Here is a 144,179-nt window from a genome sequence, read left to right on the forward strand (position 1 = left end):
GAATGTGGCGACTTAAGGGCTTTTCACAGTAACTTCATTTTGAAGCATACTTGTGACAATAAGCGATTTTCATTTCTCTTTTCATTTTCATTTCATTCCATTTCATAATGGAACTTGCAGCGGGGACTAAAATCAATGTCTTCTCAACTTTGGTTTGGACAAAGGATGTATATTCCTTTGTCTAGATTCATAAAATGGTTAATATCTCAACTATTAATTGGCAGCATGGATGCACAGTGAGTAGCACAATTGCTTCACAGCTCCAGGGTCCCAGGTTGGATTCCCGGCTTGGGTCACTGACTGCGGAGTCTGCACGTTCTCCCCGTGTCTGTGTGGGTTTCCTTTGGGTGCTCCGGTTTCCTCCCACAAGTCTCGAAAGACATGCTGTTAGGTCATTTGGACATTCTGAATTCTCCCTCAGTGTACCCGGACAGGCGCCGGAATGTGACGACTAGGGGCTTTTCACAGTAACTTCATTGCAGTGTTAATGTAAGCCTACTTGTGACAATGAAGATTATTAGAATAATTTCCTTCAAAGGAATTTTCAGCATCCTTTGTCCTGTCAGACAGGGAGTTTCAATTGGCTGGGTCTGGCCTCCGAAATGTAAATGGCGTTTGTACAATTCCTTTGGAATTTGGTCTCTTGAAGCGTAGGGTTGTTAGTGCATCTTCAGGGATAATGAGATTGTAGCTAATTTGAATGCCAGGACGTTCATAGTGTTTGAGACATAGGGCAGAATTTTCTGGCTCTCAGCCCCCACGGTGGGTTCCCCGGTGGCTGGACGGAGAAACAACGCAAAATGCCATAGGTACCAGTGGGACCCGCCGGCGACCAATGCCGAGCTGTCGCCACCACCAGAAAACACACCACATGGGGGCCAGAAAATCCCGTCCATAGCCGGCAATGGCTTCAGTCATTGTAAAGCCTTTTGTTCAGTTTCAAAGATTTTATAAATTAAGCATTCTGATAGTATTTATAAAAGTATAGAGATCTTAGTTCTGGGCCAGATCTAACTATTTTGGCAACTTAAGTTTCTGTTTCGCAATGTGAGTATTTACATTGATCCCAGCTGTGCGGTATTTCTGGACTCTTCTATGCAGTCAGTTGCCTGCAATATCCTGCAAAACAAGTTTAAAATGTACCGTTAGTAAATTAATATCCTGTGGCTTCATATGTTCCTCTAATTTGACATGCGGTATTCAAACTACACAGTATAAAGTATCTTGAGAATATGTCATATGATGAATATCAGTTGAGCATGCATTTTGAAAACAGAAAAGCTTAAGACTAATATTTTTCTACTCTCACCACCTCTCGTGAAGGAACTGACTGTCATAAATAAACTGCACCTGCACTGGAGTTACGGGGTGGGAATGATTGTATGCCCCATCCCTTGCAGAATAAGGCTTCTCAGCTAAGGGGGCGGGGGAAGCTCAATTAACATTGTATATATGATCGTCGAGTATGGGATCGGCCACCTCAGACTCGGTTGGGTACCACCGGGAGCAGTGTACCTTAAATCCTGTATATAAACCTTCATTTCTTTTGTTACAACTCGGTGTGGACTTACCGTGTCTTCATAACATTTCATAAAGTGGGCAGCATGGTAGCACAGTGGTTAGCACTGTTGCTTCAGGGTCCCAGATTTGATTCCCGGCTTGGGTCACTGTCTGCGAGGAGTCTGCACGTTCTCCCAGTGTCTGTGTGGGTTTCCTCCCACAAGTCCCGAAAGAACATTGTTGGGTAATTTGGACATTCTGAATTCTCCCTCTGTGTACCCGAATAGGCGACGAACAGGCGCTGTAATGTGGCGACTGGGGGATTTTCACAGTAACTTCGTTGCAGTGTTAATGTAAGCCTACTTGTGACAATGAAGATTATTATAAAAGTGACGCCTTGTTAAATTACCCCCACCCAAGTCAATGCTCAAGATTCACACATGAAATCGTAATATCAGTGAGCTATTCAACTGCATGTAATCAGATCTCATCCTCCCTTGACATGCATAAGCAAAACAAAATTGTGATCAGGAAACCCAGTTTATTACTGTACCCTGAACCCAGAGCACCAAAACCCCTTTGTTTGCCACTAGTCCTGTCCCTCCACTACTTGCAAATGGAATCAGCTAACTTAGTACAGAAGTTAAACTGGGGGTCTTCCTGCTCTACATAGCTCAACTACTGAGTGGATATACTTGCTGAAGCATCAGAATATTGACTTAAAGGTGCTCATTTTGGGCTGGTACTGTCTGAGTTAGCAGAATCTTCTGATGACAGGATTAGGGACAGTGGAACAATTTCAGATCTGATCAGATAACATGTAACCGTGGTAGACCAGCAGCCCCATTGGAAAAGATGGACACTGCTCAGGCAGGAAGGAGAGCGCAAGGTGGAGGCATCCTCTGAGGCATGGGGCACAGTCAAAAATAATGAGCAGCAAAGCCAGTAGGCCCCTCCCAACAGAAGGGAAACCTTTTGTGCCCGCAACCCTGTCATTGGACACACAGCCGTCTGCTCCAATGGCCCCTCTGGCCTGCTGCCAGGACACCACCTCCTCGGAGTCTCTGGGCTTGCCACTCCACTAGAGGTGGAGCCAGGAAGATCCCAGCGGAGGCCCCCCTTTCGCCCATGAGGCCCTTAATTGTTCATTATTGACTACCCACTGCAGCAGATGTTCACCCTCCTCAAGCAAAATCATCCGTGTTGTAATATGCTCTAAAGGGATATCAGCATGACATCATGCAAAGGGAAAGCTGGGAATGTTTTGGTTTGCTGACTCTACATCCTAGACACCATGTTTGCGCCCAGACCTGCTTTCAAACCTACCGCTGCAAAACTGGGAAGATTCTGTCCGATGTGCAATCAGTGCTTGGCCTAAGCAAGAAGCTCAAGGAGCAATGAATATTGATCTAGGGCATCTCAAAGCAGAGGCACATAGTTTTAGTAGTGGGACCAACACCTGTACTGTGCACAGGCCAACCCACCGCTGAATCATTTGGCTTTGCAAGATGGGTGATCAACACCAATTTCTACCCCCAATTGTTTGAAGTGGGTTTGATTATTTGATGTCTTGAAGATAAAATGGAAGAATCAGTGCAGTTATAGAAAGACTTTTCGGGTTGTAATTGTAAAAAATAGGCTTGTGAAACATGATGGATATACATTCACACAAACTGGTTCAGCCCAAATAGACGAACATCTAAAGTTAGAAAATAACTGCACTGAACATGACAGTATTTTTGACATAATGGGCGGGATTCTCCCGAATCCCCGCAATGGCCCGACGCCGGCATAAAAATCCTCTGCCCCAGAAGGGGCTAGCAGTGGCGTGACGCCAATCGCGACAGCATCACCCGTCACAGACGTTTCCCCCAGCAGCTCCGGTACAGAATGAGGGCTGCTGGGATGGCATGGGTTCTTGTACCCCGCCTATCAGGGCGGAGCTTTTATGCACTCTAGCCAATGGCAAGCATATAGGTTCTACCGATGGCACTTCAGCCTCTCAGGTACCGTAATACCTATAATACCCCCCCCAGGATGGGCGGCGCAGCCCTAGCTGAAACCGACATGGCTGCACCCACCCATGCAGGCTGCATTGGCAGTATGGGCTGTGAACCGATGCCAACATACACACAACCGCTGGTCTGCAAGTATATGACCGCCTAACACTGTTGCCCTTTATCTCTGTCACCCCTCTTTCTCCCCCCGCCCACCCCCAGGAGAGGCGTGCTCATAACAACTGGGAGCGTGAGAGGATCGGGGGGGGGGGTCAACCTGAATTGCGCCCCCTCACCGTTCATGAGGAGAGGGCCCTGGATCTTGCATTCAGACCCGAGGACCGGGAGGTTGCGGAAGCAGAGGTCGGGGGCGCAGCACCAAGAGGGACCCCCACTGCCTTCTTTTTCTTCCCCCCCCGTGTCTAACAATGCATGCTGTATTGTGTATTGCAGGACCAAACGTCGACCCACCCATCCCCGCAGGACGTGCCAGGGTGCCCACAAGACATGGAATGAACTGGGTCAGGCGTCCGCCGCCCCCACCTGGTGCCAGTGCGGCGACACATTAGGGCCACATCCAGTGACGGCGGAGAGGGCAACCACACCAACAGGCCCCTGGACATTGACACACAGGACACTAACACACAGGACACTGATACACAGGACGCCTGCCCACCCAGGACGCCCAACGACAGGGGACGGACGGACAGGAAACACCACCCCAGGGGACCTGGACTTCGGGTCAGATGAGGACCTCGACATTACGCCACTGCTATCTCCTGCACCCTCCACCATCGCAGAGACACTCACCTCGGTTGGTCACTTTAGCGATGAGGCTTCTGTTACACTCACTGGTGCGCACCACACAGCCGTCCCAGTACAGCAGGTGGAGGTAGGAGCCGCCGAGGGGCCGGACGGTCGGAGTGCAGGCTGGCCCCAGCAACCAGCTGCCGCCCAGACGGGTCCCGGGTTCCTGTAGTTACCACACCTACCCATAGACCCGATGCAGTCACGGATCAAGGGACAATCGAAGGGGGTGACGGCCGACTTGCAGCACTTGCAAACGCAGGTGGAGGAGTCCACCCGCGTGCAGAAGCAGGGAGTGGTGCCGGTCATGCGTGCCACCCAGGGTGGCGTCCGTGGTAGAGGCAATGGGTGCGCCGGTGTCAGACATGGGTCACAGTATGCAAGGCCTGGGGCTTTCCGTGCAGGCGGCGTCTGTGGCCCTGGACATGGCTGCCCTCTCCCAGGAAGTCATGAACCAAAGCCAGCTGCAGATCGCAGCGGCAGTCAACGCCATGGTGCAGTCCCAGCAGGCCATCGCTGAGGGCATCGACGCCAATGCCCAGGTGCTGGCCGACATTGCCCGAGCACAGGCAAGGATGGCCAACTCCCTGAGCTCCATGGCTGCAAACTTGCAGACCCTTGTTGATACCAGGGCGAGCCTCCAGGACAGGCAGCGGCAGGTGCCAGGCGTGCGTCGGGTGCTGGATCCGTTCACATCTCTGACCCAAGGAGAGGCCTGGGGGCCATCGGGCACCCTGAGGGAGGAGGAGGTGGTGGGGCCCGTTCCAGGTCCCCCTGTAGGGGAGGTCCCGGAACATTGCGACACCTCGGACTCTTCCACACCCCCCCCCACCCCCCGTTCCGTCGCAGGTGCGCCTGGTGGGCAATGGGCAGAACAGGCTGGCAGCTCGCCATCCCGCCCGCCCAAGGCGCAGACTGACCCATCCAGGCCGGGCCGCCCCAGGAAATGGCCGCCGAAGGGGACCCGAATCACAGGGCAGGAATCACAGCAGCCCACCTCCAGTTCTGTTGTACTGTCTGAGGAACCACCTAGACGTAGTCATAGGGCCCGTATGGCCAAAAAATTAGACAGAGTAAGTTGGCACGGGTGCAGGGCACAGATTAGTCATAGGGGATAGGGCACATGTATGAACTGTTTGTCATTAAAATCACTTAAACACCTACAGGAGCTGCATCTGTGCTTTGTCCAATGCGTGCGGGGCTAGGGTGCGAGGTCAGCGCCAGTGTGTGTGTGAGAGGTGATAGGGCAACATGTAGAAGGGTGGCTCACGCTGTGGTGGTCAACATCGCTGGGTGATGCCCAAACATAATGGTCTGCAGGGGGTGGGGATAGACGACATGACATCATTACACATCACCCCCTCCGCAGCCAGGTACCATGGGCTGCATGGTCGCCACTGTTGCCAGCTGGCACCTGGCCAGGCAAACCCCCGGCCCTGGGTAGCATCCTCCACCGGCACCCGCAACCCCCCCCCCACAGCCACGGCCGTGCTGTCTGCTCTCCAGTGGCCACCCCACGCCGACCCCTACCTCCTCGCTCGGCGGCATCAGCCAGCACGACTGGTTGACGCCATTTCGGACCTACATTGATCTACGCCGACGGGACTTCGGCCCATCCGGGCCGGAGATTTGCAGCAGCCCCGGGGTTCATCGCGTTGCGCCGATTCTCGCCATTTTGCGAGGAGCGCAGCGCGATTCCCGTTGGCGGACTTTTTTGTGGGCCGCAGAATATGGCAGCCGCCGTCAGAGCGGCGGAGGGCCCTGGGGATTCTCAGACCCGGCAGGGGGTCAGAGAATCCTGCCTAATATCCTCTTCTCAGAACATTTTTATTTTCAGCTCAACATCTACTGCTAAACATAGAAACATACAGAGGCCACCCAGAAGTCAGACAACAGGTCAGCTGCCAAAGAAATATATTATTATGTACTCTGAAATTGACTTTAGGAATGTGCTGCTGCACACAGTTTATAAGTACCATTTTCTTTTCTCTGTGAAATACCAACAGTTCCCTCTGGTCTGAAGGCTTTATATTTCCTATACTTTGTTCTCACAGACATATATCTCAGCGAGGCCATCAATTTCTCTACATTCAATTATTTGCATTCCGAATTCAATATCGATCTCCACTAGGCTTATCAGTTTCTGTGCAAAATACTAAGTCGGATGTCACAGACGAGGGGTAAAACTTGGTTAAAGCCTGAAAATGGGCACAGGGATCACAATGTGTGATTAATCCATGCCCATTTGTTTGGATCAGGAACATGAACTTTATTGTTACCTGCTTATTTATATGATTGCAGTGTGCAGCCAATTGCTAAACATGGTGTTAAATGGCTGCATGCCTCAACAGGGTGTTTAGGTTTGTCTGAATGTAACCCAACTTAAAGCTAACCTGCTTCACATAAAACCAAAGCATACCTCTTATTCAGGAGGTGCATTCTGGCTACCTAAGTGCTGGAAGTGGCTGGAGAAGACCTGGAAGTAGAATGAATATAGTGCAACATGGGAAAATGTGTTCTCTTACATTCTTAGACGCATCATTGGAGATCTTGAAACAGAAAGTTGACAGGATGAGTTAGGTCCTCTATCCCCACAGGGCCAGAAGACTTTCCACACAAACTCTAAGCAGGCAATGAGAGAAGGTATCTGTTGTAGTCAATGCTAGTAGTGCGGTCCAGTAGACTTGGATTCAATGCAGCAAGAAATTAAATGGCCTCCTATGAATCGTTAATGTTAGGTTCATCTTCAAATGCCAGGGGCAGAATTCCCTGGTTCAGCACGCCGGCGGGATTCTCCGTTTTGCTGGCTGGTCAATGTGGTTTCCCGTTGTGGGACAGCCCCACGCCGTCGGGAAACCCCCGGGCTGCCAGCGAAACGGAGCATCCCGACAATAGATTATATAATTTACAGTGCAGAAGGAGGCCATTCGGCCCACCGAGTCTGCACCGGCTCTTGGAAAGAGCACCCTACCCAAGGTCCACACCTCCACCCTATCCCCATAACCCAGTAACCCCACCCAACACTAAGGGCAATTTTGGACACTAAGGGCAATTTATCATGGCCAATCCACCTAACCTGCACATCTTTGGACTGTGGGAGGAAACCGGAGCACCCGGAGGAAACCCACGCATACACGGGGAGGATGTGCAGACTCCGCACAGACAGTGACCCAAGCCGGAATCGAACCTGGGACCCTGGAGCTGTGAAGCAATTGTGCTATCCACAATGCTACCGTGCTGCCCACTCCAATGGACAATGGAGGATTCAGCCCCAGATTCTCACCCCTGAACCAGTATTCCCACATACTGCCCATTACTCACCTGCTAATAATCCCTATCAATTCTAACTTATACTTCACCCTCACACACAATGTACTGCTGCAAGCCTCAAATTCACATTTCACAGCTTTCACACACTGCCAACTATTCAACTATGCCAGGAACATCACCCAAATAGATTGCACCGTTGTGATGAATTTCAGATATGTTGTATTATAGTTATTTGGTGCAGTGAAGGTTAAAAGCCTGAGTTAGTATCTAACTGCTGTGGTCATGTTTTTAAAAGAGATCCTAGTTTGATATACAACTACGTTTTGGAGACAGATGTACAATTACAGCATTGTAAAAAGCTTGGGCTAATAAGAGTGTTGTTTGGATTAAGGGGATTCCTTGTGGAGTCAATTAGATTTCAGCTTGATAAGATGTAATTACTGGGACGAGCCAAGGTATCTGGCAGTTTGCAGAAAAGCAAGCTCAGTTGAGTTCTCGATGAAGCTGTGAGCAGAAATCAAGCGTTTTTCTCTCACTGCAGCTCAGATAAAGATATTGGTAGGATTCTCCGACCCCCTACCGGGTCGGAGAACCGCTGGGGGGCGGTGTGAATCCCGCCCCCGCCGGCCGGAGATTTGGCAGGGGCGGGAATCCGCGCCACGCCGGTCGGCGAGCCCCCACCGGCGATTCTCCGGCCCGCGATGGGCCGAAGTCCCGCTGGTTCTATGCCAGCCCCACCGGCGTAAATTGAATTAGGTCCCTTACCGGCAGGACTTAGCGGCGCGGGCGGGCTCCGGGGTCCTGGGGGGGTGCGGGGCGATCTGGCCGCATGGGGTGCCCCCACGGTGGCCCGATCTGCAGGCGGGCCTGTGCCATGGGGGCACTCTTTTCCTACGCGCCGACCGTCCGCCTCTGCCATGGCCGACGCGTAGGTGACCCACCCCCCTGCGCATGCGCGGGGATGACGTCGTGCCGGCCGGCGGAGTACATTCAGCCCCGGCTGGCATGGTGCCAAAGGCCTTCCACACCAGCCGGCGGGGCGCCAACCACTCCGGGGCGGGCCTAGCCCCTAAAGGGGCGGAATCCTTTGGGGCGGCCCGATGCCGGAGTGGTTCACGCCACTCCGTCCCGCTGGGCCCCCCCCCCTGTCCCGCCGGGAGGGGGAGAATCCTGCCCATGGGCCCAGAATGCTGCCATCATGTCTTCAAAGGGGCTTTCTGGCTCTCACAGCGGTGCTGAAATCTGTCTTGCAATAAATTAGAATTGCTAAATATACTTATGTTCTTCTCTATTGCCATATTAAAGTGATTTTGGTGGTGTTGCTTCCTTTATCTTCTCCTCTTCATCTCCAATTACTAAATGCAAAAGCCTTTGTTGGGCTACTGAGTCCTGTGCATATTGTTAGGAACGGTAGCATTGTGGATAGCACAATTGCTTCACAGCTCCAGGGTCCCAGGTTCGATTCCCGGCTTGGGTCAGTGTCTGTGCGGAGTCTGCACATCCTCCCCATGTGTGCGTGGGTTTCCTCCGGGTGCTCCGGTTTTCTTCCACAGTCCAAAGATGTGCAGGTTAGGTGGATTGGCCATGATAAATTGCCCTTAGTGTCCAAAATTGCCCTTAGTGTTGGGTGGGATTGCTGGGTTATGGGGATAGGGTGGAAGTGTTGACCTTGGGTAGGGTGCTCTTTCCAAGAGCCGGTGCAGACTCGATGGGCCGAATGGCCTCCTTCTGCACTGTAAATGCTATGATAAGAACTCCATTCTCCTCTTCCCTGTACCCACCTTTTCTATCCAATTAATATCAGGGTAGTTTAAATATTTTCTAAATATGGTATGCGCTCCAACATTTAATTCCTAGTCCTGATTTTTCTGCAGCCATGTCTCAGTAATTCCTATTATGCCTGGTGCCTCCCAACCCATGATTGCTTACAGTTCCTTTGATATATTACAGACACTTGTGTGCATTGCTGTAAAGACATTTTAGCACATTTTTATTAGGATTTCCTCTCGCTTTATGTTTAACAATCTTTTTATACTCTTGACATAGACAAAATGTTTGTACTCTCTCAATTCCTATAATCCATATGCTTTGATTAAAAAGAGGTGTGTGCCTTTCATACCCTTGGAGTGTGTATTTCCAATTAAATTGTTCATCAGCAAACTGTTGTGAGTTTAAAATACAGAAGGTTATTCATTGTTTCATATTTACGCCAAATCAATGTAACATCACCCCTTCAGTCTCACATGCTAACTCTCTCACACACGCACATATTGGATACAGATAAAGATAGTGCATGTTTACAGATTATAGTTAATTTGGTCTCTGATTCATGATTTAAAGTTGAAGTGAGCCTTGTAGAGTGAAAGATCACAGCAGGTTGTGAGTTTTCTTGTAGTCAAATATTTAGGATGTAAGTTCCCATAGAATTTCCATAGAATCTCTCCAGTACATGAGGAGATTAATCAGCCCATTGGGTCTGCATCAACCCTCTGAAAGAACACCTGATCTGTGCCCACTGTCCCGCCCTAGCCACATAACCCCATAACCCCACCTAATCTGCACATCTTTGGATACTAAGGGGCAATTTGAGCATGGTCAGTCCACCTACCTGCACATTGTTAGACTGTGGGAGGAAACTGGAGCATCTGGAGAAAACCCACGCAGACACAGGGAGAACATGCAAATTCCAAGCAGACAGTCACACAAGGCCAGAATTGAACATTGGTCCCTCGCACTGTGACGCAGCAGTGCTAACCACTGTGTCGCTATGCCAGTTCCCAGGTGAACGTTGAAACTGGAACAGGTGACGTACTTTGGCGACTTGATGACTTGCAACTCGTTTCAGAGTCTGGTTCTCAGACTGGCTGATGATTGGTGCTTATGAACCTTCTGGATCCTGAAGTAATAAAGGTACAGGGCTGAAGTTAGTTTCTAGAACAGGCCCACTGGGTTCACACTTCTGAGAACCCCCCTTCTCCCCCCAGTCTAGTTTGGATGGAGAAGCCATCATGATACAATGGGTCCAAATGCCAACAACAGCATGATTTGCAACAGCCATCTTAACAGCTTGTTTGTCTCCAATTTGTAAAAGTATTGACTGAAAGTTCATAATATGACATATCTGTACTGGCCAAGGCACTCCTGCATAATTGTATTTATTATCTTGCCATCAATGTCCTTCCTTACTATATTATTTCCTGTGCTTTTCCAGACCTGTTTTGTTTACATTTAGGCTCCTTACAATTCTGTCTGCATTTCGAATCTCTCTGGCACAGTCACTGAACTTGAGCTGGAGAGACTCTGACACACGGGAGAGGGAGGAATTTCTGTTTTATCCAGAATACAGTCACACCCCTGAGGAAAACACAGGTTTAGGAAATGGAGAGTGTGGTGAATGTAAATACAGTTAATTCACCAGTTATGTTCTATGTAATTAACCCTGTGTGTTCTATCTGTGGGCCATTGTATGGCTTCACCCACAGGGGGAGATGTTAGAGCATGTACGGGCTCAGCCCATGGCTCCGTCCCTTTGAAGGAGTATCAGAGTATCTGGCCTGTGGGACTGTCCTCAGTATGTACCAGTCGCAGGCAGGCAAAGTTGATAGTTAATTAAAACTACTGTTTTACTCCGCCACGAGTCCTTGAGTGATGGTCGCATCAATTTAATTAACTATCTGAACAAAAACGATTATGGAGTCAGCCCTCAAACCTGACAGACTGGAGCTCGATCCACAGGCCACGGAGGCGAAGGAAATTTTTTCACACTGGCTGCGGTGTTTCAAGGCCTACCTTGCCGCGTCGTCGATGCCATCTGTCACGGATGAATAAAAATTGAGTCCCTCCACGCACGGGTGAGTCACCGCACTTCTGTGCAACTCGAAGAGGCCACCTCATATACCGCCGCTCTGCAATCCTCGAGCGCATCTACGTGCGGCCTGTGAACGAGGTCTATGCGCGACATATTCTCACTACTCGACACCACGCCCCAGGGAGTCACTCGACGACTATCTGTGCGATCTCAAAGCCCTCGCGCGCAACTGCAACTATCAGGCCGTTACGGCCACTCAGCACATGGAGCTCGCCGTCCGAAACGTCTACGTTGTGGGGGTCAGATCAAATTACGTGCGGCAGCGACTGCTCGAGAAAGGGACGAGATGGTACAACTAGCGACTTCACTGGAGGTCACTTTCCAGAGCCTCAGTGCATTTCCGGTCGAACACTCGACCACCTCGTGGGCTCCCAACCAGAGACTACCCCAGGCCTGTGCTGTGAGCCCACCCGCTCATCATGGGGGGTTGCCTTGTTATTTTGCGGCCAGCCTCAACACCCTCGACAGCACTGCCCGGCCCACAACGCGCACTGCAACAGTTGCGGCCGAAAAGGGCACTTCGCCAAGGTCTGCCTCACCAAGCCTAAGCACGCAAACTCTCAGACCCGGACTACCGACTCTCGGGCCCTCAGACCTCACAATGTGGCAGCGTGCCTGCCGACTCCGCACAGCACGTGCGACTCACGGGGGCCGCCATTTTGGCCATCCTCCCCCACGCGGCCGGCCACGTGCGATCAATGGGGGCCGCCATCTTGGACGCATCTTCCTTGATGCCCGCCACGCTTTATCAACGGGGGCCGCCATCTTGGACGCCATCTGCTACGCCGCTCGTTGCGTATGACCTGCTCGGACAGTTACCGGGGGCCGCCCCAGCACAGCCGACCACGCCACCGGTTACCCTCAACTCAGCGCAGTCACCTTGGACCAGTCGCGACCGAAGCACTTCAAGAGCACAATGATGGCCGTCCGGGTTAACGGGTACGAGGCACCTTGCCTGTTCGACTCCGGGAGCACCGAGAGTTTCATCCACCCGGATCTGGTAAGCCACTGCTCGTTCCCAATATTCCCGGCGCCACAAACCATTTCCCTCGCCTCCGGGTCGCACTCGGTACAAATCCGAGGGTGCACTACAGTAACCTTAGCGGTACAGGGCGCTGAGTGCACTAATTTCCAGCTGTACGTGCTCCCAGACCTCTGCGCCCCCCTCCTTTTAGGGCTCGATTTTCAATGTAATCTCAAGAGCCTGACGCTTAGCTTTGGCGGACCCCTGCCCCCACTCACTGTGTGCAGCCTAGCCACTCTGAAAGTCGACCCTCCTTCCCTCTTCGCTAATCTCACCGCTGATTGCAAACCAGTAGCCACTCTCAGCAGGCGATACAGCATGCAGGACCGAATATTTATTAGGTCTGAGGTCCTGCGTCTCTTGCGGGAAGGAGTCATAGAGGCCAGCGATAGTCCCTGGAGAGCTCAGGTGGTGGTCGTCAAGACTGGGGAGAAGCTCCGGATGGTGGTTGATTACAGCCAGACCATTAACTGGTTTACGCAACTTGATGCGTACCCCCTTCCCCGGATTGCAGACCTGGTCAATCAGATCGCTCACTACCGCATGTTCTCCATGGTGGATCTGAAGTCTGCGTATCACCAGCTCCCAATCCACCCGGAGGATCGCCACTACATGCGTTTGAGGCAGACGGCCGCCTTTTTCATTTCCTCCGGGTCCCTTTTGGCGTCACGAACGGGGTTTCGGTGTTCCAACGAGCAACGGACCGAATGGTGGACCAGTACGGGCTGCGGGTGACGTTTCCGTACTTGGACAACGTCACCATCTGCGGCCATGATCAGCAGGACCACGACGCCAACCTCCACCTATTTCTCCAAACCAACCAAAATCTTAATCTCACCTATAATAAGGAGAAAAGCATTTTCCGCACAACCAGGCTAGCCATCCTCGGCTACGTCGTGGAAAACCGAGTCCTAGGGCCCGATGCTGACCGTCTGCACCCCCTCCTGCAACTCCCTCTCCCTCACTGTCCCAAGGCCCTCAAGTGGTGCCTTGGATTTTTTTTCCCACTACCCCCAGTGGGTCCCCCCGTATGCGGACAAAGCCCGCCCACTATTTAAGGCCACCCTTTTCCCTCTGGCAGCCGAGGCCCGCCAGGCCTTCAGCTGCATCAAGGCGGACATCGCCAAAGCCGCGATGCGCGCGGTGGACGAGTCCGTCCCCTTTCGGGTGGAGAGCGACGCATCCGAGGTCGCCCTCGCCGCTACCCTCAATCAAGCAGCCAGACCGGTTGCGTTTTTTTCACGCACCCTCACCGCCTCTGAACTTCAACATTCCTCGGTCGAAAAAGAGGCTCAAACCATCGTGGAAGCCGAGTGGCACTGGAGGCATTACCTTGCTGGTAGGAGGTTTACCCTCGTCACCGACCAATGATCGGTAGCCTTCATGTTCGACAATACGCAACTGGGCAAAATCAAGAACGATAAGATCTTGAGGTGGAGAATCGAACTCTCCACCTATAATTACGATATAGTATATCGTCCTGGGAAGCTCAACGAGTCCCCAGATGCCTGTCCCGCGGCACATGTGTCAGTGCGCAAGAGGACTGACTACGGGCTATCCACGACGACCTCTGCCACCCGGGGGTCGCCCATTATATCAAGGCCCGCAACCTGCCCTACTCCACCGAGGAGGTCAAAGCTATAACCAGGGACTGTCAAATCTGTGCGGAGTGTAAACCGCACTTCTATCGACCAGATAAGGCCCACCTGGTGAAGGCGTCCTGGCCCTTTGAACGGCTCAGTATTGATTTCAAAGGGCCCCTCCCCTCGAATAATCGCAATACCTACTTTCTCAATATTATTGGTGAGTTTTCCCGTTTGCCATCCCGTGCCCCGATATGACCACCCCCACTGTTATCAGACCCCTGCACAGTGTCTTCACCCTGTTTGGTTCCCCCAACTACGTCCACAGCGACAGGGGCTCGTCGTTCATGAGCGACGAACTGCGTCAGTACCTGCTCAGTAAAGGCATCGCCTCGAGCAGGACTACCAGTTACAACCCCCAGGGAAACGGACAGGTGGAGAGGGAGAACGCGACGGAGCTGGAATCTCCCGATTTCCCACTGGCAGGAAGTCCTCCCCGATGCACTCCATGCACGGCCACAAACCAGACTCCTCATGACCGCTTGTTTATTTTCCCCAGGGGGACTACCTCGGGGGCCTCGCCCCCACCCTGGCTGATGACACCGGGTCCGGTTCTCCTCCAGACCCAGAAGACCGATCCCCAGGTAGGGAGGGTCCAGCTCCTGCACTCAAACCCGCACTACGCATATGTTGAGCACCCCGATGGTCGATAGGATACTGTCTCCCTCCGAGACCTTGCGCCCGCAGGCTCTGCCACCACTTCGTCCACAGTACCCCCCCCCCCGCACTGTACCCGCTCTTTCTCCCATGCCCAGCGCCCCCACGCCCATTTGGCTCCCGCGCTCCCTTCCACCCAGCACACCAGTCCACAGGAATGAAGCTCAGGAAGAGCCGCTCCCCAGCTTCCCCAGCCACCTGAAGTGGCTGCAACACCAGTGCTTCGGCGGTCGCACCGGACTGGCTGAACTTGTGACCCATCACCCCCGCCCGACTTTATTTTTTTACAGGCGGTGAATGTAAATACAGTTAATTCACCAGTTATGTTCTATGTTTGTAAATACAGTTAATTCACCAGTTATGTTCTATGTTTGTAAATACAGTTAATTCACCAGTTATGTTCTGTTATTAACCCTGTGGCTTTTATCTGTGGGCCATTGTACGGCTTCAGCCACAGGGGGAGATGTTGGAGGATGTTGGAGCATGTACAGGATCCGCCCATGGATCCGCCCCTTTGAAGGAGTATAGGGGTAGCTAGCCTGTGGGACTGTCCTCAGTATGTAACAGTCGCAGGCAGGCAAAGTCGTACTCCAAGCCTCTGACATCTCTCCTGTGGCCAGAGACTATTTTTTCATAGCCACTGCAATCTCCTCCCTTTCCTCCCACAACCCGGGATACATCTCATCTGGCCCTGGGTATTAATCCACTTTCTTTTAATCCCATTATAACAGTTAATACCTCTTCACCCTCAATGTTAAGTCATTAAGGTAAAAGATATCAGCCTCCCTGATTTCTACACCCACATCCCCCTTCTCCATAGTGAACACAGATTAAAAGTACTCATTTAAAACCTCACCTATATCTTCCGGTTCCACACACAAATTTTCACACTGTTAACTTTGTAAGGGCGTTTGTAAGATGGCAGGTGAGGGAATTCCCGCTGCTGCCAGCACGTAGGAGCCAGGATAGGGTGCTCTCGGGGATGAGGGTTGGAGAAGGCAAGGTCTCAGCAATCTACCAGGAGATGCAGGAGGAGGAGGAGGCCTCGTTGGAGGAGCTGAAAGGTAAATGGGAGGAGGAGCTGGGGGAGGAGATAGACGAGGGTACGTGGGTGGACGCCCTGGGTAGGGTAAATTCTTCCTCCTCTTGCGCCAGGCTTAGCCTGATACAATTTAAGGTTCTGCACAGGGCGCACATGACTGGGGCAAGGCTGAGTTGTTTCTTTGTCGTAGAGGACAGGTGTGTGACGTGTTCGGGGAGCCCAGCATATCACGCCCACATGTTCTGGGCGTACCCAGCGCTGGATGGGTTCTGGAGGGGCGTTGCGAGGACTGTGTCTAAGGTGGTAAACACCCGGGTTAAGCCGAGTTGGGGGCTCACACTATTTGGGGTATCGGACGAGCCGGGAGTGCAGGAGGCGAAAAGGCCGGTATTCTGGCCTTTGTATCCCTGGTAGCCCGGCGGAGAATTCTGCTGCAGCGGAAAGAGGCGAGGCCCCCAAGCGTGGAAGCCTGGATCAGCGACATGGCAGGGTTCATTAAACTGGAGAGGGTAAAATTTGCCTTAAGAGGATCTGTGCAAAGGCGGTGGCAACCGTTCCTAGCGGAGCGTTAAGAGGTGGACAGCAGTAGCAGCAACCCGGGGCGGGTGTGGGGGGGGGCGGGGAGTACTTTGTGTTTACTATTGTGTTTATTATCGTTTAATGGGGGGCTTGTATATTGGGGGAATACGTGACATAGCTATAAGATGTTTGTTTATGTGTTCTTTGTTTTTTCTTATTTCTGTAAGGGGGGGGGTTTGGTTGAAAATATGTAAACATTTGAATAAAAATATATTTTTTAAAAAACAAAAAGCAGAGTTATGGTCACTGTTTCCAAAATGCTCCGGCACTGAAACCTCTTCCACTTGCCCGGCTTCATTCATGAAAACTAGGTCCAGCACCACTCCCTCTCTTGTAGGACTTTCTACGTATTGCCATAAAAAGCTCTCCTGGATGCATTTTAAGAATTCCACCCCCTTTAGGCCTTTCACACTTTGCCTATCCCAGTTAATATTGGGGAAGTTGAAATCCCCTACTATTATTACCTGATTGTTTTTACAATTCTCAGAGATTTGCCTATATATCTGCCCTTCTACCTCTCCCTGATTATTTCGGGGCCTATGGTACACTCCTTGAAATGTGATCACCCCATTTTTGTTACCAGGTTCGACCATATGGCTTCATTTGAGGAACCTTGTCAGATATCATCGCTGAGTACTGCTGTGATGTTCTCGATAATTAATAATGCAATTCCTCCTCCTCATTTACCTTCCCCCTCTAACAACCTGAAACTTCCATACCCTGGGATGTTCAGCTGCCAGTCCTGCCCTTTTTAACCATGTTTCTGTGATTGAAATAATGTCATAATTCCAAGAGCGGGCGGGGAAATGGAGTTGAAGCCCAATATAAATCATGATCATATTTAATTGTAGAAAGGTGCATGTCCCAATCTCTTAAAAACCAAGCTGTTGATGAGGCAGGCTCAATCAGCGCCCATCCCGCCAGCATTATGTCGTGGGACCAGCCCCTTCATTTTTTGTACTGAGTGGAATAAAGACACGCAATTGAAGAACTCCTTGGGGCCGAAGGCTTCCCCCATCACCCGTTTTTACCGCCCAATGAACCACTCTGCAGAAAAATCCGAAAATTCCGCTATCTCTTCCACAGAGAGGGATGACTGTTCTCTCATTGGTCTTCCCCATGATTGAATTTTCCCACACGTTGGGGTTCTGAGGGTAAATCCACCCACTGCTCACTTGTATTTTGAAGCCTGAATGGTAGTGTAGCAGTATTTGCACATCCTCCCTGTCTCTGCGTGGGTTTTCTCCGGGTGCTCCGGTTTACTCCCACAGTCCAAGGCCGCGATTCTCTGGTCCGGCGCCAAAACGGGAGTACTTTACTCTGGCGCCGGTTCCGAGACCTGATTCACGGGTCCTGAGGGGGCCAGCATGGCGCTGCTCCAGCTGCCAGTCCCACCGTCGACCCGGCGCCGCGGGGTCCGTGCGTGCGCAGCTGGGCCGGCGCCAACTAGTGCATGCGCAGTGGCCTTCTTCCCCACCACCGGCCCCGGCGTCAAATGGTGCAGGGATCCAGGAGCCGATGCGGAGGAAAGGAGGCCCCCGACAGAGAGGCCAGCCTGCTGATTGGTGGGCTCCAATCGCGGACCAGGCCACTACGGAGGCCCTCCCCAGGGTTGGACCCTCCCCCCCGCACCCGGCCCCACAGGCCGCCCCCGGACCCTTCAACCCGAGATCCCGCCAGCCTAGAGTATGTTAGAACGGCTCCGGCGGATCTAGGATTTTTTCGCACAGCCGCTCGGCCCATTCGGGCCGGAGGATCGCCGCCACGACCATTTGCGGCGATTCTCCGTGTGGCCCGGCACGATTTGCGTGGTCCCCCGCCGATTCTCTGGCCCGGCGGAGGGGTGGTCGGAAAATCACGCCCCAAAGATGGGCAGGTTAGGTGGATTGGCCATGATAAATTGTCCCTTAGTGTCCAAAAGGTTAGGTGGGATTACAGGGTTGCAGGAATAGGATGGGCCCAGGTGGGGTGCTCTATCAGACTCGCTGGGCCAATTGGCCTCCTTCTGTACTGTAGGGATTCTGTGATAATGTTATTGAACTAATAATTGAGAGGCCTAGAGTAGTGCACGAAAGACACTAATTAATAGATCTGGAATGAGAAAGCTGGTCTCCGTAATAGGGACCATGAAACTATCACATTGTTGTAAAAGTCCATCTGGTTCACCAATTACTTTTTGGCAGGTAATCTTTTGGCTTTACCCCGTCTCGCCCCTACCTGCCAATCCTGACCCACAGCAATTGATTGACTCTTAACTTCCTTTTGGAATGTCCCAGAAGCCACTCTGTTGTATCAAACCACCATAGAAAAGTCAGAAAAAGAATAAAATTGGATGGAACAGCAAATCTCAACCATGGCACCAGGAAAAACAAGGGCGCACCCTGCCCAGTCGACCCTCCTCACTAACAGTTGAGAACCCTGTGCCAAAATGGGGAGAGCCACCCCACAGACTAGCCAAACTACAGCCTAACGTAGTCATACTCACTGACTCATATCATGCAGCCAATGTCACAGACTCCTCCATCACATTTCCTGGGTATGTCCTGTCCCTCTGGCAGCACAGACCCAGTAAAGGTGATGGATAAGTGGTATAAAGCTGAAAAGGATTGGCCATTAAAGTCCTCAAACATTGACTCCAGATCCCATGAAGACTCATGACAGCAGTTGAAACATGAGCAAGAAATTATCCCATATGACAACACCGCCCCACCACCCTCCGCTGATGGACCACTACTCGTCGATGTTAAACACCAGTTCAAAGAAGCACTGAGGATAGAAAGGGCACAAAATATGCTCCGGGGGGAGGGAGGGGAAAGAGTTAAATGTCCATCAGCAGGAATGTCTCAGTAGCAATCAGGAATGAGCTGACAGGTGTGAAGAAGATAACAGCCAGACTGGGTGCAGAGGAAACAAAAAAATGGGGGGAAAAACGATTTGACATTGTCCTCACTGATGTAGCTGTTGCAGATGCACCTGTCCATGACAGCATTGGTAGGAGTGACCACTGCACAGTCCTTATTGTGACAAAGTCCTGTCTTCACATTGAGGATACCCACCACTGTGCTGCATGGCACGACCTCTATGCCAAATGGGATAGATTCAGGAGAAATAGAAGCTCAAAACTGAACAATCGCGATTTGCTGCAGGCCACCAGCAGCAGCAGAATTGTACTCAACCACAATCTGTAACCTGTAACTTGTAGCCCGGCATACCCTTCACTCTACTATTACCATCAATCCAGGGGATCAATCCTGGTTCAATGAAGACTGCAGGAAGGCATGCCAGGAGCAACAGCAGGCATAGCTACAAATGAGGTACCAACCTGGAGAAGCTGCAATACAGGATTATAGGCATGCTAATAGCAAAAGCAGCATGCGATCGACAGAGCGATAATGAACCAGATCAGAGCAGTACAGTCCTGCCTCATTTCATGGTGAATGGGGCTGGAGAATTAAACAACTTGTATTCCAGAACAAGCCACAACCCTAGCCAAGCTGTTCCACTATTTCCACAACACTGCATCTACCCGGCAATGTTTGTGTAAGTATGATAACAGGGTCAGGAGACCAAGAGACACCAAACATCAAGGAGTCTGTGTGCAGAGAACAATATACTTACCATGAAGTCTTGGACATAAATAATTAGAAATAAATAAGTTCAAGAAAAACTAAATACTGAGTATCTCCAAGCCATGCATAGAGTGCCAGCCAGCCAGATGACAACACAAGTAAAATGAAACAAACCAAACCACCTTCTCTCCATCCTAAGTTTAGAAGTGGGGTTGTGTGGTGGTATGTATTAGGGGTAATACGGTACACCACGTGCCGACAGGCTATTGGTGGAGGGATGCCAGGTCCTGATAGGATCTGCCACCTACTGGACTCCACCCAGAAATGCCGGTATAAGAACCCAGTTTTTCCCTCCATTTCCCTCAGCAGTTGCATTCTGTAACCACGCTGCTGGGGATAAAGTTCTGCTTAATAAAGCCTTCAATTGACATTACCTCAACTTGCCTCGCGTCATATTGACGGTGCTACAGGTTGTTCACCGATGATTGCACTGCGCTCGGTACCATTTGTAACTCCTCAAATACTGAAGCAGTCCATAGCCACATGCAACAAGTCCTGGACAGCTTGGGCTGATAAGTGGCAAATAACATTTTCACCAAACAATTGCCAGGCAATTACCAATTCATTGACCCTGTCTACACCTTCCGCTGTCTTCGGAAAACGGGCAACATAATCAAAGGCCCCTGCCACCCAGGTTATTCTCTTTCAATCTGTTCCATCGGACAGGAGATGTAAAAACCTGAGAACACGCACTAATAGATTCAAAAACAGCTCCTTCCCCACTGTTACAAAACTCCTGAATGGCTCTCTTATGAACTGATCTCGCCCCACATCTTGGGCGAAATTCTCCGTTATCGGCGGAAAGTCCGCCGATCGGCGCAAAAAACGGCGCAAATCCGACTTGCGTCACGTCGGAAAAATGGGTCGATAGTCTCCGGCCCGAAATGGGCTAGCAGCGACGTAACGGGATTCGCGCTTGCGCAGTGGTTCACGCCGTGCAGCGTCATACGCGCTGCACGGCGTGACGGCTCATAAGGCCGCGCTTCTCCCCCCCACCCGACCGGAACACCCGACCGCAACACCCGACTGGATGGCTGGCCGTCGCTCAGCCCCGAGGTTCGAGTCACGCGATGTGGAGGCGCTCCTGGACGCGGTGGAGCAGAGGAGGGACGACCTGTATCCCGGGCATGGCCGCAGAGTTGCCCCACGCCACAGCCGGCGTCTGTGGAGGGAAGTGGCAGAGGCCGTCACCGCTGTGGCCCTGACACCACGGACAGGCAAGCAGTGCCACAAGAAGGTGAACGACCTCGTCAGAGTAGGCAGGGTGAGCCTCCCCCATATCCCCCCTCCCCATATCCCCCCTCCCCCATATCCCCCCTACCCCATATCCCCCCTCCCCCATATCCCCCATAGCCCCCCTCCCCCATATCCCCCATATCCCCCCTCCCCCATATCCCCCCTCCCCCATATCCCCCCTCCCCCATATCCCCCCCTCCCCCATATCCCCCATATCCCCCCCTCCCCCATATCCCCCATATCCCCGCTCCCCCATATCCCCCCTCCCCCATATCCCCCCTCCCCCATATACCCCCCTCCCCCATATCCCCCCTCCCCCATATACCCCCCTCCCCCATGTCCCCCATATCCCCAAGTGAATCCAGCCCTAACCTTAACCTCTGCAATGCACGCGCAACCGATGGCGTGCATTCATATACCTGCCTAACACTGTTGCCTTTTACCCCTGCCCCCCCACCCACAGGAGAAGCGCGCACACAACAATAGGGAGCATGGGAGGACTGGAGGAGGGCCCGCTGATCAGATGCCACTGACCATACACGAGGAAAGGGCCCTGGAACTGGCTGGCGGACCTGAGGACCGGGAGGTTGCTGATGCAGAGGTCGGGGGCGTACTAGCGAGTCAGCCACCGACAGCCCGTCCCCATATCCCCCCTCCCCTATATCCCCCTCCCCCGTATCACCTGATCACTGCCTGATGTCTAACCATGCATGCTTCATTGTGTATCGCAGGACCAAACGTCCAGGCACCCATCCCCGCAGATGCAGACCGCCCGCAGGATGCCCCTCGGAGACCACGGGAGACGGAGAGACCCGCACCCTCCAGCATGCGACGCCCGCAGGATGCCCCTCGGAGACCACGGGAGACGGAGAGACCCGCACCCTCCAGCATGCGACGCCCGCAGGATGCCCCTCGCACACCACGGGAGACGGAGAGACCCGGACCCTCCAGCATGCGACGCCCGCAGGATGCCCCTCGGAGACCACGGGAGACGGAGAGACCCGGACCCTCCAGCATGCGACGCCCGCAGGATGCCCCTCGTACACCACGGGAGACGGAGAGACCTGGAGCAACAGGGAGACGACACCCCCGTCACGTGCGGGAGCGACCACACAGCGACGAGGAGGGCAGCCACAGGCCCCCGTCACATCCGAGCCAGGACACCACTACCCAGGACACCACTATCCAGGACACCCCTACCCGGGACACCACTACCCGGGACAGCACTACCCAGGAAGACGAAATACCGGACAGTGACTCAGAGTGGATGGGTGGAGACGAACCCCCACCCCAAAGTGCCATGGACTCAGAGTGGGATGAAGAGCACGACACAACGCCACTGCTGTCACCAACACGCTCCACCATCGCAGAAACACTCACCACGGTTGGGCACTTTAGTGATGAGGCGTCTGGTACACTCACTGGTGCGCACAACACAGCCGTCCCGGTACAGCAGGTGGAGGTAGGAGCAGCAGAGGGACCGGGCGGTCGGAGGGCAGCCCAGCCCAAGCGAGCATCTGCCGCCCAGATGGATCCCGGGTTCCTGCAGTTACCACACCCACACATAGATCCGATGCAACCACCGACCCGGAGACGAGCGAAGAGGGTGACGGGCGGCTTGCGGCGGCTGCGGTCGCAGGTGGAGGAGTCCACCCGCGTCCAGGAGCTGGGAGTGGTGCCGGTCATGCGTGCCACCCAGGCTGACACTGCACGGGTGGCGTCCGCGGTGGAGGCAATGGGTGCGAACGGTGTCAGACATGGGGAACGGTTTGCAAGGCCTGGGGCCTTCCGTGCAGGCGGCGTCTGTGGCCCAGGAAATGGCTGCCCTCTCACAGGAGGCCATGAGCCAGTGCCAGCGCCAGATGGCAGAGGCGCTCAACGCCATAGCCCAGTCTCAGCAGGCCATGGCCCAGTCTCTGCAGGCCATGGCCCAGTCTCAGCAGGCCATGGCCCAGTCTCAGCAGGCCATGGCCCAGTCTCAGCAGGCCATGGCCCAGTCTCTGCAGGCCATCGCTGAGGGCATCGGCGCCAGTGGCCATGTGCGAGCCGGCGTCGCACTGTCACAGACAGGGTTTGCCAACCCCCTGGGCTCCATGGCTGCAAACCTGCAGACCCCTGTCGATACCAGCACGGGCCTCCAGGACTGGCAGCGCCAGATGTCGGGGGGGCGTCGGATGGCCAGTCCGTTCGCATCCCCCACCCATGTAGAGGCCTGGGGGCCATCGGGCACCCCGAGGGAGGAGGAGGTGGTGTGGTCCGTCCCGGCTCCCTCTGTAGGGGAGGTCCCGGTACACCGCGACACCTCGGACTCCCCCCCCTTCCGTCCCAGGTGCATCGGGTGGGCAACGGGCAGGACAGGCTGGCAGCTCGCCATCCCAGTCGCCCGGGCCGCAGCCTGGCCCATCTAGGCCAGGACGCCCCAGGAAACGGCTGCCAAAGGGATCCAGTGTTAGAGGGCAGGAATCACAGGAGTCCACCTCCAGTTCTGCTGTACCGTCTGGGGAACCACGTAGACGTAGTCAAAGGGCCCGTAAGGCCAAACAATTAGACACTGAGTAAGTTGGCATGGGTGCAGGGCACAGATGAGTTTTAGGGGCTAGGGCACATGCATGAACTCCTTTGGTTATTAAAGTCAATATTACACCTACCGAAGCTGCCTTTGTTCTCTGTCCAAAGTGTGCGGGGGTGTCATGTACGTTGAGCGCAAGTGTGTGTGTGAGGGGTGGTCTTACCTCAGCCCCAGGTGAGTCTGCCCCCTTCCCCCTGGGCCGCCATCAACATCCCCCCGGGCAGAGGACGGGACCGTGCGCTGCAGTGTCACAGCCGCATGCAGGGATGGTCCGGGTGGATGGTGGTACTGTGGCCATGGGTCAGACATAGTCCAACGATGTAGAGCCAGGAGCTCATCGCAGGGCGGGTTGTCATCATCCTCCATGGCCTGTGATAGACACGCGTCCACCCGCAACTGTGTGAGCCCGGCCCGTTGTGCCGCAGGTGGATCGGCAATGGGGGGGGGGGTGTTGTGCATGCGGGTGGGGTGGGTGGGGTTGGGGAGGGGGGTGAGGGTGCTGGGTGGGTGGATGGGTGGGGGGTGTGGGTGGTCGGCTGTTGCCATGGTGTGCGGTCTGTGGCCATACTACCCGATTCCCACGCCCATCTAGTCAGTGAAGCGGGCGTCTATCAGTCTGTCCCGTGCCCGCTGGCCCAGCCGGTAACGGTGGACAGCCACCCGCCTGTGTCTACCCCGTCTGCCCTGACCATTGCCCCCATCCCCCTTATCTGGGGAGGACTGGGCCTCTTCCTGCTGCTCCTCCACTCCGCCCTCCTCTGCCTGCGGCACATCGCCCCTCTGCTGGGCTATGTTGTGCAGGACGCAGCACACCACTATGATGCGGCCGACCCTATCTGACCGATACTGGAGGGCGCCCCCAGAGAGGTCCAGGCACCTGAAACGCATCTTCAGCACGCCAAAGCACCTCTCGATCACTCCCCTTGTCGCTACATGGGCATCATTGTAGCGGTTCTCCGCCTCATTGCGTGGCCTCCGTATAGGAGTCATCAGCCATGATCGCAATGGGTAGCCCCTGTCGCCCAGCAACCAGTCCCTCAGCCGGGGATGGCGTCCCTCGTGCATGCCGGGGATGGATGACCGCGACAACACGAATGAGTCGTGTACACTGCCTGGGTGACGGGTGCAGACGTGCAGGATCATCATGCGGTGGTCGCAGACCACCTGTATGTTCATCGAATAGGTCCCCCTCCTATTAGTGAACACGGCCCCTGTTATCTGCAGGTGGCCGCACGGCGACGTGCATCCCATCGATCGCGCCCTGGACCATGGGGAACCCGGCCACGGCAGAGAAGCCCACGGCCCGGGCATCTTGGCTGGCCCGGTCCACGGGGAAGCGGATGTAGCGGTGCTCCATGGCATATAGGGCATCTGTCACTGCCCGGATGCACCGGTGCACCGATGTCTGCGATATGTCGGACAGGTCCCCACTCGGTGCCTGGAATGACCCCGTTGCATAAAGTTCAGGGCCACCGTAACCTTGACGGACACGGGGAGAGGGTGTCCCCCGCCAGTGCCACGCGGTGACAGGTGTGCCAGCAGGTGGCAGATGTGTGCCACGGTTTCCCGGCTCATCCGGAGTCTCCTCCTGCATTCCCGGTCCGTGAGGTCCTGGTATGACTGCCGGGGCCGGTACACACGGGGCGCCCTCGGGTGCCTCCGTTGCTGTGGGGCCGCGACGTCCTCCTCCCCCTCCCTCGTCCTGTCGGTCAGGTGTCCCTCCAGCCTGGGCGGCTGCCGCCTGCCCCTCTGCGGGAGCCTGCGCCGCCTCTCTGGCACGCTCCTCCTCCTCCTCCTCCTCCTCATCCAGGGCAACATAGACATGAGCGGCTGCCACCACGGCGGCCAACATCGCTGGATGATCTGAAAACATGACGGCCTGGTGGGGGGGAGGGGAACGACGACATGTCATCATTGCCCATATCCCCTCCTCCCCCCAGCCAGGTGGCATGGACCGCATGGGTCCAACTGTTGGAGGCTGGCACCTGGCCATGTGGACCAACTCACTTGCCCTCCCATCCCCCTCCTCGGCACAGACCCCCCCCTAACCCCCAACCTCCACCCCAGCACGGCACGGACCCCCCCCAACCTCCACCCCAGCACGGACCCCCCTCAACCTCCACCCCAGCACGGACCCCCCCCCCAACCTCCACCCCAGCACGGCACGGACCCCCCCCCAACCTCCACCCCGGCACGGCACGGACCCCCCCCCAACCTCCACCCTAGCACGGACCCCCCCCAACCTCCACCCCAGCACGGACCCCCCCCCCCAACCTCCACCCCGGCACGGACCCCCCCCAACCTCCACCCCAGCACGGACCCCCCCCCCCAACCTCCACCCCAGCACGGACCCCCCCCAACCTCCACCCCAGCACGGACCCCCCCCCCCAACCTCCACCCCGGCACGGACCCCCCCCAACCTCCACCCCAGCACGGACCCCCCCCCAACCTCCACCCCGGCACGGCACGGACCCCCCCCCCAACCTCCACCCCAGCACGGACCCCCCCCCAACCTCCACCCCGGCACGGCACGGACCCCCCCCAACCTCCACCCCAGCACGGACCCCCCCCCCCAACCTCCACCCCGGCACGGCACGGACCCCCCCCCAACCTCCACCCCGGCACGGACCCCCCCCAACCTCCACCCCAGCACGGACCCCCCCCCCCAACCTCCACCCCAGCACGGACCCCCCCCCAACCTCCACCCCAGCACGGACCCCCCCCCCCCAACCTCCACCCCGGCACGGACCCCCCCAACCTCCACCCCAGCACGGACCCCCCCCCAACCTCCACCCCGGCACGGCACGGACCCCCCCCCCCAACCTCCACCCCAGCACGGACCCCCCCCCCAACCTCCACCCCGGCACGGCACGGACCCCCCCCAACCTCCACCCCAGCACGGACCCCCCCCCCAACCTCCACCCCGGCACGGCACGGACCCCCCCCCAACCTCCACCCCAGCACGGACCCCCCCCCAACCTCCACCCCGGCACGGCACGGACCCCCCCCAACCTCCACCCCAGCACGGACCCCCCCCCAACCTCCACCCCAGCACGGACCCCCCCCCCAACCTCCACCCCGGCACGGCACGGACCCCCCCCAACCTCCACCCCGGCACGGACCCCCTCCCGGCACTTCCCCGGAGCCCAGCCTACTCTAACCACCCCCCCCCCCCCCGCCGCACACACACACACACAACCCGAGACACACCTCTCCTCACGCATTCAGACTGCGGCCACGCCATCGCCTGCCCAGAGCCAACCCCCCAGGCCGTCACTCACCTCCACGCTGGTCGGCGTGAGCCTGGAGCACCGGGTCACGCCGATGAAAAGGAGGTTTGATTCACGTCGACGTGAACGGTCATCACGTCGACGGGACTTCGGCCCATCCGGAAGGGAGAATATCAGCAGGCCGAAAATCGGCTGCCTTGCGCAGACCCGTGACATTCTCCGCGGCAGCGGCGCCATTAACGCCCCGCCGACTTTTCTCCCTTCGGAGACTTCGGCGGGGGCGGGGGCGGGATTCACGGCGGCCAACGGCCATTCTCCGACCCTCTGGGGGGTTGGAGAATGACGCCCCTTATCTACTGAGTAACACTAAACTCTGATGGCCCAATGCTGGTGTAAAGAAATTGCGCAAACCACTGCGGCGTCGGGCCAACTGAAAGTTGCGGAATCCTCCGCACTTTCGGGGACTAGGCCGGCGGTGAAAGGGTTGGCGCCGCACCAACCGCCGCCGAAGGGCCGGCGCGTGTTGGCGCATACGCAGAACCGCCGGCATGGGTCTGCGAGACCGGCCGGCGTGTTCATGCGCAGGGAGGTTCTTCTCCGCGCCGGCCATGGCAGAGCCCTACAGAGGCCGGCGCAGAAAGGAGTGCCCCCACGGTACAGGCCCGCCCGCAGATCGATGGGCCCCAATCGCCCCCCCCCCCTCGAGGACTCCACTAGATGGCCTACCAGCCAGGTCCCACCCTGTGGGACCATGTCCATTGCACACCGACAGGACTGACCAGGAACTGATGGTCGCTCGGCCCATCGGGGCACAGAGAATTGGCAGGGGGGGGGCACTGCCAACGGCCCCTGACCGGCGTGGCGTAAACCCCGCCCCCACCCGAAAACGGGCGCCAGAGAATAGGGCAGCTGGTGTCGGAGCGGGTGGGCGGGATTCATGCTGCCCCCCTCCCGGGGATTCTCCGACCCGTCGGGGCGCCTGAGAATCCTGCCCCATGTGCTTCACCCAGTGTCTCTGTACTTACATTGTGTATTTATCTTATGTCCTACGTTTTTTATGTATGGTACGATCTGCCTGGATTATACACACAATAATGCTTTTCACTGTACTTCAGTACAGGTGACAATAAATCTAAATCAAAAACAAAATGTGCCCATGACAGTCAACGGTATTGGTACCCCATCCACCAAGCTAAACAGTCACTTCCTTCACCTCTGAAGCACAGTGAAAGGAATGTGTGATACATGCAGGAACTCACCATGGGTCCTTCAACAGCACCTTCCAAATCCATAACCTCTACCATCTAGAAGCACAAGGGCAGGGGACACATGGGAACTTACAAGTTCCTCTCCAGCTACACTCGGAATTATATTGATGTTCCTCTACTGTCAAAGTCCTGGAATTCCCTTCCTAATAGCGCTATGAGTGTACTTACACAACATGGACAGCAATAGTTCAAGAAGGTGGCGCACCACAACCTTCTCAAGGGAAATTAGGCATAGGAAATGAATGCTGGCCTAGCCAGGGAATGCCCATACCACACACTGGTGCGCACGGCAGTGCAAAGAAAAATTAGAGCAACTATACATTCAAATGGCAGTCCATGCACAGAAAAGAAAATAGGAGCAGCATTGATGAAAACCCAAGAGGTCTGGCATGACACCTCCAAACTATTAGACTGAGAGTGGAAGATGACATGGGCAAGGGGTTTTACGGCCTCTCCCGCCTGGCCGGGTTTTATGATCTCACCAAACTGAATGGTGATTTAGATGGCTCACCACATCCACTGGGGGAGGGGGGGCGGAGGTGTGGGGTGGCAGTGGGAGGGGGGGAGGGGGGGGAGGAGACATGCTGTGTCGGGGCCAGAAAACCCTGGTTGTGGGCTTGCTATAACATAAGTTGCAGGGATACACAAAATCCCTTCATTTTTTGAAGTAGCCAAAAGTACTGTTGGTAGCCGGGTGATAGAGAAATCACGAAGGAGAAAGAAATAAAAACAGAAAGTGTTGGGTAAACTGAACAAATCTGGCAGCATCTGTGGAGAGAAACAAAGTTCACATTTCGAGTCCATCTGACATTCTACTGTAGAGGGGGCATAGGAACTCAAAACGTTAACTCCATTTTCTCTCTCTACTGATGCTGCGAGACCTGTTGAGTTTATCCAGGACTTTCTGTTTTTAGTTCAGATTCCCAGCATTCGCAGTATTTTGATTTTACTGAAGAAAATGATGTGGGGCTGGATTCTCCCAAAATGGGACGATGTCCCCACGGTGGCATAAAAAGGCAGGCGTTTCATTTCATTTATTTTCAAGATTCCTGGTAAAAAGATCAGCCAATTCACTCACCAATTCGCTAGCAGGGACCCAGAGTGATTCACGCAGCTTTAGCTGCGGATATGGACCCCCGCACTTCCGGTTTTGAATCCGCGCAATCGCACGGTGGTGGCTTCCAGCAGCCGCACCGAGCGCCATGGCAGACTCGGACTGCGGAGGCAGATGAGAAATGTAGGCCCCCCCAATCGGCCGCACGCCCGAAGATCCGACCGCCCCGATCCTTCCCCCGTCGCTTATGAGTCCCGCAGCCACCATGCAACCTTTCTGAACGGAAACAGGTGGTTAGAACCACGCCATCAAGAACTCAGCCGGTCGGGAGTGGGGGATCGCTGGGCAGGCTTCTGGTAATGGGCCCCCCCAGCCGCGCGGAGTATTCCGCGAACACGCCGATTCTCGGATCCCGGAGAATTGCCGAACCGGCGGCGGGCCGGTTTTGGCGTGTATTTGGATTCTCCACCCCCGTACCAAACGCGATTTTGGCAAGGGGCTGCGGAGAATCCAGCCCGTGCGCTGAAGGCCATAACATTTATTTTCACCGGGGGAAATGTCTTCCATAATACTTTGAATTTTGACTCCTGATTTGCTGCAACAATTAAAATTTGAAGTCCATTATAACTAAGTATAAGATTCTGTGTGCTGTTTTAAACACATCATCACTACAATTCCTGGATTATTTCCAAACTCTGTTAATTCTGTGGAACAGCATAATAATAAGCATTGAACGAAAGCCAAGAACCTCATAAAACAGCAAATCTCCCAAAAGCTAGCAAGAAGGTTCCAGGTGACCACAGTAATATTATAAGTACCACTGAATTTTCCACTTCAATTGCAATTGAAGTATGGTTTACCATGAGCTCATTAACTTGGCTGAATCACAGTTTGTTTGTAAATTGCTTCAGCCTGTCAACATGAGCCTGACTAAAGATAGTAAAAAGAGATGGAAGACAGCTGATTTATGCCCCATTATTATGTAGGTGGTATCAGTTATCTATTTAACTTCAGGCATATGGCAAGAACATATCAACAATGTCAAGGACAAATATCTGTTTATTATCACTTACTGCTCCAAATAACAAATAAGTGATAGGACGAACAGGAATGTTACCTATAAATAAAACTTCAGACAAACTATCAATAATTCAAAACTTGTCATCGTTAGTTTGTGTTTTATAATCATTGCATGCCACATTAATACAAAAATTATAATGTACATATGTTTCTGTATCCCTCAAAGGCTAAAGTCCTGCCTCAGTTCATCAACAGTACGTGTTGTTCTGCAACTCATGCATACCACTGCCTCTAAAGTAGCCAACTAGGCATTCACAATAAACGCTAAAACTGGAACTCTGGTGTGGGCCAGTTCAGGCTAATTTACTCAATATTTGTGCCAAACAAACATTCTGGAAAACAGTACTGCTGAGCTAGAGCACTCTGCCATTGTTCTACCAGGTAACCTTTCTTCTGTTTTTTCCTATCATTTTCCACTCGCCTTCGCTGTTTTAGCTCACTGGGCTAAATCGCTGGCTTTTAAAGCAGACCAAGGCAGGCCACCAGCACGGTTCAATTCCCGTACCGGCTTCCATGAACAGGCGCTGGAATGTGGCGACTAGGGGCTTTTCACAGTAACTTCATTGAAGCCTACTCGTGACAATAAGCGATTTTCATTTCATTTCATTTCTTGCCTTTCCTGAAGGTTGTCATAGTTGTGCAGTTCAATGAATGCCAGCTGCTAATCAAAGTATTCCCGATTGACAATTCTGCATGAGTGATCATCGCAACATCCATTCCTAAAGCTCTGTCCAAGCTGCTGGCTTATTCGATTGGAGGGTTAAGCAAAAAATCAATCCAGGAAGTCAGTCCAATCATTTCCAATTTTTTGCTGACTAAAATTAAACAAAGGGACCATTGGAACATGAGTAGACCATTCAGCTTCTGAAACTTGTAATCTGCCACTGATATCAAGTTGGAGGTGTCGGAGACAGTGAAGCTAATACCAGTTGACTGCAACAGGACACAGAAAAGTGAGCAAAATGGGAGGACAAATGGCAGATGATAATTTAATACAGAGCAAAGTGAGGTGATGTATTTTGGCAAAATAATAATAATCTTTATTATCATCACAAGTAAGCCGACATTAACACTGCAATGAAGTTACTGTGAAAATCCCCTAGTCGTCACACTCCGGCGCTTGTTCGGGTACATAGAGGTATAATTCAGAATGTCCAATTCACCTAAGGACAGAGAGACTAGAATTTAATGTGCATAGATCTTTGAATGCAGTAAGACCTATTGACAAAGTAATTAACAAAAAATGGGATCTGGGGCTTCAAAAATAAAATTATTGAATATGAAAGAGGGAAGTTAGGATGAACATTGGTTTAGTCACAACTAAAATATTGCATCTAGCTCTGATCACCATATGTTAAAGGATGTGAAGAAGGTCCTGGCATGGTATATTTACCAGAATGGTTCGAGAGATGGGGGGGGGGGGGGGGGGGGGGGGGTTGGCTACGAGGTCAATTTGGAGAAGGTGGGGTTGTTCTCCTTGCAGCAAAGAAGATTGAGGGGGATATTTGATGTTGGTGGACAAGGTTATGAAGAGGTAGACAAAGAAACACTGTTCATTTTGGCTGATGGGACAAAGACAAAGGGTACAAAGGGAACATAGAAAGAAGAGTTTGGGAAGAGATACAGGGAAATATAGGGAAGAATCTTTTTATGAGTGGACAGACCGGGAATGTGGTCACACAAAGGTTATAGAACCAGAGCTCATCAATGATTTCAAAAGACAATTAGATGGACACTGAGGAGAATACAGTCCATTGTTTTCAAAAATGGTATACAAACCAAAATAGCAAAGCATGTAATTTGAGTTGCTGTCTGAAAAGTTCCTGTGTAGATTTAATGAAGTCCTGAGGGACAATGGAATGTCATAGCCTTTTCCATACAGGGATATATCAAAGGAAGTAGTAATGCATACTAAATTGTCATCTCCTATGGAGATAATGGAAGCTGATTATCATCTCAGCAGGAATCATATTATGTACCAGACCTGTTTGTGGGCTTTCTCCTTCCAGGATTACAGAGGGGACTGCAATAAAAAGCCAGCTGCAAACCTGATCTGTTTGGACTGGTGCTGGGTGTGTCAAAGTGTGTGACACAAAAACAAAGGCAAACTGCTGCTCTGGCAGTAAAAAGAAAAGGTCCTGCTCTCTCTCTCATTTCTGGAAGCGGGTCAAGCGCAATAAAACCGCAGTGGAAAAGACACCAGGACACTCCGTTCAACTAAACTACAGCACCAGAAATCTTGGAACCAACTAATCAATTGCTGTAGTCAGCACTACTAGGATCATAAACGCTCATAGTTTTCACCATCTACTCCTCATGGATAAGTCAAAAACTGATTTGTATATTTTTTTCCTTATTTTTGGACCCACCTCATTTCTAATCTGTGTGTATTTTATTAATCTCTCGGGTTTTAATAGCTAATAAACTCATTTTTTCTTTAACTCAGGAAATATTAGTTAAATTGGTTCCTTACAAAAACATAAATACATTCAGACTCGGAAAAGGATCCTTTTTAAATTAATCTCGTTGTGGCCAACCGAAGGGATTGAATAATGAAAGGGAGCCAGAAAAACGGCGCAAATCAGTCCGGCATCGCGCCGCCCCAAAGGTGCGGAATCCTCCGCATCTTGAGCGGCCGAGCCCTCACCTTGAGGGACTAGGCCCGCGCCGGACTGATTTCCGCCCCGCCAGCTGGCGGGTAAGGCTGGTGCCCCGCCAGCTGGCACAGAAATGACATTGCCGGGCGGCGCATGCGCGGGAGCATCAGCGGCTGCTCACGGCATCCCCGCGCATGCGCAGTGGAGGGAGTCTCTTCCACCTCCGCCATGGTGGAGACCATGGCGAAGGCGGAAGGAAAAGAGTGCCCCCATGGCACAGGCCCGCCCGCGGATCGGTGGACCCCGATCGCGGGCCAGGCCACCATGGTGGCACCCCCCGGGGCCAGATCGCCCCGCCCCCAGGACCCCGGAGCCCGCCCGCGCCACCTTGTACCGCCGGTAAGAGAGGTGGTTTAATCCACGCCGGCGGGACAGGCATTCCAGCAGCGGGACTTCGGCCCATCCGGGCCGGAGAATCGCCGAGGGGGGGGCCCGCCAACAGGCACGGCGCGATTCCCGCCCCCGCCGAATCTCCGGTGCCGGAGAATTCGGCAACCGGCGGGGGCGGGATTCACGCCAGCCCCCGGCGATTCTCCGACCCGGCGGGGGGTCGGAGAAACCCGCCCCTGATCTTATCATAGAGAGAAGGTCATTGATTTTTTTTTTAAATTTAGAGTGACCGATTATTTTTTTCCAATAAGGGGCAATTTAACGTGGCCAATCTACCTCCACTGCACATCTTTGGGTTGTGGGGGCAAGACCCACGTAAACACTGGGAGAGTGTGCAAACTCCACACAGACAGTGACCCGGAGCTGGGATGGAAACTGGGTCCTCGGCGCCGTGAGGCAGCGGTGCTAACCATTAGGCCACCATGCCGCCCGAGGGAAGGTCTTTGATGAAGCAGCTGAAGATGGTTGTGCTTAGAGCACTACCGTGAGGAACTCCTCCAGTGATATCATAAAACTGCGCTGATTGGCTTCCAACAAACACAACCATTTTCCTTTATTCTAGATATGACTCCAACCAGTGGAGAGTTTTCTACGTGAATCCCATTGACTTCAATTTTGCCAGATCCTTGATCCCACATTCAGTCAAATGCTTCCTTGATGTCAAGGGCAGCTCTTGCCTCACCTCAGAAATTCGACTGTTTTGTCCATGTTTAGACTGTGGTTGCAATAAGGACTGGAGCTGATGATACCTTTCAGGTTGTTGCATATCTCCACGCACACAGCTTACAAGGAATATTCATTTCAGTGTCTCGTCCACCAAAATTATGGCAGCTGATCATGAGAATCCCCTCTCAGAAATTCATCCCCTCAATTCATGTGTCCTGTTCCTATATTCAGAGCTGCTTCTGATCTCCTGAACTCTCACCTTTCCTGAATCTATATTTTAGCTTTTGTAGTTGGTTTTCTAGTTTGGAATACATGCATAATAACAACCTGCAAAGTAGATGATTCTTCCCCAGAGTTCTGAGTGGTAAAATGTGCAGCACTATGCATACAGAAGTCGTCCTGCAAGGCGATAGGCAGCTGCTTTATCCATTCATGCTCCTAACATGTAATCCATCACATATGTGGCCCCCTGAGGACACATTTGCAAAATGTCACAACAGGGGCCTGTGGCCATGCAAGGCCTTTAGCTCAGCACCACCCACTTATTCTTCAGCTGCAGCATCTCTCCTTTCTACGGCCATGATAAATGGTTCACCATCGATTTCCACCGAACCTTGTGCTCTGCTTCAAAACACTGAAACCATTCAATATGCTTCCATTTTGTACCTACTTGAATTCAAGATTCAGAATCCAGTGCTCTGATGCACTGTACATTTAGCCTGCTGCTCCTTACTTCATGAACATTTATGGAAAGAGGTACTGGTAGATGATGAGTACAGATACAAAGCATATTCAGTTATTGATATTTTTTGTGATGCAGGGAAATCGGTGATTTACATCCCCTGAAACTCAGAGCACAGATAAGGAACATGGGTAGAACTGTGGGACTCTTTGTCTGCCACTATGATTGTTAACCAAGCCCTCTTTGAATTCAGAGCATATAACCTCTATTAAAGTTTTTTGAAGTGGGTATGAAATGCGCGGTATCTTTTCAGAGGTTTTGTTTTAATTGAATGACGTCTTTTTTCCACTAATCTTCACCAACTATAATGACTAGATACACCCCAGTCAGTAGAAATTCTATCCTATTATGTTCAGGCTGATTTTCCAAATGTATGACAGTGACACAGAGCTTCAACAAATGCTATGCCAACAGGCAAGTCAAGAGTGCAGAGCTGCCAATTTCCCAATTTTTGCCGGAGAGACTATCTACTGGTGGAAAATTGGTCCTTTGGAATGAAATTTTGCAGGTAACTTTTTATATCTGTAATTATCTTTATATCATAAAGAGAAGTAATAAAGAATGGTATATACGAAAAAGAAAATCAATAACAGAAAAGGATTGTGAAGTAATGTATAGAAGTTTGAAAGTACATGAAATTATTTGTGTACAGACCTCACTTGAAGAATTAATCAATGATAGTCTGCTGACCACACACTGCCTCGACAGTGCCTCTGTTACTTCAGGTGCCTAGCTCGCAGTATCAGACTCTCGGGTTGATATGCAGCTGTTCCCCATGCGTAATCCAGCATCTGCCCCTTTTCATAACAATATTGTGTACACTTGGCAAGCTGTTACTATTCTGCCAGCTCGAACCGCAGGATTTGCACAAAACATCTCAATACCACAATGTTACTCTGTGATTTTGGTTTTAATTTCAGCACATGGCACAATTTTCCTTGGCAGCCATGTGAAATGTAGCTGCCTCAAACATTGCTTGGTGAGGTTAATGTAGTTTTGCTACATGGTAAATATATAATACTGAGGCTGCTCCTATCGTCTCACATATCCGTCATCTTCCTTTTCTCTTACTGCTGATCCTCTTCCAACAAGTTCATCTTGTTGAGGCTTGCTGCCATAACCATTCTGCTGCATGCACTGAAACACACAAGGCCTTCTGTTCAATATCTCCTTCTCTGCTCCAGGCTGAACCGATGCCAGTTTCCTCTGCTGATTAAATTGCAGTTTTTATTTGGCCATCATTAACGTGATATGTAATTGAAGTCTAGCCTGAGTAAATTCAGTTAATTGCTGCTTAACAAGTAAAAAGAAATTCAATGCAGCATCACTACATTAACGTGCCTCACGCCAATTTACTTCTAGAAGTGATTTTTGGAATTCGGGAAAGTGTTAGGTAAAACGCAATCAGGGTGAAATTTGTTTTGGGCGGTAATGTAAAACAGGCAATAGTGCATTGGTAACTGATCTTACATTCCAAGAAAGATAATTGGACAGAGTGTAAAATGGGACGCAGATGTGCTTTCACCCATTTGGCACTATGGTCTGAGACAAATTATACCTGAATAATACTGCACCTTGAAGCACAAAAGAGTATATGCTAGCACTAAACTACAGACCAACTTAATTCTGAAATCTCCTGTCAATGAATTTACCAAGACCACGGGGAAGGATTCATACCCCCTCATTTTAGTCACTAGTAACACCACTGATGATTGGAATAAAATTGTAAGATGCTTATGCTACATAGGCACCATAGACCAGTTTGCTAAGCAGATGCTGCGCAGTAAATATAACATTTCAGAACTGCTAAGCAAAATGAGAAAACCATAAAGAGAACCTCTAATCCCAGAGGGTCATTAAAAATATGTTTCCGAGCAGGTGGAAACGTACGGTTGATGTTGTGGAAAACATATAATCAAAAAGAGCTACAAAAGAATGTTGAAAACATGGGTCCTAAACCCTGGCTAATATTAGCTGAATGATTAAAAGATATTTAGAGTGTCACAGAGATGAAGATTGGAAAATATGGGGCTGGATTCTCCGATTTGGAGGCCATGTCCAGAGGATGTGATTGGTTTTACGACAAAAAGGTTGGTGCCGCCCTCGCACCGATACTCCAACAATTGTGCGGCTAGCAGTCGCACCACATAAAACTCCCGGCCTCCACAAAAAAACAGCTGGAGAATTGCCGGTTCCGTGGCCGCGCATGCGCACGGCGATGACCTGCAATGGCCGCGCGTAAAACATGGCGCCGTACGCGGACCCTGCCTGCCAGATAGTGTCCCTCGGGACACTCCCTGGCCCCCCAATAGTCCCACCAGCCCTCGCGGAAGCCCCACCGATCCAGCAGCACAGCTCCCCCCAGACTGTGGCCACGCCGGGTTCCCGGAAACTGAGAGCGCTCGGCCCATCGGGGGAGAGCCTTCAGGTAACGTCCTGAGGCCATCCCAACCAACGGGGTGTGGCGTACTCCTCAATGATGTCGTTTTTGAGGGGGCGGAGCATCCAAAAAAAGGCATCGCCCCTGATTTAGTCGTAAGCAGGGATTCTCTGCCGATTACGATATCGGCGTCGGGCAAAGGTTATTAAATGTGGTTAAGTGGTGCTGATGTCCATTACTGTATTTTTATATATAGGTGACACTCCACTGACAAACAAAATTGTCCTTAGGGCTGGAATGAGAGAGATTTAAAAAAATATTTAAATGACAAGCTTAAGGTTAATGCAAACATGTATAGCTCAGACTTGCATATTCAGTGAGCAACTGGTAGGTGAAATGTTAATGCATTGAATGGGACTGCTGAAATTGCAGTTAGAAGAATGAAGCCTAACTCAAAATTAAATAGGAGTCAAACTTACTAACAGCTTGTTTCATGACAGGCTTTTATGACTCAGAGGATAATAGACTCATCTCAAAGGTTTGAGTTAGGCAAGTCTGCTAAAGTACTATTCAAAATGAATCATTTACATCCAGGAGGAAAAATAAAGCATTACATTCCTCGAAACTCCTGCAAGAGATAATTATAATACTGGAAACAGCTACAAAAATAACGGAGTCAGCCAGATTAGTGCTAGTGATACCTTCTGGTTCTGATCTTTAATTTTCAGAAGCTGGAAATAGTCTGCTGGGAGGGATAGGAATGAATGACTGTAGAAATATACTGTAATGACTTGGCTGTAGAGAATCCCTCAGAGAACAAATATGATGGTTGAATTATCAGTGTAGGAAGAAATATATGAAGGACTATTTTCTCAGGCAACATAATTTTAAAATCATCCCCTTAAACTGCTGAAGGAAGGGAATGCCAATTGGCAAAACTCCTCTGTCATAATTCAAATAGGAAAAGACAGACCCAGAAATGGGTGAATTGTAAACATACACATTCTTCCTGAGTGTATCTTCTTCTGCAATGTAAACAGTGGATAAGATGAGCCAATTGTGACCTACTGCCTAATATTTTATGCTGTCTGGTAAAAAACATTTTGCTTTCCAAAAATTCAGGAAGAGAGCTGCCAGCAAACCCTGGCAAACGCAGGAATGGAGATTATTCTGAAAAAAGGTCGAAATAAAGAATATAAAATATATATTTAATTACATTATCTCAGAACAAAATATGGGCACAGGGATTCTTGCTAATCAATCTTCATGTGTGCAGTTCTGGTCACACACTACAAGAAGGATCTAATTGCACTAGAAAGGATGCAGAGATTTAACAAGATGTTGCCATGAAGGACAAAGATAGGGTAGATAGGAAGAAACATTTCCCCTTCATAGAGGGATCAATAACCAGGGAGCATAGATTTAATATAAAGGGCAGGAGATTTAGATGGGATTTGAGAAAAAACCTTTTCACCAGAGGGTGGTGGGAATATGGAACTCACTGCCTGGCGTACAGGCGAAAACTTTCACAGCATTTAAGAAGCATTTAGATCACATGGGCATACAAGGCTATGGACCAAGTGCTGGAAAATGGAATGAGAATAGATATATGCTTGATGGTGCAGGCCCGAGGAGCCAAAGAGCTTCTTTCTGTGCTGTAAAGCTCTACAACACTATGACTAAGGCTTTAACAAATTGGATTAAATTGATACCATGAGATCCTTTGTCGTGAGATGTCGGTCACGATTCAGCCACCATGTTGCACAACGGGTGAATCTGCGAGAGCCCCAAATTGGGCTCTGCACCGGGCACCAGTCCGACTGCTAGTTACCCGCGTCGCTCCACCCGCCGTGACCTGGATCATGCACCCGCTGACCGTGATCCAGGTCAGCATATTTCAATGAGCCGCTTTCACCAGCCGCCCTGGAGTCAACGGCCACACCTGTGAGACCTTGACCAGGTGACATTTAGCACTGGTTTCCACAAATCCTGTCGGCTGTACCACATGGTACCCCCACATCTCTGGCCAAGTCACCTGCCGCCTCCGAGGGTGACCCCAAGAGGTAACCCCAACTGTCCTGGGGGTCTGGCCTGTGCTGTCCTCCAACACCCGCACTCCACATTGCTGGCCCCCACACCCCCCCCCCACCCTTCACCCAGCAAGCCCTCTGCACCCAGCCCAGCACCCCCCCCCCCCCCCCCCACCCCTTGGATAGAGGGCCGAGGCAGTTCGGAACTTAGGTGAACAGGTGTTTATTTGTGACAGTGATATGTACAATAATTGTGACCTAGCCCCTAATGCTATCCTATGTGTAGCGCGCGTGTCAACTTAACTGGTGTCTACCATTCTAACCTTACATGTTGTAATGCTCTGTCTAGGTGGGCCTCCAGGTGGTGCATCAGATGTGGATGCGGCCTGCTGTGTATCCTGCCCTGTGACCTGGGTCCCCTTTAGCGGATATCCTCTGGAGCGACCGGGCCTGGCAGGCTTCTGGGTGTCACAGGTGGCATGGTGCCACCATGTCCTGCCCACTGCCCATCAAATGCGCCAGGAACAAGTGCCGGGGATTCAGAGACACTGTGGTGTTCCAGCACCTCTCCTGCATGGGCCCCATCATCTCCTCCTCCCTCGGGATTCCTGATAACCCCCAGACTACTCCTCAGAATGGGGGCGGGGCCACACTGAGCTCTGGGTGCTCTGCCGGCACCTGGCACTGCCAGTCCTGGAGGCCCGCTCTCATCTCGACCAGGGTCTCCATGCTCGTGGCCATGGAGCACAGGGACTGTGCCACCATCCCCGGTCTCTCAGTGGCTGGCTCAAAGAATCAAGTGCCAGGCCAATGCTCTCGATGCCCGCAGCCATGGCCCGTTGTGACTGGGCCATGCTCTGGAGCATCACAACCATGTACAGTGGCTCTGGTGCATGGCTGCCTGTGGCATGGATGCCTTGTCCTGTGCCTCAGCAACCGCCTGCACATAGTGCCTCAGGCCTTGGACATCCTTTTTAAAAAAAGCTTTTTATTGGCATTTCCCATATTTATAAACAGTGGCCTTGGAAATCCTGACCAATGGCTGTGACCCTTGCACCCATGGCTTCCACTGGAAATGCCACCCATTCAGGTCCACAGCTAGTGGCCAGTGTATCCACGTAGTGTTGGCATGTGGTGCAGGGTGGGGTGTGTGCGGAACGCCAGTGAGTGGGGTTCGGTCACCCTGCAGGAGTATCGGTGCGGGGACGCCGCCGACTTTTCCGTCGTAAGACTAGACACATGCTCCGGACATAGGGCTAGATTCTCTGATTTTGTGGCTATGCCCCCGGTTTTACCTGCAAATACGGACGGAGAATTGCTGGGTCCGTGGCCACGTGGGGACCCGGCCTGCCAGATATTCCCCCCCCCCCCTCCCCACACACCGACAGTGGAGCACTGGACACAGTCTGCAGCCGCCACACGAGGTTGACTAAACCTCAGACCACAAGTGATCCACGCCTTCGGGAAGTAGGCCCATTGGGGGCGGAGCATCTGGAGAGGGCCTTCAGGTGGCGATCTGAGGCCGTCGCAACAGCGTGCGGCGTACTGAGCAATAATGCCATTTTGGAGGGGGCGGAGCACCCAAAAACAGGTGCGGCCCCCGATGTTGGCGTCAAAACGGATACTCCGGCAAATCGCCGAACGCGATTTCGCCGTTGGCAATCGAAGAATCCAGCCCATAGCCTCAGAATCGGAGAATCCAGCCCTTAGTCTCTCAAACGGAGAATCCTGCCCCAAGTCTTTCAGAAAATAAAAATATTAATTAAAGTACTTAAAGGAACAAAAATCAGTTATACTTGGCTTTAATTAGATTATTTCCATGTCTTTATGATGGAACAATTTTCAACTTTAAATGTCTCAATGGTTAAGAAAACAATGGTGGCCCCTAAAACATTTTCAATGTAGTAGAAGTCAGGAGGTCCCCTTTTTCCGTATGGATTTATATTGTAGAACCAAAAGCATCAAAAATATGAAATGGGTGCAGTTTTGGCCTTAGGCAAAACTTGGGCATACAGGTCAGATATTTTATTAGCTCGGGAACCTTTGGGTAAAAAATCAGCACACAATCAATTTATACCTTACTGAATGTGTTCAATTCACCTTAATATTCCAATCGGTTCAATTGCATCTTTTATTTCCCCAGTTTGAATAATATTTTAGTCAATTTACTGTTTATTGAGGTTTGAAAGCTGAAATTTCATTCAAACAGTCATCTATTATGATTTCTACGCTATATTATAGTCAGGTTAATGATTTTCATTTCTATCGCTTTCTGTGGTGACAGAATATTGGCCCCTCACCAAGTTTCTGAATTCCTTGCAGCTATGTGGCAAAGTAAAACCCCAGTACTGCTTAACACACATGCACAGCCAAGTTCCATTAGGGCTCTTCCATTTGTGGAAAGCAAATAGATCAATTTTACATTGTTTAATCCTTTAAAATACTTTTCAATTAGGAACCATCCATACTGGAAGCCAATTACAGACCTATACCAGAAAGATAGTTATCCCACATAAGCATGGCCAAAAATGAATTGAACCTAATATTGAAAGTTGGGATAGCATTTAGCTTATCCTTTCATAGAAACTTATAGTCCTCACCATCACAGAACTAAGTGACCTGTAATGACTCCAGATCATTTGATTCCACTACTTTAAACAGAAAACTACTCCAGCTATTAATCTCTCTCAGTTTCAAAACTTTCTCAGTCTGCAGAAGGGTCATTTAGACCTGAAACGTTAATGTGGTTTCGTTCCACAAATGCTGCTCGACCTGTTCAGTTTATCCAGCATTTTCTGTGCTTGTTTTAATCTCTCTTCAATGTGTATCTTGAGACCAACCCTCAACTTGTCTGTTAGGGGTTTTTACTCATGTTTCCTTGTTTTCCAGCTGTGATCTAACTTGAAAAATAATTTAATCCAGGTGGGGGTGGAGGGGGGAGGGTTTCACCTGATGGCTGGAGAGATAGCGAGATGCTTTGGGGAAGGTCGGCCATATTAAGCATCAATCAGACATTTATCTGGCCAGCAGTGGGCCTTCCCCAGGGTTAGGGACCGCAGAAACACAACACTGCAGATATTCCAGCCAGAGATTACCAGCTTTCCATTGGAGGCAACACCACCAGAGGTGAAAAGAGCTCCTTAAATGGGCATTAATGCCTGCTTATGGGCCTCAATTGGCAGAGAAGTGCGAAGGCCATCCACAGGCCTTCCTGGCTGGACTGAATCGAAGCAGAGGCGGGAAGGTGGCAGGGTCCACCCCCTACACCCTCTAACCCGATTAATTGCTCCTCTACCCTGCCAAACGCATTATGGTGCAGTGCATTAAATTCCACCCATGTTGCCTGACATGCTGAGTATTTCCGGCAGTTTCTGTTTTTATTTCAGATTTTTAGCAAGTTTTTGTATTAGTTACCTTTTAATTCTGGATCTGCACCTTCAGATATTTTTCTGCATTCCACATAAATGCAAATTTATGCCATCACAGACATTGTCGTTTGGCCACTTATTGTAATGCATAAGCAAAATTGAAATTTGTGATCCCAGAAAAGTTAAATTGGTTTGTTAAAAATGTTTTGTTTGGAAAAATATATTTCTGGCTATTTTAAGTTTGGATGCCTCCCCGACTCATTTAAAGAAACAATAGTTCCAATACAGAAACAATACAGAAACTCACAGGCATTTACATGATGCCATTTTTGATCGATTACTATCACCACACACAAATATGGGACAACAAATAGCTCGATTTGAATATCCTACCAATTCTGATTTTGTGTCCCGACTTAAGTATCCCCATCTTGCCAACAGGTACAGCAAACAGGTGCAATGTGATATATTTATCAATGTGGTGTACGATCTATTTAATGCTAAATAAACAGTAATTGTGTTTCAACTTACAAACCTGGTGACTGTAATTATTGGGCAGCCAAGGGTCAACGATTTTGGGAATTTTTAGAAAGATTATTGGTTAATTGACTTGTGTTGTGACTCCAGGGCACGTGGGGCTGGAATTGACCACGCACTAGCCCGGTACAGTTTGGATGGATTGGATTTGTTTTATTGTCACGTGTACCGAGGTACAGTGAAATGTATTGCTCTGCATACAGTCCAGACAGTTCATTCATACATCAGCCATGCTTATCTGCAGGTGGAACTAGGCCTGGAGTCCAGAAAATCTGCCATCATCACTACTCATGGGGGGTTTTTTGAGTACACCCGCTTCCTCTTTAAAATGTCATCAGCACCGGTGCTTTTTCAGGGGGTGATGGAGAACATCTTACAGGGCCTATCGAAGGTGGCCATTATTTGGAAGACGAGCTCATTACACAGAGAAGAAACATATGGATAACCAACAGTAAGTGCTCCAGCAGTTTTCCTATGTAGGCACCTGGCTGAAGAGTGGTGACCTATCTCAGTTATAGGGTGGACAGAAACGGTCTACACCCGGTGAGCACATACAAGTGACGCCGCTTTTGAGGGGCAGAGTGTCGCAAAACAGCGCCGCCCCCAATTCTAGCATAAAAGTGGATTCTCCGGCCAATCGCCGAATTTGATTTTGGTGTCAGCGATTGGAGAATCCCGGCCATCGTTCGCAGTGTCAAAAGGGCCCCGACCCAAAAGAGCGGCACAGAGCTCCGGTCATTTTTCATTTGAGTCAAGAACTAAAGGAATTTCCTTGCCAACTTGGCCATACTGCTCCATGTGTTATTGAGGAAGGACCTAGAGTGGTGCTGGGGCCCTTCAAAAGGAGAAAGCATTTGTTGCTGTTAAGAAGCATCTGTCCGGGGGCAGCACGGTGGCGCAGTGGTTAGCATTGCTGTTTCACAGCGCCGAGGTCCCAGGTTCGATCCTGGCTCTGGCTCACTGTCTGTGTGGAGTTTGCACATTCTCCCCGTGTATGCGTGGGTTTCGCCCCCACAACCCAAAGATGTGCAGGGTAGGTGGATTGGCCACGCTAAAGTTGCCCCTTAATTGGAAAAAAATGAATTGGGTACTGTACATTTTTTTTTTAAAAGAAGCATCTGTCCTCCAAGCAGTTTCTTGCACATTATGATCTGGCTAGGTCCCTAATATTGATCTGGATACTTCCCCTTATAGGATCAGGGTGGCGCTGGCCCATAGATGGGACGACATCCCAATCACCCTTTGTGGTGTTCCCATGAATCTGCTACGCTCACCCAAGGTGGTAGATGTTGCGGGTTTGGAAGGGGTTGTCGAAGGAGTTTTCCTGCCCTGCACCTTGCAGATGATACATGCTATTACCACTGTACGTCAGTGGTAGAGAGAGTAAATGCTTGTGGAAGGGGTGCCAATCAAGCTTTTTCCTGGACAGTATTGAGCTTCTTGAGCATTTTTGGAGCTGCACCACCCAGACAAGTAGAGAGTATTCGATCACACCCTTGACTTGTGCCTCATAGATGATGGACAGGAAGTGAGTTACTCACCACGGAATTCTCAGGGATGGATACGCCGCCTCACGCCACAGGTAGAGGGATTCCTGATCTGACGGAGAATCAAACATCGGGTCCCCGCCGGCAGTGGTGCCTATGGTGGGAGGTTGCAAATGGATCATTTGTACCCATTTGAATCCAATTAACAGGCCGGAAGCCCAATTTTCCTCGCCCCTGTGATGTTCTAGACTTCTCAGCTGGTAGTTCCAAACGTGGCCCTGGTGTGGTGGATTTCAAGCCCTTTGAAGCGTACTGGGGTTTCAAGGAACCCTATGACAGTTGTAACAGCTGCTGCTTTAATCCTAGAATCATAAAATTTACAGTGCAGAAGGAGGCCATTCAGCCCATCAAGTCTGCACCGCCCTTGGAAATAGCACCCCACTTAAACCCACACCCGTAACCCAGTAACCCCACCTAACCTTTATGGCCACTAAGGGCAATTTAGCATGGCCAATCTACCTAACCTACACATCTTTGGACTGTGAGAGGAAACCTGATTCTACTCCAGTGGGAGAACTTAGTCTCCTGAACGGAGAATGGTGCCACAGCCCCTGATCTGCTCTTGTGGCCACAGTATTAATATGGCTAGTCCAGTTCTCGTCAATGAGAACCTCCAAGATGTTGATTCAGTAAATGTAATGCCTCTGGATGTCAATGGGAGATGGTTAGACCCTCTCTTTTTCGAGTTGCTCATTGCCTGGCACTTACGTGGTGTGAATGTCACTTGCCACTTTATCAGCCCAAGCCTGAATGTTGTCCACATCTTGCCACCACACAAACTGCTTCAGCATCTGAGGAGGGACGCATGGTGTCGAACATTGAGCAGTCATCAACAAACAACCCCACTTCTCACCTTATGATGGAAGAAAGACTTTAATCAAGCAGCTGAAAATGGTTGGGCCTAGGAACCACCCTGAAGAACTCCTGCAGTGTTGTCACAAAACTATGATTGACTCCAACCACCATGGCATCTTCCTTCGTGGCAGGTATGACTCCAGCATGTGGAGAGTTATCCCCTGATTTCCATTGACTTCATTTTGCTTGGACTCCTTGATGCCATAGTCGGTCAAACGCTGTCTTCATGTCAAGCGCTGTCACTCTCACCTCTGCTCATGAATTCAGCTCTCTTGTCCATATTTGGTCAAGGCTGTAGTGAGGTCAGGGCATGAGGGGCCCTGGCAGAACACAAACTGTGCACCTGTGAGCATATTATTGCTGATTAAGTGCCACTTGATAACCCTATGATACCTTCCATTGTTTTCCTGGGAGTAGACTGAGGGGACAGTAATTCGCCAGGTTGGATTTGTCCTGCTTTTTGTGGCCAGGACATACCTGGACAATTTTCCATGTTGCTTGGTAGATGCTATTGTTATAGCTGTACTGGACAGCTTGGCAGGGCACATCTAGTTCCAGAGAACTGGTCTCCAGAATACTGCCGGAATGTTGTCACGGCCGTTGTTTCTTAATATCGCATGGAATGAATCGAATTAGGTGGAGACTGGCAAGTGTGATGCTGGGGACCTTGAGAAGAGGCCAAGATGGATCATCTACTCGGCACTTCTCGCTGGAGGTAGTTGTAAATGTTTCAGCCTTGTCATTTACACTGATGAAGATGTTTGTGGAGCCTCCTCCTTCAGTGAGTTGTTAAACTGTTATTCCCCATTTATGACTGGATGGGACAGGACTGCAGAGCTGTGGTCTGCTCCTTTGGTTGTGGGATCACTTAACTCAGTCTGTTGCATGTTGCTTCCTCTGTTTGGCATGCTGGAGCCTGTCAAATAACCTCACTCCGTAACACCATGTGCAAAATTCTCCGTTTGGAAGACTGTTCGCCCGCCGGAGCTAAAATGCACCTGATGGGAGTGCAAATGAGGAATCTACTCCCAATCCTTCGCCATGTAGATTTATCAATGGTGAGCATTGCGCGGGAGTGAATCCCGCTATTGGGTCGCCATTTTGAGTGGGTGGGCTGATAGCATGATCCCGTGGCGGGTTCCGCCGCCACCCCCCCCCCCCACCCCCCCCCCCCCCCCCCCCCACCCCCCACCCCCCCCCCCCCCGCCCTACACACACGCATTGCAATTCAGCACCCCACCCCCTGGACCTTCTGGGTCCCTCACCTCCCCCAAATGACCCAACCCCCCAGAGACCCGCTATACAAAGAGACCCTCCCAGAGGCCCACTAAATGAAGAGAGTCGCCCAGAGACCCCCAGAGACTGCCTAAATAAGGAGACCCACCACAGAGACACCCTCAACCAAGAGATCCCCCAAATATGGAGACCCCACCTCAGACCACCCAGAATATGGAGACCCCCCCACCCCACAGAAAATAAACCTCTTTCAGGAAGCCCCCAAGAAGAGAGACACCTGTCAAGAAGCAGCCCCCAGAAGAGAGACACCTGTCAGGAAGGCCCCCAGAAGAGAGACACCTGTCAGGAAGCCCCCTAGAAGAGAGACACCTGTCAGGAAGCCCCCCCAGTAAAGAGACCCCGGTCAGGAAGCCACCCAGAAGAGGGATCACTAACTGGAAGCCCCACAGAAAAGAGCCCCTCTCAGGAAGTTAGAGAGCAGTCCAGACATAGATAGAGAAAAATAATCACTGCTTTAAATCTCACCAGTGCAATACACCTGCTGGTTCAGGCAGAGGAAGCAGCATCTGTCAAATCCTCGAAAGAGAAAACCAGTCAGCTGGATATAAACCCACTCAGGTCTTTGATCTGCAAACCATTCATTCACTCCTCTTTGATATTGATTTTACTGGGCTGTGATTGACAGCTTCCACACATCACAGCTGCCAGCATTGTTCCATTCATCTTCCTTCATGGTTGAGTAACTTTGAAGTGCTCAAACACAATTTTTATAAACATCAAGCTTAGATTGGCAGCTACTGGATCACTTCAAACAGGATTAAGTGCTATCAATTTCCAGCTGACCACTTCAAAATCACTCAACCGTGAAGGGAGGTGATTGGAAGGCCGAGGAAAGCACACCCGAGGATTCGCCCCGAAGGTGCTGGGGACCCATGTGTGTGCCAGGATCTTTGAGTCGTGCACGCAGCCAGGGTATCGGGCCCAGATGTGCATGATGTACAGCTGGTGGTCACACACCAACTGCAGATTCAGAGAGTGGAACGCCTTCCCATTGATGAAGGGAATGCCCTGATTAGCCGCTGCCCGTGAGGGACATGAGTTCCATCTACCACCCCCTGGACCTGGGGCATACCAGCAATGGTGGCAAATTCTGCTGCCTGGTGGGCCTGGTCCAGACTGAAGGGTATATCGTCCGCTGCCTGCGCAAATGGGGCACGGTCACGGCGATGCACCTGTAGGCAGAAGTCTGCGAGATCCCAGACAGGCCCTTCTCGGCCCTGGAAAGATCCAGAGGCAAAAATGTTCAGGTCAACTGTCCACCTAAATGGCCATCAGGAGCAGGTGTCCTCCGCCAAACACCCGCAGTGTCAGGTGTTCCATCATCTGGCACAGATGGTGCACTGTTTCCCTGGTTAGCCGGAGTCTTCAGCGGCACACGCAGTCTAGCGTGTCCTCCAAGGACAGGCGCCGATGCTATACACGTGCTGCCTTCGCACCTTCTCCTCAGCCTGTTGGACAGCCGGCTTCCAAGCATCACTAGCTGGCCCCTGCTCTTCTGGGGCAGGCTCCTCATGTGCATGGTCCTCCCCAAGCAGGCCCTTTATCTCCATCCTCTATGCATCTGAGGGTTTCCAGAGGGTTGGCTGGATTTTGGCTGGATGTCCAATTCTCCGTCCGATCGCGGTTTGCATTTGCAGCATCGCGAGGTAGAGAATTCTACCCCTTGGGCGAAATTCTCTGGAAACGGCGTGATGTCCGCGACTGGCGCCCAAAACGGCGCAAATCAGTCGGGCATCGTGCCGCCCCAAAGGTGCGGAATGTTCCGCATCTTTGGGGGCCGAGCCACAACCTTAAGGGGCTAGGCCCGCGCTGGACGAATTTCCGCCCTGCCAGCTTGCGGAAAAGGCCTTTGGTGCACGCCAGCTGGTGCGGAAATGACATCTCCGGGCGGCGCATGCGTGGGAGCGTTAGCGGCCGCTGACGGCATTCCCGCGCATGCGCAGTGGAGGGAGTCTCTTCCACCTCAGCCATGGTGTAGACCGTGGCGAAAGCGGAAGGGAAAGAGTGCCCCCACGGCACAGGCCTGCCCGCGGATAGGTGGGACCCGATCGCGGGCCAGGCCACCGTGGGGGCACCACCCGGGGCCAGATCGCCCCGCGCCCACTCCAGGACCCCGGAGCCCGCCCGCGCCGCCTTGTTCCGCCGGTGAGGTAGGTGGTTTAATCTACGCTGGCGGGACAGGCATTTTAGCGGCGGGACTTCGGCCCATCCGGGCCAGAGAATCGCGGGGCGGGACCCGCCAACCGGCACGGCGCGATTCCCGCCCCCGCCGAATATCCGGTGGTGGAGAATTCGGCAACCGGCGGGGGCGGGATTCACGCCAGCCCCCGGCGATTCTCCGACCCGGTGGGGGGTCGAGAATCTCGCCCCTTATTTTTACATTTAACAATTTTTTAGGTTTGGAAAATCTTTAAAAATTTATTCCAGCTCTGCTTTCTTCATGACAGTAACCACAAGACGCCTCGCAGGTGCTTGCATTGCAATACCTGTTTCAGCCATTGACCAATCTTCATGATTTTTGTCCATTTGTATTATCAACATATACTGATGGACAGATTGAATGAAGTGGTGAAAGATTAGAGAATGAAGACTAATGCAATGTTATTATACTTGCACCCAATTGCTCTCTCAGCTGACTTAATTGGGGTAGTAACACCCCTGTCAAAATTGTGTCAGTTACAAATAGCAAAGCGAGCAATTTAATAGGCGCTCTAAGTGTCTGTATGATGACACTGTGAAGTCATTTCTACATTTTAATGTAATGTTTTAGGAAGTTCTGAAAGAATATTTTGTGTTAATAAAATAGGCAGCTTCAACTAAAATACATTAACAGAGTACATTAAAGTTTATAGGCCATGATTTTATTTTATTTTTTCATAATGGCATTAAAAAATTGTGCTTCATATCATAAAATTACCTTAGCTATGTCAAATAAAATACATCCAATTTATTGCCTTCTTGTTGCAGCGGCATTGGGGCAGTTACAGATATCTCAGTCATATTAAGACCCACACAAGCCAGTTTCCTATTGTTCAAGCCTCACATTACTGGTTTGAGCCCAGTTTTATGAATAAACCTGACCTATGCTGCTGATTTGAGGATATTATTAGACTCCAGAAAGGCCCCATAATGGACAAGTACCTTGAGAGGACTCTGTTTCAATATTACCACAATGCATCATATGGAATAGCGTTTGATTAACTAGCTTGGTGGGTGGTATATTTCATTCTGTTCTCAGGAGGAAGTGTTGTTGTGCTTATGTAGATGAAAAGTCTCTGTAAATTTAGAATGTGAATATACAAGCAGAGCCCCTATTGCTGTGCTGATTGAAGGACCGTTTGTGAGCTCTGGTATAAGTGATCCACACAAGCGGCACTTTAGCATTTTACTGAAGCAAGGTAGTTAAACACTCGCCAATGCTTTCAACAGAGTTGTCCTTTTTATAATTGCTAACTGGTATTGGACGGTTTGATGTGGATCAGAAACTGTGACTGGAATTTTCCGACTTCCCCACAGCGAGTTTTGCAGCAGCGGAGACGGCCAACTATTGATCGGGCGTGGGACCTTCCAGTTCCGCCGCTGTCAAAGGGTTTCCTGTTGTTTGTACCCACCGCCACCAGGGTGCTCATGGCAGGGGGGTCACCATCGGTGGGACTTGAATAGCTGGAAAATCCCACCCATGTATGGCAATTTACACAATTAAATGCATAACCGTGCAAACTCACGATTTTTACATTTTGGTTAATTGATTATTTTACTTGCTCAGTCTGAAGTTGGGCAGCAACACCCCATCCCCAGGTCCAGTGGTCTCTCCCCTGAGACCCAGCCGGGATTGTCCATTCCAGAGCGCAAGTGCTCCCACAATTGCAAAATTGGGACTGGTTTCCGCTGGAGCTAGGAGTGACGCCCAGGTGTGAGCCACAGTCCTTGACCATGCAAATTTATGCTTAGCACCAAGCACGCCAGTTTCCATCCAAACGCCAGTATCAGGCCACCATTTTGAGCAGGCGGCCTGATCCCAGCATCCAGCAGCAGGCCTCTCCCCCCCACAATACAAATCTTGACCCTCCCCCACTGACAAGGAGGGCACCCCCAAAAAGGGCAACCTTCCCCGCACCACGGGAATAACGGGTCAGCCACACGATGCACACATAAGGGTTACCCAACCACCCCAGCCCCCTCTATCAGCTTCCCCTTCAGCAGCCCGCCTTCACACACACCGTTCTGGCCAGGCACCCTGGCATTGCTAATGGTGCACAGCTTCCTGGCACAATGGCACTGACCTGGCAGTGACACCTAGCCTGGCATGGTAGATCATGAGGACTAAGTGCTTTCTGCGGTTTGAAAGGAGGAAATTAAAGCAATAAGCTGTATTTTTTTAATAAATATTTTTATTGAAGTTTACATTTTTACACTGTACAGAAGATGACTGAAACGGTTATTATTTACAATTTACATGTTGTTCCTTTTCAGCACTCCCTCTCAACTCCGTCTGTGGGTCCTTTTTAACAGTCGTCCATATATGACCCCGCAGTTCCTTTTTTCGATACTGTCCACGTCCATAGTTCCTCCAACATTGTGTCTCTCGGGGCTCTAGGATATCTTGTCTTCTCCTTGCCAAGGAAGATTTTTGACCTGTAAATATCGGAGTTCCTGTTCGTCCAGTCTCTCAATCAGGTCTTCTAAGGTCACAAGTCTGTCCCCTGTGTAAAAGTGCCTGATCGCTAGCATCCCCCCGTCCTGTCTCTACCTCTTAATGCATGGCTGGTGGGACCCTGCGGTTGCTGCAGATGGGGGCAATGGTGGACACCTCAGTTAAACCAAAGTGTTGTCTCATCTGGTTCCAGGTTTGTGGTGTTGCTACTACCACTGGGCTGGATTTGTGTTTTGCCAGTGGGGATGGGAGTGCTGTCACGGCAAGGGCTTGGAGGGTCATTCCCATGCAGGAGGACTCCTCCGTCCTCATCCATTCCATGTTCGGTTCCTTTACCCATCCCCTCACTCTCTCGGCTGTGGCTGCCCAGTGGTAGTATTGCAAGTTCGGGAGAGCCAGGCCACGCATGCTTCTTCTCTGCTGTGTTGTCTCAGGGATTCTTGGATTTTTCTCCCTCCACACAAATGCCACAATCATTTTATCTAAACTTTGGAAAAAGGCCTTGGGGATGAAGATCGGTATGGATCTAAACTGGAAGAAAAATCTCGGCAATACGTTCATCTTGATCATCTGCACCCTCCCCGGCAGGGAAAGCGGGAGTGCATCCCATCTCTGCAGGTACTGTTTAACATCTTCTACCAGACTTCCACCTGTGGATCCGTGTCCAATCGTGGGTATCTGGATCCTCAGGTAGCGGAATTTGTCTCGGGCTATTTTAAATGAGAGACCTCCCAGCCCTGTTCCTCCCCCATTAGGGTTCACTGGGAAAACCTCACTTCTAACCAGGTTGAGTTTGTAGTCCGATAAGGCCCAGAACTCTTCCAGGAGCTTCTCGATTTCCTTCAAGCCATTCTGTGGGTCCGAGATGTAGAGGAACATGTCATCCACGTAGAGTGAGACCCTGTGTTCTCTGCCTTCTCTTCGGATAACCTTCTAGCCTCTCGGGTCTCGCAGGGCGATCGCCAAGGATTCAATTGCCAGGGTGAACAGGAGCGGAGACAGCGGGCATCCCCACCTGGTGCCTCTGTGCAACTGGAAGCATTCACAACTGGTGGTGTTGGTCCGAAAACTCGTTTTGGGTGTGTTGTACAGTTTCACCCATGAGGTGAACCCTGTTCCTAGCCCGAACCGCTCCAGTTCCTCACTGAGATACTTCCATTTGACTCTGTCGAAGGTCTTTTCAAGGGAAAGAATCAAGGGAAACGATAACCTCTAGTTGTCTCTCCCCGGAAACGGTCAGTTTTACATTCAGCAGCCATTTGATGTTCGCAGTTAGCTGCCTACCCTTGACAAAGCCCATCTGGTCCTCTACACCACCTCTGGTACGTAGATCTCCAGTCTCTTGGCCAGGACTTCTGTGAGTATTTTCACTTCCACATTGAGCAGTGAAATGGGTCTGCATGATCCACATCCCATCTGTTTTTTGGAGGGTATAAGCGATATGGTGGCCTGGGTTAGCGTTGGAGGCAAGGTGCCCCTCGCTAGCAAGTCTGCGAACATCTCCCGTAGGTGCGGGGTGAGAGTCAGTGCAAATGTTTTGTAGACGTCCGTTGGGATCTCATCAGGTCCCAGCGCCTTCCCCACCTGCATGGAATTGATACCCTCCATGACCTCACCCAGTCCGATTGGTGCTTCCAGCTCCTCCGTCTGTCGTCCCCCATGACTGGCATGCCCAACCCATCGAGGAACCATTTGATCCCTAAGTCTCCGGTAGAAGGCCTCAAATGCTTTGTAGACCTTTTTTGATTTGGCTGCCAATCCACCTTTGCTATTCTTTACCTGGGCTATTTCCCTCTTTGCTGCCTGCTTTCTCAGCTGGTGAACCAACAGGTGGATAGCCTTTTCTCCGTGTCTGGCGGAGTTGGTTTTCCACCTTCCTGGTGGAAAGCAGGTTAAAGTCCATTTGTAGCATTTTCCTCTCCGCCAGAAGCCCTACAGTCGAGACCTCGGAGTATCTTCAGTCGACTCCAGGATGGAGTCAATCAGTTGTTGCCTAGCCGCCCTCTCTTCCCTGTCTCTACCAGCCTTGGAAGCTACAATCTCTCCCCTAATCATCACCTTTTATGCCTCCCAGAATGTGGGAGGTGAGATTTCCCCATTCCGGTTGTTCGTAACGTACTCGCCTATGGCAGGTGATGTTTTCTGGCATGAAGCCTTTGTGGCCAAGAGGGCCGTGTCCTCCATGTGGGGCATTGGCACAGCCCGTCTCCACCCTCACATCCACGTAATGTGGACTGTGGTCCGAGATGACAATCAAGGAGTATTCGGCTCTAACTATTTCTGGAAGCACCGATTTCCCCACTACAAAGAAGTCGATGTGGGTGTAGACCTTGTGTACTGATGAAATGAACGAGAATTCTTTCTCACCTGACAGCAGGAACTGTCATGCGTCCACTGCCCCCATCTGCTCCATAAATATTCCCAGTTCCCTAGCCATGACCATTCCGGGGTTTGATCGGTCCGTCAATGGGTCCTGCACACAGTTAAAGTACCCCCCCGACGCTCCCCCCATGGTCAGTCAGTGCGAATCTCTGACTGGGATTTCCGCTATGGTCTTCTTTATAAAATCCATGTCGTCCCAGCTGGTTGCGTACACATTTACCTGGACTCCCGGTGCCCCGTCTAGGACACCGCTGACCATGATGTACCCTACCCCTGCCTTTGTAGCCGTAAACACCGTCCCCTTGTTTATCAAAATAACTACCCCTCCTAGTCTTCGTCCAGTAGCAGGAATGGTAAGTCTGTCCCTCCCAGCCCTTCCGTGCCCGCAGTCAGTCCTGCTCCCTCAGGCGCATGAACAAGGAAGGGAACTGAATGTCCCAGGGTTCTCAGTATTTAGGAAGGGCAGGCATAAAAGAAAAAGTGGAGGCATGGCACTGCTGGTTAAAGAGGAAATTAACACAATAGTGAGAAAGGATATTAGCTCTGACAATGTGGAATCTGTATGGGTCGAGTTGAAAAATACCAAGGGACAAAAAACATTAGGGGGTGTCATATATAGACCCCCAAACTGCAGTGGTGAGGTTGGGAATGGCATTAAACAAGAAATTAGAGATGCATGTAATAAGGGAATATCGGTGATCATGGGTGATTTTAATCTTCACATAGATTAGGCAAATCAAATTAGCCACAATGCCGTAGAGGAGGAATTCCTGGAGTGTATACGGGATGGTTTTCTTGACCAATATGTGGAGGAACCAACGTGAGAGTAGGCCATCTTAGACTGGCACTGTGTAATGAGAAGGGAATCATTGCCAATCTGGCTGTGCGATATATCTTGGGGAAGAGCGATCATAACATGATAGAATTTTTTATCAAGATGGAGAATGATGTAGTTGATTCGGAGACTAGGGTGCTGAATCTTAATAAAGGGAACTATGAGGATATGAGGCGTGAGTTGGCCTTGATAGATTGGGGAGAGTTACTTAAAGGGATGACAGTGGATAGACAATGGCAAACATTCAAGGAACGCATGGAGGAACTACAGCAACTGTTCATTCCTGTCTGGCACAAAAGAAAAGGGGGTAAGAGGGCCAATCCATGGCTTACAAAGGAAATTAGAAATAGTATCCGATCCAAGGAAGAAGCACACAGATTGGCCAAGAAAAATAATAGGTCTGAGGATTGGGAGCAGTTTAGAATTCAGCAAAGAAGGACGAAGGGATTGATTAAGAAGGGGAAAGTACAGTACGAAAGGAGAGATTGCAGGGAACATAAAGACTGACGCTAAGTTTCTACAGATATGTGAAGAGAAAGAGATTGGTAAAGAGAAATGTAGACCCACGGCAGACAGAAACAGGGGAATGCATAATAAGGGACAAAGAAATGGCTGAGCAATTAAATACATACTTTGGTTCTGTCTTCACAAAAGAGAACACAAATCAGATCCCAGAAATGTTGGAGAGTGAAAGGTTTAGTGAGAGGGAAGAACTGAGGGAGATCAACAGTAGTAGAGAAATGGTGCTGGGAAAACTGGTGGGATTGAAGGCGGATAAATCCCCAGGGCCTGAGAATCTGCATCCCAGAGTGCTTAAGGAGGTGGCTCTGGAAATAGTGGATGCATTGGTGGTCATCTTCCGGGATTCAGTAGACTCTGGAACTGTCCCTGCAGATTGTAGGGTAGCTCACGTCACTCCGATATTCAAAAAGGGAGGTAAAGAGAAAGCAGGGAATTAGACCAGTAAGCCTAACGTCGGTAGTGGGGAAAATTCTTGAATCCATTATCAAGGACTTTATAGCAGAACATTTAGAAAGTAATGGCAGGATCAGTCAGAGTCAGCATGGATTTATGAAGGGAAAATCATGTTTGACAAATCTGTTGGAATTCTTTGAAGAGGTAACCAGTACAGTTGACAAGGGGGAGCCAGTCGATGTGGTATATTTGGACTTTCAGAAGGCATTTGACAAAGTCCCACATAAGAGATTATTGTGCAAAATTAAAGCGCATGAGATTGGGGGAAATGTATTGAGGTGGACAGAAAACTGGTTGGCAGAGAGGAAACAAAGCTTAGGGATTAATAGGTCCTTTTCATATTGGCAGGCAGTAACCAGTGGGGTACCACAAGGATCGGTGCTGGGGATCCCAGCTATTCACATTTTATATTAATGATTTGGATGAGGGAACAAAATGTAACATCTCAAAGTTTGCAGATGATACCAAATTAGGTGGGAGGGTGAATTGTGACGAGGATGCAGGGATCCTACAGCAAGATCTGGACAGGTTGGACCAGTGGGCAAACCAATGGCAGATGCAGTATAATTTGGATAAGTGTGGGGTTATTAATTTTGGAAGCAAAAACAGGAAGGCAGATTACTACCGGAATGGTTGTAAATTCGGGGAGGGGAGTGTGCAACGGGACCTGGGTGTCGATGTACACCAGTCGCTGAAGGTAAGCATGCAGTTGCAGCAGGTAGTAAAGGAGGCTAATGGTATGTTGGCCTTCATTGCAAGAGGTTTAGAGTGTAGAAGCAGGGATGTGTTGATGCAATCGTACAGGGCCTTGGTGAGGCCACACTTGGAGTATTGTGTGCAGTTTTGGTCTCCTTCCCTGAGGAAGGATGTTCTTGCTCTCGAGGGAGTGCAGCAAAGGTTTACCAGACTGATTCCAGGGATGACAGGACTGTCATATGAGGAGAGATTGACTAGGGTGGGATTGTTCTCGCTGGAGTTCAGAAGAATGAGGAGGGATCTCATACAGACTTATAAAATTCTAACAGGACTAGACAGTGTAGATGCAGAAGATGTTACCAATGATAGGTGTGTCCAGAAACAGGGGTCACAGCCTGAGGATTCAGGGTAAACCATTTCGGACAGAGATAAGGAGACACTTCTTCACACAAAGAGTGGTGAGCCTGTGGAATTCATTACCACAGGAAGCAGTTGATGCTAAAACTTTGAATATATTCAGGAGGCAGCTGGATATAGCACTTGGAGAGAATGGGATCAAAGGCTATGGGGAGAAAGCAGGTTTCGGCTATTGAGTTGGATGATCAGCCATGATCGTGATGAATGGCGGAGCAGGCTCGAAGGGCCAAAAGGCCTCCTCCTGCTCCTATCTTCTATGTATCTATGCATCTCTTGGAGGAAGTCTCTGTCGGCTTTCAAACTTCTCGATTGGATGAAGACTCTGGATCTTTCACTGGGCCGTTAAGCTCCCTAAAGTTCCAGATGACTATCCTGGTGTGGGGTTTCTGTCCTCCTCCTCCTGCGGGATCAACCATACTTACCTTGTGGATGGACCCCTGCACTCTGGGGTTTCCCTTTCTCCAGGGGACACTCAACATGGCCGCCAACTTTTTTTTTTGCCATGTGGGTGAGCCCCTGCACTCCGGAGTTTCCCTTTGTTTCGAGACCCTCCAAAGTAGCTGCTTGCGGTGCCATCTTGTTCCATCAATCCGAACCTGACCTGCTGAAGTCAATCTAAAATCCTTCCCTTCCTTCTCATTATTTTCCCCCGTGGTCCTCCTTCCCCCTTTCTCCTTCTTTCTGCTCTCCCCCTCCCCCATACCCCCCCCCCCCCACCTTGTTCACCTTCCCCTTCCCTGTGGGTCCTCCCCCGCCCCACACACACACACCGGCAGATGCCCCCCCCCCCGCTTGGAGATGCACAGTGGCTCCCCTTGCTTTCATACCTCCTCGCACTAGATTTCCCCGCGAGTGTGGCCCCTCTCCCGAAGCTGGTCTTACCTCCTCCCTATGCCCGATTAATTGCCATTCTCTCTGTCTCCTCTTCCCTCTTTCTGATGTGTTAATTGAGTTGGTTCAACGTTGACTGCAACTCGATGCAGTGAAACTAGAAACAGGCTTCTGACACAGGAGATGGTCCAACACTGTTTTATTGAACTTCCTGATTGCTGTACATAGTCTGCTGTGAGTTGACACTCTATCACTCTAACTGATAACCTCCTACTGGCTTGACCATACTAACTCTCTACCAAGTGCAGATGGTGCTCACTGGCTTGTGCACTCTAACTATCTCAGTAGCTGTGTCCTGTGAGAGAGGGAGAGTCTTAATGCCCCGTGTGCTTTATAGTGGTGGTGTCCTGTCTGGTGATTGGTTGTTATGTGTTGTGTGTGTTCATTGGTTATCCTGTGTGTCAATCACTGCCTGTCTGCATCTCATTATATACATGAGTAGATATTATGACATCTCCCCTTTTAAAATAAATTTTGGAACGTGGCGGTATATACATGCATGACTATGTACAAGTGGTGAATGAATGAACATATGTACATGGGAAGGTGTCTCTCGTGCAGATACAGAGCAAACTGAACAAAATTTACAAGATTTAAGTCTATAGATTCAGTCTTTGTGGCGGGCGACAAATTCTTGTTGATCGCCTCAGAGGTGGAGGGGGACGGACGCCGGCATCTGGACAGGCGGGATTGCTGCCATTTCGGTGGCCTCGTGGACAGGCGGGATCGCTGCCAGATCGGTGGCCATGTGGGACGAGATGTCCTGAGGCGGCATGATGACATGCGGTGAAGTGCGATCAGGTGGTGGGCAGGGAACCTTGCACAGCACCCTCCTGTTGCACCGTAGAATGGAGCCATCAGCCATTTGGACAATGAAGGACTTGGGGGCAGCCTGTCTGATGACAACAGCTGGGGCTGACCAGCCTCCCTCAAGCAACTGGACGCGAACAACATCTTCTGGAGCCAGCGCAGGCAGATCCGTGGTATGATCATACGTGATCTTCTGCTGGTCCCTGGATCGCTGCACTTTCTGCAGCACCGTGAGGTGGTCAAGGTCTGGAACATGGATGGCTGGAACAGTCGTCCTCAGGTTGCGGTTCATGAGCAGCTGCGCCGGAGACAAACCAGTCGACAGAGGGGTTGCCCTGTATGCCAACAGCGCCAGGTTGAAATCCGAGGCTGAGTCTGCAGCCTTGCACAGCAACCGCTTGACAATATGGACCCCTTTTTCGGCCTTCCCGTTTGATTGCGGGTAATGGGGACTGGATGTGAGATGCCTGAAGTGGTAGGATCGTGCAAAGTCGGACCACTCTTCTGGTGTCCCCCCGTCCTCGATCCCAAACACAAGCAGATACCAGCAATGAGGAGGACATGGACACAGTGCTCATGGCCTTGCCACCTGCGTCCAGGCCTGGTGTATGGCAGCACGTGGTATCCTCCCAAGACACTGAACAAAGCCCCCAAACACCAGCCTGAGACACCACGGACCACCAGTCCTCGGACGACACTGACTTCCCGTCCTAGCTGTCTCCGACACCCTCTACCATCCCAGCGATATTCACCTCAGTTGGGCATGTTAGTGAGGAGGCTCGAGGGACACTTTCTGGGTGTGCACCACACACGGGCAGTGGCACATCATGTGGAGGTAGGAACCCCCAGGGGGCAGACGGTCGGAGGGCGGCCCGACCCCTGGCACTAGCTGCCGTCCGGATAGGTTTCGGGCTTCTGGAAATGGTGGTCCCATCGATTTTGGAGATGCAGTCACAGAGCAGGGAACTACATGAGGGGGTTTCAGCAACCATCCAGCGCTGGCAGGTGCAGTTGGAGGAGCCCAACAGCCTGCAGTGGCAAGAGAGGGTGGCGACCATGTGTGTCACCCAGGCCAATACCGCATGCGTGGGGTCCCTGGGGGAAGCCTTGGGGGTGAAGGTATCGGCCATAGGTCAACATGTTCAAGGCCTGGAGCACTGTGTGCGGGTGGTGGCTGAGGCAAAGGACAGCGCTGCCCTGTCACAGGCAGCTATGTACAAGGGTGACAACAGGTCATGGGCATTGCGGCATTGCCCGGAAGCTGGCTGACCAGCACAGTTACAGAGGGACTTGTACAGTCCAGAGGGAGCTGGCCCAGTCCCTGTGCTCCATGGCCATGAGCATTGAGAGTTTTGTTGAGATGAAGGACCAGGACTGGCAACCCCAGGTGGCGGGCGGGTCACAGGGGCTTGCTCCGATCGCACCCCCGTCACAAGGAGTAGCCCAACAGCAATCGGACATCCTGAGGGAGGAGGACGTGATGAGACCAGTACCTTTGACCTCCGCAGGAGAAGTGCCTCGGACTCCCCCCCCCCCCATCCCCATCCCCCCCTGGCCCTGGCACAACCGATGGGCAGTGGGCAGAACAGGGTGACAACACACCACCTGGGACCCCCAAGAGACTGCCAGGCCCATCCAGGCCCAGTTGCTCCAGAGGACAGTCGGCAAAGGGAATCAAGGTCACAGGGTGGAAAACTCAGCTGGCCATCTCCACCCCTCACCACAGTAAATCCACCGGGTAGACTTTGGTGCAGGTATGGCCAAGTGCAGCCCTGGCGCGATGGACTCCGAGGTGGGTCAAGGGGATCATTCTGTAACTAATGTGCCCCTCTGCCACTGCCAGGCTGCAGAGGATGGAGGGGGGTGGTGTCCCCTAAGGTCCTGGGGATTAGATGAGCTTGGTTTGTGTGTGAGGGGTTGACCCCTGGACCCTCTCCCGGGGATGGGTGGCCCATTTCTGGTCTGCCTTCCAGCCCTGGGCAAATTAAAGATCAGCCTTTGCTTGGTAATCTCAGGCAGCCCTCTGCTCAGCAGTAACCTGCTGGTCTGACTTTTTTCAACTCGAAAGTGACCTCTTCACCCTGAACTTCTGTGCCTGACAGCTGAAGGGCAGTCCAGCCAATCCAACAAAGAATTTTTCCGAACATCTGCTCCCTCAAATATAACCCTTTAAAACTGATACTTTTTGACGTGTCAGAGTCATCCTCGAAAGTCCTCAACACTTGAAAAGGCTTCAAATCCCCTGAGATCCTTTGAAATACGAAACATCCATTCACAGAGCAATACCATTCACTAGCCAGTGATTACAGCTTAATGGTTCCGACACAGCTACTGGTGGATTTGTTTATTTATCTAGTCCCTCACATTTGAATGCTTCTCCACTACCCTGCTTTCATGCTAACCACAATGTTTATGAACAATCTTGCTATGATTGACAACTCCTGACCACATCATGGCCGCTAAATGGTGAGGACGTCGGGTGACGGGGATGTGCTCAGCAGTCGCACATCAAGTGGTTCGCCTCCAGAACGCAGGAAAATAGGCACTTTTGGACGAATTTAGCTTGAAAATTCGGAATCATTCTACCTGTAAACAGGAGAAGGACATTAGTGAACCAGATGGGTTTTTACCACAATCGGCAATGGTTTCATGGTTAACATTAGGCTTTTAATTCCATATTTTTATTGAATTCAAATTTTACCATCTGCCATGGTGGGATGCGAACACGATACCGCAGAGCATTACCCAGGGGACTGGATTCTCCACTCCCCGATGCTCCTAATTCCTATGTTCTATGTTCCACTGCAGCACTCAGGCTTTGTGTGGTTGTTGCTTGTGCTGCAACGGAAGCTGAGACATCAGCCATCAGGCAAGGATCATGGTTGGGCCCAGAGATGTGTTGCTGGAGTTGGCCACCGGTTCCACTTTAAAACAAAATGGAATCCAACCCCTATGCAAAGCCCAAAGCCAGGTTGGTGCTAGATTCCTCCATGCTTCTTAACAGCGACCACAGTCTTTCTGACATGTTTCCCAATGCCTTGAGCATTTCGGTATGTACAACCATCATCTTTTTCCTTGTGCTGCCATTTGAAGTCCTCATCTGAGACTTCTACAAAAAAGATCCAGCAGTTCAAAACTGTGCATCCACGAGGCACTGTGGGTCATTAGCAGTAACAGAATTTTATTATTTTAGCACAATCTGTACCTCATGACCCAGCATATCCCTCACTTTACCATCAAGTGTTCAAAAGAGGGTGTAGGAGAGCATGTCAAGAGCACCACCAGGAATAGCTGAAGGCTACAACACAGGGTGACATGCATTCTAAACTGCAAAAGAAACACACTGTAGACAGATCTAACCTGTCGTAAACCAACTGATCACTACAAAGTTTTGCAGCCCTGCCACATCCAGTGGTGATGGACAATTAAACAAATGACAGGAGGAAAAGGCTCCACAAACAACTCCATCCGCAATGATGGCCCAGCCCAGCAGTGCAAACGACAAAGCTGAAGCTTTTGCAACATCTTCTGCCTGGTGTGTTGACATCTTGGCCTCCTCCTGACTTCTCCACTCTCAAAGATGTTGAATTGGCCAATTCAATTCACTCCAATATGATATCAAAAAATGACAGTGAGCACTGGGTATGAGCCCGGCAAGATCGCAGCTTTAAAAGACATGTACTCCCGAACTAATCATAGTTCTAGCTAAGCTGTTGCAGTAAAATGACAACACAGGCACCAGTTGTACAAAGGTTGAGGCCACAGATGAGTCAGAGTACAGGAGGGAGATCGAGAACCTAGTGGAGTGGCGTAACAACAACAATCCCTCCCTCAACGTCAGCAAAACTAAGGAGCTGGTCATTGACTTCAGGAAGCAAAGTACTGGACACACCCCTGTCAGCATCAATGGTGCCGAGGTGGAGATGCTTGACAGGTTCAAATTCCTAGGTGTGCACGTCACCAACATTCTGTCCTGGTCCATTCACGTTGACACTACCACCAAGAAAGCACAACAGCGCCTATACTTCCTCAGGGAACTAAGGAAATTTGGCATGTCCACATTGACTCTTACTAATTTTTACAGATGCATCATAGAATGCATCCTATTTGGCTGCATCACAGCCTGATATGGCAACTGCTTGGCCCAGGACCGGAAGAAACCTCAAGAGAGTCGTGAACACCACCCAGTCCATCACGTGAAACCACCCCCCATCCATTGATCTACACTTCCCACTGAAAGCAGGCAGCTTAATCAAAGACTACTCCCACCTGGGTCATTCTCCCTTCCAACCTCTTCCATCAGGCAGGAGGTACAAAAGTCTGAGAACACGCACTAACAGATCCAAAGATAGCTTCTTCCCTGCAGTTACCATACTCCTAAATGACCCTCTTATGGACTGATCTCTGTCATGATATCCACATTAGCATATCATGGTGCAATCATACACACACACTGATGGACAGGTCGACGGACCAATCAACACACACACAACATCACAGCCAATCACCAGTGAGAGCACACGCACTATAAAACAGGGAACACCACAGTTGCCGCTCATTCTACCAGGAGATAGCTCAGAGCAGAGCTCACAGCGCGCCACTCAGACATAGACCATGTGCTGAGTGTCTCACCAAGATAGCAAAAGGGCTGGGTCCACAGGTTAGCTGGTGAAGCACGAACCACAGCCAGAAGTTAATAGTTATTATTGTACAGAATAATAAAACAGAGCTGTACCTTATACAACCGTGTTGGTTCGTTTGTGTATCGGAACACCCAACACGACAATCTCTTCATACATCTTCTCTACTGAGTAGTACTACACTCCTGTATGCTTCACCCGATGCCTGTCTCTATGTATTCACATTGTGTATTTATTGTATGTCCCATGTGTTTTCATGTGTGGTACGATTTGACTGTACTGTACGCAGAACAATACTTGTACCTCGGTCAAATCCAAACCCAGTGTTGACAGTTGATTTGTGAGAAGTGTTGTGGAAGCGATATCAACCAGGATCAGAAAGTGGAAATGACCCAGCCATGGGTAGATCAAAAGAGGTGCCAATCAATCACAGATGATAGGACAGGCCTAAAGGGAAAGAGATTGCATTGAGAGAGATTTGACAGTTGTTTGATCCAAGGACTAGTGACAGTGAAGCAGTTTGGATAGGCAAGTGTCGGAAGTGAGTAAGTGATTGGAACCAAGTCTGTTCATAGAATATCTGGCAACTTAATCTGCAGAGATGAATTTAAAGCAAAGTCAGTTGGGTGCAGTCAGTTTTCTTTAGCCTACTCTACCGATCCTGAGACAATACATCAGCACACTTATTAGAATGGTCTTGAGGCAGGTATCAACCTGTAAAATCCTTCCAACAAGTTAATAGCTGGTGGTAAGAACGGAAGAGACTCCTCTCCAGCCATGCTTGATGCGCCCCTCAAGCTACAAGCCCTTGACAACAGGCTAGCCATGTGTTCCAGGAAAAACCTGGCTATGAAAGTCTGCACCACTAAGTGTGGAAGGAGAAACAATAACAACACTTACTAGATAGTCACACAGCATTACCAAAGATCACGCAGTTGACATGGACAGCTGCCTGTCTCACAGCTGGACACCTGGGGCGTCATTCTCCGACCCCCCGCCGGGTCGGAGAATGGCCGTTGGCCGCCGTGAATCCCGCCCCCGCCGAAGTCTCCGAAGGGAGAAAAGTCGGCGGGGCGTTAATGGCGCCGCTGCCGCGGAGAATGTCACGGGTCTGCGCAAGGCAGCCGATTTTCGGCCTGCCGATATTCTCCCTTCCGGATGGGCCGAAGTCCCGTCGACGTGATGACCGTTCACGTCGACGTGAATCAAACCTCCTTTTCATCGGCGTGACCCGGTGCTCCAGGCTCACGCCGACCAGCGAGGAGGTGAGTGACGGCCTGGGGGGTTGGCTCTGGGCAGGAAATGGCGTGGCCGCAGACTGATTGCCTGAGGAGAGGTGTGTCTCGGCTTGTGTGTGTGTGCGGCGGGGGGGGGGGGGGGGGGGGGGGGGTGGTTAGAGTAGGCTGGGCTCCGGGGGAGTGCCGGGAGGGGGTCCGTGCCGGGGTGGAGGTTGGGGGTTGTGGAGGGGGTCCGTGCCGGGGTGGAGGTTGGGGGGGGGGTCCGTGCTGGGGTGGAGGTTGGGGGTTGGGGAGGGGGTCCGTGCCGGTGTGGAGGTTGGGGAGGGGGTCCGTGCCGGGGTGGAGGTTGGGGAGGGGGTCCGTGCCGGGGTGGAGGTTGGGGGGGGGTCCGTGCCGGGGTGGAGGTTGGGGGGGGGTCCGTGCTGGGGTGGAGGTTGGGTGTTGGGGAGGGGGTCCGTGCCGGGGTGGAAGTTGGGGGGGTCCGTGCTGGGGTGGAGGTTGGGGGGGTCCGTGCTGGGGTGGAGGTTGGGGGTTGTGGAGGGGGTCCGTGCCGGGGTGGAGGTTGGGGGGGGGGTCCGTGCTGGGGTGGAGGTTGGGGGTTGGGGAGGGGGTCCGTGCCGGTGTGGAGGTTGGGGAGGGGGTCCGTGCCGGGGTGGAGGTTGGGGAGGGGGTCCGTGCCGCGGTGGAGGTTGGGGGGGGTCCGTGCTGGGGTGGAGGTTGGGTGTTGGGGAGGGGGGCGTGCCGGGGTGGAGGTTGGGGGGGGTCCGTGCTGGGGTGGAGGTTGGGGGGGTCCGTGCTGGGGTGGAGGTTGGGGGTTGTGGAGGGGGTCCGTGCCGGGGTGGAGGTTGGGGGGGGGGTCCGTGCTGGGGTGGAGGTTGGGGGTTGGGGAGGGGGTCCGTGCCGGTGTGGAGGTTGGGGAGGGTGTCCGTGCCGGGGTGGAGGTTGGGGAGGGGGTCCGTGCCGGGGTGGAGGTTGGGGGGGGGTCCGTGCTGGGGTGGAGGTTGGGGGTTGGGGAGGGGGTCCGTGCCGGGGTGGAGGTTGGGGGGGGTCCGTGCTGGGGTGGAGGTTGGGGGTTGGGGAGGGGGCCGTGCCGGGGTGGAGGTTGGGGGGGTCCGTGCTGGGGTGGAGGTTGGGGGTTGGGGAGGGGGTCCGTGCCTGGGTGGAGGTTGGGTAGGGGGTCCGTGCCGGGGTGGAGGTTGGGGAGGGGGTCCGTGTCGGGGTGGAGGTTGGGGGGGGGTCCGTGCCGGGGTGGAGGTTGGGGGGGTCCGTGCTGGGGTGGAGGTTGGGGGTTGGGGAGGGGGCCGTGCCGGGGTGGAGGTTGGGGGGGGGGGGGGGTCCGTGCCGGGGTGGGTGATGGGAGGGCAAATGAGTTGGTCCACCTGGCCAGGTGCCAGCCTCCAACAGTTGGACCCATGCGGTCCATGCCACCTGGCTGGGGGGAGGAGGGGATATGGGCAATGATGACATGTCGTCGTTCCCCTCCCCCCCACCAGGCCGTCATGTTTTCAGACCATCCAGCGATGTTGGCCGCCGTGGTGGCAGCCGCTCATGTCTATGTTGCCCTGGATGAGGAGGAGGAGGAGGAGCGTGCCAGAGAGGCGGCGCAGGCTGCCGCAGAGGGGCAGGCGGCAGCCGCCCAGGCTGGAGGGACACCTGACCGACAGGACGAGGAGGGGGAGGAGGACGTCGCGGCCCCACGGCAACGGAGGCACCCGAGGGCGCCCCGTGTGTACCGGCCCCGGCAGTCATACCAGGACCTCACGGACCGGGAATGCAGGAGGAGACTCCGGATGAGCCGGGAAACCGTGGCACACATCTGCCACCTGCTGGCACACCTGTCACCGCGTGGCACTGGCGGGGGACACCCTCTCCCCGTGTCCGTCAAGGTTACGGTGGCCCTGAACTTTTATGCAACGGGGTCATTCCAGGCACCGAGTGGGGACCTGTCCGGCATATCGCAGACATCGGTGCATCGGTGCATCCGGGCAGTGACAGATGCCCTTTATGCCATGGCGCACCGCTACATCCGCTTCCCCGTGGACCGGGCCAGCCAAGATGCCCGGGCCGTGGGCTTCTCTGCCATTGCCGGGTTCCCCATGGTCCAGGGCGCGATCGATGGGATGCACGTCGCCGTGCGGCCACCTGCAGATAACAGGGCCGTGTTCACTAATAGGAAGGGGACCTATTCGATGAACGTACAGGTGGTCTGCGACCACCGCATGATGATCCTGCACGTCTGCGCCCGTCACCCAGGCAGTGTACACGACTCATTCGTGTTGTCGCGGTCATCCATCCCCGGCATGTACGAGGGACGCCATCCCCGGCTGAGGGGCTGGTTGCTGGGCGACAGGGGCTACCCATTGCGATCGTGGCTGATGACGCCTATACGGAGGCCACGCAATGAGGCGGAGAACCGCTACAATGATGCCCATGTAGCGACAAGGGGAGTGATCGAGAGGTGCTTTGGCGTGCTGAAGATGCGTTTCAGGTGCCTGGACCTCTCTGGGGCGCCCTCCAGTATCGGTCAGATAGGGTCGGCCGCATCATTGTGGTGTGCTGCGTCCTGCACAACATAGCCCAGCAGAGGGGCGATGTGCCGCAGGCAGAGGAGGGCGGAGTGGAGGAGCAGCAGGAAGAGGCCCAGTCCTCCCCAGATGAGGGGGATGGGGGCAATGGTCAGGGCAGACGGGGTAGACACAGACGGGTGGCTGTCCACCGTTACCGGCTGGCCCAGCGGGCACGGGACAGACTGATAGACGCCCGCTTCACTGACTAGATGGGCGTGGGAATCGGGTAGTATGGCCACAGACCGCACACCATGACAACAGCCGACCACCCACACCCCCCACCCATCCACCCACCCAGCACCCTCACCCCCCTCCCCAAACCCACACACCCCACCCGCATGCACACCACCCCCCCACCCCCAATTGCCGATCCACCGGCGGCACAACGGGCCGGGCTCACCCAGTTGCGGGTGGACGCGTGTCTATCGCAGGCCATGGAGAATGATGACAACCCGCCTCCGATGAGCTCCTGGCTCTACATCGTTGGACTATGTCTGACCCATGGCCACAGTACCACCATCCACCCGGACCATCCCTGCATGCGGCTGTGACACTGCAGCGCACGGTCCCGTCCTCTGCCTGGGGGATGTTGATGGCGGCCCAGGGGGAAGGGGGCAGACTCACCTGGGGCTGAGGTAACACCACCCCTCACACACACACTTGCGCTCAACGTACATGACACCCCCGCACACTTTGGACAGAGCACAAAGGCAGCTTCGGTAGGTGTAACATTGACTTTAATAATCAAAGGAGTTCATGCACGTGCCCTAGCGCCTAAAACTCATCTGTGCCCTGCACCCATGCCAACTTACTCAGTGTCTAATTGTTTGGCCTTACGGGCCCTTTGACTACGTCTACGTGGTTCCCCAGACGGTACAGCAAAACTGGAGGTGGACTCCTGTGATTCCTGCCCTCTGACACTGGATCCCTTTCGCGGCCGTTTCCTGGGGCGTCCTGGCCTAGATGGGCCAGGCTGCGGCCCGGGCGACTGGGATGGCGAGCTGCCAGCCTGTCCTGCCCGTTGCCCACCCGATGCACCTGGGACGGAAGGGGGGGAGTCCGAGGTGTCGCGGTGTACCGGGACCTCCCCTACAGAGGGAGCCGGGACGGACCACACCACCTCCTCCTCCCTCGGGGTGCCCGATGGCCCCCAGGCCTCTACATGGATGGGGGATGCGAACGGACTGGCCATCCGACGCGCCCCCGACATCTGGCGCTGCCAGTCCTGGAGGCCCGTGCTGGTATCGACAGGGGTCTGCAGGTTTGCAGCCATGGAGCCCAGGGGGTTGTCGAACCCTGTCTGCGACAGTGCGACGCCAGCTCGCACATGGCCACTGGCGCCGATGCCCTCAGCGATGGCCTGCTGAGACTGGGCCATGGCCTGCAGAGACTGGGCCATGGCCTGCAGAGACTGGGCTATGGCCTGCTGAGACTGGGCCATGGCCTGCTGAGACTGGGCCATGGCCTGCTGAGACTGGGCCATGGCCTGCTGAGACTGGGCTATGGCGTTGAGCGCCTCTGCCATCTGGCGCTGGCACTGGCTCATGGCCTCCTGTGAGAGGGCAGCCATTTCCTGGGCCACAGACGCCGCCTGCACGGAAGGCCCCAGGCCTCGCAAACCGTTCCCCATGTCTGACACCGTCGCACCCATTGCCTCCACCGCGGACGCCACCCGTGCGGTGTCAGCCTGGGTGGCACGCATGACCGGGACCACTCCCAGCTCCTGGACGCGGGTGGACTCCTCCACCTGCGACTGCAGCCGCCGCAAGCCACCCGTCACCCTATTCGCTCGTCTCCGTGTCGGTGGTTGCATCGGATCTATGTGTGGGTGTGGTAACTGCAGGAACCCGGGATCCATCTGGGCGGCAGATGTTCGCTTGGCCTGGGCTGCCCTCCGACCGCCCGGTCCCTCTGCTGCTCCTACCTCCACCTGCTGTACCGGGACGGCTGTGTTGTGCGCACCAGTGAGTGTACCAGACGCCTCATCACTAAAGTGCCCAACTGTGGTGAGTGTTTCTGCGATGGTGGAGGGTGTTGGTGACAGCAGTGGCGTTTTGTCGTGCTCTTCGTCCCACTCTGAGTCCATGGCACTTTGGGGTGGGGGTTCGTCTCCACCCATCCACTCTGAGTCACTGTCCGGTATTTCGTCTTCCCGGGTCGGGGTGTCCTGGGTAGTGCTGTCCCGGGTAGTGCTGTCCCGGGTAGTGCTGTCCCGGGTAATGCTGTCCCGGGTAGTGGTGTCCCGGGTAGGGGTGTCCTGGGTAGTGGTGTCCCGGGTAGGGGTGTCCTGGATAGTGGTATCCTGGGTAGTGGTGTCCTGGCTCGGATGTGACGGGGGCCTGTGGCTGCCCCCCTCATCGCTGGGTGGTCGCTCCCGCACGTGACGGGGGTGTCGTCTCCCTGTTGCTCCAGGTCTCTCCGTCTCCCGTGGTGTGCGAGGGGCATCCTGCGGGCGTCGCATGCTGGAGGGTCCGGGACTCTCCGTCTCCCGTGGTCTCCGAGGGGCATCCTGCGGGCGGTCTGCATCTGCGGGGATGGGTGCCTGGACGTTTGGTCCTGCGATACACAATGAAGCATGCATGGTTAGACATCAGGCAGTGATCAGGTGATACGGGAGAGGGGGATATGGGGGAGGGGGGATATGGGGGATATGGGGGAGGGGGGATATGTGGGAGGGGGGATATGGGGGAGGGGGGATATGGGGAATATGGGGGAGGGGGGATATGGGGGAGGGGGGATATGGGGGGGATATGGGGGATATGGGGGAGGGGGGATATGGGGGATATGGGGGAGGGGGATATGGGGGAGGGGGGAATATGGGGGACATGGGGGAGGGGGGATATGGGGGAGGGGGGAATATGGGGGATATGGGGGAGGGGGGATTTGGGGGATATGGGGGAGGGGGGATATGGGGGATATGGGGGAGGGGGGATATGGGGGAGGGGGATATGGGGGAGGGGGGAATATGGGGGATATGGGGGAGGGGGGATATGGGGGAGGGGGGATATGGGGGAGGGGGGAATATGGGGGATATGGGGGAGGGGGGATATGGGGGATATGAGGGAGGGGGGATATGGGGGAGGGGGGAATATGGGGGATATGGGGGAGGGGGGATATGGGGGATATGGGGGAGGGGGGATATGGGGGAGGGGGGAATATGGGGGATATGGGGGAGGGGGGATATGGGAGATATGGGGAGGGGGGATATGGGGGAGGGGGGATATGGGGGAGGGGGGAATATGGGGGATATGGGGGAGGGGGGATATGGGGGATATGGGGGAGGGGGGATATGGGGGAATATGGGGGAGGGGGGATATGGGGGATATGGGGGAGGGAGGATATGGGGGAGGGGGGAATATGGGGGATATGGGGGAGGGGGGATATGGGGGATATGGGGGAGGGGGGATATGGGGGATATGGGGGAGGGGGGATATGGGGGAGTGGGATATGGGGGAGGGGGAATATGGGGGATATGGGGGAGGGGGATATGGGGGATATGGGGGAGGGGGGATATGGGGGAGGGGGGAATATGGGGGATATGGGGGAGGGGGGATATGGGGGATATGGGGGAGGGGGGGATATGGGGGAGGGGGGATATGGGGGATATGGGGGATATGGGGGAGGGGGGATATGGGGGAGGGGGGGATATGGGGGAGGGGGGGATTTGGGGGAGAGGGGATATGGGGGATATGGGGAGCCTCACCCTGCCTGCTCTGACGAGGTCGTTCACCTTCTTGTGGCACTGGGTGCCTGTCCGTGGTGTTAGGGCCACAGCGGTGACGGCCTCTGCCACCTCCCTCCACAGACGCCGGCTGTGGCGTGGGGCAACTCTGCGGCCGTGACCGGGATACAGGGCGTCCCTCCTCTGCTCCACCGCATCCAGGAGCGCCTCCACATCGCGTGACTCGAACCTCGGGGCTGAGCGACGGCCAGCCATCAAGTCGGGTGTTGCGGTCGGCTCTTCCGGTCGGGTGGGGGGGAGCTGCGCGGCCTTATGAGCCGTCACGCCGTGCAGCGCGTATGACGCTGCACGGCGTGAACCACTGCGCAAGCGCGGATCCCGTTACGTCGCTGCTAGCCCATTTCGGGCCGCAGACTATCGGCCCATTTTTATGACGTGACGCAAGTGGGATATGCGCCGTTTTTTGCGCCGATCGGCGGAGTTTCCGCCGATAACGGAGAATTTCGCCCCAGGTCTATGGTCTAAACGGCTGCAAATCACAACAAATGAAGAGAACAACTCATTCTTGAAATTCTACTCGACTGCAAAACAGATTTGCATTATGCCACAATGGGATCAATGAACTCAGTTGGCTCAATTGATGCCAGTAATGTGGGTTCAATCCTGATATTGGCTGTGGTCGTTCATGGAGGTCTGCTTCCATGCCTTGCCCCACACTTGCCCTTCAAGCTATATATAACTAATTGTCCCTCTGTAATGGACATAATGCCGGTGGTCCTTGTGGATTGTGGCTAATTACCTTAACTTACAATGACTCTGCTGTCGTCTTTTACAGGATAAAGGGAGCTCAGTACATGTTTCAAGTTCATAATTTAATGCCATGAACAGATTCAGGACAGCACTTAAGTGAATGACAAGGAGAGATCAAATTTAATTTGGCTCATCTTGGTCTGAACTGAATATTATCGGCCCGGAATGATTAGATTAACTGCAGAAGTGATAATTTGTGTTATTTGTAGAAAAATTATAAATTCTTTTATAAAGAATACATTTACAATTTTGCACAACAAACAAGCGGTTTATCTTTTTACCTCCTTGGTCAGGTATACCAGGGCCTGCCTGGTTTAGCACACTGGGCTAAATAGATGGCTTGTAATGCAGAACAAGGTAACAGCGCGGGTTCAATTCCCATACCGGTCTCCCCGAACAGGCGCCAGAATGTGGTGACTAGGGGGTTTTCGCAGTAACTTCACTGAAGCCTAACTTGTGAAAATATGTGATTATTATTATTATTGAATTAGAATTGACGCTCTCATATTGAATCTTCAGTGGACATGAAAAACTTGATTATTCAATTGTCGTAATTTTAGCTCTGGTATTAGTTAGTTTAGTTTAAATTTCTTCAGATGATCATAAGATATTTATGGATCAGATTGCACATGCAACCCATCTAAATTCATCTACCAGAAATATCCTAAAGTTCACCATTCCACCAAAGGTTTTCAGGACTTTGGGCTTCATTATTTTATCTGGAAGTTCATTCCAAGTGTTGATTACTCCTGGGGGTAGATCATGTGCAATATTGTAAAATAGGTATTAGCAAGTCAGCAGCCTATTTTACTTGTCTCCTGTTTTTTATTTCCATGGGCATCCCTGAATGAAATGCTCTCTCAGGATGATTAATTTTGTTGTTCTTATGAAGGGAACCAAGGTCTCACCATGTGATGTTTTTGGTGGAGAGGAGGGACCTAATGTGGCAGCTCCAGCCTAAATGATTTGTCTCTCCAGTCAAGTGGGTCCCGAGATACTCTGCTTGTGACAAAGGGTCACACTGCCAATATTAGGATGAGGCGGCCTCCCTCTGATCCAATATACTTTGGCAGGGCCAGGCGTGGAAATCATTAGCAAATGCATCCTAACAGTTACACCTGATGTTGCCTAGGTCTTTCAGCCTCAAGACTTTTCCATAGACATACATAACAATAGATGAGAAAAGAATCAAGAATTTTAGAGCTTTGCTCGATGATGAGGAAGATGAAAGTGCTTTCATTTATCAAAGCAATAATTATCTTTAAATTACTTTGATCATTTATTGAAGAAAACTTCCCTTTGTGCATATTTTCGAGCTATGGCAAACTTTAATCCATCATTTTCAAGTAATCAGCAAACATGATAGCACAAGGTCTAGCTATTAATGTTTTCTCTCTCATCTGGGACACCAGCTGGAAGGTGAGTTGGTAAAACCATCAGTGCAAGACTCCAGAGAAACTTAAACAAATAACATTTATTGAACTTCTAAATTATTTACAGAGCAACTGACCTTTTGTGCTGAGCTCAAACACATTTCTCAGTGTTACCACAAACCTGATGATTTCTCCAGTCAAAACAGTGCAAGCTTTCAGCTATATTTTCTTTGTTTCTACAACATTTAATTGTTCTTTAAAAGTAAATGTGATAGATGAGAACCTGTGTGGTTTCAGAATAAAAATCAATTTAGAATGAGAATCAGTAAATGAAGCAAACACAACATATGAATTGCAAAAAAATCACCTCAAACTTCTACAACCCAAGACTATACAGTGTGCAGAATTTCTTGACAACGAGGTGTGCACTATTTCATGCTGTCCTTCAAAGTTAAATTGCACAAAACTACAGAATGTCGATCTGTGGTGTATTATCATTAGTGAACAGGATCATTTCAGAATCATTAATGTCCTGCCAACAGACTGCTATGATTTATTCAAGGAGCGTGATTCAACCACTGTGTTTCACCCAGCGTGGTAAATAGCGGTAAAGGCCAAAAGTGAGATTGGTCAGGGGGGCTAAAGCGTTCCAGGTTGGGGATCGTTCTTGGGCCAGAGTGGGGGGCGGGGGACAGTGTGAGGGGCTTTGTGTCTGTGAGGCCTACAAGCCATCTTTAAATATTCTGGAGATCCGTAACAGAGGCAAGCTGCAGCCTGTCTGTCCTACCAAAGGCTTCCAGAATTGAAAGTCAAATTCACTCCCTTTGAGCTTCACAGCAGAAATCTAATGCAAATGACGAATTAGCTTTGTTAATTGTGATAGCACTTCACACTCCTCAGGCTGAATTCTCCGCTGTCGGGGTTCTCCGTTTTGCTGGCAGCCTGCGGATATCCCGACGGTGTGGGGCTGCACCACAATGGGAAACCCCATTGACCAGCTAACGAAACGGAGAATCCCCAGCGGCGCGCTGCACCGCAAACCTGGTGCAGCGGGATGGAGAAACCCGCCCATCAACTCTCAAGTACCATTTAATGAACAAAATATTCTCAGCTCTCAAGTGCCTATTCCAGGGTACAGGTACCATGCCTCAAAGGAGGATTAGTGCATAGCACCTCAAGGAAACTTTGACCCCTGATCACTGTGCCTGAAATCTAGGAGTGTCAGCACCATAGAGTAGCAGCCACAATCAAACGCTCAAGTGCTGGGCTTCAACACTGGGAATATCCTCACGACCAAAGGGTAACTGTGAGGATCAAGGGACAGCACCTGAGCAGGGTCTCTCTAATGTTCCTACCAGAGGTCTGGGGTCTAGGAGCTGCGGGTGAGTGTGCAGAGCAAGGTTTTGGGATGGAAGCCTTAATGGATTGTTGGACTCTCTCCTTCTCCAATTCCTTCCAGATTAAAAAATGTTTGCACGTGTGGATCCTCGCGTTGCTGGAGGTGACGGCAGCAGTGACAACGCAGGCTGGAGGTGGCATCTCATGTGCAGGGGCCCACCGCACACACATCAGGTTGAGGAAGAACCCAGAGGGGGACACCAGCGACGGCCCCATGTGCAATTGCATCGTTGGTCTTTCAATGAGATGACGGACAGCATGTGCTGCAGGAGACTCAGTCTCAACAAAGAGACAGTGCTGCACCTGTGCCACAGACTTGTGGCAGACTTGGCATTCAGTGGAGGAAGAGGACACCCACTCCCGGTGGCCATGAAGCCCTGAGATTTTATGTGATCGGCTCATTCCAGGCCTCAAGCAGGGACTTGGGCAGCAGTTCTTAAACTACAGCCCACAAGTGCATCTGGGAGGTCACGGATGCTCTGTTTGCCTGAGCATCCGACTACATCACCTTTGAGCTGGACTAAGCCCACTAAGATGACCAGGCTGCAGGATTCTCCACCATCGCCGGGTTCCCTAGGTCCAGGGGGCAATAGATGGCAGACATGTCGCCCTGCGTGCACCGGGGCATCAGCGAGTGCCTTTTATTAACAGGAAGGGGTTCCACTCCCTGAATGTTCAGATTGTGTGCAACCAGTGCCTCCCCATCATGCATGTGTGCATGCCACCCGGGCAGGGGCGGATCTACTATGAAACTAATGAAGTTTAAGCTTCAGGGCCCCTAATCCCAGAGGGGCCCCAGAAGCGACTTTAGTCCACATTGCTTAAAAATTTTGGGTCTACTGTATGAGAAGGGGTTTTTAAAAAATAATAATATTAATAATATAGTGTAATTCAATACAAAATAATCATTAAAATAAAAATTAAACGGTTATTAAAATATCATGTAGGCTACCCGTAAACGAAAAAAATGTTCAAATTAAGGATGGTTCATTCTAAATATATTTAATATAAAATAATTATCAATAATTTAAAACACTATTAACATTTATGACAGAAATACAAACAGTAGATGACGTGTCGTAACAAAAAAAGGGAGCCGTTGAAGAGGCAATCACAATGCTAACGTGAATTTTCAATGTGACAGCACTCGTGATAGCGATCTAGACAAGAATTTTTTTCAATAAAGTGTTCATAAGGGTACAATATTTTAATTACCCCTACTCAAAAATAAATGTCATATTTAGAAAAGTAAGGTAAGTAATAAAGGTGAAATAATGTTAGATTAGCCTACGCCTATTGTTTTTATGAAGAGGTGAACGGAAGGTAGGCTACGACCGCATAGTCTAGGCTAATACTATATTACAAGTCTTTATGAAAAAGTAATAAAAGGGTGAATTTATGTTAAATTACTGGTGTTTATTGTGAAAAGTGTTCAGATAATGGTAAAATTGTGTTATATTACCTTAGCCTATGAGTTTTGGTGGCCTAGTCTTGCCTAACTTAGTCTAGCCGAGCGTAGGCTAGCTTGAACATAGCCTAGTTTAGCCTATTTAGTATAAACCTTAAAAAATGGCGCTTTACTTTCTGAGAAGGGGTTTTAAAAAAAACCTTTCTCAGAATGTAGACCCAAATTTTTTCTTTTCAAAGCATGCGACAATAGTCACACGACTCAAATTGATTAATTTTTTGTTGTATATATTTCAACAATCCCAAAGTTTGAGAGTCAGTAGCACAGATGTTGTAACGGTGGAGTGTCGCTGTTAGTTGGCTGTTCTGCTGTGGCTAATGTTGAGATCTTGGGGTCTATGTTCATACATCTTTGAAAGTTGCCACTCAAGTGGATAGAGCTGTGAAGAAGGCCTATGGTGTGCTCGCGTTCATTAACAGAGGGATTGAATTTAAGAGCCGTGTGGTGATGATGCAGCTGTACAAAACTTTGGTAAGGCCACATTTGGAGTACTGTGTACAGTTCTGGTCACCTCATTTTAGGAAGGATGTGGAAGCTTTGGAAAAGGTGCAAAGGAGGTTTACCAGGATGTTACCTGGAATGGAGAGTAGGTCTGACGAGGAAAGGTTGAGGGTGCTAGGCCTTTTCTCATTAGAACGGAGAAGGATGAGGGGCGACTTGATAGAGGTTTAAAAGATGATCAGGGGAATAGATAGAGTAGACAGTCAGAGACTTTTTCCCCGGGTGGAACAAACCATTACAAGGGGACATAAATTTAAGGTGAAAGGTGGAAGATATAGGAGGGATATCAGAGGTAGGTTCTTTACCCAGAGAGTAGTGGGGGCATGGAATGCACTGCCTCTGGAAGTAGTTGAATCGGAAACATTAGGGACCTTCAAGCAGCTATTGGATAGGTACATGGATTACGGTAAAATGATATAGTGTAGATTTATTTGTTCTTAAGGGCAGCACGGTAGCATTGTGGATAGCACAATTGCTTCACAGCTCCAGGGTCCCAAGTTCGATTCCGGCTTGGGTCACTGTCTGTGCGGAGTCTGCACGTCCTCCCCGTGTCTGTGTGGGTTTCCTCCGGGTGCTCCGGTTTCCTCGCACAGTCCAAAGATGTGCAGGGTAGGTGGATTGGCCATGATAAATTGCCCTTAGTGTCCAAAATTGCCCTTGGTGTTGGGTGGAGGTATTGAGTTTGGGTGGGGTGCTCTTTCTAAGAGCCGGTGCAGACTCAGGGGGCCGAATGGCCTCCTTCTGCACTGTATATTCAATGATAATCTATGATTAATCTAGGACAAAGGTTCGGCACAACATCGTGGGCCGAAGGGCCTGTTCTGTGCTGTATTTTCTATGTTCTATGTAATGTAATTTTTTGCAAAGAATTTATACCACAAGTTGGTAAAGTCGGAATATGCTATTTTAACAGTCGTTTGGGAAGAAGTGCTGGAGCGTTCCAACAAAACAAGTAAGAAACTCCAAACCCCTGGTGTTGAAGGTTATCTTCTGCTATCATCTTTACTTTTGTTTGTTACAGAACTCCAAGAAAATTCAGCCGATAGGATTGCACACTATGAATCAGAAGACCACAGAAGAAAACACGCCTTCTAAAATGCAATGCACAGAAGTTCTTCAGCTTATTTGTGAGCAACACCTAATTGAAGTGTACCCCAATATTACGACTGCGCTTAAGCTGTACTTGACAATGCCTATCACGAGCTGTGAAGCAGAAAGGGAGGGGGGGGGGGGGGCGGGATTGTTGTTGTGTGGTTGAGGTGTGTGAAGATTGGGGGCTGGGGGGGCGGAAATGTTTATTTTACCATGTTGATATCATTGTTTATGTTAATGTTATAAAAATTTTCAAATAAAATATTATTTTTTAAAAAGGGAAAAAAAAGAAAATTGGAGCAGGAGGAGACCATTCAGTCCTTTGAGACTGCTGCACCATACATTATGATCATGGCTGATCATCCAACTCAATAGCCTAATCCTACTTTCCCCCCATATATTTTGAGCTCCTTCACCCCAAATGCTATATCTAACTGCTTCTTGAAATCATACAATGTTGTGGCCTCAACTACTTCCTGTGGTAATGAATTCCACAGGCTCACCACTCTCTGGGTGAAGAAATCTCTCCTCATCTCTATCCTAAATGGTCTACCCCGGATGCTCAAACTGTGATCCTTGGTTCTGGATACACCCACTATCGGGAACATTCTTCTTGCATCAACGCTGTCTAGTCCTGTTAGGATTTTATAGGTTTCTATGAGATACCCAGAATTTTTCCGACCTCCAGCGAATATAATCCTAACCAACTCAATCTTTCCTTATACGTCAGTCCCACCATTCGCTGCACTCCCTCAAGAGCAATAGCATCCTTCATCAGATAAGGAGACCAAACTGCACACAATATTTCAGGTGTGGCCTCATCAAGGCCCTGTATAACTGCAGCAAGACACCCCTGCTCCTGTACTCAAATCCTCTTGCAATGAAGGCCAGTATCCCATTTGCCTTCTTTACCACCTGCTGCACCTGCATATTTATCTTCACTGACTGACGTATGAGGACACCCAGGTCTCGTTGCACATTCTCCTCACCTAACGTATGACCATTCAGATAATAGTCTGCCTTCCCGATTTTGCGACCAAAGTGGATAATCTCGCATTTGTCCAAATTATACTGCAACTGTCTTTCATTTGCCCACTCACTCAACTTGTCCAAATCACACTGAAGGATCTATGCATCCTCCTCACAGCTCACCTTCCCTCCAAATGTGGTGTCATCTGCAAACCTGGAGATATCGGGCTGGATTCTCTGCCCCGCCATGTCATTTTTCAGCCTCAACCCGCCAGCTGGATTCTCCGTTACACTGGCCGGTCAATGGGGTTTCCCATTGTGGGGCAGCCCCACTACGTCGGGAAACCCCCGGGCACCGGCAAAACGGAGAATCCCACCGGCGGAGAATTCCGTCCATTATATTTTGTACTGGGACTCAGATCTCTGGGGCTCAGCTCCCCATCCTATTGTCCCAAACTCCACACAGTACACCAACTGCTGTATTATTCAAGATTAACTTTATCTCTTTTTATAAAATCCAGCATTTCAATGTGTATGATGATTAAAGGAGTTGATACGGTAGATTTACTCTGGTGGAGTTCTTCTGGTTGGGAACCTAGAACAAGAGGGTCAGAGCGTTGTGAAAAATATGGAAATCTTTCCCACAAAAAGCTATTGAAGCAAGGTCAATGGAGATTGTCAAAACTAGATTGATAGATTTTTGTGAGTCAAGAGTGTCAAGGGTTCTGGAACCAAGGTGGGTGGATGGAGTTAAGGCACAGATCAGCTCTGATCTAATTGAATTGTGGATCTGCGACTGAATAACCTGCTCCTTCCTATTTTCCTAACATCCTTTTTTTAAAATTTAGAGTACCAAATTTTTTTTTTCCAATGAAGGGGCAATTTAGCGTGGCCAATCCACCCCTGCACACCTTTGGGTTGTGGCAAAACCCACACAAACACGGGGAGAATGTGCAAACTCCACACGGACAGTGACCCCGAGCCGGGATTGACCCTGGGACCTCGGCGCTGTGAGACCGCAGTGCTAACCAGTGCGCCGCCTTGCTTCCCTTTAACATCTTTTTTTAGAATATTACCCACTTGATGCTCTACTTTTAATGTTGTAAGAACTCAAAGTCCCAAGTCTGAGAGGACTTGAGAGAGTGGATGCTCAGAGGATGTTTCCCCTCGTGGGGGGAGATAGAACTTGCAGTCAATGTTAAAAAATAATGGACCTCTCATTTATGACAGAGATGAGGAGAATTTTCTTCAACTCATTAGTCTGTGGAACTCTCTTCCCCAGAAAGGTGTAGAGACAGTATAATTGAATATATTTAAGTCGGGGTAGATAGGCTCTTGACTAAGAAGGAAAAGAGCCTAAGGGGGTAGGCAAGTAAGTAGCATTGACAACACAATCAGATCTTATTGAATGGCGGAGCAGGCTTGATGGACTGAATGGTCCACTCCTGCTCCTATTTCTTTTGATCTTACATTTTCTTCCATATTCTCCATGTTCCACAATTTTATTAAAATCCCCTTGCAGCTTCCTTGGCTCCTCAGAAATATTTGCTCCTAGTTTAGTATTATGTGCACACCACTCTCTCTAGCCAATATCCAAATCATTGACCTATTATCATGAAAGGTTATCCCATTTTAGAGGCTAAGGTATTTCCACCCCAAAAATATGTCTCTGGAATGGCTCACACTTGTGGACATCATTATATTCTGGCCTCTCCCCCATCCTATATAGGCCAGCAATGCAGTTTAAACAATGCCGGCCTGTGAAAACAATTCCCCTGACAAGCTGGTTTGTGTACAAATTTAGCTCTGGTATTGCTGAATTTTCCTATAGCATGAACAGATCAAACCTGACACAATGGAAATTAGATCACATTGCAGAACTGCACACAATCAATGGGATGGTAATCGTATAATGGAGATTATTATGATCACCCGCCAGCATTCTGGGCTACTTGTGTGAAGACACTAGTTATACATCATACAGCATCTTACATAAAGAATGTCAAACAACTGATGTAATAAAAGGAGCATGAGATCGCACTTTTTAAAATTGTATTTTTGATCATTATTTGCAACACTAAAAAGATGCTCAAAATGAATGAGCCAAAGAATACTCGGCCTCCTTCTTCTGAAGAATTATATGACTCTAAGGACAGACTTCATTTTTGGACATCCTTTTCATTGTTTTCAACATTTTTTCAACCTTATAAAGTTGTGAAACCATGAGTTAATAGCAAGATTTAATTGTCTATTATCCTGTTGTGCCCAGGTTTAATAAATGGAAAGATACTATTCTCCATTTAATCTTCCTTTTCTTTTCAATTCTAAATACGTCAGTCATGAGGCTGGTGCTCTATGAACATTTTCCTGCTGCAGATCCAGATTACCCCATGTTTCTGATTTTATGCCACTATAAACAGAGTCATTGATGTTAACATTGTATTTGCTGCCTTCATGGAACAATAGTTCCTTTTAAACCCAAGAGACAACACTCAAACAATCAGTGCCCTTTGCCTTAGTACTATAAATTTGCTCAATGCTGTTGTAAAGTTCAAGATATTTATAAGCATTAAACACAAGATAGGGTTGGAAAAAAATCTACAGCCTTTTCTTGGTATGTGTCCTTCACAATTATTTTTCAACAGTTAATTATTTCCCAATTTGAACCCGACCAACCCAGCTAGAATGAAGCAGGCTCCAGTTGGAAGTCTGTTTTACACCTGATCATTTTGACACACTAGTGAAGCCAACCCAGAGGAAAATCAGTTCAGGTATAAAACTGGTGATCGAACCGAACACATTCTTCTCCCACCAGGTCTGTTAGATTTAAATCAGAGCATGGGTTTGTAAACATTGTCTTGGTAGGGAGATAAAGAATTTCCATCACAATATTGTGAAAAACCTGAGAAATCATAGACAGACTATTGGCCTGGCCCGATGGCGTGAGTTTGCGATTTACTTGGGTAACAAATGCATCATTGCACTCTGTTATAAATAAGCAAGAAAGATAATTGCTAAAGATTAAAATCAGGGCTCCTTTAAGAAGAGTGTGGGGTATACAGTTTAATGTTTTATTTCATTCATCTGCTTTAATACCACATATAGTAATTATTAAGCAGAATCTCCACAAAGTTTTACATAATACAAATTCGGGACACATCCGAGGGTCAAGTGTTTCTTAACCCACTTAATCAGATACAAAATGTTTTTTCCCGAGCTAAATGTTTCTGTAGTCAAGCAGTTTATTTTGCCAAGCCTTCGAGGTTGCCTTGAGATTGCAATAACTCAGCTGATGAAAGCCATGATTCAGGTTAATGACTCATTTGTGTATTGAGCCTAAGAAAAACATATGCAGGGTTGGTTGATACAGTGCAGTATGAGACAATGATTTGCATCGAGTGGTTCAGGGATGATGAAAAATTCAAAGGGAAGATTGATTAGGGTGTGGGTGGGAGGTAGTGGAAAGTTCACAAAGCAGTGATCAAGCTTTTTAAAGTCCTCTGAGGAACACTTTATTAAAAGGCACTGTGACAAAGATAATGCTTTCCTGTTGTACAGTCCTCCTTCAATCCAAGACATTAATTATGAAATGAGTGATGCTATTCCAGATTCATCGTGCCCCACCCCAAGTCGTTGCATATAAACACCAGCTGAACCTTTTATTTCCCTCTGACTGGGTGACTGCTGAAAGACAGATAGTAACTTGAGAAATCTGTCACATCCCCAGTGAGCTTGAGCAAGCAGGCTTTGCACTTCCCATAATAGGGAGGAAAGAAATGGGAACTATTAGCTAGTCCTATGGAGCGCTTGGTTAGTTTTGTCAGTTAGTATACTGCACTATACCCACTAGAGGTTTGAAACCAATTTATCTATTTGCACGTAGGGCAGATAAAGATTTGCATCAAGCTGGTTTAATCTTAACCTTGAGATAGTTCACAATAGGAAGTTTAAACAATGAAGCAGCCTGCATTCATCTACCAACAGAATAAATTTTAATATGTTGAGGTCAGCATTTTTCAAATTTTGTAGTCAGGGAATTTACCTTTGAGTAATTTGCCAGGCGCCCACTGAATATGCTACTTTGAAATATTTCTGTGAAGTGTCTTAAGGGAGCCCAAAGGTGCTAACTTGTTTTGGTTCCATATTTCTGTGTCCATTTGACTACATGTTCATGTTTTGATGGATGGGGAAGGTTTGGAGGACTGTTCTGTGCAGGTCCACATTATCGTCTGAGTGCATGGCCACAGAGTTGTTAATCTAGCACAATGGTGGACTCGGACCGCAGAGGCAGCTCCGTAATATAGGTCCCCCCAATTGGCCGCACGCCCCTGCATCGGACCGGCCCGACCTGTGTCCCGGCCAGCCATAAGGCCAATCGCCCCACCCCCCCACCAGGGCGGCCGCGGACTGAGTCTGCATCTGCCATGCGAGAGTCACGACCGGCTAGACCATGTTAGTTCCACGCCGTCGGGAACTTTGCCAGTCGGGAGCGGAGGTTTGCTGTGTGGGCCTCTGGCAATGGGCCCCCCAGCCACGCAGCCTAATTCACGGATGCGTGGATATTCGGGCCCGGAGAATCGCCGGAGTGGTGCCGGGCCCCATTCCGTAGGGTAAGTTGATTCTCCGCCCCTGCGCAAAACGCAATTTTGGCGCGGGGCTGTGGACAATCCAGCCCATGATTTCTATGGATGCGGAGAAGGCATTTGACCAGGTGGAGTGAAGGTCCTGGCGTGTTTCGGGTTTAGGCCAAAGTCCATCTCATGGGTAAAATTGCTCTATGCCACCCCAAGAGCATCCCACCTTTTCAGGACCAATGCGGTAAATTCAGTATATTACCGGCTTGATAGGGGCACGATACTCGTTCGCTCCATTGTTATTGCTGGAAAGGCATAGTAAGGGGAACAAAGAACAACAAAGAACAAAGAAATGTACAGCACAGGAACAGGCCCTTCGGCCCTCCAAGCCCGTGCCGACCATACTGCCCGACTAAACTACAATCTTCTACACTTCCTGGGTCCGTATCCTTCTATTCCCATCCTATTCATATATTTGTCAAGATGCCCCTTAAATGTCCCTATCGTCCCTGCTTCCACTACCTCCTCCGGTAGTGAGTTCCAGGCACCCACTACCCTCTGCGTAAAAAACTTGCCTCGTACATCTACTCTAAACTTTGCCCCTCTCACCTTAAACCTATGCCCCCTAGTAATTGACCCCTCTACCCTGGGGAAAAGCCTCTGACTATCCACTCTGTCTATGCCCCTCATAATTTTGTATACCTCTATCAGGTCGCCCCTCAACCTCCTTCGTTCCAGTGAGAACAAACCGAGTTTATTCAATCGCTCCTCATAGCTTATGCCCTCCATACCAGGCAACATTCTGGTAAATCTCTTCTGCACCCTCTCTAAAGCCTCCACATCCTTCTGGTAGTGTGGCGACCAGAATTGAACACTATACTCCAAGTGTGGCCTAACTAAGGTTCTATACAGCTGCAACATGACTTGCCAATTCTTATACTCAATGCCCCGGCCAATGAAGGCAAGCATGCCGTATGCCTTCTTGACTACCTTCTCCACCTGTGTAGCCCCTTTCAGTGATCTGTGGACCTGTACTCCTAGATCTCTTTGACTTTCAATACTCTTGAGGGTTCTACCATTCACTGTATATTCCCTACCTGCATTAGCCCTTCCAAAGTGCATTACCTCACATTTGTCCAGGTTAAACTCCATCTGCCATCTCTCCGCCCAAGTCTCCAGACAATCTAAATCCTGCTGTATCCTCAGACAGTCCTCATCGCTATCCGCAATTCCACCAACCTTTGTGTCGTCTGCAAACTTACTAATCAGACCAGTTACATTTTCCTCCAAATCATTTATATATACTACAAAGAGCAAAGGTCCCAGCACTGATCCCTGTGGAACACCACTGGTCACAGCCCTCCAATTAGAAAAGCATCCCTCCATTGCTACCCTCTGCCTTCTATGGCCTAGCCAGTTCTGTATCCACCTTGCCAGTTCACCCCTGATCCCGTGTGACTTCACCTTTTGTACTAGTCTACCATGAGGGACCTTGTCAAAGGCCTTACTGAAGTCCATATAGACAACATCTACTGCCCTACCTGCATCAATCATCTTAGTGACCTCCTCGAAAAACTCTATCAAGTTAGTGAGACACGACCTCCCCTTCACAAAACCGTGCTGCCTCTCACTAATACGTCCATTTGCTTCCAAATGGGAGTAGATCCTGTCTCGAAGAATTCTCTCCAGTAATTTCCCTACCACTGAAGTAAGGCTCACCGGCCTGTAGTTCCCGGGATTATCCCTGCCACCCTTCTTAAACAGAGGAACAACATTGGCTATTCTCCAGTCCTCCGGGACATCCCCTGAAGACAGCGAGGATCCAAAGATTTCTGTCAAGGCCTCAGCAATTTCCTCTCCAGCCTCCTTCAGTATTCTGGGGTAGATCCCATCCGGCCCTGGGGACTTATCTACCTTAATATTTTTTAAGACACCCAACACCTCGTCTTTTTGGATCACAATGTGACCCAGGCTATCTACACCCCCTTCTCCAGACTCAACATCTACCAATTCCTTCTCTTTGGTGAATACTGATGCAAAGTATTCATTTAGTACCTCGCCCATTTCCTCTGGCTCCACACATAGATTCCCTTGCCTATCCTTCAGTGGGCCAACCCTTTCCCTGGCTACCCTCTTGCTTTTTATGTAAGTGTAAAAAGCCTTGGGATTTTCCTTAACCCTATTTGCCAATGACTTTTCATGACCCCTTCTAGCCCTCCTGACTCCCTGCTTAAGTTCCTTCCTACTTTCCTTATATGCCACACAGGCTTCGTCTGTTCCCAGCCTTTTAGCCCTGACAAATGCCTCCTTTTTCTTTTTGACGAGGCCTACAATATCATTCGTCATCCAAGGTTCCCGAAAATTGCCGTATTTGTCTTTCTTCCTCACAGGAACATGCCTGTCCTGTATTCCTATCAACTGACACTTGAAAGCCTCCCACATGTCAGATGTTGATTTGCCCTCAAACATCCGCCCCCAATCTATGCTCTTCAGTTCCCGCCTAATATTGTTATAATTAGCCTTCCCCCAATTTAGCACATTCATCCTCGGACCACTCTTATCCTTGTCCACCAGTACTTTAAAACTTACTGAATTGTGGTCACTGTTACCGAAATGCTCCCCTACTGAAACATCTACCACCTGGCCGGGCTCATTCCCCAATACCAGGTCCAGTACCGCCTCTTCCCTAGTTGGACTGTTTACATATTGTTTTAAGAAGCCCTCCTGGATGCTCCTTACAAACTCTGCCCCGTCTAAGCCCCTGGCACTAAGTGAGTCCCAGTCAATATTGGGGAAGTTGAAGTCTCCCATCACCACAACCCTGTTGTTTTTACTCTTTTCCAAAATCTGTCTACCTATCTGCTCCTCTATCTCCCGCTGGCTGTTGGGAGGCCTGTAGTATACCCCCAACATTGTGACTGCACCCTTCTTATTCCTGATCTCTACCCATATAGCCTCACTGCCCTCTGAGGTGTCCTCTCGCTGTATAGCTGTGATACTCTCCTGAACAAGTAGCGCAACTCCGCCTCCCCTTTTACATCCCCCTCTATCCCGCCTGAAACATCTAAAACCTGGAACGTTTAGCTGCCAATCCTGCCCTTCCCTCAACCAGGTCTCTGTAATGGCAACAACATCATAGTTCCAAGTAGTAATCCAAGCTCTAAGTTCATCTGCCTTACCCGTAATGCTCCTTGCATTAAAACATATGCACTTCAGGCCACCAGACCCGCTGTGTTCAGCAACTTCTCCCCGTCTGCTCTGCCTCAGAGCCACACTGTCCATATTCCCTAGTTCTCCCTCAACGCTCTCACCTTCTGACCTATTGCTCCCGTGCCCACCCCCCTGCCATACTAGTTTAAACCCTCCCGTGTGACACTAGCAAATCTCGCGGCCAGGATATTTATGCCTCTCCGGTTTAGATGCAACCCGTCCATCTTATACAGGTCACACCTGCCCCGGAAGAGCTCCCAGTGGTCCAGATAACCGAAACCCTCCCTCCTACACCAGCTGTTTAGCCACGTGTTTGTCTGCTCTATCTTCCTATTTCTAGCCTCACTGGCACGTGGCACAGGGAGTAATCCCGAGATTACAACCCTCGAGGTCCTGTCTTTTAACTTTCTGCCTAGCTCCCTGAACTCCTGCTGCAGGACCTCATGCCTCTTCCTGCCTATGTCGTTAGTACCAATATGTACAACGACCTCTACCTGTTTGCCCTCCCCCTTCAGGATTCCCTCTACCCGTTCGGAGACATCCTGGACCCTGGCACCAGGGAGGCAACATACCATCCTGGAGTCTCTTTCACGTCCACAGAAGCGCCTATCTGTTCCCCTGACTATAGAGTCCCCTATAACTATTACTCTTCTGAGTCCCCTATAACTATTACTCTTCTGGGTCCCCTATAACTATTACTCTTCTGGAGTCAAGGAGCACAGGGTATTTTTCTACGTGGACAATCTGTTGTAATATGTCTCGGATCCACTTGTATGTATGGAGAAAATAATGGGACTATTAGGGAAGTTTGCATCCTTTTCAGGTTATAAGCTCAATGTGTCGAAGAGCGAAGTATTTCCGGTGAATTCTCAGGGGAGGTGTGCAGATGTGGGAACCTTGCCGTGTAAGCTGGCCAGACGAGGTTTAGGTACCTTGGTATTCGAGTGGCTTACAATTGGGACATAATACACAAATGGTACTTAGCCAGCTTGGTGGAGGGAGTAAGAGGGAACCGGAAAAGGTGGGATGCTCTCCTGCTCTCCTTAGCGGGGAGAGTGCAGACCATAAAAATGAACATTCTCCTGAGGTTTTTGTTTGTGTTTCAATCCCTCCCGATCTTCCTCTCCAAAGGGGAGGGTGGATAGGTGGTGAGGTGGTTTGTAATTGTGGACTTTGTGTGGGCAGGTAAGATACCCAGAGGGGATGGTAGGTGGGGTGGCTAGCATTACCAAATTTGCTACATTATTACTGGGCGGTGTAGAGTTAGTTAAGTTTGTAAAAGAGATGAAAAGTGGCAAACTGTTTAGGGTGGCTCCTAAGGGACAGAGGATACTCACTCAGGAGGTGGCTGATGATGTCAATGCGGAGGCCACAAACACCCACTGAGACTCGCTACAACAAGGTTCATGTGTCAACTCTTGCGTTGATCGAACAGGTGATTGGCCTGCTCAAGATGCAGTTTCGGTACCTGGGCGAGTCAGCAGGAGCCCTCCAATACATCCCCCAGAGGAGGGTGTCCCGCATCACTGTGGTCTACTACGCTCTGCACAAACTGGTACGAGCAGCTTGACCAGGAGTTAGAGGACTGTCGCATCTCCTCGAATGAGTGGAAGTTAGAGGAGGACAGTGAGTGACAATCTGCAGAGCAGATGGAGAAAGGGGTGATAGCCAGGGCTCGCAATGGGCATAGGGTTTGGGAAATCCTCATTGCCTCTCAGTTTGAAGCAGACCAGGATTAGAATATCAAGATGAAGCAGACCAGGATTAGAATGTCAAGACATCTCCCACCATGGGGTCTAACGTCCTCTCTGGTTGTGAGGATGCCAAGGTCTGAAAATGTGTGAGAGTCTGTCCGTCCTGTCAGTAGGTGGAGGAACACACTGGGACCCCTGACCTCGGAAGAGGCAGCAGCAGCTGAGATGTGTCGTTCAGCCTCTCTGGAGCCCAAGATCATCCGATTCAGTGGCAGGTCGTGCTCAGTCCTAGTGAGGTGCCTGCGGGGGGCCACCATGACGGTGGCTACATTCATGGGCAGGGTGCTGCAGGAGAATGATGGTGACTTGCAGTGAGGGCAGAGCCATGGTCCTCTTCTCCTCCACGAAATGTCGGACTCCTGGAATGATAAGTAAGTTTGCAGGTGACACCAAGACTGGTAGGGTGATTAACAGTGAAGAAGAGGGTCATAGGTTACAGGAAGAAACAGATGGGTTGGGTCAGATGGGCAGGGCAGTGGCAGAAGGTATTTAACCCTGATAAGTCTGAGATGATGCACTTTGGAAGAAGAAACAGGACAAGGGAATATGTAATGAATGACAGGACACTAGGAAGCTCAGAGGAACAGATGAATCTTAGGGTAATTGTTCACATATCCCTGAAGGTGGCAGAATAGCTGAATAGGGTAGTTAAGAAAGCATATGGGACGCTCACCTTTATCATTCATGGCATAGAATATGAGAGCAGGGAGGTTATGTTGGAACTGAACAGAACGTTGGTTAGGCCACAGCTAGAGTACTGTGTGCAGTTCTGTTCACCTCGCACTGGGAAGGAAGTGATTGCACTAGAGGGGGTACAGAGGACATTCACCACAATGTTGCCTGGGGTGGAGCATCTGAGCTGTAAGGAGAGACTGGATAGGCTTGGAATGTTTTATTTAGGGTAGAGAAGGCTGAGGGGGGATGTGATTGAAGTGTATAAGATTATGAGAGGTTTGGACAGGATATATAGGAAGCAGCTGTTCCCCTTGGTTTAGGGGCCAATCACAAGGGGGCATAGTTTTAGGGTGAGGGGCAGGATATTCCGAGGGGATTTGAGAAAATAAATTTCACTCAGAGGGTGGTGAGAATCTGGAATGCGCTGCCTGGGAAGGTCGTGGAGGCTGGAAACCTCACAATCTTTAAAATACACTTGGATGAACACTTGAACCACCATCACATTCAAGGATATGGGACAAGTGCCGGTGAGTGGGATTAGGGGTAGTTATTGTTGGTGCAGACTCGATGGGCCAAATGGCCTTTTCTGCGCTGTATGACTCTATGACTGTAATCTGGCAGGGAGCTGAGCACGACCTGCCTTGAATCGGATGATCTCGGGCTCCAGAGAGGCTGAACGACACATCTCAGCTGCTGCTGCCTCTTCCGAGGCCAGGGGTCCCAGTGTGTTCCTCCACCTACTGATGAGGTGGATAGACTCTCGCAGTTTTCAGCCCTTGGCATCCTCATAACCAGAGAATACTGGATGACATGAAGGCCTGATTGTTGATGGGGGGGCGGGGGGGGGGGGGGAGAACATCCATGGATGGGGGTTGGGGGAGGGAGGAGGGGGGAGGCACAGCATTACCGTGTCATCAATGTGTGAGGTGGGAGAGACATAGCACTGCCATTTTCACACTCCACACGGATGAAGTGCGGGGAGTTTGCGGAGCATGATGCCATGACATGACAGCGCAGAGGCTCTTCATGGGTGTGCAAGGTGAATTTTCATTCAAATCAGTTATTACAATGCCGACTTATCTCTACTGGTGCCTAGGTTCACCAATGTCCACTAGGTGCCAATCGATTCTTAGTCTTCCTCACCCTCCCACTATGTCTAGGTATTTCCCCAGAATCCACAGCTGAGGTTGAGGCGGTCTGCTGACTTTGATGCCCTGTTGCCTGAGATGACCTTAACGGGTCTCCCTGGAGGGCCGGGACCTTGAGAGTTCAGGCCTGACCTTTGGCTGCACGAGTGTTGTAGTTCGATGCTCCTTGGTGTGCGGGGCTCGAGGTGTATCTCTCACAGGGAGGGGTGTGACAGATGAGCTAAACACCCTCAAATTCTCCTGGATGGAAGGTCCTTGGTTGGACTCCTACTGATCCTCTTCCCTTCAGGTGCCCGGTGGCCCCTCCATGGAAAAGAGGGGCAGGTGGAGTGAGATCCTGAAGCCCCACCATCTTTTGGTGCTGACACTTGTGGGTTCCCACTGGTGCCTGCACCATGTAGCTGAAGCCCTGCACCATGAAGGTCATGAACTGAACCATGGAGTGCACATCCTGCACCAAGGTCTCCATCGCGGATGCCCCCCTCACACTGCTGGCCTCATTGTGTTGGAGCGACGGCACCACCTCCTCGAACAGAAGGCAATATGGCTCCTCCATCAGCCTTCCAGTCCGAGGCGGGATGCTGTCATCCCTTACTGTTGCTCCAGACTCGATCTTTGTATTCCCAACAGTTCTTAAGATGACCACACCCGGGGACACGTCATCAGCCTGGGGCTCAGCAAAGTCCTGGGCTCGAGCATCCCTCCAAGTGCTGGATTGCTGGGATATCCCTGGCTCTGCTTGCTGTAGATCTTCAACTGTGAGGTGCTCACCAGTGAGTGACTCAGAAGCCTGCCTACTTCTTAATCCCACCAAGATGTGAGTATCTGCGATGGTGGAGCTTGCGCTTGGCAGCTGCGATGCCTCTTGAATGCTGATCCCCGAGATGTCTCCCAGAGCTCCTTGAGTCTGTAGTGTCCAGGGGCTGCTGATTGATCTGCAATGGAAGGAAGATGGCATTAGTGCAGGACAGGGGAACATTGATAAGCAAACACAAAATAGGAATGAAACCGGACGGACCACCCGACATCGAATCATGCACCGAAATGACAACGGCAAACCCAGCCCTGTCAACCCTGCAAAGCTCTCCTTACTAACATCTGGGGCTTGTGCCAAAGTTGGGAGAGCTGTCTCACAGACTAGGCAAACTACAGGTTGGCATAGTCATACTCACAGAATCATATCCTCAGCTCCTATGTGATTGCTTGGAGTCAGTGGACTGGTCCATATTTAAGATCACAGCAACCAACCTAAACAAGTATGCCACCACCGTCACAGACTTTATCAGCAAATGTGTGGACGACTGCATGCCAAAGAAAGTAGTACGTACGTTCCCCAATCGGAAACCATGGAGTAATCGGGAGATTGAGTCGCCATTGAAGGCCAGGTCTGAGGTGTTTAAGTCAGGCAACCCCGACCTGTACAATAAATCCAGATACGACCTCCGCAAAGTCGTCGGAGATGCCAAGAGACAATATCAGACGGAGCTAGAGTCACAGACTTGCGTTACAGACTCTCAGCAGTTGTGACAAGGCTTAAACAACATAGCGGATTACAAAGCGAAGCAGAATCTCCGGCACCAGCGTAAGTCAGATTGACCTTCCTGAAGGTGAACCCTCGGAAGGCGATGGGCCCGGATGGGGTCCCTGGTCGTGCATTCAGATCTTGTGCAGACCAGCTGGCAGATGTGTTCGATGACATCTTCAACCTCTCCCTACTCCATTCCGAGGTCCCCATCTGCTTCAAGAAGACCACCATCATACATCGGTGCCAAAGAAGGACCAGGCAACGTTCGTCAATGACTACCATCCGGTGACCCTGAAGTGCTTCGAGAGGTTGGTCATGAGGCACATCGACTCCATATTCCCAGAATGCCTAAACCCATTTCAATTTGCATATCGCCGCAACCAGTCCACAGCGGACGCCATTTCTCTGGCCCTCCGGCACTCATCCCTGGAGCACCTCGACAACAAGGATTCCTACATCAGACACCTATTTTTTGACTACAGCTCTGCCTTCAGCGCCAATATCCCAGCCAAGATCATATCAAAGCTCCAAAACCTAGGACTTGGCTCCTCGCTCTGCAACTGGATCCTTGACTTTCTGACACATAGACCACAATCAGTAAGGATAAACAACAACACCTCCTCCACGCAAGGCTGCATACATAGCCCCCTACTATACTCCCTGTACACATGCGACTACGTGGCAAAATGTGGCTCCAACTCCATCTGCAAGTTTGATGACGACACGACCGTAGTGGGTCGGATCTCGAACAACGGCGAGTCAGAATACAGGAGGGAGATAGAGAACCTAATGGAGTGGTGTAACGACAACAATCTCTCCCTCAATGTCAGCAAAACTAAAGAGCTGGTGATTGACTTCAGGAAGCAAAGTACCAGACACAACCCTGTCAGCATCAACAGGGCCAAGGTGGAGATGGTTAGCAGTTTCAAATTCCTAGGTGTGCACATCACCAAAAATCTGTCCTGGTCCACCCATGTTGATGCTACAATCAAGAAAGCACAACACGCCTATACTTACTCAGCAAACTAAGGAAATTCGACATGTCCACTTTGACTCTTACCAACTTTTACTTCTATTTGGCTGCATTACAGCCTGATATGGCAACTGCTCGGCCCAAGACCGCAAGAAACTTCAGAGTCGTGAACACCGCCCAGTCCATCACACGAACCCGCCTCTCATCCATTGATTCTATCTACACCTCCTGCTGCCTTGGGAAAGCGGGCAGCATAATCAAAGGCTCCTCCCACCCGGCTTACTCACTCTTCCAACTTCTTCCACCGGGCAGGAGATACATAAGTCTGAGAACATGCTCGAACAGACTCAAAAACAGCTTTCCCGCTGTTACCAGACTCCTAAACGATCCCCTTATAAATTTATCTGATTAATACTACACTCCTGTATGCTTCCCCCAATGCTGGTGTCTATGTAATTATATTGTGTACCTTGTGTTGCCTTGCTACATATTTTCTTTTCATGTACTAAATGATCTGTTTGAGCTGCACACAGAAAAATACTTTTCACTGTACCTCGGTACACATGACATTAAACAAATCCAAATCCAAATATCTTACAGCCAATGTCCCATACACCACTATCGCCATTCCTGGGTATGTTCTGTCTCACCGGCAGGACAGATCCAGCAGAGTTGGTGGCACAGTGGTGTACAGTCTGGAGGGAGTTGCCCTGGGAGTCCTCAACATCAACTCTGGACCACATGAAGTCTTCTGGCTTTAGGTTAAACATGGGCAAGGAAACCTCCTGCTGATTACCACGTATCGGCCACCATCAGCTGATGAATCAGTACTCCTCCGTGCTGAACACCACTTGGAGGAAGCACTGAGGGTGGCAAGGGTGCAAAGTATGCTTTGGGTGGGGGACTTCAATGTCCAAGGATGGATCGGTAGTACCACCGCAGACCGAGCTGGCCTGATCCTAAAGAACATAGCTGCTAGACTGGGACTGCAGCAGATGGTGAGGGAACCAACAAGTGGGAAAAACATACTTGACCAATTTTGACCATACCTCACCAATCTGCCTGCTGCAGATGCATCTGTCCATGATATTATCGGCAGAAGTGACCACCGCACAGTCCATGTCGAGACAAAGTCCTGTCTTCCCATTGAGGATACCCTCCATCGCGTTGTGTGGCACGACCACCATGCTAAATGGGTAGACTTCGAACAGATCTAGCAACTCAAGACTGGTCATCCATGAGGTGCTGTGGGCCATCAACAGTAGCAGAATTGTATTCAACCACAAACTGCAACCTCATGTCCCAGCATATACCAGCATAAGGGGCTGGTTTAGCACAGTGGGCTAAACAGCTGGCTTATAATGCAGAACAAGGCAGCAGCGTGGGTTCCATTCCCGTACCAGCCTCCCCGAACAGGCACCGGAATGTGGCAACTAGGGGCTTTTCACAGTAACTTAATTGAAGCCTACTTGTGACAATAAGCGATTATTATTATATAACCCACTCTACCGTTATCACCATTCCAGGGGGTAAATCCTGGTTCAAAGAAGAGTGCAGGACAGCATGCCAGGAGCAACATCAGGCATACCGAAAAATGAGGTGTCAACCTGGTGAAGCTACAACTCAGGACTACTTGTGTGCCGAACAGCATAAGCAGCAAGTAATAGACAGAACTAAGCGATTCCACAACAAATGCAACAGATCTAAGCTCTGCAGTCCTGCCACATCCAGCCGTGAATGATGGTGGACAATTAAACAACTCACTGGGGGAGGAGGCTCCACAAATATACCCATCCTCAATGATGGAGGAGCCCAGCACATATGTGCAAAAGACAAGGCTGAGGCATTCACAACAATCTTCAGCCAGAAGTGCCGAGTGGATGATCCATCTCGGTCTCCTCCGGAGGTCCCCAGTATCACAGATGTCAGTCTTCAGCCAATACGATTCACTCCACATCATATCAAGAAATGGTTAAAGGCTCCTGACAATATTCCGGCAATATTACTGAAGACTCCAGAACTGGCCCCACCCCTAGCCAAGCTGTTCCAGTATAACCACAACACTGGTAGCTACCAGGCAATGTGGAAAATTGCCCAGGTATGTCCTGTACACAAGAAACAAGGCAAATCCAACCCAGCCAATTACTGCTCGATCAGTCTACTCTCCATCATCAGCAAAATGGTGGAAAGAGTCACCAACAATGCTATCAAGCGGCACTTACTCAGCAATAACCTGCTCTCGGATGCTCAGTTTAGCTCTGCCAGGGTCACTCAGCTCCTGATCTCATTACAGCCTTGGTTCAAACATGGACAAAAGACTGAATGCCAGAGGTGAGGTGAGAGTGACTGCCCTTGACATCAAGAGAGCATTTGACCGAGTATGGCATCAAGGTGCCCTAGCTAAACTGGAGTCAATGGGAATCAGAGTGAACCCTCTCCATTGGTTGGAGTAACTGGCACAACGGAAGATGGTTGTGGTGGTTGGAGGTCAATAATCTCAGCTCCATGACATCACTGCAGGAGTTCCTCAGGGTAGTGTCCTAGGCCCAACCATCTTCAGCTGCTTCATCAATGACCGCCCTGCCATCACAAGGTCAGAGGTGGGGATGTTTGCAGATGACTGCACAATGTTCAGCACCATTTGCGACTCCTAAGATAATGAAGCAGTCCATGTCCAAATGCAGTAAGACCTGGACAATATCCAGGCTTGGGTTGACAAGTGACAAGTTACATTCGCGCTGCACAAGTGTCAGGCAATGACCATCTCCCTATTTGGATGGCAAATTAGGATCTAACACAAAACATTAGACCCAATTTGGAAGAGGGCTACTACACAAACCTTTGACAGCTGTACAGGAGCTACTGCGGATATTTCTGGGGTATAAATTTGGATGCTCCTATTTTTATGTGCGAGATCTCTGCAACTGAATGGTAAGGCCTGAAGAGGCCGCGATATTAGGCTTTGGGCCTCATTTCCATCAAACTAGACTGGCGCAAGGAGCGTGTTGGCAAAGAGGGAACAAAGATCAGGCCACAGCAAATGTTGCAGTGTTAGAAGAGATCTGGATGCAGTGACCCACATCACCGGCATATCACCACATCCCCCTTCCTCTGGAAATGTTAACATTTGTATTCAAATATAACTGTGTTAGGTGGGAGGGTGAATTGTGACGAGGGTGCAAGGATCCTACAGCATGATCTGGACAGGTTGGGCGAGTGGGCAAATCAATGGCAGATGCAGTATAATTTGGATAAGTGTGAGGTTATTCATTTTGGAAGCAAAAACAGGAAGGCAGATTACTAGAATGGTTGTAAATTGGGAGAGGGGAGTGTGCAGAGGGACCTGGGCGTCCTTGTGCACCAGTCCCTGAAGGTAAGCGTGCAGGTGCAGGAGGCGGTAAAGAAGGCTAATGGAATGTTGGCCTTCATTGCAAGTGGTTTCGAGTATAGCAGCAGGGATGTGTTGCTGCAATTGTACAGGGCCTTGATGAGGCCGCACCTGGAGTATTGTGTGCAGTTTTGGTCTCCTTCTCTGAGGAAGGAAGTTCTTGCTCTCGAGGGAGTGCAGTGAAGGTTTACCAGACTGATTCCAGGGATGGCGGGACTGCCATATGAGGAGAGATTGACTAGGTTGGGATTGTTCTCGCTGGAGTTCAGAAGAATGAGGGGGGATCTCATAGAGACTTATAAAATTCTAACAGGACTAGACAGGGTAGATGCAGGGAAGATGTTACCAATGATGGGTGTGTCCAGAACCAGGGGTCACAGTCTGAGGATTCAGGGTAAACCATTTTGGACAAAGATAAGGAGACATTTCTTCACCCAAAGAGTGGTGAGCCTGTGGAATTCATTATCACAGGAAGTAGTTGATGCTAAAACTTTGAATATATTCAAGAGGCGGCTAGATATAGCACTTGGAGAGAATGGGATGAAAGGCTATGGGGAGAAAGCAGGATTAGGCTATTGAGTTGGATGATCAGTCATGATCGTGATGAATGGCGGAGCAGGCTCGAAGGGCCAAAAGGCCTCCTCCTGCTCCTATCTTCTATGTATCTATGTATCTATGAAACGTCCAGTGTTGGCATAGTTTTGGATGACTGTGCAGTGACAGTCACGTATGCAACTTCAGGAGCAGTCTGCAAAGCCTTGCACTCTGGTGTCTGGGTTGGATCAACGTCCCCAACGTTGGGTGCTGCTCCTTCATTTTGTGTTTGAGCCCCACTTGGTGGCTCATCCTCACTTGATATGACGATGTATGGGTTGTCTTTTGCTGAAGAGCCGATTAGTGTCTCAACCTCATCTGATCGGACGATATATGTTTCATCTGTCGTTGTGGAACTGCACGCAGATGTACCCATCTGCTCTTCTTGCACGTCTTTGGGTGGAGTGGCCTCGATTATTGGGGAGTCCACTGCAGGAACCATTTTGTGTGCAGGAGATGATTCACCATACACCTCTGGAGCCAGCTTCTCCAGAATGGGGATTATTTCTTCAGTTACCAGTCTATTCGCAGTTGAGTTGCTGTCACCTGATGTGTCTGCTATTGCAATCTCACTTTCAGCCTGTGCATATGCCATCTTAGGGCTTTCACATTATCGGTGTGCTGCGCAGACCGGGCATCCCTTGTGATCACCTTGTCACTCCCGCAAAACCACCTGAATAGCGTTTCATAGACGTCCTCATCTGATTCACCATTTGAGTCTCTACTTTCCTCATCATGCTCATGGTCTTCATAAATATCAATAGTACTCATCATCGGAGTCACTATCATCAGCAAAGGCTTCTCCTGTTAAGTAGGACATTGCACATGGAATTATGTGTTCATGCAGGAGGTGACCCATTTCAAAGTCGGCAGTGAGTCTTGCTGCAGAAACTTTACTTAACACTCCATGCTGTGGAACTTCAGGAGGGAGAGTTTCGCAAGTACCCCGACCCTTATGCTTCTGCTTCGTTTTAATGGTTTTCAGTGTGACATTTTTTCCTTTCTTCCAGTCGATCTGGCACCCTGTCATCCCGTGATTTCTGGTTCGTCAAAGAATCAAAAGTCGAACTCGTCAGGCCGCGGCTCCATCTGGTATACTTTCGTGACTACCTCATTTGCGAAATACTCAATTGGCCCAAACGTAAACTCCAGAGTGAAGCTCATTGGCTGTTCAATCTCTGGACATTTAATGTTCATATCTTGTAGATGCTTTAATATAAGCTCATCATGCTCCTGTACCATGTCACTGAGCAAATTCTATTTCTTGAAGACTGTTAATGAGAAGTCTGGAATTCCGTTTGGATCCTCCATCTCTTCATCTGGTTTGTTACCCTCCACTTTAAATTTCGTTTGTAGCCCATAAGATAACAATGCCTTTATATCTTGTTGCCGGTCACAATGATCCTCTGTCGCAGTGCTGCTTGGAATGTACCGCTGCTCAACTAGGTTCAAGGCCTTACAAGCATCTGCTCCTATGATGGACTCGCGTTCTGTGTCCACAATAGAAAACGGTATGATGTGACTTCTGTTGTGTACCCATGCTTCGAGTTCACATACACCCAGTGTCGCAATATCATTCCCACTGTAGTCTTTCAGCAGTCTTGTTTGATTGTCGACTTTCGGTTTAACCCGCAGCCCATGCAAATTAGACAGACTGAGGTGGTTGATCCTCACTCCCATGTCAAGCTTGCATTTTAACAATGTGTCATTCAGCATCACTGGACTTGTCCATCTGCCTTTGATGGTATCAGCTTCATCATCACTATTGTCACAACTGGTCAGTGAGGCTTTTCATAATCGGACTCATTGTGTCCTTGGTTAAAATCAGATCAATGAAAAATTGTTCTTCAAGGGACACCTCATCAACTGCGTTGCCAGACCCTGTTTGTTCCACTGAAGGACGCAAAAAACATTGCTTCGCAAAATGATTTCTGCGGCCACATTGGAATATACTTTCCCAAATGCTGGACGTTGCCGTAGGTCATGCTGATTACCAATTGGCACAAGGTGGCGGACCTGGTCGGCCGCTTAAAATGGCCGCACGCACTGAGACCACGTCTTTTTATTGAAGTGCATCACAGTGCTGATGGCGCTGGTGTCTTCTTCTAGATTGGTGGCAGCTCACTAGCAGCCAGTGAGCTGTGCAGCCAGCTCACTCGCATGGCAGGTCTTCATAGTATTTTCTAATTTCAGGTCTTCTTTGAATAAAAATCTCTCACGTGCTTTATTATTCGATATACCAAACAGTATCTGGTCACAGATCATTGAAGACTTCAGGGTCCTAAAATTTCACGACTGCTCCTTCAACCGCAAGTCGGTTACAAAACTAATAAAAGATTTTCCTGCTTTTTGGGCATGTGTATGAAATATGTAACATTCAAATGTTTTGTTTTTCTTCGGAGAGCAATACTGATTAAAGTATTTTATCACTTCATTGTAGCTCTTGCTTTCCTATTCGCTGTCGAAGGCGAAGTTATTGTATATTTCTATTGCTTGAGGACTTGCTACAATGAGGAGGAAAGCAATGCGCCTCTCATCAGGCTGTGCCTGCAGGCTAAGGGCTGTAACACAGAGTTTGCATTGCTGCTTGAACACATGCCAATTTTCATCTACATTACCCAAGACTTGAAGTTGGTGGGGTGCCTTCAAACCTTCCATCTCTAACTTCACAGTCTTTTGTTGTGTTGAGTCGCAGGTGGCTATAGTTCACCAGGTCAGCCGAAGAATCTTCTCTTTTCGTTCTTCAGCCTTTTTTGTCTTGTCTTCGCCGTTGTTATCTTTAAGTGTTCTGCACTCCTAGTACCATGTTGTGTTTTGTGTTGTAACCGTTGTAACTATGTTCACAGAACATACAGTTGTTTAACTATAAAGATGATTTATTAATAAACACATGGAAAAGATAACTAAGGAACTACAATACAGACAATGGCTACTAAATTAATTCAGTGAATTCCCCTGGAGCTACTCTAAGTGCGACTGTCTACTTGCATGTCTTACTACCAACTCCCGGGTGTGTTGAGTCACGTGATGAATCTCTATTGTCACCAGCTGGTTGGCGGTTGCATTACTAACGAAATGCAGAACGGTGCTCAGGCATATATCACAGGCATATCACCACGCTTATCTTGTTGGTAACAGGTGGTCTCAGGTCTTAATTTTCTTGTGTGCAACCAGCGAATACTGGTGTCCTCAAACAGGTGTTAAACACCTATTTACATATGCAAATATACAACTGTCTGCTTCAGTCATGAGGACTGGAGGATTATTTTCTTGCTCTTTACTATCATAGCCAGAAAGTACACACATTTTCTGCCTGTCATATTGGGAGCTTAGTAGGCCAGTTAGCGCCTGAAAGTGGGGCACTGTGCAGCCAAATTTATAGCCACACTATCTTAAGAACACTGACGAAAGTGAAGCAGCAGGTTTCCTTATGTACAAGACTGGTACCACCTATTTTTATGTTTGGCTTTGTTCGTGCCCACACAGACATACACACAATCAGTACCTTAAAAGATACCACTGGGAGCTCTGTTTGAGAATATTAGAGCCAATATTCTTGCATGTGTTCCTTTTCTATCTTGACAAGCCTAGGTGAGTGGTTTCAAAGTAATGTCAATACTGCAGATCATGACAAAACCTCATGACTTGTTGTGTCCTCCTTACTAATATTTGCATAGCTACACACACTCTGAAGGATGCAGTTAAGGAGTTTTAGAAGGAAGCACCAACTTGATTGCAATGTTACACAGTCTAAAATAGGGCGGCATGGTAGCACAGTCGTTAGCACTGCTGCCTCACAGCACCAGGGACCCAGGTTCAATTCCAGCCTTGAGTGACTATGTGGAGTTTGCACTTTCTCCCCGTATCTGCGTGGGATTTCATCGGGTACTCCAGTTTCCTCCCACAGTCCAAAGATGTGGTTAGATGGATTAGTCATGCTAAATTGCCCCTCAGTGACCAAAAGTTTAGGTGAGGTTACAGGGATAGGGCGGGGGACTGGGCCTCGGCAGGGTGCTCTTTCAGAAGGTTGGTGCAGACTCGATGGGCCAAATGGATTGGATTGGGTTTTTTTTATTGTCACGTGTACCGAGGTACAGAGAAAGTATTGTTCTGCATACAGTTCAGACTGGTCACTCCGTACATGAGGGTGGCATGGTAGCACAGTGGTCAGCACTGTTGCTTCACATCACCTGGGACCCGTGTTTGATTCCCGGCTTTGGTCGCTGTCTGTGCGGAATTTACATGTTCTCTCCGTGACTATGTGGGTTTCCTCCGGGTGCTCCGGTTTCCTCCCGAAAGACGTGCTTGTTAGGTGAATTGGACGTTCTGAATTCTCCCTCAGTGTACCCGAACAGGTGCTGGAGTGTGGCGACCAGGGGATTTTCACAGTAACTTCATTGCAGTGTTAATGTAAGCCTACCGTGACACTAATAAAGATTGTTATAAAAATACATCGGACAAACATAAAATACACATTGTAAATACAAAGACACAAGCATTGGGTGAAGCATACAGGAATGCAGTATTACTCAGCAGAGAAGATGTGTGAAGAGATTAGATCAGCCCATAAGAGGGTCATTTAGGAACAGCGGGGAAGAAGTTGTTTTTGAATCTGTTAGTTTGCGTTCTTAGACTTTTGTATCTCCTGCCCGATGGAAGAAGTTGGAAGAGTGAATAACCCAGGTGGAAGGAGTCTTTGATTATGCTGCCCGCTTTCCTAAAGCAGTCGGAGGTGTAGACAGAGTCAATGGATGGGAGGTGGGTGTGTGTGATGGACTGGGAGGTGTTCACGACTCTCTGTAGTTTCTTACGGTCTTGGGTCAAGCAGTTGTCATACCAGGCTGAGATGCAGCTAAAAAAGGATACTTTCTGTGGTGCATCTGTAAAAATTAGTCAGAGTCAATGTGGACATGCCAAATTTCTTTAGTTTTCTGAGAAGGTATAGGCGCTGTTGTGCTTTCTTGGTCGTAGCGTCGATGTGGGTGGACCAGGACAGATTGTTGGTGATATGCACACTAAGGAATTTGAAGCTGTCAACCATCTCTACCTTGGCCCCATTGATGCAGACAGGGGTTTGTACGATACTTTGCTTCCTGAAGTCAATGACCAGCTCTTTAGTTTTGTTCACATTGAGGAAGAGATTGTTGTTGTTACACCACTCCACTAGGTTCTCTCGCTCCCGCCTGTACTCTGGCTCATCATCGTTCAAGATCCGACCCACTGCGGTCTTGTCATCAGCAAACTTGTAGATGGAGTGGGTCCCAAACTCTGCCACACAATCGTGCGTCTAAAGGGAGTATCATAGGAGGCTAAGTACGTAGCCTTGCGGGGCCCCGGTATTGAGGACTATCACGGAGGAGGTGTTGTTTATCCTTACTGATTGTGATCTATGGGTCAGAAAGTCAAGGATCCAGCTGCAGAGCGAGGAGCCAAGTCCTAGGTTTTGGAGCTTTGATATGAGCTTGGCTGGGATTATGGTATTGAAGGCGGAGCTTCAGATGGCCTCCTTCTGCACTGTGGGGATTCTATGTTAAAATTGATGGAAAAATCAATCTACACTTAATTCAAGATGATTATACTTAAATGAAGTTCTTGTGCTTCTTGTATGAGAGCCTAAAATTCTGGGAGAAGATCTTACATTGTGCAAAAATGGTGCAGATCCAGCAATATGGAACTTTGCTTAATTTTTCAACCCCTGATACATATTTCAAGGTGATTGCTATAGGTAACTGCTGAGGGATAATGTTGACCATGAGAATGCCTCCGCTCTTCTTCAAACAGTGACATATCCAAAACCATGACCTCTACCAGCCAGAAGGGCAAAGACAATAGACATTTGGAAACACCACTACCTCGAGGCTCCCCATTAAGACATACACCATTCTAACTTTGAAACATTGCTGTGCCTCTCTATCTAACAATACTTTCATTCCACGAACTGCAGTGGTTTAATAAGGCGGTTCCCCACTAACTTTTCTCGGACAATTATTGATGTGCATTAAATGGTGGCCTTGTCAGTGACACCTACATCCTATGAATGAATCGAAAGAGGATCCTTTACATCTGCCTGAGAGGGCAGGTGGGGATTTGGTTTAATGTCTTGGTGAAAGACAGTGGGCGGGTTTCTCCATTCTGCTGGCAACGCACCCACATCTGTGGGTTTCCCGGAAGGTGGGACGGTCATAATTGGAAATCTCATTGGCAGCTGGTGGGAACGGAGAATTCCGCTGACGGCGAGGGCACGCCATTGAGGAACACAAAGCTGGCAAACTGGAGAATCCTGCCCAGCACCTCTCAGCATTAACCAGCTGACTAAAACTCACTCAGCCTAGATTCGGTGTTCAAGTCTCTGGTGTAGGACTTGAACCCATGACCTCTGACACAGAGTCATGGCTGACATGAGAAATAGATTTTGTCTGCTCCCAGAACAGAGCATGCAAATGCTTTCACCACCTTCCTATAAATTAAAACAATAACTTGTTCCCCACAAAACATTTAGCAGGGTAAATTTTGCTGGTTTCCCTGTATAGCAAAATGCAAATGTGGATCTAACAGCAGCTTCCTGAATTTCCCGCTTGGTCCTGTTCAGACTGGGTGACAAACTGAGGTAAACACAGCTTCAATTGTGCTGATGTATGGCAGCTCACAAAAACGTGAATTACTGAGCGTGAACATAACACATAAAGAATAGAACGACAAAGGGCCCCTTGGTCCATTAAGCTTGCTGTTTCCAACAGATGCTGTACAATTTGCACTAATATGGACTCTATCGACTGTTGAATCAATTCAGGATCAATTGGGCCAAAAGCAGTAGCTCCCAATAGATTCAAATGATTCTTTAAATAGAGTGATGCATAATCAGAAAATCATGCCATGTGAGATTAAATAGCTAGGATTTATAGTACTCATAATAAGATTACTGCTTGGCACTGCAAACAACATAAAGATTTGGAAAATGGTGATTAAATTTGTTTCAGTCTTTAACATTTTATAAAAATGAACTAAAAGTGAAAGAATGATGGACAAAATTATTCAATTCTACATTAACTTTTAGGCTATAAGATTCTCTAAAGGTAAACTTGCAGGTTGAGTCCGTAATTATGAAAGCAAATGCATTGTTGTCATTTATCTCAAGAGGCTTGGAATATAAAAGCAGGGATGTACTTCTGAAGCTTTATAAAGCACTAGTTAGGCTCCATTTAGATTACTGTGAGCAATTTTGGGCCCCACACCTCAGGAAGGACATACTGGCACTGGAGCGGGTCCAGCGGAGATTCACACGGATGATCCCAGGAATGGTAGGCCTAACATACGATGAACGTCTGAGGATCCTGGGATTATATTCATTGGAGTTTAGGAGGTTGAGGGGAGATCTAATAGAAACTTACAAGATAATGAATGGCTCAGATAGGGTGGACGTAGGGAAGTTGTTTCCATTAGCAGGGGAGACTAGGACCCGGGGGCACAGCTTTAGAATAAAAGGGAGTCACTTTAGAACAGAGATGAGGAGAAATATCTTCAGCCAGAGAGTGGTGGGTCTGTGGAATTCATTGCCACAGAGGGCGGTGGAGGCCGGGACGTTGAGTGTCTTTAAGACAGAAGTTGATAAATTCTTGATTTCTCGAGGAATTAAGGGCTATGGAGAGAGAGCGGGTAAATGGAGTTGAAATCAGCCATGATTGAATGGTGGAGTGGACTCGATGGGCCGAATGGCCTTACTTCCGCTCCTATGTCTTATGGTCTTATATATTCTTTCAGTCAATTTTCATTTCATGCTCACAGATTAGACTTAATGATAGATTAAAGTCAGGTTTGCGAGCCAAATAAAAGCTACTAAATGAGAGGTCAAACAGCTATCATTTTTAAAAAAGGCTACGATAAAGGTTTTTTAATTAATACTCAAAACTTCTGGTAAAATTGCTCCAAGACATGAATTATATCTGATCGACTGAGTGAATGAAGAAGAACATTTTTACGCAGAGGTTGGTGGGAGTCTGGAATTCGCTGCCCGAGTTGGTGGCGGTGGCAGGGACCCGAAACCCTTTTACAAAGTACCTGGCTCTGCACCTTTAGCTACAGGGCTGTAGACCGGGTGCAGGAAGGTGGGATTAGAAAGGGCACCTGGGTCCCCTCAAGCTGGCATGGAAAAGATGGGCCGAATTGCCTCCTTCTGTGCTGTAACTTTTCTATGGTTCTATGTTTTTAATTTGATTGGCTTCAGCACAGGCCAAATTTAGAATGCTTCTTGGGACCCATCTTCTTGCTCTTTGTATTTTTATTCATTTATTTATTTACTTTCAGAAAATTAACATTTACTACTCTTACTATCATTTGCAGGTACTGTTTGGGGTTAAGAGGGAAGATAGCAATGTTATGCATTCCAATATTTACAACTGTTCCATCACATAAGGATGAATTTTATGGACTCCTGTCAGCTGTTTGAAGCTGTGTGGGGGGTGGGGGTGCAAGGATCATAAAACCCAAGGCGTCAGGTCACCATCCCGTCCTTAATGGCCACTTAAATGCCTCATTCTGCCACAATTTGTCAAGGCGAGCAACCCGATAGATTTAACAGCATGTTTTGTCAATGGGCAGCATTGTGGAGTGGGGGGGTGGGTATCTCTCTTGGGGGATCCCCTGTGCCCATTAGTCACACCTCCCCAAGATCATAACTCCCCCTTTTTCCTTCCACTTTCGCCTCTAAAACCTGATCAGGCACTCCTTACTGGGGTCTTCCAGGCAGGTCCGACCAACAATTCCTGACTTTCCTGAAATTGGTGATTCATCACTGTCCTTCATCCTGCATTACTGGTAGTCCCAGCATTGGCCAATACCCACTTCTGAAACTGCTGGGGCGACATTGCTGCCAGCCAATCACATTGACTAGTGGCTCTCTGGATGTGGGTTCCTCCCGGATGAAGGTGTAAGTCGCACTCCAAACCAGTTAAGTCTCCCCAGTGTATTATTGCTGTGGGGCAGGCCTGTTTCTGGTTGGTGCAGTGCCAATACACCCAGAGCATTGAAGGAGAATGCAAAAACAAAATTAAACTGATTACTATATGACATTGAAAAGCATCTAATTGGAGAATGACTTGTTGGAAAAATGTTTTATCATTTTACAATCAAATAATAGTTTGACATACACACACACATGCACACACACACAAGCAAATTTATCCACACTCACGCACACATACTCATACACACTCACATACAGGGAAACAAGCACACTCGCACTCACACAAATTCACACTCATATACACGCACACTCATGTAGAAACAGTCACACACACGTGCACACACTTACATATATACCTCAGTGCAGTGTCCGAGACCCAACCATCTTTAGCTGCTTCATCAATGACCTTCCTTCATCATAAGGTCAGAAGTGGGATGTTTGCTGATGACTGCACAATGTTCAGCACCATTTGCAACTCCCCAGATGCTGAAGGAGTACATGTGCAAATGCAGCAAGAGCTGGACAATATCCAGACTTAGGCTGGCAAGTAGCAAGTTACATTCGCCACACAAGTGCCAGGCAATGAACATTTGCAACAGGAGAGAATCTAACCATTATCTCTTGCCATTCAATGGTACTACCATCACTATTACACCCACTAGCAACACCCTGGGGGTTATCATTAGTCAGAAGCTGAACTGGACTAGCCATATAAATACAAGAGCTGGTCTGAGGCTAGGAATCCTGCGATGAGTAACTCACCTCCTTACTCCCCAAAGCCTGTCCACCATCTGCAAGAGACAATCAGGAGTGTGATGGAATACTCTCCACTTGCCTGGATGAGTGCAGCTCCAACAACACTCAAGAAGCTTGACATCATTCAGGACAAAGCCGCCCATTTGATTGGCACCCCTTCCACAAACATTCACTCCCTCCACCACCGACACACAGTAGCAGCAGTGTGCACCACCTACAAGATGCACTACAAGAAATCACCAAGGTTCCTTCGGCAGCACCTTCCAAACCCATGACCGCTACCATCTAGAAGGACAAGGACAACAGATACATGGAAACGTCACCACCTTGAATTTCCTCTCCCAGCCACTCACCATCCTGACTTGGAAATATATACCTGTTACTTCACTGTGCTGAATCAAAATCCTGCAACTTCTTCCCAACAGCACCGTGGGTGTACATACACCTCAGGGACTGCAATGGTTCAAGAAGGCACCTCACTATGTATATACATATGTATATACACTCACATATATATATATATATATACACACATGCATACACATGCTTATGCATACCTACACACATGGCCACATACACACACATGTACCCACACATGCATACACTCACATGTACATACACACACATAGGCACACATGTATACACACACATGTATACACACACATGTATACACACACACACGTGGATATTTACATATGGACATTATTCATATATGTACATGCATATTCATTAAACCGGATCTTTCTGCTTCGAGTACTGTCTTTAATTTTCATCAGCTTTAAACAACCGAATGTAAATCATTCATGCAGCTGGATGAAACGAATCAGAGGCAGAGAGTGCAATTAATTGCAGTTCTTGGATGCAACTGATAATCACATGTAGAAGCCGTGTTGAGAATTAATTAGGAAAGGGCCTTAAAAGCAGCAGGGAGTAACCAAGTGACCTTTATTCACAGCCAGTTAAACATAAGTGTGACTAAAAATGTCACAATGCACATCAGAACCTTAATACTGATTGCCTAGATAGAAAATTAATAATTTAGAGGCACAGTAAGAATAAATATCCACTGACAGAGATGAAGGTGCTGCATTTCTAACATTCATCTATCATTCAGCAGCGCTTGCATTTGGAAATTGAGAATTTTCACCACCAAGGAACACAATTAGTTTTATGACACAGCATGACTGCCTTATTTATACCAGTAAGCTCTCATTCATCCAGGAGGAAAGGAAGCTCCCATCAGCACATCTTGAGAACTGTTCTGCTCAGGTTTTTAAAAGCAGACTAATTAATCTTTCATTAGCTAATTAATTTCAAGCTTTGTAAGCACAACAGGTACAAAATCCAAAGCATTGAGAACTGTGAAAATGTAATAGATCAAAATAATTATTTCCAAGTAAATGTTTTTAGAGTATTTGTTTCCTGTCACCTCTCTCTTGCAAACACTTTTATTTTTGTTAGTCCTGAACAGGACTGAACTGTTGATATGAAATACTCCACAATACAGAGGACACCAAACCATTGGGGGTGAGGGGAATAGTGGTAAAGGGGCTGTGCACCAATTACAAATGAGACAAGTATCCTTGGACTGTTTTGATCTAAAACAAGATGGTCTGGAGTGCTTAACTGATTGTCATATCCATACTCGAAGCTTATTTTCCTGTCCCACCTTTAACTAATGTCTCTTAACTCATTTCAGGCTGGGTGCATCCAGTGTGGGTTATAAACCAGCTAGTGTAATCTACTCCCCTTTCCCAATAGAATATTCATTCTTCTGTGTAGCTATGAGTTTCAAACTAGCATGGTAGAGTATCAGCTCACCGATACAAACATAGCCCATGTTTGTTAGCAACATCAATCTTTGAATTCTGTGTATCCCCAAACAAGAATGGACTGCCCAGAGCTTGTCCTTTTTTTTTCCATTCTGACTATGACAACCATTAGACAGGGCACTAATAATCCACTCCTCTCATGAATGCATTAATAGGCTGGTACAATTTTGCAGTCACCCCCATTATCTCATCCAATTGACTAGTGGTAATGGGAAGGTTTTGACGAAAGATGTTAGCAATGTATTTGATCCAGACACCATCACAGCTGATCCACTCCAGCCCTCACTTATACCCACACCTGTGCACTTCCATTCAGCTTTACTAGATAATGAGATGGCGATCAAGGCTTAAAACCTAGATGATTCACCCAACTCACCTCCACCAATTTGATGGAAACAAGGTAAATTGCAATGTTGTTACCGTAGCTGCAGCTGAAATGAGATAAATAGAGTTAATTGGGGATCAAACATGGGCTTAATGTTTCAGTTATTCACAGGGTAAATTCACTGAACTATCAGATGAACCTAATATTATTGGTCTTAATTAAGTGCTTCTCCCTATCATCGTGCCTTAGTGACTGCACCTTCAGTGAGTAACCTAAACTAACACTTCCGTGATCGGAGGTCGTGTCGCACTGTCAGAGGTGCAATCTTTCAGATGGTACATACAAGAACACGAGAGAAAGGAGCAGGGAAACCAAATGGCCGTCCAACCTCCTCCGCCATTCAGTACGAGCATGACTGAATTTGGGCTTCACCTCCATTTTCCTGCCTGCTACCCCCATCTCTTGATTCCCTGACAGACCAAAAGTGCGTCATCCCAACCTTAAATATAAACAATGATGGAGCATCCAACAAGACTCTGAGGTGGAGAATTCCAAGATTAACAACCCTCTGAGTGAGGAAATTTCTCATATCGGTCCCAAATAATCAACCCTTATCCTGAGACTGTGGGCGGGATTCTCTGTCCGTTCACAACGGTGGGATTCTCTGTTCCCGCTACAGCGCCAAATTCTCTGTCCTCGCTAGCAGTGGTAGCAGGGCGCACTGGGATCAGAGAATCGCAGCCTGTGTCTCTATGTTCAGGATTCTCCACCCAGTGGAAACAGCCTCTCAGTATCTACATGCTCAAAAGGCCCCTTTAGAACCCTGTACGTTTCAACAAGATCGCCCCTCATCCTTTTAAACTTCAGAGGAGATGGACCCAAAGTTTACTCAGCCTCTTATCATCGGACAACGCTCCCATTCCAGGGACCAATCTAGTGAACCTTTGCTGCACTGCCCTCAATGCAAGTATATCCTTCCTTACACTTTAAACCGATGCTGTGTCAGCTCTCACAAGTAAATGGAAAAGAACCTACAGTTGAGGCACATTTCTTGATCTGGGTCAATACTTATCCCTTAACAAACACCAATAAAAAGCAGACGATTAGTCATTTGTCTCATTGCTGCTTTGGGACCTCTGTGTACACAAATCGGCTGCTGTGTTTCCGTACATTACAGCAGTGACTACTCTTCAAAAAAAAGTGGTCTCCTTGGTTGTGGAGTTCAGGGTTTTTAGTTATTTGCAGCCAGGCACCTTACCAGCCGTTTGACGCTCTGGATGCCCATTGGTCACATAGGGTAGCCAAAGAAATGGCGGATATCATAACCCAACATTTCTGAGGCTTCACAGACACATGCCAATGTGATCACAGGGTAAGCAGTCAAAGATAACTCGCTTTACGCGATAACACATCCTGCACTTGTTAGTGGAATAATTTGCAAAGCCCCGCAGAAGCACACCCAGCAGGAGGTTCTATGACCTACTCACCCTTCACGCTGGATGACTAAAAATTAAACAGTGTGAAAGTGAAGCTCAAGCAAAAATGTAACTGATGTAAAAATGCTTATCTGAACTGAACGAACCTGCCTCCCATCCATTGACTCCATCTACACCTCCCACCCGGCTTACTCACTCTTCCAACTTCTTCCTTCGGGCAGGAGATACAGAAGTCTGAGAACACGCACGAACAGACTCAAAAACAGCTTCTTCCCCACTGTTACCAGACTCCTAAATGACCCTCTTATGGACTGACCTCATTAACACTACACCCTGTATGCTTCATCCGATGCCTGTGCTTATGTAGTTACATTGTATATGTTGTGTTGCCCTATTATATATTTTCTTTTATTCCCTTTTCTTCCCATGTACTTAATGATCTGTTGAGCTGCTCGCAGAAAAATACTTTTCACTGTACCTCGGTACACGTGACAATAATCCAATCCAATCCCTGTGTGAATTAGTTGGAGAGGTAGGCTGTGGACCTGTGCTCAGCCCTAACCTACAAAAACACTGCACGTGCACAACATAACTTCTTTTTCAGTATTAATGGGAGGGAGACAGCTGATGGTGAGCAAGGGTAAGTGGATGAAGTAGATTTTTACGTTATTTCAAACCCGGGGAGGCGGAAGGTGGAAAAGGCCAGTTGCTTCTCTTTTTCTCTTTCTGCTTGAATTACACTGACTGATCCTCCTTAATTTCGCTGGAAGGTATAATTTTGACAGTTAGCTGTAAACATCCCCTTTAATTACGTACCTCAAATAACAAAGTAGATCACTCACAAAGCCAAAAGCCTAAGATGCGGAGGGCTGATTTCTAAAAACTCCCCTTTTGCCAAGTCCCAGCACGCAGCTGTTGTTGCGTGTGTGATTACTGAAGCTAAACTTGCTGATACAACTGTTTGCAGCCACACTGTCTGAATGTAAATGCTTTGGAAACTGCCTGATCGAGCTTGTTTTCCAAGCAAGACCAAATTTTGCCAGCCGCCTCATCGAATTATATGATACAGATGTCAGGTTCAACGGGGCTGTGTTTTAGTCACTCGCTCTATTCCTCGGTCACTTGCAATCATTTTCAGGAGCTATTAGTTTTGCATTTTATGCCCAAGCACCGATGGGATGAAAAGTTCAGTGAACAGGAAAATGTTCCCGCTTGGCTGCATGTGCAACAGGTTACTCATTGCCCTGCCTTTCACAGCAACTTAGCAGTAACCTGGGTAACAGATACAGAGATGTAATGGGATCACACACATTAGAAAGGCGGGACTGCTAACACCAGAAGCAGACCATCTGCTGACTTATGTTCTCAGGGCTGTTTGCTTGCTAAAGAGCTTCTGACAATTCATGTAGTTTCATGTAAATCAGTCCAGCTAAAACCACAGAACTGCCCTAGTTTGATTTTCCCTGGTGGCTGTGCATGTCGTTCCATTGAAAAACACATAGCTGAGTCTGCAATTAATTACCCACCTTTGGAAAGGGAATAAAAATTAGATTTAAAAAAATCATATTTCAAGATGTGAAAATTTGAATGAGTGAGCAATGATGTTTTATTCAGTTGACTATGAAGAGCCAACTTGAACAGGATACACAGGCCCGAGACAGGAAATGGCCTTGGAGATGCTCCCACTTTACTGCTGTAACCCCATCAGAAGCGCAGTGGAAACTCTGTTGGAGGTGGAGTGGCAGCTGCTCTTTGGAAATTCCCAGGCGATTTCTTTCTGAGAAGGGAATTATTGCCATTGTGAAAACTTAGAATGGTTACCAAATCGGAGGCCATTCGGTCTGTCATATCTGTGCCAGCTCCCTGCAAGAGCAATTCAGCTCTCCTGCCTTTCCTCCGCAATCCTGCATTTTTTTTCACACTCAGATAATTACTGAATTCAACTTGTGGCAAACTTCAGATCTGATATTTAATTGACTCAGTGTTCTGCACCCGCAGCATGATATCAGTAGGTTACTTTGGCTGGCGAGGCACTATCAACAAAAGATATTTATGTTCATCCCAACGTGATTCACAGAGTTGTGAAAACATAGCCACAGCAGATTCTCAGTAAAAGCATTTCATATTCATAACTTTAGTAACTTGAGGAAGCCAGCAGTAGTAGAACAGAGATGTATTTAACTATATACAATATTCCACACATGGCAGTAACTCGCTCCCACTCTAGGCCTTGCTGGGAGAAGTAACAACATCAGGCCCTGCTTTGGGTTGGCTTTTATGTAAGTCATTAACAAGCTCCAGCCCTCCGCCCCCTATCTGGGAAGCAGCTCGTCCTCCACGAATCCTACGGGAAGATCAACAATGGTTTCCTGGGGCCCCTCCCCGCCCAAAGGTCAGAAATTCCCCATCAGCCGCCAATGGTGGGGGCCTCCTGTGCCGTTTTGCCCAAGGCTGTGCTTCTGCTTGCAGTGGTTCTGGGGTGGATGGTGTGTAACGTTTTGTCACAACAACGCCCATAAGCACGGCCACTTCCATGTCCGTTTCTGAGCCAGAGGCATCCTCCTCCTGCTGGACCGGGTGCTGAAATCTAGACGGTTGTGTCCCCAGGCTGAGGGAACTTTCCTGGCATGGAGGAGAAGCCAACGCTGTTGGTTGGATGTCATGAAGCGCGGGCTCCTGGGAAATGTGAGATTCAACCGGGTTCTAAACCGTTGGCCCATCAACAGTTCTGCAGGGGCGATTCCCGTCGTCATAGAATCATAGAATTTTACAGTGCAGAAGGAGGCCATTCGGCCCACCGAGTCTGCACCGGCTCTTGGAAAGAGCACCCTACCCAAGGTCAACACCTCCACCCTATCCCCGTAACCCAGTAACCCTACCCAACACTAAGGGCAATTTTGGACACTAAGGGCAATTTATCATGGCCAATCCACCTAACCTGCACATCTTTGGACTGTGGGAGGAAACCGTAGCACCCGGAGGAAACCCACGCACACACGGGGAGGATGTGCAGACTCCGCACAGACAGTGCCCCAAGTCGGAATCGAACCTGGAACCCTGGAGCTGTGAAGCAATTGTGTCGTGTTGTGCAGTAGTTAAAAATTAACCCCGCCAGTCGCATGTCCATGGAGCCCGTGGTATGTTTTTTTATGCCCCTTTTGAAAGTCTAGACTGCCCTTTCCTCCAGGCCATTGGAGGAGAGATGCTACGGGCCTGTTCGAATATGCCAGATGCAGTTTCACTTTGTAAATGCAGCAAACACTTCACCAGTGAAAGGCATCCCATCATCTGTTACCAGGACCTCCGGGGTCCTATGGATGCCAAACAAGAACCAGAGCTTTTCTACCATGGCCCTGGGCATCGTCAAGGCCATCTTGTACACATCTAGCCACTTCGAGTGAGCATGCACGATGACGAGGAACATGGACCCCATGAAAGGCCCTGCGGAGTCCGCATGTTGATGCACCCATGGTCGTCCTGGCCATTCCCATGGATGAAGGGAGGGCACTGGCGGGTGTTTCTGATTCTCCTGGCATGTGGGCAGCTGTGCACGACCCTTTCGAAGTCCCTGCGGATGCTACCAGACATAACTACAGGCTAACATCTTCAAATTAGAAGCACCCAGGTGCCCATTGTGTAAACTTTATCATTATTATTATTACTATTGTCACAAGTAGGCTTGCATTAGCACTGCAATGAAGTTACTGTGAAAAGTCCTTCAGCAGGGATTCCTGACCCTGTGACAGGATTATCACACCAGCTCCCCCAATATGACACCCTCCTCCACGCTGTGTTCCGAGAACTTCTGGGCAAAAGGCCGGAGGGCTACAGGAAGGGCCCCCTGTGTTGCGCTGCTCAAAAGCATGAGGCAACGATTTTGCCAGTCATGGATCCCGCTGTGTCCATGCACGCATTTCTGTAGCTGTCGCCGTCAGTCACAATGAAGAAGAGCCTCCCATAAATATGGTGGAATTTCTTGGCTCCAAATATTACAGCCAAGCCCTCCTTCTCGATTTGAACGTAATGTCACTCAGCGTCCGCAAGGGTCCTGAAAGCGAAAGCAATGGAGCATTCCGTGCCATTGTCCCATCTGTGGGCCAGCACCACCCCAATGCCTCAGGGGAAGGCATCACACATCAGGATTAGCCACCGAGCTGGATTATAGCGCATGAGAAGCTGGGTGGACAACAGATACCTTTTTGCCCCAGTGAACAATTTGTTTTGCGAAGCACCCCAGAATATATCCTTGTCCTTCTTCATCAATATGTGGAGTGAAGCCAATAAGGTGGCCAGGTTTGCAATGAACCTCCCATCGTAAGTGAGGTTAGATAAACTCGGTTTGTTCTCACTGGAATGACGGAGGTTGAGAGGTGACCTGCTAGAGGTCTACAAGATTATGAATGGCATGGACAGAGTGGATAGTCAGATTCTCTTTCCTAGGTTAGGAGAGTCAAGTACTAGGGAACATAGGTTTAAAGTGCGTGGGGAACAGATGTGCGAGGAAAGTTTTTTACACAGAGGGTGGTAAATATATGGAATGCGCTGCCTGGGGAGGTGGTGGAAGCCACGATAGTGGCATTTAAGGGACGTCTAGACAAATATATGAATAGGGTGGGGATGGATGGATACGGACTCCATAAGTGCAGACGGTTTTAGTTTTGGCAGGTACCATGGTCGGCGCAGGCTTGGAGGGCCGAAGGGCCTGTTCATGTTCTGTATTGTTCTTTGTCATTTCCCGGGCCTAGGAATGACCGGAGTTCAGTGGCGTTCTTTGGGGTCCTCGCCCCTTTTATAGCCCAAACCTTATCTTCCACTGGGTGTAGACCATCCCTGCCCACCCGTATCTAATTAGGTTACCACTTTAGCAGCGAACACACACTTGCTCCTCTTTAGCCGGGCACCTACTTGGGAAAAGTGCTGGAGCACTTCTTGCATGTTGTCCATATGGTTCTCTGTGGTGCAGGGATGGGTAAACCATCCAGATAGATTGCCACCTTTGGCAGACCTTGCAAGATGTTCTCCATTACCCATTGGAAAATTGCCAGGTCCCATGAAATCCCAAATGGGAGGAGGGTATATTCAAATAACCCTTTATAGATGTTTATGGTCAAAAATTTCCTGGACTCAGGATCCTGCTCCACCTGTAAAAAAGCGTGGCTCATGTCAAGCTTCGTGAAAGAACATCCTCCGGCCAGTTTTGCGCACAAATCCACCACTCTAGGCATTGGGTACCGGTCCAGGCGTGAAGCTCTGTTCACCGTGAGCTTAAAATCCTCGCTGAGCTGAACAGATTTGTTGGGCTTCAGTACCAGCACCACAGGTGCAGCCCATTCTGCAAATTGGACAGAATATATAACCTGCAGCTCCTTCAGGCGCTGAAGCTCCGCAACAACTTTGGAAAGCAGTGCATAGGGGACAGGCCTCACCATAAAATATCGGAGCTGAGCATCAGGGTCTACGTGCCCAGGCCCTGCTGGAGCACTTGGGGTATTTGCCCAGTACAGCATACAGGTTCCCAGTGCCCATCTGAAAAACTTGTTCCCAGTTGAAATGGAGGACTCGCAACCAGTCATGCCCCAGCAAATTGGACTCTGTTTCCTGTACCACAACCAAGGGAAGACGGACTGACTGCTGCCCATGCATTACCGGAGTCGTGGTGGTCCCCACAATATTCAAAGGCTTGCCAGTATAGGTCAGCAACCTCACTTTAATGTCAATGCAATGTCACCGGCATGAACCATTCGCAGAGTCGCCCAAATGTTCAATGGACCACGATGGAGACAGCAAGTTCAGTGTTAATTTCCATCACCACGGGGTCACCATTGTCTTGTAACATGACCTGGATCTGTGTGGAATTTGCACATTCTCCCCGTGTCTGCATGGGTTTCCTGTGGGTGCTCCGGTTTCCTCCAACTGTCCAAAGATGTACAGGTTAGGTGAATTGGCCAGGCTAAATTGCCCCTTAGTGTCCAAAAGGTTAGGTGGGGTTAGTGGGTTATGGGGATAGGGTGGAGGTGTGGGCTTATGTAGGGTGCTCTTTCCAAGAGCCGGTGCAGACTTGATGGGCCGAATGGCCTCCTTCTGCATTGTAAATTTTATGATTCTATGATATCTTCAGGGCCGTGTCGCAGTTCAGCTGCATCAAATAGTCCTCCTCATCCAGGGTGCCTGTGTGCAAGGCTTTGATTCACGGTGATCTCTGCAACTGCCATGGACGGTGTTCTCTGCATTGACATTCACGGCTCTGGTCATCACGAGTCCTCCGATCACATGTTTGGCAATGTGGCCGGCTCTCCCCTTCGACCTCAGGGGAGTTATCCAGCTGGTCAGCCGTAGTTCCCGAGAACCTGACCCAACTACAGAATTGCCTCTGGGACTGCCCTTTCGGATGTGATCTGGCCAGACTGGCATTGCCCCATGATGCAGCGGGAGTTCGAAACAGAGGGCAGGCCAAACTATGGAATAATTGGCCACGTTGCATGGACCACTGCGGCTCCTGCACCCCTTTCTCTGCGTGCTCTCGGGACACCGAATGCTCGATGGTCCATTGCAAATCCAAGGTAGGCTTCCTCTGAGTGGCCGTGTTTTTTATGCCACACACTAGCCTATCCCTCAACATTTTGATGAGTGACAATGCTCAGCATTGTATGGGGGCCTTAGGCGATTGACCTGGAGACTGCATCACCTTATTAAACCTATCCCGCTGTATGATGACTGAAGGTTTAGGTTCAGCAACCAAAGCGTCCAGCTCATCAAACAATTTGGTCTCAGGTGCAGCCAGATAAGTTAGACTTTTTATGAACCCAAAAGTCGGGGCCCCGAAGGCGGTTAGGAGGATGACTTTCCGAAAGTCTTCCCGTTAGCCTGGTAGAAATACCTCATGCATTCAACATACTGGCTCCATCTTCCAGGTTTGCATCCAAAGCCTCCAGCTTCCCGAACAGTGGCATCACGAACTGTTACGTTCCCACATTCCGGGATAGTAATCGACTAGGCGACGAGGCGGTTCCATGAGTTAGTCTGGAATTTCCTTTTGTCCTTGTTGCCAATTTAGTAACTTGAGGAAGCCAGCGGTAATAGAATAGGGTTTTATTTAACTACATGCAGTATTCTGCTCAAGGCACTAACTCGCTTCCACTCCAGTCTTTGCTGGTAGAACTAACGACACCAGACCCTGCTTTGAGTTTGCTTTTATGGAAGTCTTTAACAAGCTCCAGCTGTGTGGCCTCTGCCCCCTATCTGGGAAGCAGCTCGTACTCCACAAGTCCTCTGGGGGGATCAGCAATGGCATCCCCATGGTCCTCGTGAAGGTTATAATGATAACTTTACACATGCTTGTATGGAAGCTTCTGGAACTGTCTTTTATTTATTTAAAATTGACACCGATGGCTTCCAAGGGGTCAGCTAACCTTTGCTTATTCAACATAGATTAAATAACCATGGATGGGGGCCTCCTTCTGAAATGGACAGACCAAGACCGGTGGAATTCATCTTCTGAAACTTTCTCAAAACACAAAGTCAGTGAACTCCTAGGGTGGAATTTTCCCAAAATTGTGCTGGATCAGCCACGAAATTCTGTGTGAAACTTGTTGGCTTTGCAGACCTTTTTTGCCTGATTAAACAGCATTCTGCTATTTCAAAGGGCTGGCGAGAATCACAGACCCAGCTGGAGGGGGGAGGGGCGTACACACTAGCAACTCCGGGATTCTGAGAGCGGGGCGCCCTTTTTAAAGGATGACTCAATTTTAAAACTACATTAAAAAAGCATCCCTTCCCCGCTCCACGGAGATCGGGCCCCCCCCCCCCCCCCCCCTCAGAGATCGGGAAAACCAGGCAGACAAGTGAAACACCCCCAACACGCAGAAGGACAACCCCCTCTCCCCACCACCACCACCCCTCCCCCAACCCCACGATGCAAATATATCAGGGCATCTTCCATACCACGTAAGCATCGGGGTGGTCCGACCACCACCTTCCTACTACTGCCAGCATCGGTGCACTCCCCCCATTGGTACTGCCCCCCCACACCCCGGTCACTGGCACCATCCCCACCGTCCGCCACAGACTCCCCTCAGCCCAAATGTATGCACAACATCCCTGCCCCAACAACCATTGTTCCTCCCCCTGCACACGCATAAGGGGAACCACCCAATGGGGCTCTCTCGATGGCTCACTCCTGGTACTGCCAACCTGGCACAGGAGTGATTCGTGCTGGCGTGATGTCATGCCTCTGGGGGAGGAGGATCCAGCATGGCTGGACACTGTGGCGTAAAGATGTTTAAGTGTATTTGAAGTTTAAAATCAGGTTCACGCCTCATGCCACTGTCAGGGGTGCGGGGACGATCTCAAACCAAGGTCTCACCGGCACAAATTCCATGAAGGTCACTAAATCACGCCCGCAGCGAACATGCCATCTAAAGTCTGCCCCTAGACTCAACGGCCAGGATATTCTAGCTCCATCAAACACCAGGAACTAACGGTCTCGCCAAAGGTCAATCAAGTTTTGGTTGGCCCGCCACATACCTCCATGGCAAGTCCTTCATCATGGCTGGGCTGGCAAATCCTGGCCTATGTCTCCAGGTTTGTCGCTCAATGAAGGAAAGCTAACGAGACTAGTTATCCAGTAGTTAAGTGTGAAAGACCAATATCTATCTCCTATTCCACATCAATGGCCTTTTGGCTTTAAGCTATTCTGGTTGGACAGTGGCCATTGGCCATGTGAATGAAAATGGCTTCTGATATTGAGATCCATTATTATCCCAAGACCCAGAAGAGATCAGGGCAGACTGCAGAAGAACCTCGACAAGACAACTACAGAGAAAGGTGTGCCATCTTAACCTTTTAAGGACCATCAGTCATAAGCCAGTCTGAGACCCAGACTCCTAAACAAGCTGCAAGCAATCAAGAGCCAAAGTATTTAACCTGTTTCCAGTATCAAAGTTCACTTGAGAACCAACCTTCCAGACATTCAACTACAAGAAAATCACAACCTGTTGTGAACATTTCGCATTACATTTTAACTCATAGAATTGATTCAAGGAACCACAGGCCTGCCACATGGGAGACCAGAAATCATCTGCAGGATTCTCTGTCGGCAGGATCCCACAATAGAAAACCCCATTGGCGGCTGCGGGAACAGGGAATCCCACTGCCAGTGGGGGTGCACCACGCCGGAAAATGGAGCTGGCGGGACTGAGAATCCCGCCCCATAAATAAGAAACAAAAATGGAAAGTACTGGACAATTTGTGAGCTAACATGTTGCGTCTGGGTGTCTCTTTGTCAAAGTGAAGCTCCCTTCTCTCTCCACAAATGCTGTTATACCTGCTGAGGTAGTCCAGTATATTCTGGGGGTTTGCTTTTATAATCAAAAATCAGAGACTGAATTAACTGCAATATGCAATAGTGCACTACCTTTATCTGTATCCAATCTTTGAGTGTGTGTATGCATGTGTGGCTGGGTGTCAGGTGTTGCATTAGTTTGGGGTATGTGTGTGAGAATAAATAACCTTTCTTTTTAAACTCACAGAAGCTTGCTGAAGAAGTATCTAATGGAAATACACATTCCAAGGGTAAGAAGATGCAGGCCTCTTTAATACAAAATATTATGGACAGTAAGAAAGCAAATACATTCTGCTTAAGACAACTGAACCAATGAGGGAAATCTTGCGTCTGTGTTTCCCAAGAGGGCAAACAGCAACACGGGTACAAAGTCCCACAAGAGTCGGGAAATTAGATTCTTGTTGCAAGACCTCATTTCCCGATTATTCCCGCCCCTCGCTGGTGATGTAACGATGGAACCTAATTTCCATTCATGATAATAAATTTGCATCGAATTAAAGGGCTTCCTATCCACATGATTCCCTCCACACTGAATAGCCATAACTCATCGACGTGACGTAACATGAGAAGAATAGGACTTAGTTGAGGGAAGTCCACTGGAGTGCCAAGGTAGATATAGCCTCTGGATGAGAGGGACATGCCAGCCCAGGCACTGCGCCCACCACTGCCCCCAGCACTGATTGGCACTGGCCCCTCACATAGATTGGCACAGCCCCATGGCAGTGCCCACTTAGCAGTGCAAATGTGCCAAGGAAGTGCCAGGGGCGGGGCCCCTGAGGAGCCCCACGAGATGGGTTCCCCTTCTGTGTGATGGGGGAGGGAAGGGCCGATGCTTCTGACGATGGGCGGGTGATGGCTTTGAGGAGAGTGCTGATGCCGGTGGGGGTGATACCTGTGAATGGGAGATCGATGGCTTTGAAGGGAATGGCGATGACTGTGACGGGGGAGGCGATGGCTGTGATGGGAGAGATGTTCTGTGATCCTGCCGTGATGGTGGGGAGGTTGGACAATGCCCCCAATGTCTCCATGGTGGGGTGTGTCATCCCAATGTTTGTTGGGGGCTCCTCCATGTCTGTGGAAGGGTGGCGAGAGACAACTATATTTTAAATGCAGTTCAGGACATCCTTTAAAGATGGTCCTCAGGGCCAGCACTATCAAACTCCACCTCATCTGAATGACAGTGTAAACCATGCCCCTGGATTGTCCATGTTTCTCGGTGGCAGGAGGCAGCCTGCCGTTGACTGGTGGTGGGATCTTCTGATCCTGCTGCTGCATGTGGGATTTCCCATTGAATCCACCCCACACCGCCGGAAAACCTGTGGTGGGGGTATGCCGTCAGCAGGACCAGAAGATCCCACCGGCGGGAACAGTCGAAAAACTCCTCTTACAAATTTTGGGAAAATTCCACCTGTAGAAACTTGGCTCCACCTGTTATGAACCAACAATGCTATCAAGTGGCATTTACTCAGCAATAAACTGTTCACTGATGTTCAGTTTGGGTTCTGCCAGAATCTCTCAGCTCCTGACCTCATTACAGCCTGGAGTCAAACATGGACACACGAGCTGAAATCCAGAGGTGAGGTGAAAGTAACTGCCATTGACACAAAGGCAGCGTTGTATGGCTTCAAGGAGCCTAGCAAAATTGGAGTCAATGGCAATCAGGGGGAAAACTCTCCACTGGTTGGAGCCATCCCTGGCACAAAGAAAATTTGTTGTGGTTGTTGGATGTGGGGATATTTGCTGATGATTGTACAATGTGCAGCACCATTCATGGCTCAAAGACTAAAGCAGAGCACATGCAAATACAGCATGACCTGGCCAATATCCAGGATTGGGCTCACAAGTGACAAGTAACTTTCTTGCCACCACAAGTGCCAGGCAATGACCATCTCCAATAAGAGAGAATCAAACCATCCCTCCTTGACCTTCAATGGCATTACCATCACTGAATCCCCCACTATCAACATCCTGGAGGTTACCATTGACCAAAGACTTAACTGGATTATTCATTTAAATACTGGGGCAATAAGAGCAGGTCAGAGGCTCGGAATCCTGCGGAGAGTAACTCACATCCTGAGTCCCAAAGCCTGTCCACACAAGGCACATGTCAGAAGTATAATGGGATGCTCTCCAGTTGCCTTGATAAGTGCAGCTCCAACACTCAAGAGACTCAACGCCATCCAGTACAAAGCAGCTTGCTTGATTGGCACCCCTTCCACAAACATTCACTCCCTTCACCACTGACGCACAATGAGAGCTGTGTGTACCATCTACAAGATGCACTGCAGGAACTCACCAAGGTTCCTTAGACAGCACCTTCCAAACCCACGATCACGAGTATCTAGAAGGACAAGAGCAGCAAAATCATGGGAACAATACTATCTGGAAGCTCCCCTCCAAGACATTCACCCCCCTGACTTGGAAATATATCAGCATTCCTTCACTGTCGCAGGGCCAAAATCCTGGAACTCTCTCCCAAACAGCTCAGGGGGTGTACCTACTCTACATGGACTGCAGCGGTTCAAGAAGGCAGCTCACCACCACCTTCTGAAGGGCAATTAGGGATGGACAACAAATTCTGGCCGAGCCAGCGACACCCACATCCCATTAAAACTAATTTTTAAAAAATCTCACTGGCAGCCAATGGCGCCTCTGCCACCAGAAAACATGCCGTGGTGAGGGAAGGTGGCGTATCTTGGCCCTTTGTTCCTCTCTCCATAGATGCCATCTCTTCTACTGCTTCTATTTGTATTTCAGATTTCCAGTAGCTGCAGTATTTTGCTTTGCTTATTATGATATGGTTAGTAGTGGAGAACAGAAAGCTTGGGAAGTGGACAGTTTTGACAGAGGAGAGTTGAGTAGTACCTGATCTTAAAATCAAAACACAATGTTATTGGAAGACTTTCTTTCCATGGAACATTTTATATTCTTTCCAGCAAAATTAACAAGAAGTGGGGTTAATGTTACACCACAACAGATTTCAGGCATATGCGTAGGGTGCCAACACACCAGGACTGGCCTGGAGTTACCAGGAGTTAAAGAGTAATCTCAAGGACACTGCCCTGTGCAAACATGGAGAAATATCATCAGACCATCATTGAACATTTCCATTTACCAGATATATAAAAATTGAAAATGGGGAAAAGGCTATATGACTGAAAGACAAGCATCCTCCAATCCGAAAATGCGTCTTTTCGCTTTTCAAGTGACCTCAGGACGGGCGGAATTTTCCACTCTCGGCACGGAGTGCTGGCTGAGGCAGGAAAACCTGGCGTCCAGCTCACAGGCTGCACAGCCAGCTCTTCTCGCCAGTCAATCCAGCACCATGTAGAAAACATCTGGAGGCATGGCACAAGCCGTCACGTTGACAGGGCGGTACCAGGAAAAGCCAGCAGCCGGAAATCCTCGGGCGCCATGATCTCCAATGGGTAACACAAGAGAAACCCCCCAAAATGGACATGGGGACCCTACATACACACACACACGCACACACACACACACACACACACACGTATAACCCCCTCCCCTGACATGAACAAGGGGAACCCATCCAAACGATAAAAGGAAATCCACCTAATGGAACTTCCCAGAGATGCCACCCTGGCACTGCCCCCTGGCACCCTGGTACTGCCTCCAACACTGTCCCTTGGCACGAGGGGCAGTGTCAAAGGGTAGTGCCAGGCCTATGCCAGTGGACAATGACAGGATACTACCCGGGATGTCCCTCTCCCGATGGGGACTAGTCTTAATTATACGTCCCTTCAGCTGCTTCCCGTATTTGAAAAGCAGTTGTCAACCTCACAAGTGGGACGGAATTCCTAACGGTGAAGCACGCTAATTATATTAAAATCTATTAAAATTAGGTCCCAAGGGCGGATACCTTGTTACATCACTGGCCGGGGCGGGGAGAATCGAAAAATAAGATCATATTTTCCTTGTCTCACGATATTTGAAAAATGAAATGAAATGAAATGAATGAAATTAAATGAAAATCACTTATTGTCACAAGTAGGCTTCAAATGAAGTTACTGTGAAAATCCCCTAGTCGCCACATTCCGGCACCTGTTCGGGGAGGCTGGTACGGGAATGGAACCGTGCTGCTGGCCTGCCTTGGGCTGCTTTAAAAGCCAGCGATTTAGCCCAGTGTGCTAAACCAGCTCCAGATATTTGACGCCCATGTCACCATTTGCGCTTGCGCCGAACGCGGACGCAGAAACGCAGCAGTAAAGCGTACAAGGATGGATGGAACTGAGCGGACAATGCTTGGGAACCAGGGTGCTTGCACTATGTAATGGTCGGGAGCATGTTTGAAGTGGGTGTAGAGATTGGGGGATTTTCGCCTTTTTTGTGGCGGGGGGTGGTTTCTGTTCAATGTTGAGATTATAAGGAGTTGTAGGGGTGAAAGGTTTATGTGGGGATAGATGTTCCCATCCCCCCTCCTGTTTTATGGGACTGTTTGTGTTTAACATCTGGGGCGAAATTCTCCTACCTGCCCCGCCACATTTCTGCCCCGACCGGCCGGCGGGAGTCTCCGTAACACCGGCCGGTCAATGGGGTTTCCCATTGTGGGGCAGCCCCACGCCGTCGGGAAACCCCCGGGCGCCGGCAAAACGGAGACTCCCGCCGGCGGAGAATGACGCCCCTGTTTGTTTGCTTTTGGAGAAGGCTACCTGGAGTTCAGGAGAAGCCCTTTGTCGTGTTGGGTGTTCTGCTCTACAAACAGGTCAACACGGCTGGAGATGGTGTAACTCTATTTAATTAACAACTCAACTGTAATAACATACTGTAACTTTGGGTACGTGCATTACCAGCTTATCTGTGGACCCTGTCCTATCACTATCTAGGTGAGGCACTCAGCACATGGTGAATGTCTGAGAGGCGGGCTGTGGGCTCTGTGCTCTGAGCTGGCTGCTGCTAGAATGAGCGGGAACTCTCCTGTCCCCTGTCTTTATAGTGCGTGTGCTCTTGCTGGTGATTGGCTGCGATGTTGTGTATGCTGGTTGGTCCTACTGTATGTCCATCAGTGTGTCAGTGTGTGTGTGATTGCACCATGATATGCTGATGTATATCATGACACCCTTGTTTGGGTGGGGAGGGTAAGGCCAGCAGGGGCCTTCTTCTTTGACCTGAGGAGTGGGGGGGGGGGGGAGGGGGAGGTCATTAGGATGTGCCTTTGGGCAGGGGCAGCTGCACTAGCAGGTTATGCTGGTGAACGGAAGTGAGGTGGTGGGGAGAAGGCCAATAGGGGTGGCCGGGGGGAGGGGGGAAAGGGGAAATGGGGGGGGGAGAAGGGGAAGGGGAAAAGTGGGGGGCTAGGGTTTCTGCGACGGGGCAGGAGGTGAGAGATGACATGGTCAAGGGCGAAGAAAGGGGCCATCTGGGATGGGCTAGGTACAGAGTGGAATTAAAGGGGCAGGAGTTAAGTGGGGAAGATGACGGACGGTAGAGGGGATTGGAGGCGCAAGCCTCTGGTAAGGTTGGTAACGTGGAACGTCCATGGACTGAATGGGCCGGTAAAAAGGTCGCGGGTGTTCGCGCACCTCAGGAGCTTGAAAGCGGAGTTGGTCTTTTTGCAGGAGACACACCTCCGTGTGAAGGACCAGGTTTGGTTAAGGAAGGGGTGGGTTAGGCAGGTTTTTCACTCGGGGTTTGATGCGACATCGAGGGGTGTGGCGATTTTAATGAGCAAAAAAATGGGATTCGTGAGTGCTAAGGAGGTGAGGGATCCAGGTGTGAGATATGTGATTGTGAGTGGGGTATTGGAAGGGGCACCGATAGTTTTGGTAAATGTGTATGCCCCAAATTGGGATGAGGGGGTTGCTGGCAGCAATCCCGGATTTGGCCATGCACCAGTTGATCATGGGAGGAGATTTTAACTCTGTCCTAGAGCTGAGGGTGGATAGATCGAGCCCCAGGTCGATAGGTAGGGTACGAATGGCAAGGGAGCTGGGGGGGTTTATGGAGAGGATGGGTGAATCCATGGCGCTTTCAGAACACAGGGGGAAGGGAGTATTCCTTATTTTCATACGTCCGTATAGTGTATTCGAGGATTGATTACTTTGTAGTGAGTCGGGAGATTTTGGTTGGGGTGGAGGGGGCAGAGTATGCGGGGATAATTATCTCGGACCATGCACCCCACTGGCTGGATATTCGGTTCAGTACGGGATGAGTGCAGAGGCCGGGGTGGAGGTTTGACTCAGGGTTGTTGGCGGTGGAGGTTTTTGTGATAAGGTGCGGTTGGCAATTAGGGATTATGTGGAGTTCAATCAGAATGGGGAGGTGTTGGCGGGCATTTTTTGGGAAGCACTGAAGGCAGTGGTCCGGGCAGAAATTATCTCACTTACGGTTCGTGCGAATAAGGAAAGGAGGGCGGAACATGACCGTCTCGTGAGCGAGATAGTGGAGGTGGACAGGGAATATTTGAGGGTACCCACCGTGGAGGGATTGGCGAGGAGGAAAAAGTTGCAGGGGCAATTTGATAGGCTGACAACGGGGAGGGTGGTAGGGAACTGCGTAGGGCAAGAGGGGTGCAGTACGAGCATGGGGAGAAGGCGAGCCGCATGCTGGCGCACCAGCTGCGAAGGCAGGCTAAGTCCAGGGAAATATTGAAGATCCGGACTGGGGCTGGGGATGTGGTGTCAGAGCCAGCGAAAATAAATGAGGCATTTAGAGAGTATTACCAGGAACTTTATGAGGCAGACCCAGGAGAAGAGGAGGGGGACATGGGGCGGTTTCTGGACGAGCTGGAATTTCCCCAGATGGAGGAAGCAAAGAGGCCGGCGTTGGAGGGGCCTCTGGGGCTGAGGGAGGTGCTGGAAAGTATCAGGGGTATGAAGTTGGGGAAGGCCCCTGGGCCGGATGGGTACCCGGCAGAATTTTATAAGGAATTAGCAGCAGACCTGGCACCACATCTGTTGGGGGCGTTTAATGAAGCACTAGAGAAGGGGGAGTTGCCGGAGACAATGAAGCAGGCGGTAACATTAATTCCAAAAAAAGGGAAGGATCCGGTGGAATGTGGGTCGTATAGACCCATATCACCATTGAACATGGATGTGAAAGTATTGGCTCAGTTGTTGGCAGGGAGGATGGAGGATTGTGTCCCGGGGTGGTTACAGAAGATCAAACAGGCTTCGTGAAGGACAGGCAGCTCGCGAGTAATATAAGACGGCTGTTGAATGTGGTGATGAATCCGTCGAGAGCTCTGGTACCAGAGGTGGTGGTGTCCATGGACGCGGAGAAAGCATTTGACCGGGTGGAGTGGCGGTACTTGTTCGAAGTTTTGGGAAGGTTTGGGCCGTGATTTGTGGCATGGGTGCGGTTGCTGTAGGTGGCGCCAAGAGCGAGGGTGAGGACGAATGATATGAGCTCACAAAGCTTTGACTTACAAAGGGGTATGAGGTCGGGATGCCCACTGTCGCCGCTGCTGTTTGCGCTGGCCATAGAGCCATTGGCCGAGGGCTCTAAGGGGGTCGGCAGAATGGCAGGGGATAATGAGGGGACAGAGGGAGCATCGGGTGTCGCTCTATGCCGATGACCTCTTGTTGTATGTTTCGGATCCGTTGGAGAGTATGGGAAGGATTATGGGCCTGTTGGGGAGGTTTGGAGGGTTCTCGCGATACAAGCTGAATGTAGGGAAAAGCGAAGTATTCCCAGTGAATGAGCTGGCACAGCGGCTAATTTAGGGGGGATGCCATTTACGGTAGCGAGGGATAGGTTTTGGTTCTTGGGGATTCAGGTAGCGAGGGAATGGACGGGGCTCCATAAGTGGAACTTAACAAAGCTGGTGGAGGAGGCCAGGGAGGATCTTAAGAGGTGGGATACACTGCACTTAACGCTGGCGGGGAGGGTCCAAGGGTCCAAGTGGTGAAAATGAATATTCTGCCGAGGTTCTTGTTTATCTTTCAGGCTCTCCTGGTCTTTATACCAAAGGCCTTTTTTCGGAAAGTGGACACAATCATCTCTGACTTTGTATGGGCGGGGAAGGTGTCGAGGGTGGGGAGGACCCTGCTACAGAGGCAGCAGGGGGAGTTGACGTTGCCAAACTTGCTTCATTATTATTGGGTGGCGAATGTGGACAAGGTGCGACGGTGGTGGGAAGGAGAAGGGGTAGAGTGGGTTAGGATGGAGGAGGAATCTTGTGAGGGGTCTAGTTTGAGGGCTATGGTGATGGCAGCATTGCCAATGGCTCCGAGTAGGTATTCAGGGAGCCCAGTGGTGCAGTCCCCGGTGAAGATATGGAATCAGCTGAGGAGGCATTTTAGGGTGGAAGGGATGTCGGTGCTAACGCCGCTGTGCGAGAATCATGGGTTTGAGGCGGGGGGATGGATAGTGTATACAGGAGGTGGAGGGAAGTGGGGCTGGTCAAGGTGAGGGATTTGTATTTGGAGGAAGGGTTCGCCAGTCTGGAGGAGCTAAGGGGGAGGGTAGAGCTGCCAATGGGTAGTGAGTTCAGGTATCTACAGGTTAGGGACTTTGTACGAAAGGTCTGGAAGGGGTTCCCTAGATTGCCGGGATACACCCTGCTGGAGCGACTGCTGCTTCCGGATGTGGAAGGGGAGGGAAGAATTGGGGATATATATGAGTGGCTGTGGGAGCAGGGAGGCAAGTGGGTGGTGAAGATTGAGGCGAAATGGGAAGCGGAGTTGGAAATGGAGATCAATTAGGGAGTATGGAGTGAGGCACTGCGAAGGGTAAACGGGACCTCCTCTTATGCAAGGATGAGCCTGATACAATTTAAGGGGGTGCACAGGGTGCATATGACTCGGGTGAGAATGAGTGGGTTCTTTCAGGGGATAGCAGATGAGTGTGAGAGGTGTGGGCGGAGGCCAGTGAATCACGCGCGCATGTTTTGGGGTTGTGAAAAATTGGGAAGATTCTGGGCGGGACTGTTCGCGGTCTTAGCCAGGACAATGGAGGAGAAGGTGGACTCAGACCCTCTGGTGGTGCTATTTGGGGTTTCAGAGAAGCCGGAGCTCATGGAGAGGAGGAAGGCCGATGTCATGGCCTTCGCCTCTCTGAGTGCACGGCGACGAATTTTGCTGGCGTGGCGGCCGGCATCGCCACCGGGGGTAGCAGCAGGTTGGGTGACCTGTACGACTTCCTGCGGTGATAAAGTATGAGTTAAGGGGCTCAGCAGGGGAGTTTGAGAAAAGGTGGGGAATGTTTGTGACTGTGCTTGAGGAGCTGCTCGTCGTGGGGGTGGGGGGGAGGGGGGCGGCGGTGAGGGGTGATGGGGAGGGGGGGGGTGAAAAAGGAGGAAAATCTGTACAAACTGTATAGTTGATTGTTGGGAAGAATGTTTCCCGGGGTGTTTATTTGCTGTAACTACTTTGATACAAGTTTGAATAAAATGCGTTTGAAAAAACCCAAGGATGGATGGGTTAGCCAACTAATGGCAAGAGTGGAGGTGTGGGGCCGAGCCCTGTGAGGAAACCTTCAGCAATATATTTATTCACAGCTGACAACTCTACATCTGGGGCTAGGTGGAATTCAAACCACAGTCACAGACGTCTGTTTGAGGCTTGGAATATTTTAATCCCTGTGTCTCATCTGTTGGCTACTGCTCAGTCACCTTGTCCAATTGTTCCTGTAACAAAGGACTACATAGAATACAGCAGAAGTGGATTCTTGCTGGAGGAAATGTTCCAAAGCTAACTGGCAAATGAATTAGTGGCTGATATATTGGTGCAGTCATACTTTTTGAATGCTACTACCTTGGCATAAGTGCACCACATTTAAAAGCAAAGGTTTATTTTCTCTTTACTAAGCATGCAGTTTGCTTGAAGCTCCGCTCAAAGTATCGCCAAATGCTGATTTGAGTGCTCTTTCAAGATGTGGCCTTTTCCAGCTCACCGGAAGGATAAAGAAAGATTTGCATTTATATGGGACCATTCTCATTCTCAGGATGCCCAAGTTACAGACAATGTTGTAACGTAGGAAACTTAGCAACTATTTTGTGCACAGCAGGCTCCCACAAATAACAATGAAACAAATCATTCCTAATGGGGGGGGCGGGGATGGTTTGTTGAGCGCACTCACTTGTGCCATTGGAATCTTTTATACCCACCGGTGGCAAGGCAGGCAGGGGCCTCAGTTCTACATCCCGTCAGAAAGACACCATCTCCAACAGAGTGGCACCCCCTCAGTTTGACAGCGCTGGCAACAATCAACAGAAGCTGGACACCAGCGGCCTCCATTTTCCTGATCATCAATCAGGTAAAGAACTCTGCCTGCTGGCAGAGGTCCAGCGATTTAAAAACCAGGGAAGAGCCCCTTGCAGAAAATGTAATCATGATTTAATTGTGGTTTCAAAAAACTGAAAATCTGAAATCTTGTACGGACACAGTGGTCTCCTGTCGCAGATGAGGATCCAGAATTCACCAGAATGGGGGTGGAGGTGGGGATATTTTAGTGGGATGAATAATAATAATCTTTATTAGTGTCACAAGTAGGCTTACATTAACATGCAATGAAGTTACTGTGAAAATCCCTTAGTTGCCACATTCCGGCGCCTGTTCGGGTACACAGAGGGAGAATTCAGAATGTCCAATTCACCGAACAGCACGTCTTTCGGGACTTGTGGGAGAAAACAGTTCTAGCATACAGCAAAATCTTTTCCAGCATAAGCAGTTCTGCAATACAAATGCACCATAAAAGAGTCAGAACAAAAGCGTCCTTCAAGTCAGACAACAAATCAGCATTCTGCGACTATAAAATAAGGAATATTTGTGATCTGTGACTTCATGTGCTTTAGACTGAAAATGTCAGAATATCTTTTCACTCACGGCACTGAGCAATCGATAGGTGACCTTCACTGTCGCTCACTATCCCAGTTTTTGTCTGCTGTACCATGGAGTCTCTGTTCCAAGTACTTTACTGTATTAATAAATCCCCATGCACTGCCTCTGCAGACATCAATTTCACGCTCATGATAATACTAGTGCGGCATTGGTACTGAGGTCAATAGTAGGAATGTACATGAATCCAGATCAGGGAAATGAACTTTAAATAATAAGATCCATTCATTTCTATTCAAACCAGACTGAGCAAAACAGGTCAAATGTTTGACTGTGGAAAGCTCAGTGTGGCAACCAAACTGTCAGCTGCAAACCTGGGATTAGATGTCATGTAGCACATCACATGTGCATAGCACAGCTAACCACCAAGTACAGATTGACACAAAGTGGCATTGCGCATGTTCGCCAATATACCACACCAACTTTGTAGGAGTCAATTTTCTGCAAAATTGACACAACTATCATAATCAGATTAAATTGTGACCTTTTGGGTTTACGGGGCCAATTGCCATTACTTCCCATGGAACAGTTTTTTCTTCACAGCTGGATTTCAATTCTGCTTCTCTATTTTTACTCTGCCATGGCATTTGCCTCAGATTTTCACTACATGTTCCTCTGCAAGCTGGCTTCAAACTACCACTTTCTCTGTGCTTTGCCTGAGTCAGTTATCATTTAATCATGTGACTGCTCTGCACCGTTAGTTTTTCAGGCAATGACCTGAAATTTGGATCAATCCAAATTTGGGTGCAATTCTGGAGCAGCCTACACTCACCTGCTAATGAGGCCAGCTGCTGGACTGTGGCAAATTGGCCTGCTGGCTTCATGAGAACAACACTGGAGCTTGCAGCAGTCAAGGCAAGGTGGGAGAAAAATCAGCTGGGCAGGGTGAGACTGGCTGAAAGGAGAGGCAATTGGGAAGGGAAAAGAGCGGTCGGTGGCAAACAACTTCCCTGTAAAATGGTGTTTTTATTGTTGCATTAGTATTGGTGGCAGAACGTGTCTGCTATAGGATTCTTTGCGTCTTGTATATGTTAACTATGTACAGGCAAGGAGCTATCTCCATCTCTGCGTCTTACCACGTCTCTGCCAACACCACATTGACCCTAGGTTTAGGTCATGTGCCTTCATGACCCAGGTTCGATTCACCCAACTTACCTCTTAAAGAGTCCTCGAGCCCTCCTCACCCCACCTCTTAAGGACAAGGCACCCCCGGGCCCGATCCAGGGTGTCAGGTTGGCAGCTGCCAAGGTGTCCAGATGCCAGTGGGAGTGCTAGGGTACCAACCTGCCCAGAGTCCGACCACCCGGTGGTCTCTAATAGCCTGGGAGACCCCCCCCTGGGTGCCATTACCCCTGGTCCATATTAGTGTGGACCAGTGCAAAACGGCAACATGGCGAGGTCTCCCAGGCGAGGCCATTAGATTCCGAGCCACGGCAGAATATGGCGCTGAAATATTAATATGTTAATCTAGATCTCGCCCAGCAAGGGCGACATCCAGATCGTGACATCTCGCGAGATCTCATTGAATCTCGGGAGGCGTTTTGTGGGTCGCGAATCTCACAAGAGGCCTCTCACGAGTTTCAACTGTCTCGTCGTGTCACGAAGGCGGGTATGACGAGTCCAATAAATCGCACCCATAGATTTACTTTAGTTTACTTCAAGTTTTACATTGTTATAAATCTTCTGCATTCTGCTTATTGTTACAAATTTAACACTGTTCCAACATTATTGCCATTACAGTATTAACATTAATAGCATTCTCAGCATCTATCCCAGATCCTGACGTCAAGTCCTTGAAGTTAAAGGTTTAGGTGGTCTGGAAGCCTTATAATTGTTCCAAATCTCATACACCTTTATGTCAGGAGGGTGGTTGGTTCTGCTCGTTCTGGTTCTTGTTGTTGGCTTGGAGGATGGACTGGCATGTGGGTACGCTTTTATTCTTTTCTTTCATTGCTTTATGTTCCATAGAATCTATAGAAAGTGGCACCTTCTAACTGTCGCTTTAATGAATGCAGGGGCGGAGGCATGGTGGCACAGTGGTTAGCACTACTGCCTCACAGCACCAGGAACCCAGGATCAATTCCAGCCTTGGGTGATTGTCTGTGTGGCGTTTGCACTTTCTCCCCTTGTCTGCGTGGGTTTCCTCCCACAGTCTAAAGATGTATATGTTAGGTGGATTCACCATGCTAAATGTCCTCTTCGTGTCCAAAGATGCGCAGGTTAGGTGGGGTTACGGGGATAGGGCAGGGAAGTGGGCCTAGTAGGGTGTCGGTGCAGCCTCTATGGCTGAATGGCCTCCTCCTGCACTGTAGAGGTTCTATGTTTCTATGGTTCGGCCATACATATATCTGGTAAATCTGAGTTGTAAATGCATTCATTTAACATGGACTAATTAACACAATCGAAGGACTGTTTTAAATGGCCACCAGGCCAACAGTATGGCAGTACATCTTTCCAGCATTCTGCAGGGGCTAGCCCATAAATTTGACCAATTTCACCCTCTCTTTCTCTTCAGGGAGATATTCTAATTTGTGTACCTTCTTTTGTGAAAAACAAATGCAGGCACAGGACATGCCTGAATAAGTCTCCGATTAAAGCTGGGCGGATATGTGCAGTTCAGTGTTTGGTAACTTGATTATCTGGCCACGACCTCAGTGTTGTTGTGGGAGCATGTTGACATGACTGTACATTTTGCAGCGATTATGCTGCCAAAGTACTTAATTGGCTGTGAAGTACTTTTGGACATCCTCATGGTATGAAGGACACAATAGTTCTTTCTAACTGTTTCCACTCATATTAGGAATATTCAGCTGGACAATGAATTTCCACAGGGATCCACGGGCTGAAACTTCAGCAGATGAATTGCAGAAACGTTGGGATGCAGAAATGCCATTTACTCCTTTTTTCCTGGTAGTTTTTTGGCTCTTGGGTCTAAATTACAGCAGATGAACTGGGGACCCGCACTATAACTAATCCCCGGCGATGGTGAACTGGGGACCCGCACTATAACTAATCCCCGGCGATGGTGAACTGGGGACCCGCACTATAACTAATCCCCAGCGATGGTGAACTGGGGACCCGCACTATAACTAATCCCCAGCGATGGTGAACTGGGGACCCGCACTATAACTAATCCCCAGCGATGGTGAACTGGGGACCCGCACTATAACTAATCCCCAGCGATGGTGAACTGGGGACCCGCACTATAACTAATCCCCAGCGATGGTGAACTGGGGACCCGCACTATAACTAATCCCCAGCGATGGTGAACTGGGGACCCGCACTATAACTAATCCCCAGCGATGGGGAACTGGGGACCCGCACTATAACTAATCCCCAGCGATGGTGAACTGGGGACCCGCACTATAACTAATCCCCAGCGATGGTGAACTGGGGACGTCCGAACTATAACTAATCCCCAGTGATGGTGAACTGGGGACCTCCGAACTATAACTAATCCCCAGCGGTGGTGTTCAGATTTAAAACCTGGGTGCGCATTAATGGAATAGCTTCACACCATTGGCACATTTTCGCTCTCTCCAGAGGAGTAGCGACTGTAGCACAATGCTCTTTCAGCACTGAAATGCTTCGAACTTCAGGGTGATCCAGATCCAACTTCGAATCGTTTCGTTGAAGGACATCTGAGGCTAATTTCAGGGGTTTGTGAGCTTCCGTTAGTGAAAAATCAAATGCAGGCACAAGACATGTCTGAATAAGTCTCCGGTCGTGGCTAGGCAGATGTGTGCAGTTCAGTGTTTGGTAATTAAATTAGGTCAGGGTTCAGCCCTGATCCATGTTGCTGCTACTTAGGATTGTACTACGTAGCCATGAAGATTTGAGTCACGTTCCTATGAAAATTTTTATTGGCAAATTTGAAGTGCATTGCCTATTGCAATTCCTCTCTCCTTTGACTTGATGTTTTTATGTTAAAAGGCATTAATGTTGTGCTTAATATCAGGGTGCCTCAAAAGCTCCAATTTCCTTTTGTACGCAAACACTAAATTTATTCTATGCTAGTAACTCAAGAGACCACAAACTGTAGTTTCCTATTAAGAGCAGATGAGGTCTTCTTCTACCCAGCATTTAAAATAATCCATTTTTTTCATAATTCTCCTCCATGTTTGACACTCTTTAAGGAGAATACATGAGAATGTTGTACTTGACAATATTTTATTGGTGTAACTTTAAAACCTTTAGATACCATGTAAACCAAGAGATTATATTGCTTTAATGTCTGTATTCATTCGCTTTGATGGATGAGCTCTGCTATTTAAGAACCACATCAAAACCTGCTGCTCTGTGTTTTGGATTCTAAAAAAACATCAGCCACATTTTTTGCTGCCGAAGCGCCAAAATATTTTTCCCCTTGATCTAGGCTGACTTGCTTGACGTAAGCCAACAAATGTGGCTTGGCCAAAAGAATAACTGCTTTTATTAAAGAGATCAGATGTTAGCTCACTTCCACACTTAAAGAGCTTGTGGTTTCACTGACCACCATTTGTAGCACATTCCCAGCATTCTTTCTATCAATCTTGTCAGATGATACTCAGTGCACACAGTGGGAGAGAGAGAGTATGAAAACAGGAAAACCTTTTTTCTCTACAATAACAGCAGCTCCCATGCTGACAGTTGTAAAGGAAAAGCAGTGGGCCACCTGACAAGGTACCAGCGCAGTACTGGAATTCTGTACATAGCATGCAATTAGTATGGGACTGCACAGTTTGTACTCAATTAGATAGCAAAACGAGATAAATTCTAACAGGAAAAAAATAGCAGGTTGGCGCGATGTGACCCGTTTATGTCAAGCTAAAGCTGGAGATATTCTGATCAGGGGGTATGCATTAACCCGTAAGATTTTCAACCATTCACAAAGTAACTTGCCTTGGCTTTCGTTCTCCTAATAAACCCTGCTCTACTTCCACAACAGACAAAACCATACAAAGAGCAATATAAATCAGATCTCATTGAGGCCTTTATGTGCCAGTCAATAAGCTGCTGAAGGCAGACAGGCTTTTAAGAACCATTGAACCCAAAAGCTAGCCTGCTTCATTTGTTTTGCAGGCTATTGAGTCCAGAATTGGTGCCTCATCAGGAGATAGTTATCCCTCTATCCTGGCTCCCTATTCATCTGACCTTAACTTATGTAACCACCCAGGTTTTGTAACAACTTGAACAAAAAAGAATGACTACAACAGCGATTTGTATTTGTATAGAATCTTTAACATAGAGAAAACATCCAGAGGAGCTTCACATATATGTGATCAGACAGGAAAAAAGGCATCTTACCTAAAATGGAAAAATTAGAGGTTGGACCGAAAGGAGAGGGTATAGAGGTGGAAAGATTTAGGAAGTGATCCAGAGCACGGGGATTAATAGCTGAAGACAGGAGAGGAAGTGGTGTAGTTGTATTGTCGCTGGACCCAGAATCATGTTCTGGGACCCGGGTTTGAATCCCACTGTGGCTGATGGTGAAATTTGAATTCAACTTTTAAAAATATGGAATTAAAAGTCCAAGGATGACCATGAAACCATTATCGATCATCGTAAAAACCCATCTGGTCCACTAATGTCCTTTAGGGAAGGAAATCAGTCATCCTTACCCGGTCTGGCCTACATGTGGCTCCAGATCCACAGCAATGTGGTTGACGCTTAAATGCCCCCAGGGAGGTTAGGCAATAAATGATGGCCCGGCCACGCCCACATCCCTTTGAAATAATTTTTTTAAAGGACGCTGCTGCTAATGGTGGGCAAAGAGAGTGTGGGATGCACAAGAAGTGAGCGCTAGTGTTGTGGAGAAATTACAACTGATAGATCACATCAGAGGGACATGGCCATAAAAGGAAATTAGATACAAGGTTAAGAATTTTAATAAAGGTTTAGGTTATCAGAGCCATCATAGGTGAGCAAAGAGAGGGGAGCTGGATGAGCAGGAGCTGGCTTTGGACGGGATATTGCAAAGACAGGTGCAGAAGGGAGCTATGGAACTATCCAGGGGGAAAATTCAAACCTGGAAGTTACAGCCACAGGAGAGTAGAAAGGCTGAAGAATAGTCATGAATTAGTGCAGGATTTAGGGAAAGCCTAAAAATGATACAACAGGGGAGGAAGAAAGGTGACCCGACTGGACAAGAGGAAGGGGAGGAGACTGCAGAGGAGGGCACAAAGGAGGCCATCAGGAAAAAAAGATGTGATAGGGGATCAGGTCTGGAGAGGTAGCCAGAATGCAGCTGAAATTCAGGTTGTGCAAGTATGGCCGTGATTAGGAAGAGATTTCTCCTGGTTGGAACCAAACGACATTCTCCCTTAATCCAGGTGCAATATCAGATGGATCAAAAATTGTTACACATGATACATCAATGTTGCCATACATAGTTTATCAACTGCCAGCAACCAGTGCAAACTTTCACTGGCTTAAAGGTGAATTTATTCCTTACTTACCTGACTTCAATTCTGGAGTTGAAATAGAGGAGTAATTTGACAGAAGCTTCATTTACCCACATCAAGGAGTTACCCCTGATGATGGTCTAATTTATCAAGATTTCTGTATTCCAGACTTTGCAGCACAATCCTATGAAGACTTTTCTTGCCCTCCTCAGTCAAAACCCAGTTTACATTATAAATGTTCCTCCTTCCTCTCTTTGGTGTTTATTTTGGCTCTAGGACACTCAGTAAAAAGCATGATAATACCACAGGGCTTTTTGTGTGATTAATTCTGGCACGGAAGCCAGAAAACCATTGCTCTCTAGTTAATTGTACAAGTTTATTGCTACCCGAGTACCTGGCGATCCTGATCAGCAAACATCTGTTGCCCACATATCGGGGGGGGGGGGGGGGGGGGACGACAAAAGAACTAGCTAGCCCCACCAATGCAATTACCTGATTCCTGGAGATCAGTTGATTTATTTTTTGACATTAACAGCTCTCTGAATACTCTAAAGAAACTGCTGTATGCAAAATGTGGTTTGTTATTCAAGTCATTGACCGTTGCATACTTTCTTCTGGAGAATTATACTTGTGTTGCACAGAGCCAACAGTTTAATGGTTTCTATATTTTGCATGCTAAATTTACCCTTCACACAGCACAGTAAAGCTGGGTGAGGATTGTTCAATGAACAACAAATGTCCTGCTTATTTACTCATTCAGCTCGGCAAGGCGGTCTGGCATTTCATGCTGCAGTGATTGACAGGCACTGCATGACCTCTATGCCACATAAGCATTAGTGATTTTAGCTTCTGCTCTATCAAAAGTGCAATTCTTTCAGTCATATAATATCTGGGAAAGTGACATAATGATAATGGGCAGGTGGGAGTACTGAACACATTGGTCACATACATGCTGCATCTATATCAGTGCTTGACCTACAAAAAGATCAGAAGGGTTAGGCCCATTTTCATATCAATTTAGCAATGACTAAACAAACTGGGCAAGCTGATCTTACTGTGAGTTTGCTTTCAAAGAGCCGCAGTCATAATAGGCTTATTCCTGCGTGCTTATTAGTTTCACATCCTTGCCTTTTAGCAGAACTAGGCCTATGGTTGTGTGGATAGTTCTCTAAATGTCTTAATGTTTAATTTTTGAAAATATTCGCTGGGATTTTGCAGCAGGGGTAAATGACGATCAAGACGCAAAATCTCGCAAGAGGCTGAAAATGTGATTTGCGGCAGCGGGGTTTCCCCAATTGATTGTCCCTGCCATTTACCAATGATGTAATGGGAATCCTGATTTTCAAAGCCAGAATCCCTATTTGCATGGATTCAAATATCTCTATTGTAGTGGTATCATGGTTGTGTTCTAATTCAGCGACTGGCCACTAGGAATCTCATTAATATATAAGTGAATGTTAGAGTCAGGTGACCTCAGACTGACAGGAGAGCTGGAAGGGAGAGATTGCTTGTGCATTTTCATCCTGTCATTCATCTGCTGTTTTGTATACAGTTGATCCGCAGTTAATGTTATTAAATCATTTATAGCTTTAGCTTCAAGTGTTCTTGTAATATAAATCAGGTCATCCGACAAGAACATTACAAATATCAGGCCTTTACATCCGATAGTCCACCCCCCCATTGGATTGTCCATTCATGTTGGCATGAGGGCACGCCAACATGAATCACGACAGGCCTCCCTAAACATTCACCTGTCGAGCAGAACCTGCCAGAGGTGCACAGCTGAGTACAGCCTCCGGGGGAGGGGGGTGGGGAGAGTAATGCCCTGGTACTGTCCCTGGCATTGCTCGGGCACTTTAAAAAGGGCACCCCAATCTTTTAAAAATCGAAGATGCTGGAGGGGCGGGCTCAGCACAAGACAGAATGACAGGATATTACAGTGCAGAAGAGGCCCTTTGGCACATTGGGGCGGCTCCGATGCATGAAATACACCTGACCTGCCTACCTCATCGTATTTTCCAGCACTTGGCTCATGGCATGTATTGTGACATGCCAAGTGCTCATCCAGATACTTTTTAAAGCCCCTACCACCCTCCCAGGCAGTGCATTACAGACCATCACCACTCTCTGGGTAAAAAGATTTTTCCTCAAATCCCACCTAAGTATCCCACCTCACACCTTGATTTGTGTCTCCTCATAACTGACCCTTCAAATAAGGAGAACAGCTGCACCCTATCCACCCTGTCCATGCCCCTCAGAATCTTGTACATCTTAATCTGGTCACCTGTCAGTCTTCTCTGCTCCAGAGAAAACAACCCAAGCCTATCCAACCTCTCTTCATAACTTAAATGTTCCATTCCAGGCACGTCCTGGTGAATCTCCTCTGCACCCCCTTCAGTGCAATCACATCCTTCCTATAATGTGGCGACCAGAATTGCACACAGTACTCCAGCTGTGGCCTCACCAAAGTGCTGTACAACTCCAACATGACCTCCCTGATTTTGTAATCTAGTGTAACTTGTGGAACCTGACCCTCAACTTTATTTGCACTGAGTGGTTAAAATTACTCACTTATAGATTAGATTCCAGTCTGTAACGATCGCCCGGTATCGATTAATCTATATATCAACCACCCCGAACCCCTTGATTAGATTCCTGTCTGTAACTCACGCCCGGGTATCGGTTAATCTATATATCAACCACCCCAAACCCCTTGATTAGATTCCAGTCTGTAAATCAATGCCGGGAATCTGTTATTCTATATATAACCCATGCCGAACCCCTCGATTAGATTCCAGTCTGTAACTCAATGCCGGGAATCTGTTATTCTATATATAACCCATGCCGAACCCCTCGATTAGATTCCAGTCTGTAACTCACTCCCGGGTATCTGTGGTGGAGGAAACCGTCTTGGGGCTGGTGGCTTCCCCTTCCCTCACCCTGCCTCCTGCGCAACTCTACAAAAAACTCAGAAAATTCCGCCAATGTGTATGAATGCAAGTCAATGAAACCTCTGCATCCTTATTTGTCACATAATTTGTTTCTAATTTTATTTCTTTTTCAATTCCTTGAAAATTATGTCAAGTCTTTAGTATCAAAAGAAATTTACGTCAGGAAGGTAATTTATATTTCATTGACACTTCCACTGATGAAGACACTGATTGGTTGAGGCATTCAGACTAAGAAGGTAACAAGTTTAATCCCTGGTCTACGTTGAGTTAGATGATTTTTGTCAGTCAGCCCAAGAGCACTACAGGTAGGGTTCCTACTCAGAATCAGTTCACAGAAACCCCTGCTATAATGTATGTATCTGATGATGTGGTGAAGGCAGAACTGGTCTCCGTGTGGTGTCCACTGCTGTATTCTTGAATAAATGAAGTGAAACGAAAATCGCTTATTGTCACAAGTAGGCTTCAAATGAAGTTACTGTGAAAAGCCCCTAGTCGCCACATTCCGGCACCTGTTCGGGGAGGCTGGTATGGGAATTGAACCGTGCTGCTGGCCTGCCTTGGTCTGCTTTAAAAGCCAGCTATTTAGCCCTGTGCTAAATCAGCCCCACCGTATTAACATTCACGTATTAATATTCACTCTCTACCTTCAAACATAAAGAAGGTCCAATTGGGTGCGGCATTGGAGGATGATCAGTGTCCCGGAAAGGAATTTAATGTTTGTTTAAACAAGGTTGAAATGGAAAAAAAAATGAAAAAGATTCTAGATCATACCTCCAGTTTTGGTTAATATTAAACCAATTTACATTACGAGGATAAAGTTATCTTCTGTGCTTGGTGAAAAACGTACATGTAGGAACAAACAATTTCAGGTACTAACCAGAGTCAATTAATAGCATATTTGCCTCTGGGTCAGAAAATTATGGGTTCAGGGATCATTCCAGGACCTGAGTGCATAATCTGAACTGAAACATTCTGTGACAACCATTGTGAGGCATTTTCCCTCATTCTATTTGACCCCTCTGCTGTCTTTGTTACAATCGATGATACCATCTATCCCCAACTCATCTCCATCGCCCAGCTCAGCAGGACATGACTTCCTTGGTTCTGCTCTTACTATTGAACCATAGCCAGAGCACCTTCAACAATGGCGTTCTCCTCCGTTATTGTTACCGATTGAGGAATTTTAGATTTTATAGTTGTGCTTGTTAGGTGAATTGGACATTCTGAATTCTCCCTCTGTGTACCCGAACACGCGCCGGAGTGTGGCAACTAGGTGATTTTCACAGTAACTTCATACTTCATGCGGTGTTAATGTTAGCCTACTTGTGACAATAAAGATTATTATTATTTAAGTATTGGCCTTCGCGACATCATCCAAAGTCGGAGGGTTATGCTCTGAAATTCCAATGCTCTGCACCTTGCTCCTCCAGAAAGGCCTTTAAAACTCACCTCTTCAAGCAAGTTTATATATCACCTTTGGCTTATTGTGCATGGAACACCAGTATAATCCAAGGCAAACATATCTGCAGCAAGTATCTACGGCTAGACGTACTTTGGTTCACTGTCATTCAGCTGGAGGCTGAGCTGCAGGCACTGTGACACATCAGGGAGGGAGGACACTTTGCACCAGGAGGAGGTCACATCCCTTCAGATAGGGTCATTTGATTTGGTCCATGGTCAGGGATGGGAGTGAAGCAGGTATGGGGATTGAGGAGGTAGAAGGGGAAGAGCCTCAGCCTCTGAAATTGTCCAACAGGTTTGAGGTTCTTGCAACTAGTCTGGAGGAAAGTGGGGTCTATAGGATGGTTGAGCAAATTGACCATGGCATCGTGATACAGGAAGCTGGGGAGTGGGGGTCAATAGGAATTTAGTACTAGTGGGTGACAGTGTAGTCAGGGGTATTGGCACAGTTCTCTGCAGTTGGGAATGAGAGTCCAGAAGCCTGAATTTGCCTGCCTTAGGCTGCGGTTCGGGACATCAGCTCTGGACAGGAGAGGAACCTGCCGAGGGAGTGGTACCAGAGTCTACACTAACAGCATAAGTAGGAATAGGAAAGAGGTTCTGCTTACAGAGTATGAGCAGCTAGGGGCTAAGTTAAAAGGCAGAACCTCAAAGATAACCTCTGGATTATTAACTGAACCACAAGCAAATTAGAGTAGAGTGAGTAAGACCAGAGAATTAAATGCAAGACTCAAAGATTGATGTGGAAGAAATGGCCTGTCTTCAAATGGAAGATTCAAAAAAATCTCCCAGAAACACCAGAGAACCAAGGGTCTAGCAAGAACGAGGAACTGAAAGAATTTATTCTTCGTAAAAAAGTCGTACTGGAGAAATTAATGGGACTGATTGACTGAAAGTTGATAAATCCTCTGAACGTGATGATATACATTGAGAAAGGTGGCTGTAGAAATAATGGACAGATCGGTGGTCACTTCAAAAATTCTGTAGATTCTGGAAAGGTTCCTGAAGATTGGAAGGTAGCTAATATGACCCCAGTATTTAAGAAAGGAAGGAGAGGGAAAACGGGAAATTATATGCTAATATCAGCAGTAAAACAAATGCTAGAATCTATTATAAAGGATTATAAAGTGATAACTGGATACTTTGAAAATAAGGCTTGGATTACAATCAAATACTTTGAACTGTCATAAGGCAGATGTGACAGCAATTTTTACACAGCAAGATCTATTTAAAAAAAATAATTTAGAGTACCCAATTCATTTTTACCAATTGAGGGACAATTTAGCGTGGCCAATCCACCTAGCCTGCACACCTTTTGGGTTGTGGGGGCAAAACCCACGCAAACGCGGGGAGAATGTGCAAACTCCACACGGACAGTGACCCAGAGCCGGGATCGAACCTGGGACCTCGGTGCCATGAGGCTGCAGGGCTACCCCACTGCGCCACCGTGCTGCCCTAGCAAGATCGATATACAGTTAATTTGAATTGATTGCCACTGTTTGAGGGAGGAATATTTATTAACACACTTTGATCTTGTTTTAAGCTCAAAAGAACACCTCCCCTGACAATGCAGCCCACTCAAAAGGCCACTGATTGGTCAACAATAACAACTCATATTTATATATTGCCTTGAATGAAGAAAAAATTCTCAAGAGATTTCTGAGGGGTAGGGCTGAATTCTCCACTTTGTGATGCCAGAAGAGAGAATCGCGACTGGGTGGACAATCAGACAAAATGGAAAATATCCGTTTTGCACCCTGCGCCAATTCCAACAGCATGCTCCAGTTGCTCGCTGCCGGCGATATTGATGTTTTGGATCCATGCAAAACCCTCATGGATTTTAATATCATTAGCGGCTTGGATGCTTTATACTCCACCCCCCATGATGCTCCACCCCTCTTTGGCAGAAGTCTCGCAACCGCAAATTTGTGAAAGTATTTACAAGCAGGGCCTGGGCGCCATGGCTGTGGGGGAGGAGCGAGAGGCTAAAAAAACTCTGAGAAAGCCTCAAGAATTGTCGGTCTTAGGGCAGCACAGTGGCGCAGTGGGTTAGCCCTGCTGCCTCACAGGGCCAAGATCCCAGGTTCGATCCCTGCTGTGGGTCACTTTCCGTGTGGAGTTTGCACATTCTCCCCGTGTTTACGTCGGTTTCGTCCCCACAACACAAAGATGTGCAGGATAGGTGGACTGAACACACTAAATTGCCCCTTAATTGGAAAAAAAATTAATTGGGTACACTAAATTTATTTTAAAAAAAGAATTGGCAGTCTTGCTGGGGGTTGGCTGCCCGGGCTGGGGGCACTGATTCTGTGTAATTCAGTAGCATAGAACAATTTGGTGCCAAGTCCATGCACTCAAGATGTCCCCCTCAGGATCGGGATGGTCTGGTTCAGACCACCATTGCTGCAGTATGTATTTTAAATGCACCCCTTTAATGCTACGTACAGGCCCCTGGCTGCACACACTTCTGAGTGCTCACTATGTCCTTTGAATGCTCAGAGAGTCTCTGGTCATCTGTGTTGTGTTATGCTGCTTCGGATAACACAGGCTGCTACTTGACGCAGTCTCAACCAAAGGATGCTCCAAACTCTGAAATGAGTTCAACGTGTTTCATGAACTATTAACACAGTTCTCAAATGAGCTTGACTCTCTGCTAATCTAACTGTAGTAACTCAGTCTAACTGTACCAGCTTGCTCTAAGCCACGTGCTGGGGTGTGATGCTGCTGATCAACCCTGTCTAACTCTCTAGATGTCTGTCTGTGGAAAGAAGCAGGGTGTGAGTGCCTCATCCCTTTTAGAGTGTTTATGTCATGCCCCCTTGAGGTGATGCCACCTCTGAGTGTCCTGACTGCTCATTGGTTGTTCATTGGTTGCATGTTTGCATATTATGACAACCTGGGAGTGCAGCCAGGCCATCCTCTGGACACCCTCATACCCCAACTGTTTCATCAAGGGGATGGGAGTGGCCAAGCTCAATCAGGGGCCCACCAGGTGTTGACGCTCCTCAGAAGTGCTGCCCCACTGCAGAGGAAGCAGGGAATCAGCAGAGCTCACCCCAACCAAAGGACACCTATACCATGACCTTCGGGTCACACCCAGGCCTCACTAGCGACCCCCCACCCTTCAGGATCACTGGATGTCTCCTCCTGGTGAGACTTGCAATGCTGACTGCCACTGCCACCACCTCCCAGGCGCTGTTAAGGAGGGCAGGCTTGAGTCTGCGGCCCACCCTGGGAAAGAGGCAGGGGAGGGAGACGGAAGGAAGATGGGGAAACCACAAGAGAAGAGGTGGGCTATACCCCCCTTTTCCCGGAAAAGAAAAGAAAAACACAGCTGGAGCCAAAGGGGGAAAGGGGGGGTGGGGGAGGAAGGGAGGGGACGGGCAATGGGGAAGGGGGAAGAACTATAGACCGATCCAGAGGTCAGCGAAATGTACATAGGGTTAGTTAAATGAAGGACAAAATAAACCTCTTCGTACAATAAAGTAAATTAGTGTGGGCAAGAAAAAATGTGATGTATATATGGCTGCGGCAGATTCTCCCAGTGCCCGGGACCTGCTAGACCTCACCAGGTGCCGTTTCGTACTGGTCCACATGAACATAGACCAGGTAGAGCGGCACTGCGGGGGTGGGTTCTCCCAGGTCATTTGTATCTGAGTAATGGGCTGGAAGCCCAAATCTCCAGGCCCCCATGATGCTTCAGGCCTTTCCACCATTCACATGGTCGTGGGTGGGTGCAAGTATTTTGAAGCTAGGCCCTGACGTCGTGGACCTCATGAT

Source organism: Scyliorhinus torazame, chromosome 9 (assembly GCF_047496885.1).
Source record: "Scyliorhinus torazame isolate Kashiwa2021f chromosome 9, sScyTor2.1, whole genome shotgun sequence".
Taxonomy (NCBI): Eukaryota; Metazoa; Chordata; class Chondrichthyes; order Carcharhiniformes; family Scyliorhinidae; genus Scyliorhinus; species Scyliorhinus torazame.